This window comes from Gavia stellata, chromosome 5 (genome assembly GCF_030936135.1).
Source record: "Gavia stellata isolate bGavSte3 chromosome 5, bGavSte3.hap2, whole genome shotgun sequence".
Taxonomy (NCBI): domain Eukaryota; kingdom Metazoa; phylum Chordata; class Aves; order Gaviiformes; family Gaviidae; genus Gavia; species Gavia stellata.
In genome coordinates this window covers 62286260-62430438 of record NC_082598.1, presented here as the reverse complement: position 1 = coordinate 62430438, position 144179 = coordinate 62286260, and positions in this window count along the sequence as shown.

Here is a 144179-nt window from a genome sequence, read left to right as displayed (position 1 = left end):
GACAACGAAACCCCCCACCCCACGTGTCTTGTTAGAAGGGTAAACTCAAGTCACCTGCATCTAAAAGCTGACCTTGCTTACGGTCCCTGGGAGTAGGCTTTGTAGCCACAGACACTGGAGTCTCAGAGCCTCTGACCCTGATGTGATCCACCTAGAAACCTCTGGAAGTTCAATTAAACCGAAGCAGCCTACCTCAGCAAACCTTGTCTCACTGGACAAGGAAGCCAAAGTAGACAGCTCTGTATGTATTTTCCTGTGTGCCCCCATCGTCACTCAGCCTGCTTAAAACTTGCTTGGGCAACAAGTGACAAAGCTCCCCAACAGACCTATGAAAACTAAACTGGTTGTATATCGGGATGCTTATTTGTTGCTTCTCAGATACGTTCTAGCATTTTTCCTTTGCAAGAACCATTTCCCAGCTAGGAGCTGAATACTGTAATCACTGAAAATCACTTGCTTTGAAAATAACAAAAATGTTATCATAATTGTCAAAATGATGTTTCAGTAATTTAGGAATACTTGTTATCTTGTCAGCAGTCAGTTGTGGGCCTGATCCAAAGCCCAGGAAGCTCAATGAGAAGCTTTCCATTGGCCTCAGCAGGTCTTGGATCAGGCCCTTCATTAAGATACAGGAAGAAAACAGCCGTTGCTGTAGTGCTGAGATGGCGTGTATGAATAAAGTAGAAGTGCTAAGATTAGTGAAGTGATTCCTGGATGTAACATGTGAAGTATAATAGCATCCAAAATGGTGCATCAATGCAAGACAATATTATTATTCCAGCTATTAGCAATTGGGATTCACAGGCATTTCTATCATTCATTGGATGTCCATTCTGCTTTCTGGCAGCATTTAAAAACTCATTAAATAGAACATTAAACTAATCATGATAAATGATAAGCCAGATTTCATTACATTCTGGTTAATTACAAAATCATATCTACCTGGTCTTATAAAAAGCAAATTAGTTGAAATGCAAAGTGTCTTCACTGAATAGCCGTGTAAGGAAAAAGCTAAAGAGGGAAGGCAAGAGGTAAATCACCTAGTCAGTGCAAAAGGATTTAGGTTCACCCTTCTTGCTGCACCCCATAATAAAAATGCCTCCCCCTCAAATGTCAGGAGAATGTTATCATCTAAAAATCTGAAATGACCACTCATTTTTATACTGGGATTTGGTTTTATAACTGTATCTTAATCCAAGCAATTCCTGCACTGCTGTTCTACTGATTTATGACTGGACTGCTATTTATTTAGTGGAAAAGCATCCTATTAGGAATTGATTATGTTCCTACTTCTAAGGAAACAGCAGTCAAATCACACCAAAACCTTTTTTGTGATTACTCGGTAACAGTTATTAGTGAAATTAAAATTCAGGAGAAAAGATTTTGATAATTGCTGAAGCAGCGGCTCACATTTCCAGACGGTCTGCATGAAAGTGACATTCTACACCCCTTGCGATAATACGATGCGTTGGCAAGTGATTGTGGACAACGTTTGCTTATTTAATTAATAGAGGGTTACACATCATTCAGCAATAAAGCCTGTGCGCTCAGCTCCACTGAAAGTAATATGTGCCTCAGGTAAGGATTATGGGGGAGTTAGGCTCTTCTGTCAAAACCTACATTCTTCAAAACCCTCATCAGCTGCCATCTCCCACAGCAGAATCTGCAATTTTCAACAAAGGGTGCAAGGGGACTCTCCTGGCATTACCGGTGGAGAAGAAAAAGTAGTGGCAGACACTGCTACCTTTTACAGCACAGCAGAGAAGGTTGGACCCCATTTTTAAAAAAAATCGCAGCAGCTCAGATGTTGGAACATGCATACTGCTACGAAGGAACAGCAGCTAGACAAAGTCTGTGCTTTGCTAAAGTCCAGCCCCCCAGCCACTACCTTGCAGGACAGTGATGTTAAAGGCACTCCTGCTTGCTTCCTTAGCCTCTCACAAAAGCACCTTTATGTCTTCTATCTCCCCTAACAATCAGTGGAGTAGTTAGCAAGCTGCCCATAGGCACAAACTCCTAGTGACTGAAGTAGACTTACGGACAACTCAGAAGAAAGAAGAAAAGATGCTAAATTCCTTTGCAATGGGAGCAATACATATGTTAGGAGAGAGTGAAGAACAACCTGAATGCATGTGCACCTTCCATCATAGCTGTATCTACAGCATGTACTTCATACCTCCACACCTATTTCTGTCTAATATATCTCTTCTGTTCTTTGTTCTTTTCTTGGCTCCCCTACTTCCCTCGCATTTACTGCAGAGTTTGCTTTTAGTGAGTTTTATGTGCTGGGATTTTCAAAGTGGCTTAAGGCTATTGACTTTCAATAGGATTTGGGTAGCTAATTGCCTTTTCCTTTGTACTTTACAAATTCCAGACATAGCTCTTCTGTGAGTTCATTTTAGTCTTTTATGACTGAATTTCCTGAAATGTTATATCCCTCTTGAAAAGAAACCAAAAAAAGTGCCCCTGTTTCTTTTTAATGTAAACCAAAGGAAATAGTTGTCCTTCTTCCTTTAAATGTCCCAAACTCTTGGTCTCTTATCTATTTAAGTTAAACAATACAGATGTCAAATGCATTAATTCAAGTCTCCTTGAGATCTTGATTCCAGCCTGGCAGAGGATCTGGGTGCTCTAGTCTTTCTCTGGAGTCCATTCTCAGTGTGTGCCATGCAGTGGTGGTTTAGAGCCTGTTAAAGGGGCCAGAATGATGAAAACTTAGTAATTACAGTCTTTGGGCTGCCCATTCAGCCAATGCGCTTCTGACTAGAAACTTCTATTTAATTCTTTTGCAGCCAACCTACATAATCCATTGCTGTCTGTCAGATTTGACAAGCAGCTTTGACCTCTAGCTGTCCAGAGTATCTTGTCTTTTGTCTCACTACTGGTTAGCTATGAGTTAAACCCTGCTTATTGCCAATCTCAGAAAGGAAAAAGCAAGAGATGGTCAGTACAAAACAGAAGTATATCATTCACCTAACACGGTAGATAGCTCCACTAAAAAGAAACGAAAAAATAGGTATTTTGTAATGGCATCAGAAGTCTTCCAAAGGCATTCAGAAAGACAGAACAAGGGACAGAAAGAGTGCATGAAAGAAGCAAACTGCAGCGTAAGCCTTTGTGCACTGCTACCTCAGCAAGAGTGAATCAGTCAGATGCACAACTGAGACAATGGCATGTAGAAAACAGGAGAAACCAGAGGCTGTAGGTAATGGATAAAATGCAGGGGGAGGTGGAGAGAAGCATTAGTCGCTGGTTACGGTTTGTCCTTTTTCCTATTTATCTCTGTCTCTACTGACTGCGTGGACTGTGCTCTGGCTCCAGGCACCTCAGTGCCCTGCTCAGCAAGGGATGGGGTTAACTGTACAGACCAGGTGTGCTGTAAACATTGTTGAAAGTACTTTACACAGAAGGAGACTTCACTGAAAATGGAAAAGAAGTAGGAATAGAAAAGGAAATAGAATATTCTGTAGCAGCTTTTTTTGCTGTGTGACTGTCAGAGGAAACACTAGGACAAAGGCACCTCTATTAGAGTAAGAATTATTTAAACTCCTCCAGAAAGGTTCTAAATGGAGTTAGCAATTTTTTAAGGTCACATGAGCTTTTGGAGGATGACATTTACCTAATAAAAGAAGACTAGACTGCTATTCCATTAATTAAATCATATAGAGCCTCCAAGATGATTTTGTGTCAGCATAACTTGTGTCAGTTTTAAGTTTCCCATTGTTTTGCCTTCAAAACCATCTCCAGAAATGGGGATTTGCAGAAAAGCTAGTGCACCTGAACCTGTGCCTACTCAAGGGTATTACCTCTCCTATAACCCAGCTACAGTGACAATACCACTAAAGGATGGGTATGAGCTGTTTATAGAAAAGTAAATATTGATGCCAATACTGGCTCCATTTCCCTTCCAGGATTCCCTGAGTAATGTGTCTCAGCATTATCTGTCATAAAATTTGGAGTCATGGTTGCTGTTTCTCAGCTTCCCCAGGCACAAAATGTGACTCCTGCTGATGGAGCTATCAAAGAAACTTCTTCAGAGTCTTGTTTTCAAACCACTGTGGCACAGGTCCAGGAAATCATCCTTACTCAGCAAAGCCCTGTAGCCCTTTCTGACCATGTACTTCTTTCTTGCAAAGGTTTAAAGGTGTGCATCTCCAGCAGAACTCTGCAGTTTGAAATAAAGAGCCAGCCTTTTTAGGCTGGATTATCACAGGTTTGGAGCTCCTGTGAATTAAACCAAGAGAATAAGTTAAATACACACGGAACAGCATTTTACAGACTGAAATTAGAAACAGAAATTTTACAGACTGAAATTCCTCAGGGCATTAGAAACTCATCCAGAAAAACAAAAACCCCAACACCCCCCACCCCCCCCCCCCAAATACATACCAGTTAAAAGTCCACTTATATGGCATCTACCATTTGCATCCTAATTTAATATTGGCCATGGCACCTTCAGACCAGGCTGTATTAATTCCCAGAACTTAAGCTAAAGAGTCAGGCCGTCTACCTATCTTGGGAAAGACATAATGTGGAACATGGGTAACTGCTAAGCTAATCCCGTTCTTGAATTAAAGCCTGTTTAATACACAGGAAAGGACCTGTAGTTTCTGCTAAGTAAACTGCAGAGGAATTGATTGTAAAAAGATCAAAATCAGATACATGATGCCTGGCAGATTCCACCTTGATAACATCATTCGTGTTGGGAAGAAATAGCCTGAGACGAAAGAAACAACAGCAAAATAATTTTCTACAAGTGGCTATCCCCAGGCTATAAAGCTCACCTTGTTCAAAATGGCTCAGACAATTTAATTACATTAGTAAGGAATTTCTGATAAGTCATTGTATAATTAGACAAATTTGAGTAGATATGTCAGCAATTACCAGCACAACTGCATTCACAATTTGCCACTTAATTGTTTTATTGAGTGTCAGTGCTCTATATTTGGGAAACTATCTCATTTCAGGTAATCGTAATGTACCAGCATGACAGAAAGCTGGTACACACATGTAAGCACATTCCTTGTTTTTCTGCAGTATTAGAATTATAGAATCATAGAATCGTTTAGGTTGGAAAAGACCCTCAAGATCATCAAGTCCAACTGTAAACCTAACACTGCTAAGTCCACCACTAAACCATGTCCCGAAGCACCTCATCCACATATCTTTTAAATGCCTCCAGGGATGGTGACTCCACCACCTCCCTGGGCAGCCTGTTCCAATGTCTGACAACCCTTTCAGTGAAGTTTTTCCTAATATCCAGCCTAAACGTCCCCTGGCCCACCTTGCGGCCATTTCCTCTTGTCCCATCGCTTGTCACTTGGGAGAAGAGACCAACACCCACCTCTCTGCAACCTCCTTTCAGGGAGTTGTAGAGAGCAATAAAGTCTCCCCTCAACCTCCTCCAGACCAAACAACCCCAGCTCCCTTAGCCTTTCCTCACAAGACTTGTGCTCCAGACCCCTCACCAGCTTCGTCACCCTTCTCTGGACATGCTCCAGCACCTCAATGTCTTTCTTGTAGTGAGGGACCCAAAACTGAACACAGCATTTGAGGTGCGGCCTCACCAGCACCGAGTACAGGAGGACAATCAGTTCCCTACTCCCAGTGGCCACACTGTTTCTGATACAGGCCAGGACGCCATTGGCCTTCTTGGCCACCTGGGCACACTGCTGGCTCATATTCAGCTGGCTGTTGATCAACACCCCCAGGTCCTTTTCCACCGGGCAGCTTTCCAGCCACTCGTCCCCAAGCCTGTAGCGTTGTCTGGGGTTGTTGTGATCCAAGTGCAGGACCCGGCACTTGGCCTTGTTGAACCTCATACAATTGGCCTTGGCCCATCGATCCAGCCTGTCCAGATCCCTCTGCAGAGCCTTCCTGCCCTCGAGCACATCAACACACCCGCCCAACTTGTTGTCATCTGCAAACTTACTGAGGGTGCACTCGATCCCCACGTCCAGATCATTGACAAAGATATTAAACAGAACTGGCCCCAGTACCAAGCCCTGGGGAACACCACTTGTGACCGGCCACCAGCTGGATTTAACTCCATTCACCACAAGCCTTTGGGCTCGGCCATCCAGCCAGGTTTTTACCCAGTGAAGAGTGTGCCCGTCCAAGCCACGAGCAGTCACTTTCTCCAGGGCAATGCTGTGGGAAATGGTGTTAAAGGCTTTACTAAAGTCCAGGTAAACAACATCCTCAGCCTTTCCCTCACCCACTAAGCGGGTCACCTTGTCATAGAATAAGATCAGGTTAGTCAAGCAGTACCTGCCTTTCATAAACCCATGCCGACTGGGCCAGATGGCCTGATTGTTCCGTATGTGCCATGTGATGGCACTCAGGATGGTCTGCTCCATAATCTTTGCTGGCTCTAACGTCAGACTGACAGGCCTGTAGTTCCCCGGATCCTCTTTCCCACCATTCTTGTAGATGGGCGCCACATTTGCTAATCTACAGTCAGCTGGGACCTCCCTGGTCCTAGTTGAGCTATTGGGCTATTAGACTAGAAGTAGTTGACCAGCATTTCCTGAGTTGTGCTTTGCCAACACAACTGTTTGGATGTAAACCTACTGTGACCAAAAGTCAAACCACCTTAATAATGTGAATTGCTTTAGATCGCTCGTTTCTACCTTTCTCTCTGCTTTACCTCTTCACAACCCTCTTCCAAACTCTGATTTCAGATAGAAATTCTAGCAGTGCCCAAACAGGCCATTTTGATTTGGAGATTGCAGGAGGCAGAGAGGATAAAATTAATAAAATTGGCAGACTACAAATAGCCACTTGGTGCTATATCATGTTTCTTCTGTTCAAAAGGGTTGCAAGGATTGTCTTCCAGTTCCCAAGCAGGATCTGGAGCACAAGTCATTTCAAATACAGCAAATGCTTCTACCACAATTTAGTTCTCCCTCTGTGTGTGATCTCAACATCCCCCAGGTTCCTACAAATGCTGACAGACCTTGTGTCTGTCCTCTAAGTCCAATGGAAATTTTAAGATGTGGTGAGAGGAGATCAATTTTTATTAGCGGAAGTTAATATTTGTGAGAGATCATTAGTTTGTCATGCGGTTCAACCTAGACCACCTAGACCTTACAAAATCTGCCGTATCTTGCTAGTGCTTAGTCCAATCTGCAAAATCACTAATAAACTGATGTTCTCTTATGGAGAAAGTCATGCGTTAAGGGAAGGAGAACTTCTGCATTTGTGTCAAGTTCAGTCCACTGCTGAAGTACAGAACAAGTGCAGAAAATTCCTGCCACTGGCTAATAACCACATTTTACTTCGCTGAACCATGGCTAAAAATAAATAGATTAACAAATGCTCCTAATAGGAATTTAAACCTAAAGAAAGCTCTAACTCCTTTCCCCCCCAAAAAACCTCTCCTTTCCCCCCCAAAAAACCTAAGGAGTAAGAAGGTGTTGTCTGGCAACTAACCACCACACAGCTGCTTGTTCACTCCCCCCAACATGGGATGGGGGAGAGGATCAGAAGATCAGCAAAACTGAGAAAACTTGTGGGTTGAGATAAAGACAGTTTAATAGGTAAAGCAAAAGCTGCACATGCAAGCAAAGCAAAATAAGGAATTCCTTCACTACTTCCCACCGGCAGGCCGATGCTTAGCCATCCCTAGGAGAACACAGCTCCATCTAACAGATACTTGGGAAGACAAATGCTGAAAGTCCCCCCTTCCTCCTTCCCCCCAGCTTTTATTGCTGACCATGACATCATATGGTATGGGGTATCCCTTTGGTCAGTTGGGGTCAGCTGTCCCAGCTGTGTCCTCTCCCAACTTTTCAAGCACCCCCAGCCTACTCGATGGTGGGGCAGTGTGAGAAGCAGAAAAGGCCTTGACTCTGTGTAAGCCCTGCTCAGCGATAACTAAAACATCTCTGTGTTACCAACATTGTTTTCAACACAAATCCAAACATAGCCCCACACAAGCTACAATGAAGAAATTTAACTCTTTCATTTAAAAGCAGCATTTCTACTTACTAAAAATAAAAAGAAAGAAACTTCACTTCCATATCCACTTTTTTTGTTTTGGAGCTTCAGTTCTTTAAATTTCTTCCACCATACAATGAGTTTCTTCGTGGCAACAAATTGCAATTGCATCTTTCAACCCAAAGGCAAATCAAAGTCTAAAGCTGTTTCATTCTCAAGGGAGTTAGCACCTCAATAATCTGACTGAATTCTAAGTTAGGAAAAATAACAATAGACATATATGTCCTGTACGTTTCTGACCCTACCCAAACACTTCTGATCTTTATATGCCTGCTGCTTAGCCAAAATCACACATTGTCTTGATGTCAAAAAGCATTTTCATTAAAAATCTGGAACGTCTATTACACGCATGCCACCTTTGCATCTGCAGGCTAAAATTAAAGTTATTTAAAGTGGTTGAATAATATGACTGGAGATTTTACAAGCAATCGGGAGCTGGTAGGAGGTGTAAATTAGAATGATTATGACACAGATCAGTGTAAATTCTTGTACTAACCAATTACCAACAGACAAAGTACAATCTTTTTTCTGTCCTTCTGTCTGCAGAACAGTATCAATGACCTGGCAAGAATTTATGCTCTAGAGAAAGGCTGATTAAAAAGATAATTGCAGAGAGAGGAAAATATTAATAGGATACAAAACCCACTGCTGTTAGGATATTGGTACAAATTTGGTCCAGGGTCAGCTGCCACTGAAAGATATTGTCAGGCCAGTAATGTTCAAGGATGTTGCAGTCTCTGGTTTAGTTCTAGAGGTCATTAATTAACATCATCTTCTTTGGAAATCTGAAGAAAGAAGCTGAAAGATGGAACTGGAAATCAGCTAGGGACTGCCTGGCTACTCCAAACAGGTCCAAACCATATAGATATTAAAGAAATACTTTGAGATCAAGTTATATAGTGCTCTAAGTCTACCCACCAGACCCATTTGACGTCCATCATTGTCACTTTCAGGTGAGAGCTGGATATTTGTATTTGTCTAATGAAGAACCAGGCAACTTTGAGAGCCAAAAAGTCATCTTCACATAAAAACTGTGCTTTGCTATAAAGCAGCATCTAAAACACATTCTCCTGTCCTGGTGCATTTATAATCCCATTTTTCACTGCCGACAGTACAGATCTCTCAGACTTCTGAGGATGGAGCTTCAATTGTAACATCCATCTATCTGGGTAACAATAGACACAACACCAGACATCTGAAGTTATTTGCTTAGCAAATAGAAGTTTGTTTTGAAGTGAAAATTCTGCAAATTTTCAGAAATACTTAAATTATGAGAATCCTCTTGACAATCTAGTGTTTACCAAACCAAACTCCACCAAAAGATACTTTCGTTTCTTTTTTCAAATATGTCTTCTGCATATTTTTCCATAGGTTTTGACAATCCTTCTTGTCTTTTTTTTCTGCTAATGTCAGTCAGGAAGAGTATTTCCAAATATGAACTTTGTGCCCGTTCAGCAAATACTCTGAGGAGTTATCTATGGTAATTGCATTAAAATTATATTTTCCCCACTTCTGACATTCAGTTCCTCCCTCCATTTCTCAACTAAAATTTATTTCCCATTTGTGACTGAGCACTTTCATATACTTTTGAGTGTATGAGTCTGCACAGATGCATGCTTGGAAATTGGTGAAATAGAAAAGGAAAACACATTATTTATGCACGCAAACCCTATATCACGTCACTACTGACAGTATTTTAGAAGTGGCTATAAGAGAAACAAAATGCTAAACTATACAATATGTTCTGAATGTGCTTACAATTCATTGAACACATTTCTATTTGTAGCTGAACTAAAAATAAGTCCAAAAAACTTTGAGATCTATAACTGATTGGTAAGTTCTCTTTTAATTGTTATTCAATTTTAGTCTTATTACTCTAAAACTGACTCTTTCAAAACAGATAAAAAACCATGTGCAAATTCCATCTAAACGGGCTAGACCAGCCAGTCTACAGATCAGCTCAGTGAAATGAAAGGAATAGAATAGCAAATAAAATTTACTGTAGATAGATGTAAAGTGTAACAGTCTTAGCCTCACACAGAAAGTAATTGCTCTAGGCTGACACCAGCCAGAAACAACACTTTGGCCTTGTAGCAGGTAGATAATTCCATTAAAATATCACTCTGATATTTCATTCTTTCATGGAAATAGCAGACAAGCTCAGCAGCAGTCAAAAAAGCAAATCAGTTTTTAGGATTTTTTAGGAAAGCAGTAAAACAGGAAAGATAATTATGCCACCATATGTATCCATGGTTCTCCCACCCTTTTAATACTGCGTGCAACTTGGAAATGGAATGAAGTCTGAGAAAGGCAGCAGCGGATGTTGAAATTCTGGAGCAGCTCCCAAATAAGGAATCACTGACCGAGTAGACTTAATTTCTCCATCCTGGGCAAGACACAACTGTATGTAGAACCGTTAGTGGTTACAAAACCATGAATAACATGCAAAGCATAGAGAGGGATTGACTATTCACTCTCTTCCAGTACCAGCATCAAGAGTAATCAAATGAGGACAGCAAAAGCCACCTGCAGCACAAATTAAAGGAGGTGGTTCTTCAGGTAACAGGTAGTAGAACTACCTGTTCAACACCCTTCCAAAGGACCTTGTGGATGAAAGAGGTTTGCATGAGTTCAAGGGGAGACTGGATGAAAGACTTGGAAGAAAGAACCATGAAGGCATTTCTAAACAGACAAAGAAACTATGTCAGGAAATGCCCCGCTCTGCAAGTGGTCCAAGAGCAGGGAACTATCATATGTACTTTGCTGGAGACAGGAAACGGGACTAGATGGGACCTGTGAGCCGAACTAAGCTGTTCTTATCAATGCTTTCCATATTTTCATTTCTCTGTATATATTTCTCTTCATATAGTTACACTACATAATTTTGGAGAGTTCAAAGAGCACCTCCCTCAAAAGAGCTACAGGCAATAATCTTTCCCAGGTTTCAAATTAAGCTGTTTTGCCACAGTGTTCTCGCTTACTCCTCTTGGAAAGAATGCCACAGCAAGGAGATTCCTGTGTCCTGAGACCTCCTGAACACATGTCAATTCCCTAATTTCCTGTATAGAATAAATACATTATTTTTATTTATGATGTTGATCCTCTAAGCACTTTGTTCTTGGAGGACTGTTCCCTTCCCCTGGGGGAAAGAGGGGGAATGACCCCCTTTGAGGAGATACAAGGCAATCAAATATTTTTTTCTCACCAGAGGACAGGATACGGCTTTTTGCACAGATGAAGAAAAGTTATGTAACAATAACCGTATTGCCGTTATTATAGACAAATGAGCTCAGATTTTACCTCAAGCACTTTTCAGAGACTCACTTCTATCACATTTTGCAAGGATAACAAAACACGATTAGTAGAACTTTTCAATAGTATGGCTTTTCTAGATGTAGAAGTTTGACTTGGTGCAAGAATACCATGGGAGAATCTGTTGTTGGTGTAAAGTGAGGGAAAACAGAGTGGATGGATGTTGTTAGCTCCTAAATGTCAATGTTGTTTCAGAACATGACCACCTTCCTGTTCCTAATCAGATATGCAATACTTAATCTGGGGTCTAAATACAGCATCAAGAGGGCAACCGGTGTGTAAGATTAAATGTTGTCATGGAAGATTGTCCTGTCATTCATAAACTTCTTCACATGCCTTTTGGTCATGACCCTCTGCTAACATATCCAGGTTTGATCTGCCCCAAAGGCTAATTAAACTCTACACATTATGAAGGATAAAGGGAGTTTAAAACAGAACCTGTGCAAGTACTGTCAGACATGGGTCTCTTGCTCAAAATTGAGTGGGTAAGGTCAAAGCAGAAGACAACAGGAAAAAAAACACGGACAAAAAGAGCCTCTGGGCCACCACCACCAGGGGAAAAAAAAAAGCACACGAGAGAAGATCAGAAACTTTGCTGGGAGGATGTACACAAGCTAAAAAGGAAATTTCTACAGGAAATGCAGAACTCGCATCGACACAGCCCACATCTACAAAGACCTACTCTTAAAACAATCTGATGTCCATAAACCTTAGAAAGCCGTAGAGAGAGCTCTGCTAGTCCAAATAGTTAGAGTCAGGAAGACAGAGCAGTCCAGATAGCCTTGATTGCACCAGGATGGTTGTCCAGAGGCAGAATGAGCATGATGTTGTACAGAACTTGCCAAGATTTTTTTGCCCCTTGAAGCCTGCCCCAGCTTGTACTATAAAATACATCGCTAGCCTTGCCCTTGTTCACTTTGTTTCATGAACCCACGCCGTAATTAAAAATCACCATCATGTGAGATGTGTTGGATGGAGAGCCTGAGCTTCACAGGCAGCTCAGTTCTGACCCGCGTGTTGGACAGAAAATGCCCCCTTTCCCAAAGTGTAGTGGTTACCAGTTGTAAAGGGGCTGCAGAAGTTAATGGGAATGGGAACTAATAAATATGTGCTTTCTTGTTCATCATTTGATGGATTTCAGATGAAAGGAATAGCAGGATCTTGGCGTTTCTGAGAAGTTTGGGTGATCTGTGAAATCACTTGTGGAACACAGGAGAAGGATGAGGTTTTCATTGTGACAGAAGTGATTACACTGCTGTACGACACAGACCTCTGTTGACATAAAGGTCAATGCTGTTAAGCTTTACTGACAAATGTGTGGAATCTTTTAACATGCTGCTTTAGAGTTGTCGTTGTTATTTATTTACCTCGCATAGCTTCAGAACTGATTGTAGGGGAAAATTAACAGCCATGATAACTCCTCGTTTTAGCAAGATGTTCATCCTTGTCTTCTTACCCTGGCTCCTGGATTCTTGTGTTAGTTGAATATCTTTTGTTTTATCAGTAGAGTTTGTTTTATATTCTGGTGGCAGGATAAAAAAACAAACCACCTGACTGCCACCAAAAAACCCACCCCACTCTGAAAATCTGCATAGAGAGAAAATAGAGTCTCTGAGCATTACTATTCAAAAAGCTGGCAGGAAGCATGGCAGTCCTCTTTTGTAAAATGTCCCCAAAATTCACATATTCCTACAGTTTGAAGTACTTAATCTTTTGTTTTCTGAACATTTGATGTGGATAAAGTTGCTCTTAAGTTTTTTGCAAAAGCTATTACAGAGGATTTTTCTAATACCTACACACAGCATTTACAATGAAGATTACTTTCTTTGGACAGAAATTCTGAATAAGACCAATGTGCCACCAGTTGTCCAGTGCCAGGACCTGACAACTAAAGCTGATACAGCATAGTATCACTTTCAAGCCAAAGTTTTTGTAGAGATAGAAGAGTCTTCGATCAAGAAACCCGATGAATTGATTCCATTGTGATACATGGGCAGAAAGTGAAAGCAGCGTACTAGCCATTACTGAAATGAGATTGTGGAGTTAGAGGAGATGAGGTGGAAGGGAAAAGTAATGAAATCAGGGAAGTTAAAAAAAGGAGAGGGGTGGGTGGGAGAAGAGAAGGAAGGACAGACAGTTACTTACTCAAAAAGATATAAGAAAAGACCGAGGGGGGAAATGATGGAAGAAAAAAAAACACAAACCCAAGGGAATGAGGAGAAGGTAAACAGGAAAATAGAGGAAGAATGTACATGAGCCAAGTATTATTCTTTCATTTACAACCAATCAGAGCTGACTGAAATTATCAGTTATTTACAATGGGATATCAGGGTGTGGGGAAGATGTTTTCTATTACTTCATGTAAAAGCTAAATACACCTGCAAAAAGGAAGAAAAGGAAGTAGTATTGGAAAATACCTGGAAAAAATCATCATCCAATGCAAAAGCCTTTTATTTCTTGAGTTTGGGATTTTTCTGGATTTTTTGGGGGGAGGATGGGGGTCTTTTTTTTTCCTCTGGGGGAATAATAGGAGCCTGTGGAAGTATTTTCTAAAATAGAAGGATACAAGTTAGATCACCACAACTATTTCATAAGTAATCCTGGTCTTTCTCAGAGCAAAAAGGTAAAGATACATCAACTATCTTGAATTACAAACATACAAGTCAAATCCAAGACAAATTCACATGTGTGTGTTCAGTGGGGCTCTAAATTAGGGCTATATCCACTGAGGTGCTTCCATCTTTCAAACAACAACATAACACAGCTCTGGCATTTCAAGTGGTAATGTGCACAGTGAAATTAAATTACCCATTGATATATGTGGATTGAGTCACTCATTTGACAAAGCAACATCAGGATCGTCAACTGGGGAATAAAATATGTATTTCTTTGTGTCCTTTCTCTAGCAAGTTAGTATTGGCTCATGAAGTGCTACTGGCAAGTGTAGCTGGCAGTTCTCACCAGCTGTCTCAGGCCGGTGGCCACAGAAATGTACACAGAAATGTGCTCTGCAAGTGTGGGTACCCTTCCCCCGGGAAATGGCTAGACTCCGGGGAAATCAATGTGCATCCAGCCAAGATGGGATATACTGAGGGACAGTGATCACAACCATTCTCAGCAGAGAGTCAAACTGTGTGAATTTCAGTGAGGCATCTAGAGTGCAGAAAAGTGTGTGAAGCACATGGACTCAACTCCCAAAAGAGCATGAAAGGTAATAAAAAGAGTCATGAGGGGTTGAAAATTTTATTACAGTCTAAGCTGGGAGAATCTCCCTGCATAACTTAAAATAAAGGTCAGGCTTTCTTTACCAAACTCTTGAAACATGTACAAATCAACTAGACAGCATTTATCTCTGTTATCATTTCTATTCTGACAGTAAGTAAGAAGACAGAAAAAGGAAAAAAAAACAACATAAAAAAGAGCTTCCAAAAAGAAAAATTGAGAAAGGCCTATCCAGGAGATAGCTCACTATGGAAAACTGATTCAATAAATGAACTTAACACACAAGCTTGCATTAAAGCATATATTTATTCCGTATTCATCAGAGAAATTACATCTGTGCTACACACCGATTCAGTGGAACCAAGGTATACAGACAAGATTAAATATAGGTTCAAACACTTTGCTGAACCAGGGTGCAGTTTAGGTGTCAAGGAACTGTGATTCTGCTCTCCCTGTGCTTAGTAAATTTGATAGTGGTGTGCTGGTTACCTCCCTTCCATGCCTCTCAATTATCATCTGTGGGAGTACCATAGTGTAGCTCTGACATACAGAGAACTAATGAATACTTCATGAGACTCTCAGTTATTATTTAATCACAGTTCCTTTATGAGTTGATGGAATTTGTGTTGACTTGATACAAAGGGAAAATAGCACAGCACTTTCTGAAATGTAATAGTGAAAACAAAGCTAAAAATAAACTAAGTTAGTATTAAAAATATGAGAAATACAAAGAAGAAATATAAAGTGATGGTTGAAAACTAAACACAGACGTTTGAAAGACTTTATCGAAAAGATCAATGTAAAAGCGTAAGACAGAATTGCTCATTTCTATTGTATGACACTTCTATTCATATTCATGTAGAGGATCAACTCCTTCCATCAATATCCCATGAAACTCATGATTAATCTGAGATTCAGGGCTAAAATGAATTGCAAGTAGAACAAGCCTAGAGGGTTGCCGAGCCCAGAGGGTTGTGGTGAATGGGGTGAAATCCAGCTGGCGGCCGGTCACAAGCGGAGTCCCCCAGGGCTCGGTTTTGGGACCGGTCTTGTTTAATGTCTTCATTGATGATCTGGATGAGGGGATAGAGTGCTCCCTCAGCAAGTTTGCAGACGACACCAAGTTGGGAGGGAGTGTTGATCTGCTTGAGGGTAGGAAGGCTCTGCAGAGGGATCTGGACAGGCTGGATCGATGGGCTGAGGCCAACCGGATGAAGTTCAATAAGGCCAAGTGCCGGGTTCTACACTTCGGCCACAACAACCCCAGGCAATGCTACAGGCTTGGGGATGAGTGGCTGGAAAGTTCCCCTGCAGAAAAGGACCTGGGGGTGTTGATCGACAGCCGGCTGAATATGAGCCAGCAGTGTGCCCAGGTGGCCAAGAAGGCCAACGGCATCCTGGCTTGTATCAGAAATGGTGTGGCCAGCAGGAGCAGGGAGGTGATCGTGCCTCTGTACTCGGCTCTGGTGAGGCCGCACCTCGAATGCTGTGTTCAGTTTTGGGCCCCTCACTACAAGAAGGATATTGAGGTGCTGGAGCGTGTCCAGAGAAGGGCGACGAAGCTGGTGAGGGGTCTGGAACACAAGTCTTATGAGGAGCGGCTGAGGGAGCTGGGGTTGTTTAGCCTGGAGAAGAGGAGGCTGAGGGGAGACCTTATCGCTCTCTACAACTACCTGAAAGGGGGTTGCAGAGAGGTGGGTGTTGGTCTCTTCTCCCAAGTGACTAGTGACAGGACAAGAGGAAATGGCCTCAAGTTGCGACAGGGGAGGTTCAGGCTAGACATTAGGAAAAAGTTCTTCACTGAGAGAGTGGTGAAACACTGGAATAGGCTGCCCAGGGAGGTGGTAGAGTCACCCTCCCTGGAGGTATTCAAGGAGCGTGTGGATGTGGCATTGTGGGATGTAGCTTGATGGACATGGTGCTGTGTGGTGTTGGGTGGGTTGTGGCTTGTTATTGTTGTTGTGTGGCGTGGATTTTGTGTTTTTTTTTTTTTTTTTCTTTTTCTTTCTTTTCTTTTGTGGGTTTTTTGATGTTGTGTGTTTTTTTTCTTTTTTTTTTTTTTTTTTTTTTTTTCCCCCAGGTTGGACTCGATGATCTTACAGGTCTTTTCCAACCGTACTGATTCTGTGATTCTGTAATAAGAACAACATGTAAAAATCTGGCCTTAACTGCCCAATTTTTTTTCAAAACCTATTTTTTTCTCTAGAATATTGGCAGCAGTATGGAAAATATAGGTACTCAAAAATGAAATCTTTTCTTTGCCTACTAAACTCCTACCATCAAAGTTAACAGCCCAATCAAGATTATTAACTCTAAGGTTAACAACTTTAATAATTTAGTTATTTAAATTAATTGGATCCAAGGTTTGTTCTTCCAGACCATTGTTATTATGGCCAATCTTATGTAGAACCACTCAATACTTCAGATTTCATAACATCCATGTGTCAAGCCCCAATTCACTGTGCTCATACTGCATTATTTAAACTGTTGTAATAGGGCCTGATCTAAAGCCCTTTGAAGTCAATGAAAAGACTCCCACTGACTTCAAAGGACTTTGCATTAGGCTCAGAATATTTTCTTTGCAAGGCTTTTGTACTTGATAATATCTGATATGGTAGGGAAAGAAGGTGCAAGAGAAATTATTGGCAGTATTAGGAGGTCTTCTTCAGGGAACTTCTATGTGTACCTGAATACTTCAGGTCAGTCAGCGGTTAACCCCAAACGGCATTTAATTTAGTGTAGGTCCTTCTGAAACAAACAAAAATATACGGCATCTCTTGGCGAAACTGGAAAAAAAAAATCTTTTGGACAGCATGCTTAGTTTGCCACCCCTCCAGGTAATATTTTTTATACTTATGGGCTACTTAATTATCTGGATTTTTTTGTTTTATACAAAGGTAATTTTTAATGAAGAATAATGTTTTAAAAGTAAAAGTTTGAAAAATTTCATTTCAAGAGTGTCAAATTCAAATATTTTGGAAATAAAAAATTCATTTTTCAAAGACTGAAAAGTTTTAGATAGTCAATAAAATACTTCCCCAAGCTTTTTGCCTATTTCTTCCACAGGTTTTACTTGGATTTGTTAATAGGTTTGATCTCCCCCAAACTGTATTTCTATTAGTGAGTTTTTGCTGTGCACCAAATATGCTTAGCCATAAAAATCGAACCGCTGCTAATTTCAGTGGAATTTGTGCAATTCACAGGAATCCTTGCCCCTTTTAACCTTGCTGTCTGTGATAAAGATTTTGAAATTGGTTTCTTTAGACCTACCCAAGCTCCTGGGTATCACAACTGAATTTTATAGCTCTTACATTTCACAGTGAGTCCACCTTTGTTTGAGACCTTTGGGATGTAACCTTCCACCTTATCTCCCTTTTGCCTTACGTGTGGTAAGATGTGGGCCTTAGCAAGAGTTAAGAATATTTTATTTCCCCTTTTTATCCAGCCAGACCCTCCAAAATAATTTGGAGGTGGTTGTTTACCATGCAGTATACATGCAATCTTCATAACATTTTCAAGGACATCATCTTTTATTAGCAATTTTCAGGTCAGCAACTTCTTTCCACAGGCATGGGGATGTATTTTAATCCTTACACACAAAATCTTGAGCAAATGCAGATCAGCTCTTTCAAGATCAGTAACAAATAACTATCTTTATAGGTGTGATTTATAATAAAACTATATGGTTTGTTTTCTTTTACTTCCACTAGATAAATGTCTGAATGAGTCCCTGTTGTCTAGATTACTGTGCTACAGTTTAAAGGGTGTGATCCAAAGTGTACTGAAATCAATTGAAATCTTTCGATTGATCACAATGGGCTTTTGATCTGAATTTAACACAACCAACAAATTAATTTAGTTTACTGTCAATCTGATGTTATAGATTAAGTTCTCTAATGGGGAAACTGTGAGCTAACAATTTCAGCTTCCAGTTGTTAAAAGGCTTATGTATAATTTATAATGAAACCACGAATACAAGGCATTTCAAACGCGAAGACCCATAGGAATGCAAATCAAGAAAGAGACGTTAAATACTTCCTAGACCTAGAAAAATAATTTGGATGTGTGCCCCTGTTTCGAAGGCTGTGGAGTCTTCTGCAGTAGTTGGCACTGTCATGCAGATCAAACGGCTCAATGACCTCAGTTTACCACCCCTCCCACAGTGAAAGCAATGTCAGATAAAAGCCACCTTTCACAGCACTTGCAAAATAACACTGAGTCCAGTCAATTCCTTAAATAGAGCAAAGCAGAGGAGTGGAAAACGTGGTTATTCAAGGAGTCAACAACCCCATATGCTGCGGTTCCATCCTGGGATTAACTAGTGCCCCCCTTGCTCATGCGCTTAGCACCTTGCAAGTGTGCTGGCTTCCAGCCAACGTGGTGGCCCCTCAACTTGATCGCTGACAACAAGCAAACCCCATTTCCAAACTGTTCCTGTAGCACCAGCTGAAGCCGACAGCCTGCTGGAAACCAACTCTGATAAACAGACAGGCCATTCCGGTCACCTGGCTGGATTGACCGTAACTGATTCAACTACCTTGGATTTGAAGATGACAAAAGTTTCAGCTCTTTCATGTATTGATGTTATTCTCTACCCTAAAGGCTGTCAGCTGGAGGAAAATTATCACAAGCAGCCAACATGGAATTACATTTAAGACTGTGGAGGCTGGTATTCGTTCCTGCTGAGAACCAGGACAGTGCACACTGATTCATGGAAGAGGGAAAAGTCATTATTCACAAAGAGCTTCCTCCTTGTGCCCGGGGGTATATGCCATTCATCACTTTCAATCAGTATTACTGACAAAGAGAGAGAGAGCTCAGGGCATGGCCACCATGTACAGCCTTTTTACAATTTCTAATTTACCAAACACAAGATATTTGTTCCTGCTTATCAATGGCCTTGTGGTGAAACAGGCAACCAAAAGCACTCATTTCACCTCATATATTCCAGGGCCTCAAAATACTGTATCGTAATCACAGCAACAGACCATCAAAAGGAACTTGTGGGTACAAAGGGTTGGAAAATTCACTAGAATAAATAAAACCATCTACCATACCTGGATGACAACAAAAATCTAATAAATACAGAAATATACGTAGGAAAGGCAGAGAGAATTAAGATGCCCCTGACACCCGCATTTCCAAAAAACAGTGCCCAAAACACTTTGCAGAATCAAAGCACAGCTGAGGTGGGAAGGGACCTCTGGAGATCATGTAGTCAACCCCCCCTGCACAAAGCAGGGTCATCTAAAGCAGGTTGCACAGGACTGCATCCAATCAGGTTTTTGAGTATCTCCAAAGATGGGCACTCCACAATCTCTCCATGAAGACTGTTCCCGTGTTCCATCAACCTTAGGATAAAAAAGTTTTTTCTTATGTTTACACAGAATCTTCTATATTTCAATTTGTGCTCATTGCCTCCTGTCCTGTCACTGGATACCTCTGAGAAGAGTCTGGCTCCACCTTCTTTAGCTTCCCCTCCCCACCCATCAGGTATTTATACACATTGGTAAGATTTCCCCTGGGAATAGGTCTCGATAACTATCTACGTGGTCAGTTTGTCTTGCTCCCTCTTTTGTACTGCAGCCCTATCCTCAGACTACACTACCTGAAGGTCTAATGGGCAAGGCTACATCTTAGCAGACTAAAATCAGTTCCTGCTTCCATTTATAGCTTTGTAGATCATGCTGGGCAATTCACTCCACCTCCATGTTCTTTGCCTTCCCTTTCTACAATTTGAGGTTTAACTGCTTTAGGATCTTTGGATGAAAAGTGCTGAACAACAGTATAGTATTTGCCCCATGTCTGTCTTGTCTGAATAACATCTAGCATGTTTACAGAAGGCCAGCTGTCATGGAGGTTCTGGGAAACTAAAGAATGTCAAAACAGCAGGTCCTTGAGAGGAGTTCTCAGAGGTGAGCAGATTTACCATCTTCTTGACTGCATCAAAAATTGGACAAATGAGTCCACAAAAATAAAGCTGAACCATGAAGAACTCCCTGGTGTCTCTAGAACCACCCTTCCTGACAGATGTATGTGTATTATCAACTTAAAAACCATCCATGTCTCTCCCCTCCTACATTCTGTAGCTTATTGCTTGTGTCAATGTTCCTGGAACTAAAGTTTTTGTTAATATTCAAGTGAAATTTCTGTTACTGTAATTGCAGCCTGCAAATCCTTGTCCCATCCCTAATGAAGAAAGAACAGTCCATTCTCTTCCTCTGCTACATATTTTGAAGACAATTATCATAACTCTTTTTTCTACAGAATTTAGACGTTAGCACCTCAGTTCTTTCAGGCTCCTGCGATGTTTTTGAAGACCTCCTGTCATCCTCTGTCACATCCTGTGCCTTTTTTGAAGAGCAAAGTCCAAAACCAGAAGAGCATTTTAACCGGGACCTTGCTGCTACCAAGAAGAATGGAAGATTTACTGAGAATGTTTTCCATATGACAACCCTACCTGGAAATATCAGATGCCTCCTGCCAGGAGAAGAACAAAGATGGAGAGCCTTCAAACAGGATGAATAATGACCTGTTGCTCTGGCTCATGAAAGAGCTATGATATCAGCACGCATGCATACTTTCACACATCTACAATATGGGAAGGATTTCAGTTTTCTGCAGATGCACGGAAAGTTGAGTAGAAGTTGCTTCTAAAGCAGCATGAATCACTTCTTTTTAAGCTGAGTCATCCCTCAACCCTCAGAAGGTTATGAGACGCATCTCAGTCAGTGCACAAATACAGGTCACCCATCACAGACATCTTAGTCCTTCCTGAAGGAAGAAATCCGTTCATTATAAGGCAGGTTTGTCCCCCCCTAGGTAGGCCAGGCAGATCAGCAGAAGAGTGCCCAGCAACAAAAACTATGTCACACATTATTTCTATTGTCATAGAGACTACAAGGCTCCAAGTAAGTGCAAAAATCACTGTGGGTACAGAAAATAAAACCAGTGGTTAAAACAGATCAGAGCAGGAGTGGGCGATCACTTGTTGGGGTGTCTGTTTTCAAAGATTTTGATGCCAAATGGCAGTGAAGCCTCACACCCTTCTGCAATGACACAAGAAGACGAGACCCCATCCATACAAAACAAACTTGTCTGTGGGCAGGGACGTACATACATGGAGGACATAGGGAGTTTTGGTGCTGGTGAAGTTTTATATGGTAATGTTTTTACTTCATCATCCACCAGGCACTAGAATGTGAGCCAAGAGGTAAACAAGAACAGAGTTAAGGAAGCAGCAGTGGGCTGGGCCTGGCTCTGCCAACTTGTAACACACCAAAAAGTGGTATCTAGTCCAACTTGGTCACTTCCTTGAAAACAGAGAACTCTACAAACTTAATAGTCCACTGCATTTGAGTAGAAGAGGTATTAAGCAATGCCTCACAAGAGCTTCTGATATCCAGGGGTCCAAAAAGAGAGAAAAGCCTGTATTTTTTTTTTTTTAGTACAGGCTTTTTTAATACTTTTTTTTAATCTCAGAGCTGTGTAACTTGATGGTATTTTCTAGCCCAGTTTTGGACAGGTGGAGCAACAATAGCTTTAACAAAAGTGGTCCTCTCAGCAGGCTTGAAAGGGTCCTTGAATCAAACTGTAAACCACATCTGTATATCTCATTGGTTCTCCGCCTTCGAGGTGTGTCCAGAGGAGCAATTACTTGTCGTCTCCAGCACCCCCATAGCACCTTTAATGAGAAGTTAGCAGCTGCAAGAAACAGGTACAACATCATAGGGGGCAAATGGCTTTATCCAAAGCCCATTGCAAGCTATACGGCTTTTGTACCTCAAAGACCATGCAGGGACCCTTTGGTATTTTTCTCAAAACAGTGTCTGTTTTTTCCATCCTAGGCATCTATAAGTACCAGTCTCTGTAATAAAACTCTTTCAATACATTTAAATAAACAAATTCCCTCAGTGAGTCCTGAAATGCTATGCTTTGGCATTACCATTGCAAGGCATCCTCTTCTGTGATTCAAGCCTTTGGTGTGCAATTTGAAGAGTGCTATGACCAGTACTGTAAGTTTGATGCCCGATGTACCCTGAGACATAATACTTGTCTCACGCACACATAGTAAGCCTGGCTCATGGGATCCACCCTACACACGAACAATTGCACACAGAGCCTCTGGCTGCACAGGGCCCTTCATCCTCACAGCATCAGTGACAAAATGCAGTCACTCCCCCCCCTTATCCTACCTATAATAAATCCCTAACCCTGTCAAAAGTAATGTTCCCAACAAAAACTGAGGAAGATAGATGCAGTCACCCCCCCGCCCCCTTTATCCTACCTATAATAAATCCCAAACCCTGTCAAAAGTAATGTTCCCAACAAAAAATGAGGAAGATAGTAGATTTCTGCATAGAGTGACTATTATCACTTACCCAGTTAACTAACACCGTATCATAGAACAGCAGTGATGTATCATTGATTGTGTAATATTATAGACCATATCCCTCCTTCAAGCCCAAATATTAAACAAGCACTTCTTAGTTAGTGCTGTTCAGAGGAGCCTTCTGTGTCCCATCAAAAATAATTTCACCTTTCTCATCTCAACCCACAACCTTGCCTCTTCAGGTCCTTATCAATGCCATCATGATTGTGTCTTCATATCATCACACACTGCAGTTTTTACAATATAATTTTGTAAGCAGCACGGAAAATGTGGCTCTAAGGAATACAATATGGAAGGGATGTTCTGCATTTGCATCTTATGAGCAGAAAAGGACCTTGCAGTGAGTGGCAGAACGAAATATTGCTTGTCCAAGTAAGATAGTTTTTCCCTTTCACCCTGGCTGTGAGGATGGGAGGTTGATCTCATCCTCTTCCATTGTAGAAGATCAGGTTCGAGACCACCTGAGGAACCTTAACATACATAAGCCTATGGGATCCTGAGTGCCACGGTCCTGAGGGAATTCAGATATAGTTGCCAAACCACTCTCCCTTATATTTGAAAAGTCATGGCAGTCACGCAAAGTTCCCTGTGACTGGAGAAAAGGAAAAAATCACACCCATTTTTAAAAAGGGTAAAAAGGAAGACTCTGGCAACTACCGACCTGACAGCCTCTCCTCCGTGCCTAGTAAGATCATGGAACAGATCCTCCTGGAAGATGTGTTGAAACATATGGAAGACAGATTAGAAACAGCCAACAGGGCTCCACAGGGGGCAAATCATGCCTGACTAATCTGGTGGCCTTCTACTATGCAGTGACTGTATCAGTGGCAAGGGAAGAGCTACAGATGTCATCTACCTGGCCTTCTGTAAGGCCTTTGAAATGGTGCCCCACAACATTCTTGCCTCTAAATTGGAGACATATAGTTTGTTGGATGGACTGGTAGAGGGATAAGGACTTGGCTGAATGGCTGCATCCAAAGTGTTACAGTCAATGACTCAATGTACAAGTGGAAATCAGTAACGAGCAGTGTTCCTCAGGGGTCCGTACTGGGACGAGTACTATTTAATATCTTCAACAACAACATAGATAGTGAGATTGAGTGCACCTTCAGCAAGTTTTCAGACGACACCAAGCTGAGTGGTGCAGTTGATTCACTAGAGGGAAGGGCCATTCAGAGGGACCTTGACAGGCTTGAAGTGGGCCCATCTGAACCTCAAGAAGTTCAACAAGGCCAAGTGCAAGGCCCTGCACTTGAGTTGGGGCAACCCCCACTATCAGTACAGACTGGAGGATGAATGAATTGAGAGCAGCCCTGTGGAGAAGGACTTAGCAATACTGGTGGATGAAAAATTGGATACGAGCCGACAATGTGTGCTCGCAGCCTAGAAAGCAAATCGTAACCCAGACTGTGTCAAAATAAGTGCGGCCAGCAGGTCGAGGGAGGGGATTCCGCCCTTCTACTCTGCTCTGGTGAGACCCCACCCTGGAGTACTGCGTCCAGTTCTGGAGTCCTCAGTACAGGAAAGACATGGACCTCTTGGAGCACGTCCAGAGGAGGGCCACAAAAATGATCAGAGAGCAGGAAAACCTCTCCTATGAAGAAAGGCCGAGATAATTGGGGTTCAATTTGGAGGAGAGAAGGCTCTGACGAGACCTTATTGTGACCTTAATACTTAAAAGGGGCTTATAAGGAAGATGGAGACTTTTTACCAGGGCCTGTAGTGACAGGACAAGGGGCAAAAGTTTTAAACTGAAAGAGGGTAGATTTAGATTGGACTTAAGGAAGAAATTCTTTACAATAAGGGTGGTGAGACACTAGAACAGGTTGCCAAGGGAAGTTGTGGATGTCCCATCATTGGAAGTGTTCAAGATCAGGTTGTATGGGGCTTTGAGCAACCTGATCTATTGGAAGGTGTCCCTGCCCATGGCAGGGGGGTTGGAACTAGATAATCTTTGAAGGTCCATTACAATCCAAACCATTCTATGATTCTATGTGCACAAATTTGATCTAGCCCAAGTTTTGATTTATCACCTTGTGGAAAACTCCTACCTTCTGCTTCACCCAGATTTATTATAAAGAACAGGATTTTTAATGAGAAGAACAAAACTGACACTTTTGTGTTTGCACTAAACCACTCCTCCTCCACAATGGAGATGGGGACAGTATTTAAATTATTTTTCTGCACCAACAATTTGGATTCCTGTAGCAGAAAATTAATTTGTCTCTTCTCTGTTGAAAAGAACCTGATGTGTATTCCTAGATCCCAGCTGGACTAGCAACAGAGGAGAAAGAAGAAACAGCACACCAAGCTGAAGAAATAGAATACAGACCTCTTCCAAAAGACAATTATATTTTCATCAAATCCTGATGGCAAACATGTCCCTGTTGTGTTAAACACAATACAAGCAAAACTTGGAAAACAAAGAAATGACAAATAAGTAGTGAGTAGAAATAAGTTATAATAACCATATTCACGCAACACAGGACAGTGCCGTGCTATGCATGGAGAGTGAATTAAGCAGCAGAAGTAGTGTAGCTTTTCACTGGATCCTAGCAAGAATCTCTCCTTTCCTCTCCTTTTTTATATCACATAAATAGCTGCTGATGATCAGCAGCACCCAGGACAAAATCAAGGTTACTGGGCTAGATGGACCTTCTACTGTGAGCCATTCTCATGTGTTAGTAGGACCACATTTCTACTCAGGTGCCGAGCCATGGCTATACAAGTACTCTACTTTGAGAGCCAGGATGAGTACATTGAGCACAAGCTCAGTTGTCTTTGAATCATGGACTACTGTAGCAGACACGTTCACAATGATCTTCCTGCTCCCTTGCCCCAATATAAGTATCAGTCACACAGTCCAAATTCTGTTTAAAAAAAGAAAAAAATAAAAAAAATAATTCACACCTATACCGGCAAAATTTGCACTTGAATATTTTTACCTGAGTATTGAATCACAGGCTCAAAGCAGAACCTATACCTGCAAATGCCTATCTTGTGCTTACAGTCAGAAGACAAATGTAAAGGCACACTATTTGGCATTTCTTATTCAAAGCTTGGGTGCAAAGCTACAGGTGCTAATACCGGTGGCACATAATTCACTCCTGCAGTGATATCGCCTGATTAACCATCCGCTACTGCATCAAAAATTTGTTACCTTCAGTTTAACCATGTCCTGTTTCCAGTTGATCTGCATTTTGGTTTACAAAGGAACATTGTGGCAAAAGCCCTGGTGGTTTATAAAGCTGGTAAAACCAGCGATGATTGTAGCAGGAAAGGAAAAAGGCAAGTGAAAATATTTTCCTGTTGTCTGCTCTCTGAAAGTAACAATGATACTTTTAAAGGTGAACGCTTCCATAACCTCTACTTACATGTATCATTATTTGAAAAGGAGAATCGGAGCTTAAAGCAGAGTGATTGAGGTTTCTGTCAAAATGAAGCAAGTTCATGTACTGAGTAAGGAATTAATTTAGTTCTGATAATATTCAGAAAGAAGAGCAGAATCCAGACTAGCACACAAGTAGAGACCTTCTGGCAGGGGGATATAGCACAGCCACACGGCATCAAAAGAGGTCGAGAAAAACTGTCCAGTCCAAAGGAACAGAAATATTAATACCTACATCAGAGTGAAGTCAACTGTTCCCTTTGGCAGTTTCAGCCATTCCCACAGCCCTTGCTTGCCTGAAAATTTATATATGTTATTGAATAGATTTGTTTCAAACCATCTGCTTAAGAGCAGGGGCTAATGAAAAATAGAAATGGCCTTGGAACAATTAATGGAATGCATGTGCCATTGAACGAAAAAGGGCTGAGGAGCCAGATGGTTGGTGTCAACTCTGACTTACAGCTACAGAAATTTGACTGGCTTTCCCCACAGAGAGAAGCAATTAACTACAGTGAAACTAGATTGTCAAATGTCCTCTCATAGCCTGTGTGTGTCAGAAGGGAGGGAGAAGACTGGCGTAGTTCTCCTTAGATTTAGGGCCTGTTGTGTGCTTTCAGAGCTTAGCAGAGATTCATAGACTAATCTTCACAAAGTGGATGAGGTGCACCCTGAGAAGACCATACAGTTTCCAGGAGAAACCAAAGCATTATCATGACCTGGTTATATTTACTCTGTACTCTCCTTAAGATAAAGGGTATTGAAGAGTGATACAGAAGTTGTCTGCTCTTGCTCTGTACTAGCTGACAATTCAGCTTTTATATTGGGCCAAATCCTTATGTGGATGCCAACTGAAGCCTTTTTTGAGAATTTGGGTTGTGTTTGCCTGCAGGGGAAGATCCCTTGAAATTTCCAGTCCTTTTGGCAGAGCAATTCCAGAACTACAACAAAGACACCCATCAGACAGAATGCTATTTTTTCTTTGTTAGGTCTTCCTTTCACTTTTCCTTTATTTTTTTCAATTCCCAGGCTCCCTTCCTCAGCTCAAAATCAAGGAAAATAGCTCCATAACAGAGGTAGCCCAGACCACAAAATTTGGCTCCCAGCATGAGCACTGAAGTACTACAAATCCAAACTGTTGCTGCTACACATTCAAGAAGATCCTGTTCGCCCATATGTTTCAATACAAACATTTATTTCACCTGTAAGATTCTGCCTGAATCTTAAATACTATTTATTAATGTGCAGGGCTCATTCCTGAAATGCAGAATGCAGCCTACAGATCAAATAATTCTTTTGGAACAGAATTTTAACTACATATAAAACTTTATATAAATATATAAGAATATATAAATATATATCTATAATGGAATTAAGAATTCACTAAAAAAAAATTCCAGCAGTTACTTGGCAAGTACAATCTAAGCCATTAATGCATCACAGAATGTATTAAGATACAAGTCAGGATTCCTATGAAAGGAGCTTGAGTTTTACACCTTTGTGTTCATAGGTTTTAAAGTGATATCAGAATCAACTTGTTAGGCTATGACAGAGTTTCCAGTTGAATTTCAAACACATCCATTTCTAGAATGAAAAATATGGTATTGAATTATGCCATGGAAAGAGATATAAGTGACAAAAGAAAAAGAAATAAGATTTTTTATTTCCTACGCAGAAGAAAGACAAGGAAAACATGGACTTTTTTTTCAGTAATGCAAACATAAATATTACAAAAGTGACAAGAAAGTAGCCAGGACTACAGTGTACTTTTCCCAAGGGTAAGAAGGAAACAGGAACAGAGGAAGGAGCCCAGATGAAACAAATTAATAACCAGCTCTAGCACATGGAAAAGAAGCTAGTAGGATATTTAAAGAAGCATGTTTTCATGGGGAAGGGAATCAATTTTTCTCCAAAGCTTGGCCATGTCACTGAAATATTAGCAGATGACACAGCTAAAAAAATAGGTAAAATAGGAGTCTGCCAGAGGTTACTCTGAGTAGCTATTGGTCCTGTTAAAATTTGAGTAATTTTTCATGTATTCTTGTCATGACCATAGGGCCACAGCAACTAGCAGTGCGTGCCTTGGGTATCATTATTAACACTTTTCATTTGACATGTGATTATTAATCACATGCTTTTGCCCTCTGGCAGTGACTAGCAACTATCCTTGTGTGAAGCTGAGCTTATGCACTCAGAGTACTTGTATCTTTTGGCCTCTATAGCGGCACGCATGACCACGGTAGGGATCACGAGCAACAGCAGCTAAAGGGATTATACATAGCTTAGTTCTTTCCCAAATATAGGGGACACTCATCCTGCAAAAGCATGTCTTGCAACCTTAAGTTATGTGTAGTGTATGTGTTCAACAACAGCAGTATTATAAACCACCCACTGCAGTTCCTGGGGAAAAATGCCATGGAGCAGGAGGACCTGATGAAAGTATTCCACCAAAATGCCCTGTTTTTCCCATAAAAGTTGAACTGTCCCAGTCATGTTCCGTAATGGTTCCATCAACATGAGTCCAAAAAATCTCTGCTGCAAATTTGCCAGCTACTCAAGAGTCCCCTCAATTCAACTGGCCCAAGCCCAAGAGCCTAAGCAGAAGTAAAGGTGTATATTTACTGGTTGCTGCAGGAGGGAAATTAATGTTTCTTCTGTCCTGCCTGTAAGAGAAGGAACACAGGGATAGAGGGCAAAGGTAGCTTGATGTAACCTTTGCATTTTCCTATATGTTATAGTCTCTCAGGATTGGATAGCCTCTTCTCTTCCCGCTCCCCAAACAAATTTAGTGGCTTTGGAGACTCCCATATTAAGGCTTCACTCCAGAGGTGTCCCTCAACACCATTCATCAGGTCCTGGTTTGCAAAGGCTTCCTTGGGAAGTCCAAAAACTTTGATCTTTCTGTAATTTTCTGTCTCCATTGTCAAAGCACTAGGTTGCTTGCCTCCATTTTACCCAACAACACCACACACAGAGAGAAAGACACGGATAAAGACACGGACACAGACACACATACACACTTACCTTTCTTTGATGTTGGCCCTTTTAAGGGGCATTTGAATCTGAAATTAGCTGAGGAATTGAATCTGCTGTAGCTCAGATTTGTCTCTTAAGCAATACAGGAAATTGAAGTGACTGATTTGAAAAGAATCACAGAATCATAGAATCACAGAATTGTTTAGGTTAGAAAAAACTCCTAAGATCATCGAGTCCAATCTACCACTGCCAAGTCCACCACTAAACCATGTCCCAAAGCGCCTCATTGACACGTCTTTAAAATACCTACAGGGATGGTGACTCCTCCACCTCCCTGGGCAGCCTGTTCCAGTGTCTGACAACCCTTTCAGTGAAGAAGTTTTTCCTAATATCCAGCCTAAACCTCCCCTGGCACAACTTGAGGCCCTTTCCTCTCTTCCTAGCACTTGCCACTTGGGACAAGAGACCAGCACCCACCTCTCTACAACCTCCTTTCAGGTAGTCATAGAGAGTGGTCTCATAGAAGGTCTCCCCTCAGCCTCCTCTTCTCCAGACTGAACAACCCCAGTTCCCTCAGCCGCTCCTCATCAGACTTGTTCTCTAGATCCTTCACCAGCTGCATTGCTCTTCTTTGGATGCATTTTGATTTTTTTCTTGACACTGAGGTGCTGGAGCACATCCAAATAAGTTCATTACAAAGGTGGAAAGGGATGGAGGCTGCACAAGGGAAGGAACAAAGCTAACTTTGGTGGTAGATGTTAAAGATTTCAGAATGGACAGGATCAAACAACACTATTTGATAAGGTCAGTGTTATCTAAACCAGTAGTACTTGAAAATTCACTTTGACACAGGGAACTCAATGTGCTGAGAAAGCCTGGTTCCAGGAAAGAAAAGAAAACCCATTAACTGTGTGTGCACAGATTTGTGCATATGCACACACGTTTGAGGGATCTTTGTCCAACATACTACAAACACACAGATTGTCTGACCAGCTAGCGTTCACTGTGGATAATTAAATGCCTTTATTTGGATGCCAGATTTTCAGTTGTGGTTGTTATAGGAGCTATCAGCTGAAAGTATTACAAAAACATTTCTTGATTCTTATTCCTAGCATGCTGTCAAGCTTTGCTTTTTCAGCAGACTTGCTACACTGCATTTTTGAGCTCAGACAAAATTTTTAGAAGAGAGTGACAAAACTATCTGTGGATTTTTCCGAGCTCTGATGAGTTAATACTCAAGGTTGAGTTATTCTTGAGATGCTACTGTTAGCACAGAGCTAAAATTCCTGGAGGAAAAGATTACCCTGCATGTTATTGGACCCTTCTCCTTCCTGAATTAGTAGAATGGCTTTAAATGAAGCACATTAGAGCACAAATAGGAAAAGCAATGATTCTGTCTCCACTGGAAAGTCAACATGCAAGACCCTGGGCTCTCTGCTATCCTTCTAAACACATAACCTACCCCCTTCAGGTATTGAAAGTCTTACCAACTTTTAAAAATCACAGCAAGTATTTTACAAATCTCTTCAGGATTGCTGGATTCTGTACAATAGCATGGAAGAGGACTTTGCCATGGAGAGAGTAAACCTACAGTAAACAACAAAACTGGATTAATTACGTGATTCTTGTTTTAGGTTATCTTCAGCCCAGCTGTGTTTGGAACATGTAGCATTGGAAATGGAGAGAGGAGGAGTACAAAGGTGAACAGATACAAGTAATCATGATGAAATTCATGGATATAATTTCATACTCAGACAGACTTTTGCACCAGCCATAGATTTCTACCAGTGCTGCTAAGCTAAGTTTAGTAACATTGCAGGCATCAACTTTCTGGTGTGATCCTGTGTGTAAGTAATCATTACCAATTTTACGCAGTGATATTCAAATTCAATGTGAAGAGAAAAAGTATAGTTTGTCTGGCATGGACAAAATGTAGATTTTTCAAATGGTATTAAATATACAAGCAGCAATACATGAAAACAGAATTATTTTGAAACACACTTCACCAGGGAGGACGGTAGTGTCTTTTGGCAGTGTATTGGTCTTACAACTTTTTTCTAATGACTCACGGATTTTTTTCTAGGCTAGCTCAAGACACAAGAAAAACTAAAGCCATGTCTACAGTGAGCTCTACCCTCCTCATGTCTCAGTGCGATATCGTAACAAATTATTTGGATGAATTTGCAAACAATCCTCTATTCTTCCCTCTTTGTCAGCCCTTCACAGCACACTGCAGATATTTTCTCCTAGATTTGTTCTTGTGATGGAAGTAAAAGTTTCCGCTCCCAAAGTGAATTCTCTTAGATCAGCAGATTATTTATAATGTGTTTTAGACTACAAAGGCATCTATCATGGGCCACTTCCCACATCTGAATTTCCTGGTAGGTATTCCCTATGGTATTGGGAGGAGACTTCCAGAAAGCATTTCTAAGCTTTCTGAATTGGATGACTAAATTCACAGTGTGAGCCTTCCTTCTTTTCTTTTAACTTCTAGTGTTTACAATATAAATTCTGCAAATATATGGGGGTGTGCAGCCACCAGTGGAGCATCTGGTACAGCAGTGAGAAGCAGACCAGGAGAATACAAAGCAGCAAGTCTGAAAGCTGAAAAGTCTCCAGAAGTCAAAGGAAAAACTTGCCTGTGAGAGTGATCATGCTTGTGCACACACCAGTAGTAGCCAGGCTCAAGTGTCCACCTTAAATAACATCTCTGGTCTATGTGGACCATTGATCTAAGCCAGTGAAACAATTCGTGTAGGAATTCTATAGGCAAAAGGTAATACATCACCCCTAAAGGACAGCTATAAAAGATGAAGAATGACTTGAAAATGTTCTACTGGAAAAATCCAGGAATTTTGCAGAGTTCTTTTCCCTTAATGTGTGTAAAAATGTATTTGAAGCTTGTGAAAGATAAAAAAATATATTTTTGAAGGGCTTTATTAGAAACAATTTATCAGTTTGCAGCCACTGGAATTAAAAATTTAGCAAATGCTTATTAACATGTAAGGAAAATTTGGTGGAGCATTCATTAAACACAAATAAAATATTAATAAAATTTTCATAAACATCACAAAAGGGTAGTGCATTACCACTATCCTTTATGAGCCACACATAGAGTATAGATAAAGATGTCCTCCTTTGCTGCAGGATTTTGGGGAACTGCTCAGATTCCCACTCCATAGGCATTTTGCCTAACACCGTTGTACTATTCCAAGGAACAGATCACCTTTGAAAACACACAGATCCAGTCCCTTCCGTAAAACACTTACATATTTCTGTTTTCATTTTTGGTTTGGATGTTTTGGTTTACTGTTCTTTGTATTTATCTATTTTATGTACTACTTTCTACTAGACGAGAACTTATTTCTTGAGAAAGTATCCTTCTGTTCAGTTTGACCATCCAATTTAATTTGATACAACCACTTTTTATTTGTGATGTTTGTCTTTCAAGTTATGTGCAAACAGATAAAAACAAAGTTAAAAATCCTCTTTAAATCTGTAAGGTCAGACACTGTACAATAAAGTTTGTATTTTTATGTATATTATATACTGGATGTCCAGTAATGACACTTACCATCACATTCTCCAGATACTTCATGAACATGAATATTTGTTTGGCATGTGAGACTTCCAGATTGTATACGAAGGAATAAAACAGTTAAGTTTGCCCAAGGCTATCGAGCGAAAGGAGTAGAGAAACCAGTAAGCATCTAGGACTGTAGGAAACCCACATTTAGATCCCTGTATTGAATCAGGCAGAGGAAGCAGTTTACACTGTCCTTCACCCCAGATGAATACAGCAGGCACTAGAATCAGTGTGTCTCTTGCTGTCTAAATTATTATTAATTACTTATGAAATAGGGCACAGCTGTAACAGGGAAACAGGAAAAAAATCATCCCAAAGCAGTGAGCAGCCCAGCAGTTCAACACCCCCAGGGATGTTTGTGCCCTGGTAGTTTTCAGGTGGGTCTGCCATTCCCTCCCTCCCCTTACTCCACAGCCCGTCACATCCTCCTGAGGAACGTGGTGTGGAAATGAAGAACTTCCCTCTAGGAATTTTTTGGTTTGATGTCATCTAATGAGGTCTTTCAAGTGTCTCAGGTCTCTCTCTCCCATCATCCAAATACTCAGGAGAGACAAAAGTCCAAGCTACAGAAACATCCCAGTCCACCTGCCCAAACTGCTATCCACTTTTGCTTACAGGACATCATACATTTCCAGCCCCCGAGCCTTACCTCCACTAGTGTTTGTCTTCAACACAGTGGAGGATGGAGCTAGTCGCTCTGACATCCTCGCTGGCGTGACAAGGAGGAAGGTTGTACCTGCCAGCATGGTGAAGCAGAAAGCCCGATTCCTAAGCAATGCACAGAGGTTCTGGGGAGAGAAGGGGCAGGTCAGGTACCATTACTTGGTTCCTGGCATTTCTACCATGATATCCAACTGGCAACACCTTCTACAAATCATTTCCCGTGGTTCTATGACCACCAGTAGTTCAGGAACATTACTCAAAGGCCACATTTTCAAACTCCCCTCTCAGCCTTCCCCTGTGAAAGTAAGGAATCTGTAAAACAGGCCCAAGATAGAGTTTTCCTTAGTCTCACAACTTGTTTTTATGACATGTGCTCATGCAAAGCACTGATAGAGTACTACTAAGGAACAATGATGTGTATTTAAACATAAATGCCAGAGACAACACTGGGTGGCAGTCCTATGAAATAATCAGCCACAGACAACATGTCTTCTGTGCCATGGCATGAAATGCAAAGACAGACCAGTCACATCAGGCCTTAAAAAGATGGGCACATATCTGTTCTTGAAAAAATTGTCTCTACCTGGCCTAGTCACTGGACTCTAAAGCATACCAAGTCCTGGTGAAGAGAAAATGCAGGTGTAAACTGTGCGGAGGCAAAATCCCAAAAATCTGCTAAGCGGGTAAGTGGATCCTTCTGCTGCTGAGGTTTATTCCAGATTCATCTAAATTATGTTACCAGTTTCCAGGTTTAGTGAAAAATATTGACCATAAATTGGACATTTCCAGCCGGAGGAAATTTCAGATTATTATTGTAGGTGCTTTTCTATACTGAGAAGTAATTTAATGAATGCATCTGCTATTGCTGACTGGATTTGGGGAAGCAAATACTACAGTGAAGTGAAACTCCCATTTTACTTGCTGTCTTCCTTTTTTCTTTTTCCCCACAAAAAGTGAAGTTGTTGAACCCTTTGAAAGAGGCTGCTGCCCATCTGAGAATACAGCTGGAAGCATGTTTTCTCTTCTTGACAAAACTGTTGTGGGGATGTTTTTTTAAACTCTCTGAGTTTAGTGGAAAATGGTAAAAATAATGGGGCAGGGGAAATAGTTTGCTAAAAACGACTGTGTTCTGGTTTTATTTGGCCTTTTCCCCTTTAGCCAATAATTCTTGATGAATGTTGTGGGGGTTGAAAATTAGGGTTGTCTCATTGAATGGGGTTCGTAAAACAATGAAAGAGGAAGTGGTTTCAGTATTGAAAGATTACTTTTTTTTTGATCCACAAGCCAGACCATTGCTGGAAGCAATGTGTTTTTTTGTCCCTTTAAAATTTTCAGTGAAAAAAATTGTAATAATTCTGCCCAGTTCGACAATGTACCCGGTTACCGCTTCTGCACATGGAGTGCAGTAGAGGCACTCACTTGTTGCAGAAATAACTGTACCATCTGCTGCAGGACTCAAGATCTGCCAGGTAAGAGAGGGCATGAGGCTGGGAAAATTGCAAGTTTCCTATCCTAGAAAGACCAAAACTCTTAAGAAGGCATCTGTGCTATCTCAGAAGAACAGTGATTTTAACATAACTCTTCCCTTTGGGAGACATCCTTTCATTCTCTGAAGGATCTTCACACCCTCCTTATGCCCAACACACTACTCAAAATCATTTGTGCTTAACTGGAGTCATTAACACGAATGTCCTCTATGAACAATCCATCTTTTATCCTATCCACTATGTACATTTAATTATTAACTTTCAGTATTGTGCTCTGATCAATTCCCCCTCCCTTTTTGCTTTCATCCCTAACTGCCCCCCTCCAGTTATTAAATACGTTATTTTAAGACTATCACTGAGGTAGGCATTTACTGAGCAGAAACCTCCTGTTGCAGTGGAACAGAATCGTGAACCACCAAGAAGTTGGTTGGTTGAACATATAGAGAAGTCTCTCCATCTCTTGTGCATGTGGGTGATTCCCATTGGTATTAATGCGCATATTGTGAGAGCAATGAAGAGTGACAAGACCCCTATGGTCACTCAAATGCTAGGTCTCCCCTCCACAAAACAAGTAAATGCAAAAACCTCTTTAACCCTGTGTTCCGAGCAAATGGATTTCTAAAACGGAAAGTCAGCCCATAACAAGTGCTGCTTAACTGCATGTGGCAGGTTGTAAAGCACTGATCCCATCTTCTGGGCATTTTAGGATCTAGTCTCTGATATTCTTTAAAAACAGTAAAAGGAAAGAAAAAAATTAAAAAAATGAAGAAGACCCTCTACACATTGTGCTTCCCAGTAGACAAAATGGTCATGGGTTTTCTGAACTGTCTTTTCAGATGCCATTTCCTGAAAGGCATCTGTATCAAGGAATTCAAGGAATTATCAAGGAATGCTTTCTATTCACTCTGGAAACTGAGAGTTAAGGACTGCTTTATGCATGACTTCTAGTTACTACAGTTATCTAGGAAACTAGACAAACTGCTTTATATGTTCCTTAAATGGATTGCTTAGAAATACTGGTTTCTCAGGTATTTTTGACTTCTTTTTGCAACTCAGAGGTTTTTTCACTCTTGCTTTGCTAAAATCCTCAGAGTATCATTGGAAATGACCTGAACATTGAATCATTACCTCTTGAGAAACAGAAACTCTTGTGAAAATAACAGGATGGACAGTCTAAGATGCAAAATCCAGATCCATTAAAGGTGTGGTCCTCTACAGAGGATGCTGCCAACAAATTAGAGCAGTAAAGCATAGATAATGCTGTGGGATCCTGGGTCTTGAGGCACTTAGCTCACTAACATCCTACATACTGGGAACTTGCTTGGCTTAATCCTATCAACAGGAGAGCTGTTTTCTACATTTATCTTCGAGCCAGCCTGTGCTAAAGGTGGGAAAGCACATTTGCCTTGAAGAATGGACAGTTTGCTAATTACCTAGTCAAACAGAACAGAGGTGAACATCTGGACAGCGAAAAGGATATTAGCACTGCCAAAAAGGTAAGGACAGTAAATATTCCATGGAGAGGAGGTTGACTTTGTTATTTTGGAACACCCCAGTTAAAAATATTTAATCCAGAAGATTCTAACTGTGTTGTGGTACCACACTGTTAAAGATTACCACTCATAAACATGGGGGGCCTTAAGGATAAACAATCACCTTGACATAATGTTTACCTCAAGTCATATTAGCATAAAAGAAATAAAAATATTCCTTGACAAAATTCCAAATAGAAAATACAGTTACAAGAGTTTATAAAGTCACAGGAAAAGAAACCATAGAGATACTCATCAACTTAATAGATTTGTCCTAAGAGTCTCCCTTACAGTGCATGGGCCAGTTGATGAACTGTTAGATACTCACAGCTTTCTGATTGCCAGTCTAATTCTCAGCCAGTTCTGCTTCCTTTAGCTGTGCTTAGCAAATAAGACCATTAAGAGTAGACTAGCTCCTCTTATACTCCATTTAGATCCTCACTGAGGGGGAAGAGGCGTTAAATCAAATAAAAATGTCATCTTCTGCCCTCAGCTACCCACTGGGTTAACCAAGGTTAAATAAATTGAACTGACCCAGTAGGTAGCTTCAACATCTTAGTCCTGGGCTATTAACAGCTATCTTTTCTTTGGCAATGCTGAATTCCCTCCATCAGTTGCACTGTCAGCAAATTCTTACTTCACTGAAGGTAAGTGTTCACTCGCAATAGAGTGCACACATCCACTGTAAGGCCCTTCTGTATCCAAAACACTATGTTTCATCTAAAATTAGATTTTTTTTCTGTCTACAAGCATAAGGCAGTATGTGTGGCTCATTGCTGGATCTTGATAGAAACAAGGCAGGATCAATTAAAACACATGGGACTGTAAAATGCTTGGGGTGATTGATCCCAACCATGCTTCTGAAGGATTCCCTTGCAGCATGCAATTGCAAATCCAGTAATCCAAAAAGTCCAAAAATCGGAAGTCCTAGATGATTTCAATCCTTTAACATTTGCAATTGCTATACCTCCATTCAACTCAATGAACACTCACTTGTCTGTGAGAAAAGGCAGTAAACTGTCATCTGAGTCAAAATTTGAATCAGATAGGCTTATTCTATAGGTTATTGGTCTTCTTTTCTAGGCAACAACCTTTCCACTGCAGGAGTTTCTCCAAGAGACTTACCAAAGTAAAATCTCAGTAATAGAGTATCAGGGGGATTTCTGCTCCTATAAGCACGATGCTGGCAAAGTTCTGTGATGTTCACAATACCTGCAATTCTGTTGAGAGTTTGAAGCATAGGCATGCCATCCCTGGCATTAACCAGCAGAAGAAAAGCCAATAAGTAAACCTGAAAAAAAAAAATACATGCAACTTCAAAATAACCTAAGGCCAATCTACTGTCAGTTTGGGACATTAAAGCATAGAATATGCCTCGCAGTGCATCCCAGATCTGCAATCAAATTGCAATTCTGAAGGACACTGTCATTATAACCTGTTCACAATGTCATATATGAAGAATTTTCTTAGAGCAGTTGGAAATAATTTCTACCTTGATTCTTCAAACTCCTTTGGAAGCATCTCAAAGAAGGAACTGTCAGTAGCTATCTAACTTGAGCACTGAAGCACTTGTCTGAGACAAGAGAGATACAATTCAGCCATACAACTTGAAGTCATGCAGATACCTAATGTTTGCAAGGACCAAGGAGCTGCTACAGCTTTATTGAAAATGCTGTAGAATAGGTGGACAGCTGGATCTACTAATTATTACTAGTTATACTTCAGAGCATAGAGAATAGGGGAGCAAATATACAATGTTTGCACATATGGTTCGGGTGGTTAGACTCTTTATCAGAAATTTCATGTCCAGATGACTAAATAGAATTACCTTCTTTTTTTTTTTTCTTTTCTCCAGATAACTACAGAAAGAAAGAGGTTGTAAATACATCAGAAAAGAAGTAATTTTCATAGTAGATGAGAAGTTATTTGGAAACATATTAACTATTGCTTGAAGCAGAAAGTTGGAGACCAGAAAAGAACAGACAAATCTCACAGCCACATTCATAGTGCATGGCAACATCAGATGGATTGTTATTAAAAAAACCCAAAAAAGGCAACTTTAGATAAAGAGTGAGATAGAATCTGATTCCTGCTGAAACCATACCAAACCATCTGTCTGCATTGTTGATGAGATTAGTCTAGTCCAAGGAATAAATGGTGTTAACAAGACATTTGCAGAACATGAGGAGTGTGCCTGGTCATTGGCAACACATGAAGATGTAGAAAGTCATACAGCTGATGAGTGATTCAATGTTTGGAGGGAGACGTCAGTACAGTTGCCTGGAGATACACCTGAGGACCTAACAAAAGCATTCATTCCAAGAACATAATGACCAGTCACAAGAGCCAGTTTTCAACTAGGTCCAACAATACACCAATCTCCACAAATTCACATTTGAACAATAGAAAAATAAATGAGAGAGGCTACATGACAAATGTCTAGATGCCACATGCAAGTTCCTTTATTAATGTTTAATGAAGATCACTGTGAGGAAAGTGACCTTCCTAAATGATCTGATAAAAAGGACTTGTTACTGGGTTTGCATCCCATGCCTCTGTAATGGCCACAGAAAACTAAGTCATAATCACTGCAGAAGGTACAGCTAGCCTTGCCTCTGTTATGGCTTTAGCTAGAGTGTATTTGCCTAACACAATCATGGCACCTGGATAAGATTCACTAAAATTCATGAATAGCACCTTTCTTTGGGACAAATGTACAGAACATACATGCTGTATGACTGCAATACCTTTTTGGGGTACAAAATGCCAGCTATGAAGACAAGAGAAAGGTGGCACCCTTAGAACTCATGGAAAGAAATCCCACTTACCAGATCGTGTCCAAACTGGGAAAAGAATGGGAGCTTTTACAGGAACTCTTTCACACATTGCAGGAATTCACTTGCAATCTGTAATCCTATACAAGAACACCAACTGGTGTGGCTGAATGACATTCTCAATTCTGCAGCAGGGACGAGGAATTTGGCTCTGAACAGCTTCCGCCTTGCAAAGGCTGCATATTCTAGCACATACCGCACATGCTGCATGCAAGTCATTCAGCAAGGACGCTCTGCCGTGCTCTAACAAGCTGTGACTGGGTGATTGTTGCCAAAAAGGGTAATCAGCAGACAGGGACCATCAGCACCTACAGCCATCTCAAAGCTTAACAGATGCAAGTCCTGTTGAAGCAATGGATATACATGCTTTGGGAAAGGGCTTGTGCACGGACTGTGAAAGTTACAAAACAGTGCTCACCAACAAGTTGAGGTTAATTTTTTGCCATAGTGTCTAAGGTCATTTCAATGAATGTTTTGAGGGAGAAATAAAAGAGAATTATTATGTAATTTAAAATAATCCAGATAGGCTGGGATTTACCTCCCTGAACTTTAATTTTAGACTTCCTTTACAGACTGAATGAGACATTAACCTTCCAGATGGTGATTCATCCCATCTCTGTTGGGAGGGAATGAATCAACCTCTGGTTTTAGTGCTCTCTCCACTGATTACAAAGAGGACCTAGATTATTAGTTTATACTTACCACTCTTTTAATCACAGGTAAAATAAGATGAGGTGAATCCTACACATTCTGTGTTCCAGATGCCATACGGTTCATCCAACATATTTTCATAATGGAAAAATACACTTAATCCGTATAAATGTTATCTGCTTACTGCTATATAGAACCTCCTCAGGACAATAAATGTACACCTTTAGCAGTAAATAAATAATTAAATACATTTATTACCAGAGGAGACTGTAAAAATAGGTAACTAAAGATTGTCTCTGCTAATCCATTATTCTATAACCTTTACTCTAATAGAAGTTAAGGTATACAAAGCCTTCAAAGGCATCATGTTGACTTCATCTCAGGTGGTACAAAAGTTAAAACTTCTGGCCTGGAATCACTGGCTGCTGAAGTCCACCAATTCAGTAGTGTTTCCTCTCCACAGTGAATATAGGAGTCATGAAAGGTGCTTCATTAGTAGCCATGGTTGTTGTCTTTCTGGAGTCCATCCCCCTTTTCTGCCCCTTTCAAATCAAGAGTTCAAGTAGGAGTTCAGTAGAAACATTTCCTGTGGGAAGCTGTCTGGCACAACCCCAGCAAGTCACCTGTACTGCTTACTGCAATTAGAAGGAAAAGCGTAACTTTGAGAAAAGCAAACTTACCTTTTTTACCTAGGCAGCAACCACTGGAAAATGCTTTTCCAATTTTTGTCAAGTTTCTTCTTTCCTGAGAGAATTGTTCCTATCTCAATATTTTCCATATTTATTCAATCAAGTATTATTTTATCTGGATTTATGGTAGGTAAACTAGTTATGCTGAGCAGACCATGATTCTTTTCTCATGGTTTAAAGCGTTGCTGATTTTTATCATATCCCCCACATAAAAGAATCATCTTTCTATTGTGAACATACTGAAGTACTAGCTTCTAGTTATTTCCATTTTTCTCCTGTAGTTTAGGATGCAGCTCCTCAAAATGGATGACATTTATTGTCTCTTCTTCTCTTCCAACTTATTTTTCCACTTCAGTTGCACCTACTGCAATGGAAATTTGAAACAGCACAGAGAGAAAATGAAGCACAATATCTTAAGTTTCCCTGCTACCTCACCTTTTGGGTCCCTCTCTAATTTTTTTACAAAAGGCAGGTCTTCTGGTCCATTACTATTATTTAGTTGTTTGTACACAATAGATTCATCATCTCTGAAACTTTTTCCCAAACATTTCCCATTCCTTTTTTAAAAAAGTCCTCTGTTAAAAGCTTTTATGTATTTGTCACCCTGTGAGACATCCTGACATGTAACTATTAGGGAAAAACCTTGTCACCTCTTTCAAAGGTAAAGTAACACACTGCAAAAGCTGCGTCCTCCTAAATTCACATGGCCTGAAAGAGGGTGGAATTAGGTGGTCATGTATATAGCCAGCTGTTGTTGTTAAGCAATAGTGTAAGAGTCTGTATATTTACAAGTCAACTAGAAAACAGGCAGTTTCCTCTTTCCTGCTGCCCTTACCTCCACTTGGATTCCTCTGCTTGGACAATCTGAACTCGCAATAAGATATGGTGCCCTCCATAAGCAGAGTGTGGCTACAAGAATGTGGGAAGAACACTTACAAAAGCAAATTTCTCTTTAGTCCTTGGGGTTTTTCTTTGTTTGTTTGGGTGATTTTTGGTGTGAGTTCTTCTGTCTTGTTTTGTTTTTTTAAATGTCCCTGGTTATTGAGGATGGGGATTATATTTCCTCTGATGTTTCTGTGAATGTGCAGTTCAAAATGAAAAGTTCCCTTCTAACAAACCTAAGTGTTTTCACTGGAAAAGTGTAGTTGTGCTGGACAAAGTTGTCTTTCAGAGGAAAAATGAAAACTGACAGGTTGCTACCTGCAAGCTTGATTGTTTCTATTTTCTTGTCTGTAGACAGACTCCTGGAAAGTCCGTGCATGTATTCTCTATCTTCCTCGCTTGTAGCTTCCAGGAGAAGATGGAAAAGGGCACATGAAGGAGCACGAAAGTCAGGATTCGGTCTCCTGGAATTTGCCCATGGATTTTTATTGCTTGTTGAAGTGTGAAAAGGCAGTAAATTGAAAACTGAAATCTTGATTCTTTCAAAAACTTTCTCCAGTTAAAATGTGTGTGTGTGTGTGTGTTTCTCGTGTGAATTTGGGATGCAGTCTGTGATGCAATTTTCCCCTGGAAGCAATTTTCACTTTCTGGACACCTCAGATATTCAAAGAGGAAAGCAAATCTAACGCCCTTCTCCCTGTTAGTCAGCAAAAGTTCTACCTGCCTTCATACATAACTTTTTCAATCATCAGATGCATTTAGTTGAATGGGGAGAAATTCACCCTGGTATAATGCCATTACCTCCCTGGAGTTTCTGCAGTATTGAATTTGGCCCCTAGGAATTCATTATGCAGGCTGACTAAGCAATGCCATTATGCTGTTCTTCAATGCGCATAGTTTAGCCGGTAATATCTTGGGGATAAGCAGAAGCTGTGGAATATCGTTTGGATAGATTGCTGCAATTTATGAATTACACCACTAATGTGGTCTAGTGAGTATGATCTATATAGTTTGCTAAGCTATCTCCCATTAAGCCCAAAAGAATCAAAAACTAGATAAGTTCCTACAAGCAGTGAGTATTTACAGTATCAGAAATTGCATAAGGTACTATTCTTCACTATATTCAACCTAAACCGTGTGTATGTACTTGAGGATAAACTCTGTTGTTACTTCACAGGCAAAGCAATGCTAATGAGGTTGCCTGATAAATTCAGAATAGTTGCTCAAAACTGTACTAACCCATGAGGACGTAAAATGGAAAAGCATTCCCTTTTCCTTACTGTCTCTGACTTCACCCCAACTTCCCCACCTTTAGAAGTTCTTGAAAGCTTTTTCCATTTGCTTCTTCACTCTGGACTGTTTTTTTGCAAAACTTGAAGCTGTGGCAAGCTGACCTTACAGTTGATTCAGATGTGCTGCTGGCATTGCTAGCTCAAATGGATAGGAAACTATCTAGAGTCATCCAGGTCACTTGAGGTAAAGTAAATGAATTTTTGATTGGATGGTTTCCTGTGAATCAGAAACTGTGCTAATTTTCTGTTTTGAAGTATCTCTATTTTTTTTTTCACTTGAATGAGGGGTGGAGGAGTTTCTCCTTCAATTATAAACCGCTTTTAAAATTTTTAATTTAGTTGTGGGGAGAAATATTTTGGTGGCATTTTTCTAGTCCGGATATTCATGCATACTCTGAGCATTTTTTTTTATACAGCTGCTACACAAAAAGGCCTGAGATAAATTTCATACAAGTTCTGCCCCCCAACCCAATCCCCCCCCTCTTCTGAAAACAATTCCTATAAGTTGGATGTCTTCTGCAACAGAATGTATGTATCTCAAAGAAAGAAAACTGAAAGCAGTATCTATATACTGTAGTCTATTATTATTTTCTGGGGAAGTAATTATGCTGAGACAGCTAGGTGCTTTCACCTTTCTCTCTTAATACTTCCTGCCAAGAACAGCTTCTCTCTGTTATGCTACATATCTAGTGGATAGAGCTAGAACAAGATGTTTAATAAAAATGTCTTTCCAGAGGAAAATGATTTCTTAAAAATCTTCCTTTCATTAACTCCCCTACTTACCATCCAAAAATGCTATACATATCAAAAATAGAGCTTTTGTTGACCAAATCTTGAAAAACATCAAAGAAAATGGAAACAGAGAACACAGCTGGTCTAGTAATTGCCAGGTTCTCATGAGTACAACCTGCACCTCCAATAACTCCCATCCTAGTGCTTCTGAAACGCCTTCGGTTCTGTCTCTGCTTCCCTTTTGGCCCTGCTCTCTCAGAGCCGTAAAGATTTTGTGTGATTGCATTGTCTTATGCTTCAGCAGGTGACCTTCAGATCCCTCACTCTCTGGCCCGTGGGTATAGGAAGGGATTGAAGGCTTTTCTGAGTGTGAGCCTTGGCAGCCAAGACAATTATGGAGGACAGAGATCCACAACTGGCCACATGAAAGAGTCGTGCCCACTTTGTGGGGGAGGCAATGACCCAATCAAGCCCTGTCAGTGAGACTCATAGATGTGATCCATGAGGAGCCTCGACAGGCATGGACACAGCTGGTGACTGCAGTAGGATTCCGATCACCATCTAATGTCCACCATGTTGGCACAGCTGTACCTGATGTTGACACAGAGCCAACAGGCATGAGAAAGAGCTACAAAAAGAAAGGAACACCTGACCAGTGTGGGAGACAGGCAGCCCATACCACAGGCTGTTGACCATTGCCTTTGGAAGGGTCCCATTCACCAGGACTACTGTTCCTAAATGTTTCTAACTAGTTAAAATCATAGGGCTACCTAAACAGGATGAAGAGGTAGAATTAATGTTCTTTATTACTAGGATCAAAGACCTACTTTCACAAAGCTAGTCTAACAGCATGTTATCCCTTCTTTAGTCACAACACCCTGTCTTTGGCAGAAGAGTGTGCAGATTTTAAAGGTATCACTTTTGGAAATACTTATATCCCCTCAGACAGAGTCTCTGGTGCCTTTTCAGCTTCATACTAATTTAAAGCATTAAGCTGTCATATGTATACCATCATACATTAGGAGTATTTATTGCACTGGTGAAATATTAGTTCATATTTGTTTACCTTGCTTCCACACCAATACTACTAGCAACCTCACAAAGACCTTATAAAAATCTCAAAGATCTTCAGCGTCAGAATTCATCAAATTCATAAGTGTTTCAAGAAAATGTTTTCATCATGCAGCTTTAAGCCACTTCTAATCCAATAAATCTACACACCCCGAAGTGGTCTTGCCCTATCATTCATTAACCAAAAGGAAGTGTTGCCTTCCAAATCAATGACAAAGCATTACATGTCAACCTACCCAACTTCCTTCATGCAGTCTAGGAAATCTAACAAACAGCTAGGCCTCCTGAGGGTCCAGTTCTCTTTACATGCACAGTTGCGGGTGCCAAATTCGGTAATCATAGAATGGTTTGGGATGGAAGGGACCAGACAGTTTAGTTGGCAGGTGCAATGCTATCAGTGCTAAAATAAGGGTTTGTCTGTATTCCCACACTGTCCTTACAATTCAGTGCTAGATTTAAAGAAAACCCAAAACCCCAACAAAAACAACAAAACCCAACCTCATGGGGAATTGATTGTGTCTGGTATTTCGCTTTTTGCTGGAAGAGGCATAATTCTCGGAATTTTGATTCATTGTGGCGAATAAAGCAGTGCTATAGAAGCTCTGTACCGGTATCAGCTTCCTGCCATTATCTAAGAAAGATAAGCCCTGCAAGACATTTTCCATGACTTTTATGTATGTCTTCATTTAAGCCTGGGATTCAATATACATTATCCAAGAAGGCTAGTCATCATGGTGCTTGCAAGAGAAGGCCAATTAGTGCTAAATTTGGGCAAGGAAACAACACTTACACAGGAACAGTTGCTTTTTGAAAAAATTTCCTGCCATGAAATCTTAGCACCTCTGGAGAAGGGGAAGGCATGGAAAGGGAGAGAGTTTAAGGAAAGCTGTATGGTGTAATAATTTTAGATATTATATATATAAATATATGTATTTATCATTCTGAGCTTCAATAGGGTGCAACAGTGGAGGACCATATGTTTCCCTCATAATCATCATTCACTCACAGCTAGCCTGTGCATTTCCTATAGAGAATCAGTTGTCAAAAAAAAAAAAGAGAAATCTAATTTTTCAAGCAAATTGTGCCGTGAAGGTGTTGAGGGAAGGTAATCCCCAGAGATGCTGAGCAATGGAATTGGAGTTAATGGAGAGGGATCAGCAAAATCACGTAAGTTGTAATAATTTGAATGAAATGAGAAAAGCAGCAAAGACATGTCTGTTGCCCAGCACAACACAGTCCAGTGTGCTAGGAGCCGGATATCCACCCAGTTGCACTTTGCAGCCAAGAATGAAGGCCCCAGGGCCTTATTTCCTATAATGTGGTCCTTCCTGTAGTTGTAACCCTGCATCTTCTTTCCTAGACGTACCCTGGAAATCTCCCAACAGCAGAGTGCAGAGTTAACCTTGTTTAAAGACACATAGAGTCGTGTTCCCCTTCAGATCTACTGTTCCCATTGGCCTGCCAACTTCAGCGACCTCTTATAATCGTTTGCACCTAGGTGAGGACAGAAACATACATTACTGAGCAGAAAAGGAATGTTAAGCCTCTGTTGTAACCATACCTATAGCGGTGGCAAACACTTACATGCTATGCCTATGCTTTCATCTGGCCCTACTTCAGCATCACGTTGAGGCTGTAGTTCCTTCTCAAGAAGGAAGCTAAAGAGATGACCAGCATGGGCCAAAACGTTGGCCTTGCTATATAGGAATGATCATGGACAATTCACACATAGCAAGCCATAGCCAGATGGGCTTCAACCGCTTCTGGTGAAAACTTGAACTTATTTTCCTAGAATAATTCAAGAGCTGAGGGATTGTTACGCATTTTCTTCTTGTAGTGGCAAAGCTACGCAGGAGGCAACACATTTCAACAAAAGAAGGAAGTCTAATTTTAGTTGCTTGCTGTACTGTGGATAAATCTGACGCTATGGGACAATAAAGGTGCGAGGCTTGTTCAATATGCTATGCAAGAAAGACTTTTTAGATACAGAATAACAGTTTAAGTATTCTTTGAGAAATCTGTAGAACTGTTCAATAATGAAATTACAGTGATAAACAATGAATAAATAGCCAGCAGGAAAGACAATTAGAAATATGTGAAAAAGAGCAAAAAATGTATTTTCAGATTAGATTTAATGGAGACAGATAGGCAGCAAGATACAGACAAGATGACTGTTAGAGGTGGCCAATGACACAAAGGAGAATTCTCCAGCCATAAGCCTCCATACTTTTTTTCTTTTACTGCAGACCCCAGAATGTTTTTTTTCAAAGGCAAAAGCATCATCACTGCCATTTTGCAGGTGGGCAAACTAAGGCAGAGTAATGTGAGGTGACTTGCCAAGAACTGATAAGCAGCTGAGTCAGACGTGAGATACAGGTTTCTCTGCCTGATCCTTCTACTACCACGAAGGAAGTGTATAGGGAGAGCTACAAGTCCTCCTAGGGACTAGCAGTGGGAGGAATATGTGTGACATACAACTTCACACTATCATCTAATCCTGTATCTCAATGCTCTTTCCCTGAACATTTCTCACTGCTCTCAGAAAATATAAGATACAGGGCTGAACGGATACTTGATCTGATACAGCTTCTATTGGGCTGTACTAAGGTAAAGGGGAATTTGTCTGATGCTATGAGAAATAGGAAGGATTCCTCGTAGACATACCTTCTTTAAAGTTTTGAGAAGACAATGTTTGATTACTTCATATTTTATCGACTGCAAATCTCAGAATCTTGAGACCCATCTATACTGATTTCTGGGAAAATGCTGGTAATCAGCCTGAGGGAAAAAAACCAAAACAAACTCCTCACTGCAATGAAAACAAATATAACACAAATTTACAAAAATAAATTCCAATAATGTGACATTTCTACCTGTGGCTGTTTATATCCTGTATAAAAGAAAAGGCAATAACTTTTTTTTAATCACCCCAAAATAATAATAAAAAGGCTGATTGTGAAAACAAAAGCACTCAAGGGAGCAAAGTGTCAAAGCACAATATTCTCATACCAGCACTGCCAGCCTGCACTCCCACTTTCTGGAGCAGTGGATGTTGCTTGTTTTCAGGATCTCAAACAACTGGGTAATCTCTCTGGCCTTATCCAAAGCTCACCAAAGGCTATGAAACACCCTCCTTAGTGCCAGTGCTACTTCCGACCATCTTTTTCAAAGCTAGTTTGACAGAGGTAGGACACTGGGAAGGAGGGAAGGGGGCATGGAAGTGTTCATGGTGCTGTACTTATCTGAGAATCTGACTTCTCCATGCAAACCATGCGCTACTGAATACCACAGAGTTCTTCTGAAGGGATCACATTTTCCTGAAGTCTTGAAATAGTTTGAAGAGCTAGTTCAAGTCTTTAATTGTTGTGGGCAGGTGCACAGCAGTGTCTTCTTTCAAAGCAATGCATTGAAGTCCTATAGGTAATATAGTAGGTTTTATATAAGTCATGCAACATATAGGTTCAAAAAAGAACAGCCCCTTCCCAGAAAATATGTTTCTATATACCCATTTTCTATACCATAATATACATAATATAACAGAAATCTTTTCTCAGGTTGGCCGTTTCTTATACCCTTCCTGAAGGGTACATTTACTGAAGGTACTCCACCAAGAGCATTTTATTTCCTTTCATGTCTCCATTTTATGTTACGAACTTGAGTAAGCGTGTCACCCCTTCCTGTGGGATGAGTGAAACCATAACATTGGTTGATTCTGAAGAGTAAGTTACAAGCTGATCAGTTTGGTCTTAGGTGAAGACAAGACCCTAGAAATATATCTCATGATTTTATGAGCTGACAAGTTTTTGGTTGACAAGCCAAGGAGCCACTGATGGACTCGAACTCCATTCAGACAGTGGCTGGATTTGCGGCAACCTTTACTGACATGTTAGGACAGTGAACTCGGAGGACCGAGAGTGACGCAGGCCATTCCTGGCAGATAATTTACAAAGATGGGGCACTCAACTTCTGTTCAGTGATTGGATCTGATAGTACATCTAACTTAGCTATACAATGATTGCTAGCTAGTCACAGCAAAGTGCTTTATTTATCAGGAATCTCAGCTGATAATCTGCTCTCATGCCACGTGCTGGTTCCAGATAGGAGCAAATGCAGTGTTCTTACTAAATGTTTCACCTATAGTAGGTGCGTATCTAAGTTTTCACTTACCATACCCATTGCTATTTTACCTGCAATTATGCCCTTTTTCCCTGATTCTGGACTGCAGGACAAGAACAAGGGGCTCTAGCCTCCTTTGTTTTGGCTACATAAATTTGAAAGCTCTTCAGGTATAAGAAAGTGCTTCTTCACTCCTTATTCTTCTGCCGTTTTAAGGGCCCCTCCAGCATTGCTTCCCAGCTGCTGCAGTACACCTCCCACCCTAATGGTGGCAGGAAAACCCTACACTTCACTCCATTGACTGCGACTGAAGCAGCCTACATCAGGGGAAAAGTAACAGGGCACATCCTGCCCTAGGGTTTCCAAAAACCAACCAGAAAACCATCGACAAAGTGAGAGATGTTCAATATGAGGGAAAAGACTGCAGCTGTTTAATTTAGAGATGAACTCAGAAGTTACATAAAAGACTAAGCTGAATCTCTAAATGATAAAATCAAGAGGCCTTATTGCTCATGTCCCCCAAACTAGAAGAAATGCCATAAAATTGTCAGGCAGTACGTTTTACGCAGATACGGGGAGGGAGGTGGAGTTGCTTGTTTTTGTTTATTTTAACCACCATTTGTTCCTAACCTTTGGAATTCATTGTCAGAAGACTTGGTATTTTTAGCAAGATCTAACAACAAAACAGAGTCGGTATCTTTGTGGATGCCTCCTGAACAAGTGTAGTAGGTGGGGAATGAAATGAATGTGTTCACGTATCTCACTTACTGACTATGTAAATACAGGTGTTTGCTTAAGACCTGAGTAAAAATTTGGGCAATATTTTTAAAAATTCACTTTCTTCTAGTAGCAAGTTATAAAATTCCCTTGGCACTGTCAGCTTCTGAGTCAGCCAAAGTTAGTCATGCATCTCCTACACTCATCCTATGGTTACATTATACAATCTGACAAGTAAAACTAAACTGGAACCAAATCAATCACCTGATCCTAACACAGAACATTGTTAAAAAAAGAAAACCAAAACAAAACACTGTTTTTGATTACAAGCAGCAGTCACAAACTTAAGGCCTTGCTACAGTAAATCAAATGCCTCATCCTGCATTTCATGGGGCCAGAAAAGAGTATTTTCTTTTTTTTAAGGGGGAAAAAAGAGAGTTCAGCATAAGCAACTCAGGAAATCTGGGTTTTTTTAGATCCACCTATGGTGAAATACAGTCATCACTAGCTAATGTTAGTAACATTTTCATTCCTCCTAGTTTATAAGTTTATACATCTGTCAGATCAATTGATCTATTGCAGCAGTGACAGGAGCAGCACTGAATTTTCTCATTATGATCAAAATATGCCGAGTGCTTATAACTTACCAAATTTGATACTAAGCCTGAGCTCTTTAAAATGTATTGATATAATTTATTCTTCATAAATGCTGAAAATAGGGTAAGGAAGAATCTATGCTGAGCTGGAGCTCATCCACATCAGTTAGCGCAGTATGATACTGCTGCTGTAATCCGTGAGAAGACACAGAGACTTCACGAGTAAGGTTAAGTTGAAGAGAAATTTGAAATGTGTTAAATTGGGTGAAATGCAAAGACAGTGTGCAAAAGAAATTCTTGTCCTCTTGGCCGGGTAGTAACCATACTGCCCTAATGCCCATGCAATAGCTACATGACATGATGAAACACAGACTCATCTAAAAAGTTAGTTTGGAGGGGACTTCTGCAGGTTGCCTAACCTGACATGCTAGAAATCCTGGGTCAGAATGTTATACAGATTAAGAGTCATATTTTTTATTCCTTATTTCCTTATTCTGTTATTCCTCAGTAAAGCTTTTAAAAACATAATCTTCTCTCCTATTTTTTCCTCCATTATAGTTTTGACTGAGTTTCTATCTCCTTTTCCATATCCCACTCTTTAAAGGCAAAAAAAAAAAGCAAACAACCCCTTGAAAATGATTAAAAAGCACATTTGTGAAGTTAGTGGCAAGCAGAAGACAAAATGCTTGCCACGAACAGGAACAGTGGCAAGAGAAGAGTCAAAAAGGAACAAAACCCCTGGAAAATAAGCTAACTAAAACATACCTGCCACTATACATTGCCTTAGGCTCACTGAATAGGAAATAGACATTTGTCTCCAATCAGGGCCATAGGCAGTAAGAGCCCCCGTGTGATGCCAAGGGCAGGAGCCTGTAAAGCTGACATCAAAGAATGCCTCACCCATGTCTGAAAGGTGCAGACAGGGGTCACTTCTGCTACTGCCGGTGGTGATTTAATACACATGTGTAACTGAAAACACAAACGGGAGCTTGTGTTGTTTGGCTTTAACAGAGCCCCTTTTGAGAATGGTACCATGTGACTGGACAAAAAGGACTGACACCGATCAACCCTGTGAAGAATAGAGTTACAGAATGGAACAGGGGAGCAAATGCAATTTAAAAGTAAGATCAGGGTGTTGCTGTGGGGAGGGGCTAAGGGACGAGGAGGAGAAGCAGACCATCAGAATAAGGAGCGTCATGAGAACAAACACTGCTTCATTTCCCTGACCAAACAACAGCCCAGGCGGCCAGGACCTCCTTTCCATCCTTACTGAATAGACGAAGCCTCTTGAGGAATTTCTTAAACTATATTAGAAATCAATAAATGCACAAGCGCAGTGTCCTCAGCTGAATGGCAATGGTTTCAAGAGAAACAGACTCCAGGAGAGTTTTCTTCGGGCAGGCTGTAGAAACTCAAGAGCTGCCTGGCAGATCCAGAACACCCAGCACAAACTCCAGTTCCTGGGAGAGGGGCTGCCATCTTACATATAAGAATTCATAAAGCAGCAGATACAATTTGAACTTTAATAATGTTTATCCTCATCTGTCAGGTAGAAGATGCTAAATGCCTCAAGGTCTGAGTGTTTGGAAGAGTCCCAAAGCCTTTACAATTTGATGCTCCTTTAGAAATGCCACTGTAACTCGGGATCTTTGCCTTCTTAATGATGTGGCCATTCTTCTTCTAGCCCCTGCTAAGGCTGCTGGCCTTCAAGCTTCTGATGGTCATGAGAAGCATAATCTGATTGTGCCTGTTGTACAGAAATGTTCATTTCATCAGAGAGTTTAAGCTTACTTGCTACTGTCTAGAGTTCCTAGTTCCTCCTCTGCGGAGCAGTTGCAGGTTCCCCTTCATAATATTCTTTTTTACATTTTCTGTGTTTTTATTGTGTTACCTTTAATTGGTTTGGTCGTTGATGTTGTTCAATTAAGATTGATGGCAGTTTCAGCATTACTTTGAACTGCAGCAGTCACACATTTAATCTGTAAGCCTCAATTAATTCAACCTCCCTTTTTACAAACATTTTTCCATACCCCTATTCATTCTTGTTGAACCTCTATTAATTCTGCATTATCCTTTTTGAGATCAAGTACCCAGAACTGAACGTAGCTTTTGAAGTGAGGTTGAGCTACTAATATAAAGAATGGCATTTATAATTGTTTCTGTATTATTCTTTATCCTCCGGCATCCTCCTATTTTGTTGCCTTCTCTTACCAGAGCTGCAGATCAAGCAGAAGACTGCATTGACCTGCCAAAAAATCTTTTGTTAAATTGTTTTAAGATATCATTCTTGTAACTTTACCTCATAGCCTAAGGCAAAATTTTTATGATTCTAACTTCTTAAAAGCCCCCTAGACAACAGCCATATGTAATATTGCTGCAACATTCATTCAGAAGATGGTCAATAGGGTTGTACAAGCTAACCACAACATTTTGAAATACCATCCCTTGTTCCATATGCCTAGCGTAGAGGCTGCCAAAGGAGAACAGAGTGTAGGAGGAGGATCTTCAAAAGCTGTTAGCTTTGGACTGAAATCCATAAAATCTGGTGGGAAGCTTTTACAACTAGAAGGTTCTCCATGTCTAATGCAGGCTTCCAAAAGACTTGCCGAAATAACACGCTGCTGGAAAGGGAGTATTTCGCTCCCTGGATTCCTTCCTCTTTCAGGGAGAGGGCTGTGTTAAGGTCAGGTAATTGTCAAAATTTAAGCCTAACATGTGTCTTCTCAAGGTACCACACATAAAAATGCTGCTTTCTGAAAAGATAAAGTCGTCTTTGCTAAGAACTTGAAAGTTATTACTGTGCTGTGGCTGCATTTCAACATCAAGGGCCTTCTCCCACCTCCCAGTTTTCCATGAGTATGAATGCTTGTTGCATGTCACTAGAGTACTTTGGAGAGGGAAAAGGGACAGGCTGAGTATTCAATTTATTAGCTTTCTCCAGGGAAGGGGATTCTTCAAGTATAACTTCCAATGTGTTTCACTTTCTGTTGGTTCGTGTTTGAGCTGAATCAATCAAACTGATATACACTTTTCTGTACCTGTGGCTAGCCCAGTCCTTTGCCCAGCCATGCTGGGGTTTAGTTTTGTATGCACACTTGATTTTCCTGGAAGTTTGGATTTCCTTTTGTCTGATATGAACTGCATGGTTGTGGCAAACCCACCCAGTCCAGCACGAGGTTGGAAACTGTTGCTATCATAGTGCCAAGAGATAATTAACTCAGTAATGTTAACACACACGCTTGGCATTCAGTTATCAGACAGGGTGGGAACAGAATGCGACAAGATTTCCACCACAGCCCTCTACTGACCCCGCCGTCTGCTCTGTCCCAGCTAGCCATGCATCCGCTCTTCCTCTGCAGCCATGGCACCAGTTTGTTCAGATATCAGTGAGCAAATATGGAAAACTTAGGTGCCAGGAAGCACTATGAGAAACCCATGCAACTGTGCTTCTTCCTCTTTCAGGGGCCCTTTCCTTCCCCTGGCTCCCCAACAGCTATCTGCTGTCCAACTCCCCTCTTCTTTCTGTGTTGACCAACAGAACCCTGCAGGTTGGTTTCTCGTTTCCTAGGATGAACAAACGAATCTCAGAAAGATGCACATGCTGTGAAAATCTCTATCCTTAAGATGAAACCTCGCTGAAAAGTCCAGCAGAAGTGATATTTAAATGCCCGTGGCTCAAAAACTCTATGTTGGAAAGCCACTGTTTCCCATGTTTGGTGCATTTGGCCTTGGAAGACTGAAGTGAGTTGTCTAAATCAGAAGACGGCTTTGCACACAGGGGATCTAAATGGCTTGCAAATATTTCATAATTGACAATGTAAAATGCTGTGTGCCTCAGAAGTGGCTGAAATCTACCTGCTTGGAAGCAATGCCTGTGGGGTTTAGGGATTCTGGCCGCAAGTCTTTCCTTCAGAGCAGCTGCTTTTAGCCCTCAATCATGATGTTAAAAATCCCAAGAGAGGCCTGCCACTGTAATTGTTATTAATTATTATTCATTCATCTCTTTACCATCTCTCGCCTTCAGAAAATAGTTGCCCATTACTTGGCGAAAAGTTCAGATGATAGTGTGATTTCCTAGACAGCCTCGATGATATAAAAGTTACCTAAATGAATAATTTATGTACAGTTCTGCCTGTCTGGAGGATGTTTTATAAAGCAGAAAGGAAAAAGATAATTCCTCAAAAAAACCACAACCCCATAATCAAACAAAAATATCCCCACCATTAAAAAAAATTAAGAGTAGCCCAACATATGTCCTCAAGTTCAAGATATTTTGTATTATTACTATTGAAACAGCAGTAGGTTTGGTTAATTCTTGTGAGTACTTTATATTCCGTAAACAGCCATTATTGTTACAAGCTAAATTTTCTAATACATCCCAATTAAACAGTCTCCCAAGGGAATAAAGTGGACTCTCCCTTGGAGGAAAATAGAACCAGTAAACCAGACTGGAAGCCGTATTATGAATCTGAAAGCAACAATATTGTTTAAAAACAGCCCACAGCATACTTTCCCTGGCTTGGGAGCAACAGCAAATCAAGTATGCTACTCTCTATGGAAGAAAAAAATTGACGTAATGCTTCTGAAAAAGCTATGTGAAAAGTAGATACTTCGCAGTCCCAGCAATTCCAATGGTAGCTTATTGTGTGAATCTGAAATGGCACTGAAACCCTTTGAAAATCCACTTCCAAATGCTGTGTCAGAGATGTTGAGCTGTGAGTCCATTTGGAAAGCCAGTGGCAAGTCCTAATTTTTGGAGTTGGTGTGCACCTACAGTTCTTACCCCCTTTAACTTAGCTAAAGAAATGATGCTTGCAATTTAACTCTTCCACATCTGAAGTCCAACACCGCAAACTTAATCACCTAAACCAGGGCTTCTTTATTTTTAAAAATGATACTATAGAGGGGTACCTAGAATGGCTGAGCTATGGGCAGGCAGTCTAGACTCAGAAGGGGAGAAAGACAGCTGCATTTCAGGATTCAAGTGGTGATGATGTCATTGGGCAAATGTGTGATATTGCGTGAGCCAAAGCCAACAGCAGTTTCATAGGAGAAGGGTTAGAATTGGGACAAAGTCAAGAGACACAGCTGGAGAGCTGATGATACTGTGGGCTGGGATCTGAGCTTATTACACAACAAATATGGAAATGGGTTCTAATACCTAATTGTTTGCTAGAATTAAATTACACATCTAAGGCTAATATTTAATCTCGGAAGGCTAATATTTAACCTTGGAATACATCCCTGGCTACAGAAGCAATGATTGCTAGTAAATTCTATGCCTAATTTTGATCAATATTTTTTGAACAAAATGTACAGATCTGTAAGAAATTAATAATATCTCAAAGAAACTGACCCATTCCTATGCATGTGTCTGACTATTTTAACCCTATAGGACTAGTATTTGGTTCTGATAGAAGGAAGAGAGGGAATTTCAAAGTGAAAAGGGAAGAATTAAAATGCAGAAATGGAAATCACTCTGATTTGCATGATGACAAACATGTTCATGGCATGTTAGGGAGGTCAGTCTAGTTAGCAGCGTCAGTGTGTGCAAGGTTTGGAACAACTGCAGATCTAGTACAGTGCCACTACCTGGAGGGCTAAGGCAAAACAGAAGTGAAAAAAAGACTTTAACAGTAAATCCACCACCACCTTCTTTGCAGTGCTTCTTCTTTATATTCCAAGCAGATACAAACAAACCTCATATTAGTTCTCTCTGTAGTAATATTTGTTTTGGAGTGGGATCAGCAGTATTCCCTAATCCCCGTTTTTATTAGTAGTCCACAGAAAAATATCAAATTGACAAATTATAAAGTTCTGAACCCCACTACATCAGCAGAAAGCACATCAACATGCCAAGCATCAATTCTTCCCCTAAGGCAACACTGCTTTGTGTAGGAGACATTTCCTATTCAGGCAGCCCCTTAGAGAAGTGGACAGTATTTGGGATAATTCCCAAATATCAAAGACTGCAAAGTAGGCAGAAGTTAAAGAAGACAGTCAGCCAAAATATTTCTCTCTCTTTACCCCTGAGAAAGAGTCCTTTGAAAAGTGCCAGAGCAGATTCTGTCCATCCTGATTATTTTGAATAATACTTTGTTCCACCAATTCTACCCATTGAAATGAAACTGGAAATACTAAGAATCTCCATCAGCGGTGTTGGGCTGAGAGGAATAAATATGAGAAGAAAGAATGAAAATCATGTTATAAACTTTGAAAAAACCAAACACAAACAAACAAGAAATGAATGGACCCAAGATAAATATAGTACAGGGTAAAATAAAATGAAAATCTTCTTTCTTCTCATTTTTCTTTTCTCCACTTCCTGTATTAACAGCAGAGGGCTGTTTTCCACTCAGAAATGCCTCTTTACAATAAGGGATGTATTAATGTCTGGACCCAATTAGACAAGTGTTTTTCCCAACATCATCTGGCTTTAGCTGGATTGCTATGGTTTGCTGCCCTTCCTATGAATCAGCACTCCTTTTCCATCGTCCATCACCTTCCACACAGTCTGCCCTGTTGTGCCTACCCTGGGCCTAAAAGCAATAATGTGAGCAGCACTGGCCATACATCTGCCTTCACTGAGGACCTCCCCACCCACTAATATGTGTACATCTGACAAAACGACAAGACGTATTTTTCTCAATTTGGAGAAATTAGGACATGTTGAGTATTAAAATATTTGCTCAGAGCTATGCAAAATATTTTAATATTTAAGTATTTCTATATAATAACAGGTTCCAAACAAGTATTAGAGAGCCTCAGCCTCAGGCCCTATACAATGCAACTGAAATACAAACCGAAACACCCTAGGATCATAACAAGCGACAGATGGATGGAATAGGAAAAGTAGAAAAAGAAAGAAAAAGAAAACAGAAATATATGGAAGAATAATTAGATGGCTAGTACGCCATGGACCTCGTTCTTATCATTTTGTAGGACTCTGTCCCTACGGAAGTGGCACAGAGATAGAAAGGAAGTTATGGAGTGGATTTGTGGCATTTCTGAGTCTGACCCACAAATTATAGTTCAATGAGAGAAACAATTCAGAGGTCAGGACAAGCAGAAGCCAAGGCTTCCGACACAATGACAGAAGAGATTAAACCTTTTAATGGAAAGGAGAGGAAGCAGAAATAGCAGAACAGGTGATTGTTCCTTGTAGAATTCATCTCTAGTACTTCCAGGGTGAAACTGTTTCACCCTGCACAAGCTCAGCCAGCCTTTGGAGAACGTGGGTTCATTCTGTCAAGAGACTAGTGGCAGAAATGTATAGCATGGCCTGATTCTCTAAAAGGATGAAAGACAATCTAGAGGAAGCTCGCATCTTGTTTTAGCTGAGTGCTGCTCTCTGAGAAGCTCAGACAGGAGCCCCAGGTTACATCCTACAAACTCCATGGGCAAGAAAATCAGGACTGTAGCAAGAAGCACAGCCAAGCATGGGACAGGTTAGAACAAAATGAGAATAATAGGGGAGCAATACTAAAGGGGAAGGTTTTGAAAGAAAACAGCAACCAATATGCCACCAGGCATCTGTAATGCTGAGGGCAGAAAGAGAGAAAAAAGCTGTGGGAGATCGGCTTCTACAGAAGTAACAAAAGGCAATAGCTAGAATGAAAGAAAAGAGGAGGCATAAAGAGAGAAAGAAACTCTTTAAAATAATGAATTAAGGCTTGGCACATAGAAGTCATTACTGATGGCCATGTTACCGACAAAGGCCACAGATAGGCATCTTTTTAAATTTATTTAGTTTTATCAGATTGAAATTGGCATTAAAAAGCCAAAACACTGTATTTTCCTTCCTCTGTACTATATGATCCTTACCCTCTACTCAGCACTGGCAAGGCCACACCTGGAGTATTGCATCCAGTCCTGGGCTCCCCGGCACAAAGAGACATGGAGCTACTGGAGACCTTCCAGCAAAGGGCCACATAGATAATTAAAAGACTGGAGCATCTGTCATGAGGAAAGCCTGAGAGAGCTGGGACTGTTCAGTCTGGAGAAGGGAATGTTCCGGGGGACCTCATCAATATGTACAAATATCTGATGGGAGGGTGCAAAGAAGCTGGAGCCAGGCTCTTTTCAGTGGTGTCCAGTGACAGGACAAGAGGCAATGGGCACAAACTGAAGCATAGGGTTTTTTTTCACCCTCTGAACATAAGAAAACACTTTTTCACTGCGGGGGTGACAGCACTGGCACAGGTAGCCCAGAGAGGTTGTATAGTCTCCCTCTTTGGAGATATTCATGTCTGGTCATGGTCCTGGGAAGCCTGCTCCAGGTGGCCCTGCTTGAGCAGGGGGGGTAGACCAGATGACCTCCAAATGTCCCTTCCAACCTCAACCATTCTGTGATTCTGTTTTACTGTAATGAATAAACCAATGGATCAGTTAATACATTTTCATTTTAAAGAAAAAACAGTAATGTTCTTAGAAACTGTCCTCCTTTATCTCTTTAAGCATGATGTTACTTGACACAGGTTGCCTTTAAACTCATTAGCACTGAAAAAAGAGACAAAAGAACACGTTCAAAACCGATGAAAGAGCTTACACCAATGCCTATCCACATGGCTCACTGCAATTTTTAGTTCATATACGTTTCAACATGACAACTATGCTCTCTTTGGTTTCACTCTGTGTTGCAAAGAAAGTCATAAAAGCTTTTGAAGGGTTAATAGTTGATTAGTAGATATTTTAGGGTATGTTACCAACATGAGCAGCATGAGTAATAGATGTTTATGCAAATGTCAGCGGGAAATGTTATACACAATTATAAGCAACCTATCGACTTCTTAGAACTTAAACCGATGTATTAAAGGTCTATGAGTAATTATTAATTTTAAGCAAAGTATTTCTATACACATCCTTAACACTGTGAACGACTACCTTCTCATACGAATAACTGAAAGGATAACAATATATTCAGTAGAGGAGGAAAGCTTTGGCAGTTTTGAGAATGTCATGCTAGATCTGTTATAGTGTGACTCAGAAACCCAAAGGTGTTACGGCATCAAAAGGTACAGATGCTGACCAGGATTTCCAGAACAGCCTAGAGGCCACAGTCATTCCATTACAGCCCTTAGAAGCTTTAACTACATCTCCGTTGTCAACTGCACAGGGAGCCAGGGCTTGAATACCCATGGACAGTAAATGCTTGAATCAATCGTCACATTGGAGTAGAGTCCTGGGTACCCAACTCCCTTAACTTCCCTTAGGCTCCTGCATGCAGTCTCTTCTGAAAATGTAGGTAAATTTTTCAAATGTGTGCATAAACTACGTTGTTCCCAAGTTGGGAGTGAATGCAGCTTTCCCACGTGTTGTCAGCAGAGGCACGTCACAGTTGGCTTCCTGTACTTTTTGCAACTCCTGCAACAGCAATAAGATTACCTCCTAATGTTGTCTTTTTAAATTATACTAGAATTAAAATTTTATCAAACATCATCAATAATAGCATTCATCTCAGGAGTTATCTACTCTAGGGATTTTCATAATTTACCAGTAGGTTGGGCATAGCAATAATTCAAACTTTGCTTTATTTTGATATAATCTTCTTATTTCACGCAAGAGATTTAAAAGAAGTGTTTCTAACTGGAAAGGTGAATGCCTAAACTGAAACTCTTTTCACTTATTTTCTTTTCCAGACCTGGTAACATCACACTTCCAGTGCATCCCCAAACCAAACACAACATCCCTGAAAAGTGAAACATGGTCAGGAAGGAGCAACTGTCTGTTACGCTTAAGGACAAAAGGAAAACATCATGGTAGGTCTTACTCAAATGTCTTCTGCTTGGTCTTAAAAAGACGTGTTAATTTAGCATGACAGCATTGAGGACTACTAGGATTTTAATGATGCTTCATTGTATTTGAAAATATTAGCAAAATGGAAAAGCGTTTAACCTTTCTCTTTGGTGAACATGTATCTTACTATCAGCTTTGGAAGCAATACCTCTATGATTTATTCAGTGAACATGACTGGTAGTGACAGAATACAGGAATCCTTGGGGTTGGTCTCATTGATACAGTGTGAGATTTAAGAGGGAATGACTTCGAATGTATGCAGTTAAAACCTACAATAGCTCTTTTTCTGTTCTCTCAAATCTTGATAAGGAGAATGTAATAGTGCTGTTGTCTGACTTGTGGCTTGGGTATGGGGAAAGGGTACAGCCCACGCTGAGCTAAACACTTGAGCTTGATGTTAGGGTATCCTTGCATTTCCATACTCCTGTTTCAAGTCCCCAAAAGACAGTGCAAGAGTAACTAACCAGAAGTTGCTGGTAAAACAGAACAGAATAGTTTGCACTGAAGAGGTGAAAAAGAAGGCATGTGAAAGAGGGCAAGGTGAAAGACTGAGTGAATGATAAAACAGAAGGGTGGAAAAGTGAATGCAAAGTGTCTGCAGCACATCCTCATGGTCAGACTGCGCTCAGAGCACAGGCTTTTACATTAAGTAAAATGCTAATCGCACAGCTATTATTATCAAAGTTACTGCCCTTCTTGACCAAGTATTTCCAGCAACAGTTGTTCTAGTCTGGAGCACAGGAAAGGAGAACAATAGTGACCCTGTCATTGCATATTTATTAGGGTAGCTCTGTTAAGTGCGTATAGCTAGAAGGCATCGCCCAGGCTAGGCATTCACCACGGTGGTTACTTCCCAGAAAATGTTTTTAAAAAAAAAAAAAAATAAAAATCAAAGCACTGTTTCAACAACTGATTTCTCTCCAGCAGCAATCAAAACCCTGCAACAAGTCCCAGGACTGCAGGACTTCTCTCTGGTTTTCTACCATGCAGCAGCCTGTCCTATACTAACTAGACCTCTCAAAACTCTCATGAAGAGCAGATGACACCTCCACCCCTTGCTCCATAACCACTGAAAGAAAATAAGGCAGAAATCTTGTAAAGCAAATGAAAAAGCTTTTTATTGCTTCACATTCTCTTAATTTTGTTTAAATAGCTATGGTTTTACCCCTATGCTAATGAATGCTAATAGAGTCATTTGAACATTTTTGTAGTTATTTATTAAGTTACCTAACAAAGAGATGAAACTGGCCGAGGTGCCAAATGGTTAGCTAGTCATCCGTTAACTGATATCCAGGTAGCTAGGGGAAAGGGGTGATGTGGGCAGATTTTATGCACAGAATCTAAACAGAATAAAACTGATCTAGGCATCATTTTGTGTATTACCATTTTATTCTTTCCTGATGAGCAGGATAGCTAGGAGAACTCCCTCAAAACTTTGCAAAATAGGAATACTTCTTTTCTTCAGATGTTCAGTGCAGATGGAGGTACCTGGGGAGAGATACAGATGCATAAATACATACATATAAGCTCACAGAGAAAATATGCGATGAAGTGGTATGATAGTCTCCTTCTCTGGAGATATTCAAAACTCGCCTGGACACGTTCCCGTGCAATCTGCTCTAGGTGAACCTGCTCTGGTGGGGGGGTTGGACTAGATGATCTCCAGAGGTTCCTTCCAACCCCCGTCATTCTGTCATTCTGTGATAGAAAGACTTGAATTCATATGCTTCTCCCAAGAGGCAGACACCAGCAAAGTGGCCATAACATTCCAAACCCACGTGCACAAATTCCTTATTCCACACAAGCCTCATTATGAATTCTGTATATACCATCTATTTACACTTCATCTATTTTAAAGAATTGCAAGAAGTTATAGTTATTATGTGTCCCTCTACCTAATCAGCAAGTGCCTCCAATACTATCAGCTCGGATACATTCACTGCAGCCACAGAAAAATATGTATCAAATATGTTTTAGACATCTCCAACTTTTTGACATCTTGCTAATAGGTAATGGTGTGAGCATACCAAAAGTGACACCTTTGATGCTGACCGGACCAAAATCATCTGCAGTGTACCGGTGTAGGGTATATCCTTCCACCACCAATCAGAATCTCCTGCATTTAGGATTTTGGACTTTTGCTCTGTTATGAGGCAAGGAGTGGATTTTGCCTATCCTTGGCCTCAGTGAGCTTTGGTGGGGAAAAAGGGAGAGAAAATGTGTCAGTTAGAAAGAAACTGCAGTTAAAGTTGCTGGGAGGGAAATAGTCTGGGCAGAGTTTAACGGGGTATGTTAAATGTAATGTTTAGTCTGGCCTTGCAGCTCATCACAGCACCACATTCTCAGAGACACACACACACACATGCTCTAAACCAGAAATGTAAAAATGTGTCACATGTGGCTTTTAAAATTCAGAATAATTAGCATTATTCTTACTTTCAAAATTGTGGTAGGAATATTAATGTAGTACAGATTGCAAAGCAGAGCATTAGGCAGTTCAGAAATGTCAGAACTCATTGGGATTCATTTGACGCATGAGCAGGACAGTCCAGTGCTGAGTGCAGGGAAACAACCTCTTTGCTAAACCAGCTTGCTGGCTCCTAAACTTAGTCTAGCAATCTGATGCTCTGAAGTTTTTTAGACAACTTGGGGAAAAATCACCACCTTTTGGAAATGTCTTGCCTTGCAAGGGGTTAGTAGATGTTTCCACCACCCTCTTTGTGCCCAGCCATTGAAAGAGGGGGATACAACTTACTTCTTTATTTCTGTATCTCCCGGTTGTCCCTCCGCACAATCAAATCAGGAAAATGGGGATGAAAGTTTTTCTGGTTTCCACGTCCATTACCACAGCATCCCCTGGCAGCTCTGCGAAGGAGTAGCCCTGAAAGCCGTGTTCAACCCTGCAACGTCAAGGTACCTGTCTGGAGGCACTTGGAGGGGTCTCTCCCACCCTCTTTACCTGGAGCTCTGCCCCTGTGAGTGCCCAGCACGTGCGCGGAGCAGTGAGACTCCTCAGGGGATTCCAGTGCGGCACACGAGCAAACCTCTATGAAGTTCACACAAAGGGTGATTTGTCAGAGACTTTAAACTTGGACACGACTTAAAATGTGCATAGGGATGCCAGAACGCATCTCTCTGAGACCAGACAACCATGCTGCAAGTTCCCATTGGAGCCAAAAAAGCAGTTTTTCCAGAAACAACTATAAGTTCCCAGCAAAAAAACCAAGGAATGAATGCTCCCTAATTTAATGAATCATTTTAGCTGAGGCTTTAAAATAAGGAAAATGTAATAAAAACATCAGGCTGAGACAAACTGCTGTAGGAAGTGTTGGCTGGAAGTATTAAAATATGGCAAAGTTGGATGTAGCTGAATATAGATGCTATAGGGGAAACTGTATGGTAAACGGAAGGACTGCTCTACTGCTGTGTCTCTTTACGGCACCGCTCTCACACAATGTGCTGTGCATTCCGGGTGTTTTAAATAACTGTTTAGCCGGCGCTGTCACCCACAGCAGTCTTGGTTTCTGGAGGCTCGCAGGGAGGATCTGGTTTTGTAAGAGCTGTGCGATGACCATGTGGGCACCTGCAGCCTTTCTGGTCCTGAAATCTCTTAACAACAATTCCCACGGAGAAAAGATATTATTAAAACTGAAAAGCTGGTTAAAAATACCCAGAAAGTGACAATCCAGCTTATACCAGCAGTGTAGTACTCTGAAAACATGGGAATTCCCACTGAAGTAGAGATCTGACGCCTCAATATGCATTTTTAACAGCTAAAAATGCTAAATATCCGCAACTAAACACCTAAAAATCCTGAACTACTGCCCCTGCCCAAAAGCTGCCTCTGCCCCAATTGCTGCCCCTGTCCCGAATGCCACCCCTGCCCAAAATGCTGCTCGTGTCCCAAATGCCACCTCTGCCCCTACTACTGCCCCTGCCCCAAATGCCACCCATGCCCAAACTGCCACACGTGCCTCAAATGCCAACCCTGCCCCAAATGCCACCTCTGCCCCAATTGCTGCCCCTCCCCCGAATGCCACCGCTGCCAAAAATGCTGCTTGTATTCCAAATGCCACCTCTGCCCCTACTGCTGCCCCTGCCCCAAATGCCGCCCCTGTCCCAAATGTCTCCCTTACCCAAACTGCTGCCCCTGCCGCAACTGCTGCCCCTGCCACACACAAATCCTGCCCCTGCCCCGAATGTCGCCCCTGCCCCAACTGCTGCCCCTGCCCCAACTGCTGGCCCTGCCCCAAATGCCACCCCTGCCCCAACAGCCGTCCCTGCCCCAAATGTCTTCCCCTGCCCAAACTGCTGCTCTGCCTCAAATGCCGCCCCTGCCCCAGACGCTGTCTTTGTCAAAACTGCCGCCTCTGCCCCAGCTGCTGCCCCCGGCCACTCCAGCTGCGCCAGCCCTGCCAGCAGCCATCCCCAGTGCGACCACGGTGCCCGGTCCCGCAGCCCAGCCCAGGCAGGCGGCCAGCCGCAGCTGAATACCAACCGTGCCGACCGACGTCAGCAGGAGAGGGCTTTGCAGCGAAGCAGGACTCTGGGGTTTTTTTTCCCCATCATGCAGAGTTGCACGTTAGCGCAGTCGTGCCAGGTTCCTGCTATGCTCACTGTCATCTCGTCATGGCGTTCCTGGGCTGGACAGCACAGGCGCAGGGAGCTGGCTGCGAGATACGAAGCAAAGGGCAGGAATAAATGGTTTCCTTGGGGCAGAGAGCTAAGGGAGGGGAATGCTGAGGTGCTGTGCCAGGGTCAGCCCAACTTTGCGCATTTGTTAATTTTCTAATAGAAACTGTGCTGAAGTGACAGGAAGGTTAAAAGCAGGCTGAATCAATTCAAGGAAGAGAGCAAACAAACATCAGAGAGCCATTGTGATTATCTCCAACTTAGACATTATAAATCCAGGAAATTCAGGAATAAGGTTTAATTTAAAATAAGTAAGCTGAGGTGTGGAAATGCTCTACACCAACAACACAGAAACTGACTGCTTTTACTGAAGCTATGCAATAATAATAATGCGGTGATGATGATGCATAATAGATACTGTGACTTGAGATCAGAATACAATTACTTTAAATGATACATTAGATAAAAAAAAAATTATCGTTTTGCCCCATTTTTACCCTAGAGCTTTCAGTGGCGTTGAATACATAGAACATTTGAAGAAGCTGCATAATGATATTTTTTCCTGGGTAAAAAAGTACTGATGCTTAATACTATAGTTATAGGAGAATCCAATTTTAAATTAGTTTCATCTCATAAATATGTTAATGTATTTACTTAGAATTTCACGTAAAATTCATTCTTTGCCCAGTCAGTGCTATAATTCCAAAGCAGCAAGATATAGTCTTCCTCTGTAGTGAAGGGACCAAATCACTGCTTAACATGCAAGCTTATCTCACCTTAATGAAGAACCAGGACTTTCATAAAATTTGAAAAAGGGAATGAACAGTCACATGAAAGAAAAAGAGTTCCCCTTCCCCTGTCTAACCCAGACCTTATCAGCAGTTTCAAAGAGACTTCAGCAAACTAGGAGAACGGGAAATGCAATGGCAAGTGAAATTTAATGTTGACAAAGTAATGTATGCAGTAGAAATAATTTTTATTCCTACTAAATTTTAAATTTTCTATTTAAACCTAAAAAAAAAGCTAGACTATTCCTCCTACCCAAGAGAAGCACAGCTACAAAAATTTTAAGATACTAGGGAAACCTATTTCAAAAACGCCACACCAGTGGTGGTTCTTCATCAAAGGGGTCACAAAGCACTATATGCTGAAGATATAAACTGACCCTGGGAATTAACTAAGTATAAAGAAATGTCTCTGTAAGGAGAGCCAAACATTCAAGTTGTTAATTTTAGAAAACAAAAATGTAAGACCTGCCATAATAAAGGTACCCACAGTATCCAAATGCACTGTAAAGGGAAGCATCTCTTCTTCACAAGCAGGAATTGAAATCTAAAGTGGAAAATTGAAAGCCAATTGTGAGAAAAAATTTCTCACCCTGCCCATTCCCTTGTGAAACTCATTGCTACAAAGTGTTGTTAGAATCAAGAACTCAGAAGCATTCAGGGCAAGATGTGGATACGGAAACTGCTCAGAGTTTTATACCATATCAACAGCAAAAAGTTTTAGAAGGGATACAGGTCATTAGCTTTATCTCCCTCTGAAATGTCAAATAAAAGCTGCTGTTGAGGGCAAATATGGGCCTGGATGGACCAGTCATCAGATTCAGCAGCACAAGGTAGTGCTCACCCTGCCACGGCTTCTCTGCTGTGCTTCTGTGGCATAGCCACCAGCGGCCTTTTTTAAAAAACCTTTTCTTTGAAGCATAGTAACCTTTTCACCATCCACATATCCAAATATACCTTACATACGAGACTTATTTCTTATATTGATTTCTTGGATTTTGGACATTGTCCTGGCTTCAGCTGGGATAGAGTTAATTTTCTTTCTCGTAGCTGGTAGAGCACTGTGTTTCAGATTTAGGATGAGAACGATGTTGATGACACACTGATGTTTCAGTTGCTGCTGAGCAGTGCTCACACTAAGTCAAGGATTTTTCAGCTTCTCGCTCTGCCCTGCCAGGTGCACAAGAGTCTGGGAGGACACAGAGTCAAGATAGCTGACCCAAACTGGCCAACGGCATATTCCATACCATATGACGTCATGCTGAACAAAAATGGGGGGCACAGTCGCTGCTCGGGAACTGGCTGGGCATCAGTCAGCGGGTGGTGAGCCATTGCATTATGCTTGTTCTGTATATTCTATTATTATTATTGTTGTTGTTGTTGTTGTTGTTGTTATTGTTATAATTGTTATAATTGTTATAATTGTTATTGTTATTGTTATTGTTATTATTATCTTCCTTTTCTGTCCTATTGAATTGTTTTAATCTCAACCCACGAGTTTTACCTTTTCACTGATTCTCTCCCCCATCCCACTGCGGTGGAGCAAGCGAGCGGCTGTGTGGTGTTTAGTTGCTGGCTGGGGTTAAACCACAAGAGCCATGAAGGCAACAAATCTTCTGTAATCATCTTCCATCTAAAGCACGGCTGTAATGGGATAATGCTATATTTTTCTTAAAGTGCGTCCTAATCACCGATCCGTTTATTAAAGCAAGGGGAGACCATTATATGATGTAGTGTTACTTAACATATTACACAGGTATATAGCATCGAAAGGATCCTGTTTTGCATTTCAATTGTCTTTTTACTTTTCACTGATTCAGTCAACTGTTTCACATGTTCAGAGAAAAAATTAACATCTTTGGATGTTGGCTTGTATTAGTAACAAGGACGTTTGCACAGTTCCTTTTTCTTTGATATCTGTTGACCAAAGCTATTCTGAAAGCAGTAACTTTGCTAAACAAAATATGTCCACATTTGGAGATTGCTTGTGATGAGGAATTTAATAGAGCTTTCAATGCTATGTGTGAAAAGAACTTAAATGACCATGAGACTTGTCTGTAAAATGGGAAACTTGCGTTCAGTTCCCTGATTTAAATGAAGTAAGATTTCTCAGCTTGAGCTCAGAGTTACACTAAGATGTTCATCTAATCCACAAGAAATCTGCCTCCAAGCATGGATCCTCTGAAATTTTTAGACTAACTGCAAGGCAAATACCCAGCCTCTCAGTGATGGCTTTCTACCAGTCTCTTAGCTGGATTCCAATACCTGCCCCAAACTGCTAAGCTGCCATTGAAGTGGGACTCCTGGGAGAAGGTAAGACCAGGAGCACAACACTGCGGCGTCTGGAAGGGCAAGAGACGTTGCCGGATGCTTCCCACGGCCTTGTTGACACTGTACCTCCCTCTGACCGTGTGTTGGTGCACCCAGGGTTAGAATGAATCAGCACCTCAGCATCAGCACCATATGACTCTCCCCACTAGTGAACACTGGTTGCTAATTTAATAGCCAGAAGAACAGCTGAAAAATGAGACTGGGTGCTGGCAGCCAGCACATCTATTCAGCAGTAAATCTTTCCTCTTCAGTGGTTATTCAAGGCACCTGCTACTACACTCCTGTTTACAACGGTTTAGCTCTGTTGGTAGTTGTGCATGAAAAGAACTCAAGAAAAGTGTGTGTGTTATCATCCTAGGTAAGAGAAGGCTGCCTACCTCCACGGCATGTCAAAACTAGGATTAATCAAATATATGAAAAAAAAAAGTGACAACAAAAACACTTAGCAAAAATTGTTTCCACTAAAAAAAAAAATCCCCCAAAGATATTTTACAGGGAGGACAGAACTGAGAGGCAAACCCAGCTACTTGCCACCAGAAGAAACAAGAGGGCTGATCTAATCCCCTTCTAGTCCCTGAGGAAAGAGAAGTGGACATGTCTTTCTTACTGGGGCCTTTGATGAAAAGTTTGAAAGGTCTCACTTCAATTCTAATGTGGAATGAGAACATACATGAAATAATCTTCAGTTCCTTAGCAATATGGACATCCTGTTTACCGGTTTTTTAACCCTCCACCGACGGGTGAGCAGGGGGCTGAAAGGCACCTGCACAACTCAACCTAGCTGCAAAACTTCACCAAGATGCCTGCAGCCATGTCCAAGAGTAATAAAAGTGCAGTGCAGATATGTTGCCTAGCTTGAGGTTGCTGTTGCGGCTCTAACCAGATTGAGTTAAATCTAATCAGATTTAATCTCTGAAAATTCTGGACAAATGTCCAATTGTGAAATTTCACCAGAGCGTATTTTGGAGATTTAAAGGAGGGAAATTTGTTATAAAGATAGCACTGGCATGGAGCGAGAGGACGCTGATGCAGACAGTCAGCAATAATGGCTGTACATCGCAATAGTATCTCCTTGTGGTTTCGTAAGTCAGTAAGGAATCATTGCTCCTCTTTTGGAAGCCATCCTACAAAGGACATAGCCGCAAACTTCATCATAGCAATTGCAGTCGTCATTAACAAGGTCTGAACAGGCTCTGACATGCAGCTCAGTTTAGAAACACAGCACTGAAATAATATCTTGCCCATATGATTTTTTGACAATGCTAGACAATGTTGTCTATTCTATTTATGCAGTAAAATTAAAAATAAACAAAAATGTTCATAAAAGAATATTTGAACCATTTTTCAAAGCTTTACAAAAGTCACAGTTCCAGCTCCCACACAAAAATCTCAATGTTTTGGGGAAAAATACTAAAAATGCTGAGAACATAATACTTCATGGAAAGCTTTGCACAAACTATTGTGACACCTTCAGATATATCCCTCTTCATTAATTTATCTTCTTGAGAGGTTTCATCCTATATTCAGAGTACGGGCATTTACTTACGCTTTGAGTGTAGACAGAAGTTTTCCTGAAGTTCCTCATCCCCAAACACCTTTGGACTCTCTCTTTGCCTGTTTGTTCTAATGAAGAACGAGGACAAATTTGGAAGCTTTGCAAACTGCCACAAAAAGTAGTTCTCATTCTCTGGCCAGCTCTAATTGCAAAATAAATTCAGCTTAAATTCAGGTCCAAGAAAGAAAAGAATTTGTCTCAAAGGTACCGACAGCACATTTGCATTTAAATACGTCTGGCTAAAGACAGTTAAAATGCACTTACAAGGCCGTGGTTTTCAAACATGGTTTCCAAAGTTTTGGATTAGACCTCTAAACATTTATTTTGTCTATGGAAGAAATAGACCTACAGCTCTCCTGTAATGGGGAAATGGAGAGTTTAGGGAAAGCATAAAGTTAGGCAAGAGATTCAGCTATACAAGATCTATAGGAAGATCTAAGGAAGCAGCAGTTTCTTCTTCAGCATACAGCTGTTAGTAGTCGCAAGGGGTCTGCTTGGACGAGAAGCAGAGGTCGTTAGGATTTCAACATCATCATCAGAGTGATGGGTTGAAAAACTCAAACCCCTTACTTAATAAGATCTTTGGAGGTAAAAAAAAGAAAATAAAATAAGGAGAGAGACAGGGAGGGAGAGAGAGTGAAAAGTTTATGTATTCAAACTTGCAGACTCCCTGGTTGACTTTTGTAACCACATTTTGAAACCCATCCCGGAGCAGTACCTCTACTCATCTGTAGCAAGATCTGAACATTCTGCTTGGATATGTTTAGGGGTTGTATTTTGAATGTTTTACTGGGTTTTATTTATTAATCCATTTCTCATATGGTTAATCTTAGAGAAGGAAGTGTGATTTTTTGCCTTTTAACTTACTTTATCTTGTGTCACTGAATGTTCTAATTGGATGTGTTTCACTGAGTAATACAGAACTGAGTTAGGAATGGATTAGTCATGTTGAATATGCTGTTGTAGTCCAGGAAGAGGATAAAACAGTAAGAGTTCAATTTTAACATATTTATGGATATTTTAAAAGAAAAATATTCTAAAAGTACATTATAAACTGGTGTCCATCCACAAGTTAGTCACTGCGGATAAGGATAAATCTTTTCCCTGCTCATTTAAATAGGTCCTGGAATCATTGCTAGCAGAAGTATATCTTTTTAAGAATGTATGAAATGAACTGTGACCCATTTGAATTAAATGGAGATGGGCCAATCTTAATAAGTGGATTTTGTTCCCTCCTTTCATTTCCATGAAGACCATGAAAAATTGGACCAAAATACTTGGCCACCTCTTTTAACTGGATTTCTACCCATGGAGTGGGTAAATAACACTTGTGCCTGGTACCAGCACATGACCTGAAGCTACAAAATGAGCTGCTGCATGTTTTCATTGGAGGCCAAAAAAAATTTAAAAATCAGTGACCTCAATGGATTTTTGGATCAGACTACTTGGAAAGAAAACATAGAATTAGGTTGGACTATTTTTCTCCAAGTTAGAGTGAGCGCATTTTTCACCACTATTTTAAAGAGCAGCAAAGAGGAGAATTAGGAAGGCAACCAAGACCTTTTTCAAAGATCTCACCAGCTTTAGAATAATACATAATACAACTGAAGGCTCTCCTCATATAAATCCAGATTTTTATAAAACGCTGTCAAGTAGTTGCTCTGATTACTTCACAAAAGTAAATAAAACCATTTAAAAATAACAGTTTAAAAAATGCTTTGGAAGATTCTTAATGCAATTTTTCTTCCTTTAGGGTAGGATTCATCTCAGCTAAGTTTCATCGTCTGAAAACTGGTGGTTTGTCTCAGCTAGACACTCTGGACACTTGTTGAAGGAATTTTGAAAATCGTAGAGGCAGTTCAGCCTACTGAGGTATCACAGATTATTTTGTCCACATGGTGTAAAGGGAACAAGAGAGGGGAATAGTTTGGATAAGATGCCTAACATTTTAGACTAATCATGTTAAGCAAAAAGACCCCAGTTCTCCATACAGATGAGAAAAGCCTGCCTAAAGGTGCCAAACAGTTACAATTGCAGTGCTGTCTTATAGTTGTGCAGTTACAGAGGAAATGGAATAATCAAATAATAATACAGGAACTTATAAAAGTTCTTGGAAATAATTTTTCAGTCTGTTCTTGTTACAGGAAAGTCTGTTATCTCTAGCCATTTCAAGGCTTTTAGTAATGTACAATTTACGGATTGCCTTGGGTCATGAGGATACACACCTTCAAAATAACTAGTGGGAGACTGAATTGAAGGTTACAAGCATAGGTGAAAGTGTTTTCTTCTGATCTTATTCGATAATGGCCTTCCTCAATTTTGAGGCTGCTCTCATTTGTGGACACAAAGGCAAAAGCTTTTCTTAGGAACCGAGATGGATTTGAACACTGGGAGAGTCCTGCTGGGAATAAACTTCTCTCTCCATCCGTACCAGAGGAAAGATTTAAATCCCCCAGTTGTTTAGGTCTGCTCTTCCCTTTGGAAACCGGGAAGGACGGTAACCTCCAGCAATAGAATGGGTGGCTGCGAGCGAGAAATGTGAACCTCTTCAACCCTCACATTCTGCTCTAGAAGAGAACAAGTGCTCACAGCCCTAGACTAAATGCAGGGTGAAGGAATCCATGGGGAGCATACAGCAGAAAGTCAAAGATTTGTGTTCAGTGGAACAGATCACATGATCGTGACCTTCCTAAATGTGACTTGTGTGAGCAGTTGTTGATGGGAGAGAGAAATTATATCACAACACTTGGCAGAGTTGATATTACTCACCCACACTTAATTTCTTATTATTTCTTCATAATATTTTGTTGTGTTTCTGAGAGAAGATTCTCAGGCAAGACGAGAGAGTATCAGTCATTGTGTCAAAGGAGAAAAAATGCTAATTACTCTCTTTAAAGTCCCAATGAATAACATCAAAGTTAACGGTTTTTAGAATGTTTCTGTAGTTTTGTGGATGATTTAATGATGATTCTATTCCAGTGAACTTTACCACGCACGACACTTCTACTTAAGTTTTGATTTAGTTTATAACATATCCCCTGCTAACTTCCGTCCGGGAAATTCTGATTGGTAGGGTGAATTCTGAAGTGAAATATAAACAATTTTTTTTGAAAAAAGAGCAAATGAGCTTTAGACAAAAAAAAGAGACAAAAAGTACATTGAAACTAGATGGTTCATAATGAACCCCAGTCCCTGGGAAAAGCAGAGTGAGGATGTATATACTACCTTCCTTCACATTTGGTCATCAGACCTAGAAAAGATATTAAAGAAATTTCTGAAAAAGGAAGAGCAGATAAAACTGGGAACATCTGGGCAATCCTACCTCCATCCCAGGCAGGCAACAGCTTTCCTGACATTATAAACAGAGTTTTCACTAAAACACTGAAACTAACCACACGAGTTCACATTCAGGAGGGGCTCCGGTTCAGTATTTACAAGGCAGAGGTCTTTCAGACTGCACAACTTCCAGTCTTTAGTGGCGATGGGGCACCGCAGCCAGATTAGACGACGTTAATCACCCCACTGTGTGCTCAGCTAGGCAACCACAGAAATGCTTTGAAACTAATGGGCAAGGACAGCTGTCTCAAAGGTTTCTGCAAAACCACGATCCAGGTATGACATTAGGATGGCTTGTTTGCATAGAAAAGTTGGCAGCTATAGCTGCTGCAAGTAAGGAAAAAACAAAAGTGATTCTATTTTAGTTACGCTGGTATAATGTCTGCATCTGAGAGTACTATTCTAGAGAAAAAGTCACTCTGTTTGGCAGTAACAACACTTTACCTCATTAGAGTTAAAACAGGCCGACACCTGATTTTCTCAAACTAGAGAGTGAAGGGATTTTCTTGCCTTTTTTTTTTTTTGAAAAAAGAAACAAAACAAAAACTGTTCTGCAAGTTTCACCAGGGGGAATAAAAGAAGAAAGATTGGGAAAAATCAATTTTCTCTGTGTTCTTGCCCTCGCACCCACACACTAAATAAAGGAGTACTGAGGGAAGACAAGTCTAAATCACAGGGGAAAACATCAAAGCCAAAATAAAATCTTCTGATTGAATTGTAATGTTGCCATTTCCCATGCCCTTTCTGGAACATTTTGGAATGAAAATGTTTCATTCACTTGTTCCGTTTGCTTTTTTTTTGGTAGGGAACAAAAAGGACAGGAATCTGGGGGGAACATTCTTCCCTTGGTGGCCCCAGGCCAGTGGGAGCCATGGGGAAACCACAGGTAGAGAGGAGAGAGGAAGTTGTGTCCCGAGTTTAGCATGTCCCACCACACATGTTAATAGCATCCCCGGGTATACGCAGGCAGCGCCTTGTGGATGTGCAGTGGGTGAGGAGGGAGAAGAGGGGGAAAAGCATGGAAGCCCATCTAATGGCTGTTGACTAGCCCATGCTGGTTAATTAACTGACAGAACAGAACTTCTGAAGAAGCTGTGTGATGTGAACGCATTTGTTGTGGTGATGAAGTTAGGGGCATTCATTTGATAAGAGGGCCTGTTTAGGACTGTACGTTTCCCCGATGGCAGCACAGTTTGGTGGGAGGCTAGAAAAGCACCAAGCTGCTGCTAAGAGGAGGTGCTGCTAAGAGGAGCTCTGCCAGGAATAGTTAAGTGTGGGCTGAAGCAATCGTGATTCATGATTAACTTATGAAAGCTAATCAAAAGTCCTGTGGGCTACCTAGGACCCCTAGGTCCTACCTGGACCCCTAGTGTATTCAAAGCCTCTCGCAGAAGGTATCGCAGAGAAGTCTCTCAGTATGAAGAAGGGTGTTACATAAAGATGGAGAATGCTTTCTAAGGGACCTGAATCGGAATTTGATGGAAAGGGCTCCTGCGCAATTCTGTGGTCAGTAACATCACCGCCTTTCCCATGACTTATGCCTGTGAGAGTGGCTTGTTTGCTAAGTCTGCTCCAGCGGGTCAGGATACGGTATGCTTTCAGATGCAAAACCGGATTGGAATAACAAATCAGAGTGATTAGGACTCATCAAAAATATCTTCCCTTGACATGCGTGTCCCTCCCAAGAGCAGAGATGCTGGGTGTCCTGCCCTTCTCCTCCCATTTCCCTCCTCCCCTGCTGCAGTCAGATGCATGTGAAGAGTAGACATGGTCGGACAGAGAGGCTCCATGTGGGTCACAGCGGGAGATGCTCTCGGACTGGGCAATATTAAGGTGGTACAGCAGGAAACAGGAGCGGTAGCTTTAACGTAATCATAATCCGTACATTTTCCCTTGAAGCACGAGAATCTGATAATACTCAGTGCTTGCTGAGCTCTCCAGTTTGGCCACAGAGCATGCAAGGTTTATGTGAATCACTGTCAGAGGGCAAGTTTAAATTGTGATAAGTAGCCTATATGTAAAAGCAGTATTTCTGCATCAAGTAATAATGCTGTGTTTCCTGGGAAATGAGTGGTTGAAATCCATCCCTTGTCACACACTAACACGCACAATAAATGTAATTTTAAATCCATTATAATGCTGCCAAATACATTAAACAAAAATATACGGAGGATTTATCCACCAGAAGATTTACAGATTTCCTGAGTAGTACATCATTATCGGAACTGTCAATTTGAAAATAAAAATTGTCAAACCATCACTGGAACATAATAAAAGCTGTGACAGAAATACACAATAGCTACTAAGTTTCTGAAAAATAAAACCCTCAGCAAACCCACTCTACACACAATTATCACCTCTGTAGACTGCCAAGGAAGCAGTAAAGTACTGAAGGATACCAAAAAGAGAAGTGCGGTATCCAACATCGTTAATATCAGCACCACACCAATTACTACGTGTAAGCGCCATTGAAAAGCAGACTGTTGTGCCTTTAATGATGGAATCCAGAGGGGCTAGCATCCAAAAGAGATAAAACCCCAGCTAAAAGATGATGGTTTGTTCTCACATTTTTTCAGCTTGGATTTGGATCCCTCACCGGGCTCCTGACTGGTCAGCCTCACACTTGTTAGCATCCTTGGTTAAGCTGAGAGAAAGGCAAGATGTAGTTTTGTCACAGTCTGCAAGTGATTTCTGTCACATAGCTTTGGGTGAGCCTTTCCTACCTAAAAGCTTACCAGGCTGATGTGTCAGACATCACACTGATGTTACCAGTCCCATGCCTTCCTTTGATCTGAGAACGCCACAATGCCATCTTTCCTTTCCACATCCTTTACGATCCCTCCACCTCATTATTTCCTGGTAGACACAAGATTATATTGCAATGCTGTCCCACAAGCCTAGGGCTATTGCTCCCTGATTGCCTAGTAACTTAAGCACACCTTTCTCAGCTCCCAAATCTTGCAGGTTCTCCAGATTTATAAACTGACCCTCCAAGGACATCTGGTAGTTAAAAACAAACAGGCACAAAGCCCACATCAGTGGTTCTATACATGGTTGATCTGAAATCTAATAGCATAAGATACATACAGTGCTGTTTGATTTCCTTAACTCAGTTTCTTCATCGTGCCGTGCCCTGGTGGGGTTGGGTTAATGGTTGGACTTGTTGATCTTACAGGTCTCTTCCAACCTTAATGATTCTGTGATTCTGTGATAATTCACTTTGACATAGCTTCTTTTTTGCACCATGTGAGCTCTCTTTCCCAAGAAGCCTGCTTCCTATCTTATTCACTAGATGAGTCAGATCCACTTCCAACAAAAGCATTCCCTCACTCTCCTTCCCAGAAGACTGATGCCCCTTATCTCTTCTCTGCCATCACATTTTTAAGATGCTACACCAACAGCTGTTTACAAGGAAATTCTTGTGCTGTAGACCTGGTCCCTTGCAGGGAAGGGCTTACCCTGTGCTGTTACCATCTTGCTGCTTCACTGGGCTTGTGCTCGAATGAGAGTCATTTACTCCATTGTTCTTCATGTTAATTACATGTCAATTCTTGGTAAAATTTCGTTGGCCACAGAAGTAAGAGATAACAGAGAAAGCAGCCAGTGTTCCAAATGAGCTGTTCAAAATGAGAGTTTACAGATTCACACCTAGAAGCATAAAGAGATCTGAATAGGTGGTTTATTAACAGATCAGGAGGAGTCATAATGAACTCCTATGGCTGAGAGCTGAAGCAAGGCTATCCCAGATTAAGCGGAGCCCTTTATACAGGCAGGAAAGTTAACTGTTTAAATGACTTATGGAAGAAGGAAAGTTAACCATTTAAATGACTTGGCAGGGGCTATGATTTGTGCCATTTGAAATCTTCATGATAAACTTGCAAGTCCTAAAAGGTCTGTGTTGGGTCCTCTTCTCGGGCTTGTACTCAGAAGCAGGCTGGACAATTCTCAGAATGCTTAAAAACCAGTAGCTTTACTTTATGAGGGGTATGGTGGCAGTTTTACGGCGAAACAATTTCAGAGGAATTTGGGACCTAGCACATCATGTTATAACCTTGAAGAAAATCAACAGTGAAATATAGAGAACCATAGAGAGCTTTTCTATTAAATAACTGACCAGATTAAAAGAAAATAAAGGGACTTGTGTTGTGTCAGTATCTCTTCAAGAGTTTGGAGACCTGGATGTGAGGGTCTCCACTCTGGAATTTAACGAAGGCATCGTTAAATTGAGTGTCTCCCCTGTGTTGGGGGTCCAGAGTTTTGAAGTCAGTGACTAAATCCGTTCTGGCTTAAATGAAACCTAGTGAAAAATTTTGAGAGTTTTGACACAAAATTGAGTGGCATTATTGCAGCGTAGCATGTTCACTGTGGTTCAGAGTAACGCATTTTAGATAGCATTCGCTGGTGGCAAAAGATGCTGCTATAGTCGGTTCCTGTATCTCTGCTGATGCACAATATGTCATTAAGCAGCGGTAATTCATTTTTGCGTCTTCATGCTAAGCTTTTCCCGGCTGTTGGTGTGTCCTGGATTATGATCAACTTCGTATTATTAGACTGCACCAACTGACCTTCTGTTTGGTTGCACTTCATTCAGCTTTGTAAAACACTATTTGGTCTCTTCATACCATGTCTTGTTAATACCGTCCTTAAACTGTGGTACTCTATAGACTGATTTCAGCTGCTGCCCAGAATGTCCTTAGCTGGCCTGATTATTGCTGGACCTTGCTGGACCTGCATCCCAGACATACATTCCTGTGTATTTCACACTGTTACCTTTACAATATTGTTCTTTATTAACCCCACTTTACAGATGGTGAATTGAAGTGATGAAGTGACAGTGAGTGGAACTTTGAAGAACTCAGCATACTTAACTCCTGCTTCAAAAAGAAAACTGCGGTGGGTCTGGTAACGGAATCAAACTCTCTCAAGCACAAACACCAAAGAAGCCATGCAAGCACCCTCACTTATGTTACTACTCCATTTTGCACAGGAAAATCCCAAAAGCTGAAGCATTTTTTGCAGTACCAACATAATTTGGCTTTATTTGCACATTGTTGTCCTATCACTTTTGAAATCCTGGCAGCCAGAGATAGGCATCCTGCTTTGGCTGTGGACATCTGGTCACCCCCGAATGGAGCCAGCAATGCTAATTAATTCTAGCAGTACACAATGCCTTGTTCTGTACTGTCATAATTCACTGAAAGCAGTGAAAGCTATACCCCTCTCTGTGAGGTTTCAAGCAAGCACGTGACTGGAATATTACTCCATATGTATTTTGCGTTCTTCTTTAGCCCTGATTTACCTCAAAAGAAAGTTCAATTGCTCATAATTGGGATAAACAGCAGGTTAATTTAGCTTGCCGAGTAGACCTTTAACCACAAGGAAAGCGTAATATTTACTGAAAACACCACCAATTTTGTTCATTGCATTTTAACTGCAAAATAGTTTAAATAAACAACTACTTTATCTCCACTTTCCTGACACCCACTCCTGCTCCAAAACCCCACAGACAAACAAAAATCAAAGCCAATACCTTTCAGTTCCAGAAAGGTTTAACTGCCTAATACCCTCAAGTGCCTTTGAAAATACCTGGGTTAATGGAAGCCGTGTTTTAATAAGAGTGGTAGTAAATACTTCACATCAGCAGAAAAAGATAGTAATTTAAGAATTCAAATTGCTCAATTTTAACACTCTGGAGGTAAAGTGACATTTTCAGTACAGGTGCCAATTATTTATGTATTCAGCTTCTTCCATCACTGGATTCATCTCCCTTCCAGATTGTTGCATAACATGCTTTTAAAAGAAAAGTGCAGCGAGTGGAACCCAAAGCTGGTTGGCAAGACATGGCTAAGTGAAAATACTATTTCAGTGCCAAGAGTGATATACCACAATATTGGTGACGAGGAGGGGAGGGATGACAACAGGGGGAACTCAGTGAAGACACACATAGACTTAATTCATATGCACAACAGATCATATCATTAAAGCCAATTTACTGGCTTTCTAAATTTTCCTGTTGGATATTACCAAGTATTGTGATGGCAGCAGCAAGAGAAAGGTGAGTAATAACACAACAGTAATTTCCCTAGTGCCTGTAAATAACAAACATTGTTAGCAAATGAGTGATGGAGGTCAATGGGCCATACAGTCATTAGATGGTTTAATGATATGCTGCAGGTTATCTCAGGGCACAGTGCACTAATGACATTCTCAGCCTTCCCTGCAGCAAATAACCTTTGCAACCCAAGATAAGCAGTCACATTGCACAATACAATACAATAGCAAATGACCCCAACAAGAAAATTTCTCTTCTGTTTGACATTTCATGTGCTAGTATCCATCAAAATCTGTCCTGAGAAGAGCGCTGTCCTTCTTAAATCTGTTTTTGCTAACTGTGAAGCTATTAAAGGGCAGAAACCAAATGTCCTCAGACTTGTGGCTTATGGTTAGAGAGGTAACTGAGTCAGTTGGGGAATACCTAGCATGTAGCATCTTGTTTTGTTTTCCTGGCTGTTGCTTGGTCCTTGCAAAGCATAGTCCAAGGAGAAAAAGTATGAACAGTATGGTCTGTTTTGTGCTGGAGGTCATATTAAAAGGTAGTAGCAGACCCAATAAACTAAAAGCCTTTGAATTTATGAAAACTGCTAGGTCACCTGTCAATGGCAGATTTTAGAGTAAGATGGTAACACAAGTTATCATAGCAGATTTGGCATCAGCTCGTTAGGTAGCTATAAAAAGGTAAAGTAACTTCAGTGTTACCCCAGAGCTGAAGGAAACTCAACACCAGGGGCTAGGTAGTCAGCCAGGGTAGGGAAACATTGATTTTTTTTTCAGCCTGACCATAGCATCAGTAACGCCACACTGTGTACGTTGACCCCACTTTGCTTAAACCAGCAGAACACATACAGCATTTTCCCTTTGTTACCTCTTCTGTGTCAGTACAGAGAGGTGACAGTTCAGACCCTCAATTACTGTGGATGGGCTACAGTAAAACTAGAGATATAAGACCATGTAAAACAAAGGCATGAATGACACTGTGGCAAAGAAGGGACAGGGCATCCGAGACTTGGAATTTCTCAGGAGAGACTCTAAAAATGAAACAGAAAAGACTCACTTGAATTCTTCTATGAAAACGACATTTAAGTATAGGCAGAATATCTACTATTTAACGGATTTGAAGTAAGTTCAATATTTAATTATCTTGTAAACCAGCGTTTATTCAGTATTAACAGTATTGTAATTTAAAAGCAAAGCATGCAGTAGAAAAAGGGTCTGAGAGCACAAAGGAGATGGGGAGTAGAGAATGGAAAACCACTGCATAAGTTATGGGAATCCCCTTTCTCTTGCAATGGGAAGGTTAGCCAGCAAGGTCATGAGCTGAAAGCCATTTACTTCATCTGACTTGTATTATCTGTTACTCTGTCGGTTTTTAATCTGGTGATCAGTTAATGTATGACTGTAGTAGTATGGGTTCCTACCTATTACAGCTGCCTCACCACCCAAAAGTAGTAGATATATATAGCAAGGACACTTAATAAGATGAAGTCAGTGTAACCACACTAAATTTCCAAGGTCTTAATGTGAGACTAGAATTGTGACTCTGTAATACAATTGTATCAAAGTCTTAAAATGAAGAAGCGATGCCTTGATGATGAAATACAGTCTTTGTTCCCCGTTCAGAGCACGTAAGTACTATGAAATTTCCTTAGTTCAGATTACTTCAAAAGCCAAACAGTGGGTGTTTTCCACAGTAGAACCCTCTGTTACCATCATCCTGATGAACTCTGTAACACAGATCATCTATTTTTGATAAATGTTATGCTAGAACATTGCTGGGAACACCCATGTGCAATTTGCTTGACATTCTGGGAGGAGGAATGGAGAAAGGAATGTGCACACCGAACACTTTGTACTCACAGAGTTGGTGAGACAAATATAAAGAGGACAAAAACTGAAGTGAAATTTAACATATGCTGTGGAACAGACTTGTCCATTTACCAGGCTTCTTGATGGGAAAGATTTCCAAAGGACTCAGCACTCAATAGCTCCCATTAGAATAATTGGACCACTTCACTGTGGTGCCAGTTAACTTGATTAAGTTCTTGAATTCACTTAATTCATTTGATCTTAACTCTTCAAAAATTTCCTGAAGACCACAAGTAACACTTGGCATGCTCTTTTAATGGTACCACAGATCGACAGACCAGCCCATCCTGGCAGCCACTGCATTGCATATGTGTTCCTATAGCCTTCAAGGCCTTCCTAGACCCTTACGTTAGCAAAAGTAGTGGCCATCTCAGCAACAAGATGATATATCCTCTTGTTGATAACTAAGTTCAGTTTTGTTGTCTTTATTAAAAAAAAAAAAAGAAAAAAAAAGCAGACCAAAGATGCAGAGAAATGAAACAAAAAATAAACACTTCAGGTGAAATATGGTTTTCTGTATGTCTGTGTGTCACAACTGATTTACTTGGGTGAAATAGGCACAACCTCTTACTGAGGCCTTTCTCACACCTGTAGTACCTCTCTCTTCTGCTTATGTTCTTGAGGGATTCAGCTAACATTGCAGTCATATAGGGTGTGTCTCCTTCAATGAGCACCTGCTTCCAGAGAAGTCATAGGAACACTACTCTACTGGAGACTTTGGCTTCCTCAGTCACATTTCATTGACACCAGCTGAAGTGTACAAAAGTTATCAGAAGACAATAGACAAATAGACATGGGCTGACAACGTGATCATCCAAGTCTTGTTTCTGTAGGCTGACAGGCTACAGAGCTGAAGTCAGGCATCTGAAAACTAGAAAATTATATATCCTGCTAACTGGGCAAAAGCACGTGTTGAGAACTGTAGATGGAAAATACAATCAGCTTTTTCTACTCTTTTTCTTAGCTATTCTGAAATTTTACAATGCAGCACACAGGGGCACTCAATTCACCATTGAAAATCAGAGGCCTCCAAATGACAAAACACCTCTCCAAGGTTCATTTGTTAAGCACGCAGCTGGTCACAGCCATCATGAAATTCCCAGGTTCTTGGGTCTTGCGGGATTAATCCAATTACTTGAAAAACACCTTGGAGCAGAGGAGAATGTGACTTCCAAAATAAAACATGCATCATGTTTGTGGGTATGCACTGTCTATCTCTTGCAAGTGAAATTTCTTTCCTTCATAGTGCTAATTCCTACTAAAAATAATGACAGCCAGCAAAGTCTTGGTGTCAACAAAACATTAACATACTGCAAGTGGGTTGCCAACAAATAAAAAAAAGGGCTTAAGGCCAGATAGTCTGCAAGGATTAGGCTGCCTGGCATGGTAAGGGTAGCTTCCATCTCAGAGGATGAGCAGGGAAGACACCTAGAGACACCAGTCGAAACACCTAGATCTCAGCCCCAGGAGCAGCCTGTTGCAGCAGGGTTTTTTTCCAGTGTGGTACACACGGATGCCACCAAGCTCCCCCTCACCTCTCCCCTCGCACACCTTTGCCCTGAGTTGTTTTTCTGTGTAGCTAACAAATCTTTCAGAGGCTTCCAGAGCCATGCTAGAGCTCTGCAGAGAGGGACTCTGCCCCTGACGGTGCTGCTCATTTAACAACCCTGGGGAGTCAGGGGGGCTAAGCTACAGCTGGTGTACACCACAGCAAAACGGAGCAAGCCCTTGGAGTGCAAGTGGATGTTTCTTATTTTAAAACTCTGCCCACGGCCCTAATTGTGTGGAGCAGCCTTAGTTTTTATGAAGTCCAAATCCTGGACTTCACCCAACTATCCAGCTCCTACAGCTGAAAGGAAAAGAAAAACCTTAGGTAGAGGCTTGACAAACCCCGACAAGCTTCTCCTTATTATGTTCCCTCCCTACAAATCTGAGATCTGTCATATCGACAGACCTTCAGGTTATTCCATTTACTTACCTCTAAGTACCTGTTCTTAAGTGCTGGAAGTTCCCTCTTCTCTCCCTCCCCTGTTTCTCATTAGCTAGATGAGGCACCAAGCACAAGGCTTGTTTCAGAAAGGCAGATTCACATGGTGTACCCTGGTTTTTCACACTTTGCAGGACACAAAATGAAACCTATTGAAACAGCCGTAGCTTAGTAAGAACAGACACAAGAGTTTTTTGTTTCCCAAGTACGATGACAAACATGAATGGAGAGGACAACCTGATATGGATGACACATGTATGAGACAGTAAACAGGGTAGTGCCAACCCTAGATGTTCCTTCTAATTTGGATGGGATTTGCTATAATAATTTAATGTCCTGCTCTGAAACTTATTGCATTTTTTTATCAAAGCTTTCTTAGCTGCAGGGCTTAATTAACTGGGATTTTATTTTGGGGGGGGGAGGAGGAGTATGAGGAATTGTCTTAAATGGGAATCATTCCCTTTTAAAAACCTTCTTACTCTACAGCAATCAATCACATAATTATGTATAATACGTTCTGGTGTAACTCAACCTTTGGCCTGCACTACACGGGGGAAATTAACTAGCAGAGCTATTCCGTAATAACTTCCGTTATTGCTATTTTGGTATAATTTAACTATTCTGGAATAATTCCCCAGTGCAGACATTCAGTTCCAGAATAAAAGTGATTTTATTCCAGAATAATTACTCTGCTTCCAAGGGGGAATAATCATTCCAGAATAAAGTCACTTTTATTTCAGAATCATATATGTAGGGAGTTACTTGGGCACAGCTCCCCAACAAAGTTACTGTAGTGCCAGTTGATTTTCTCATGTACGCATAAATGTTAGTAGCCTTCAGCAATACTGTGTCTTATTATACTTATCTGTGTTTACATGCTAATCTGCATAAAATTAAGCACTAAGATTTAAAAGGAATGTGTTAAGCTGTGTAAATTTTCTTTTTTACCTTGTCTCACACATAGACAGTTCAAGATTTTGTAATAAACAAACATCTAATCTGAAGAAAAAAAATCTGTTTGAATACTTTCTTCTGCGTAAATTGTATGATATAATCTGTCAGTTCAATCTGAAGTTAATTTTCTACAGTTTACAAAAATATTCAAACAAATAAACAAGCATACATGCACACACAAAACTATTTTGGATTTGGGAACTGACTTGGTAAACATGTAAAATGACTGCAAAGGCAACTTCAAAGCAATTATATGGAACAGATCCTCCTAGAATCTATTCTAAGGCACATGGAGGACAGGGAGGTGATTTGAGATTGCCAGCATGGCTTAACCAAGGGGAAATCTTGTCTGACCAGTCTAGTGGCCTTCTATGGTGGAATGACTACATCAGTTGACAAGGGAAGAGCTACAGATGTCGTCTCTCTGGACTTCTTTAAGGCCTTTGACATGGTCCCACACAACAACCTTCTCTCTAAATTGGACAGATATGGATTTGATGGGTGGACTGTTCGGTGGATAAGGAATTGTTTGGATAGTCGCATCCAGAGAGTACTGGCCAAGCTCTCAACATCTGGATGGAGATCAGTGATGAGTCGTGTCCCTCAGGGGTCCGCATTGGGACCAGTACTTTTTATCTTCATCAGTGACATAGACAGTGGGATCAAGTGTTCCCTCAGCCAGTCTGCAGATGACACCAAGCTGAGTGGTGCGGTTAACGCCCCTGAGGGATGGGATGCCATCCAGAGGGACCTGGACAAGCTTGAGAAGTGGGCCCATGTGAACCTCATAAGGTTCAACAAGGCCAAGTGTAAGGTCCTGCACCTGGGTTGGGGCAACCCCCGGTATCAATACAAGCTGGGGATAAAGGAATTGAGAGCAGCCCTGTGGAGAAGGACTTGGGGATACTGGTGGATGCAAAGCCAGACATGAGACGGCAATGTTCGCTCGCAGCCCAGAAAGCCAGCCGTATCCTGGGCTGCATCAAAAGCAGCTTGGCCAGCAGGTCGAGGGAGGGGATTCTGCCACTCTGTTCCACTCTGGTGAGACCCCACCTCCACTACTGCATCCAGCTCTGGAGTCCTCAGCACAGGAAAGACATGGACCTGTTGGAGCGGGTCCAGAGGAGGGCCACGAAAATGATCAGAAGGGTGGAACACCTCTCCTATGAGGACAGGCTGAGAGAGTTGGTGTTGTTCAGCCTGGAGAAGAGAAGGCTCTGGGGACACCTTGTTGTGGCATTTCAATACTTAAAGGGGGCTTATAAGAAAGATGGGGAAAGACTTATTGGTAGGGCCTGTAGTGATAGGACAAGGGGTAATGGTTTTAAACTAAAAGAGGGTAGATTCAGACTAGATACAAGGAAGAATTTTTTTACGCTGAGGGTGGTGAAACACTGGCACAGGTTGCCCAGAGAGGTGGTAGATGCCCCATCCCTGGAAACATTCAAGGTCAGGTTGGACGGGGCTCTGAGCAACCTGATCTGGTTGAATATGTCCCTGCTCATTGCGGGAGGATTGGACTACATAACCCTTAAAGGTCCCTTCCAACCTAAACTATTCTATGATTGTGTATTTCAGTCAAAGTAAGGTTGCAGTCCGAATGAGCCAAAAGTACAAAAGCTGAACCTTGGAGACAACATTAATTCATTGATTTTCACAAGTGTAAAGACTAATAATTTAGTTTTCATATCTGAAGAAGTTTTTCAGCAGTATTCACTAAGATTTTGGTAGTGCTTTAACCAATGCTATGGCAAAAGTTGAAGTTCCCAGGTTTAGCATTTGATTATAGTTCAGACTACAAAGGGCCAGCAGATGTTTGGAGACACATCCCTACCTGGTTAGCCAGAGACTTCCTCTGAACCAGTTTGATGTCAAAAGAAACATTCCCATTGCATCCCAGTCAAATCCTGAATCTGGGCCAAGATGCAAATTAATAAGCATTTCATGAGAATTTTTCCATTCCCCTAGTTTCAGTGATGGGAAACTGGATGTAAAAGCAAATAAACAAACAAAAATGTTACTTAACGTAAACGGATTTCTGTCTACAAATTAAAAGTTTAAATTAAAAAAAAAAAAACAAAACAAAAAAGAAAAGAAATCTCTTACATAGAAACAATGTTGTTGTTTTGTTTCAATTCAGATCAGAAAGTGAAGTTGGTAAACTAGTATTTATTTGAGGTTAGAAATGTTCTCTCACAGTTATGATGCTGTCTGTGAAAATCATGTATTTTGAGTAGGATCCTGACAGCTTTTGAGCTGCTTCCATCAGGCACTCAGCACCTGTCAGAAGCAAACCCTTAGGTACTTCTTTTTAATACACAAATTTTTATATACTCTATGTTAAGGGAGTTGGCAGATAGACAGATTGGTGTGTATTTTGAAGAAATAGTAAATTGTTCTTCCACAGTGTAGTTATAGACTGCTTTCATGGTCATTAAATCCTATTTTAACTTTATCCAATCATTTTGTTTCATTTCTGCTGGAAAGGTAGTTTTAGACTGCAAACTGCCCCAGTCATGCTGAAAATGAATGAGGACATTCCTGCAAAGTTTGAGGAAAGTTATTTAAGATTATTCTGGAATTATTATAATAAATTTTGCCTGGATTTTAATCATTTGTTCTTCAGTTCCTTCAAATTTTCAATACTATCACCTTGGGATGAGGTGGCTGTATTTGGAATGCAGAGCTTATATTTAAATTAATTAAGGATTTGAATTGGATTAGTTGGGGATCTTTTGGGGGAGTGGGCCAATGATTTCAGGGGCAAAATCTCAAGCCGTATGTATGATGCCTACCTTGTTTTTAAGTTTGTCAAGACACAGAGTACACTATTGTCATGTGAAAATCTAAGCTGATTTAAAGCACATCCTAGTCTTGGTCTGCAGATGTAATCTAGAGTATGTCTTCTGCACATCTCTCCATTCTATAATTAAATGTATTAATTCAAAATCCATCTCAAAACGTTCCCACCTGGGAACTGTGAGATATTAAGCTGTTAAAAAAACCACTTTACAAGACAGGGAGGTTTCCTCTGGATAATCAGCGTAGTTACAAGAGTATGGAAGAATTTATTTATATAGGTACTTAAAACAATTTACATTTTAATCCATTTCATTCAGAGTTGTTTTCATTTAACAGATGGAGACAGTTTTGCAAACAGCGTTTGCACCTGCAGTGTGAAGTAGCTCTTTTTGGCTATACATTTTGGTGACAGTAGACCCACAAAATGATCTGTATGACATTAGTGTGCTCTCTCAGCAGTAACTTTCTGAATGTTAGAAGTGGAAAGCTGACTGAAAAGCCTAATGAAATGATATGATGAGCCACTCCCTTGCCAAATTATATTTTCTGTTTCTCACAATTATGCTTGAAACTGGCACATTTGTTCTGACTTTAGCTGTATCATTGAAAAATAACCCTTTTCTTTTGCCTTTTAATTGTTTGTATTTTGCCTGAGAATTTCGCATGTTTAATTTCAATGAGTTTTTCTATCCCAGATTTAAGATTCAACTTGATAGTGTATCATTATTATTGTAAGAGTTTTACTTTAAAGCTGAATTAGCATTCGTTAAATTTCATAAATCTTTATTTTTACAAAGCTTGATACTTGTTTGCTATACCAGTGAGAAAAGGTAACAAAATTGCATGTATGAAGTATGTGCTATTCACACAGAGAAAATAATACAAACTTTTATGGCAAAATGAGTGAAAAATCTAAGGCCCGTTAAGGGACTTAGGGCTCTTTTTAGACATATCGTTGGCGAGAGGCCACTCTGATCAGTGCTCCTGCCATCTGCAAACACGTTCCTGCACTCATGCCTGATAAAAGGCACAACCAATTCACAACCCTGTCTCTCAGTAACTTGACCAGTGTGTTCCTGTGCATTGCCAAAGATGACTGAATTGCTGTCTTTACACTGCAGACTGATGGTGGGCCCAGCATGTGGTGCAGCAGTAGAGCAGCCGCACATTTTCTTCCAGTGTTTCCCAGCTAGAAATGCGTGTTTGTGCTTTATACTTCCGAGGCCAATGCTTTGTGAAGTGTCTGATTTGCTGTGTGCAAGCACTACCTTCGCAGGAAATCCTGAGAGGTCAGATTTATTGAGTATACTGCAGTTAACATTTGACTGGCACTTCTGCATGTCCAGAGTCAAGTCAATGCTCTGCTGATCTGACATGTTGATGGGATGCCAGCAATCCCAGACATGTGCCTACATTCCTTCTTCCAGCTGGACAAAAATTTCAGCTGGAAAAAAAAGGATGTCGTTTAGAGAAATCTAAATGTTCCATAACCAAAATTGATGGGTTTGTACTATTCAGCAACTCTTTTTCTAGGTCACCATCATTCTTGAAGGCTTTGAGTCAAGTCATGAAAAGTACTATATGTGGGAAACAAAGGGATTTAGTTATACACAGTAACATGAGGAAACAACAAACAGATATAATTGGGTGAAGAAAGGGAGAAAAAATTTACAAGCTTACCCAGAGACCAGAAAGATAAACCAAACTCCATTCAGACTCTTGTAAGAGTGCTTCCTTTCATTTCAATCACATACAAATCTCAAGCTTAACCCACCCAGTTGTAGTGCATAGTCGTATGCTTAAAGTGTGGGGCTAGAAGCACCTAGGCAGTAAATACCTGGCTGATTTCTTCATAAGTTTCCCTAAAAACCCTGGCAATGGATATGGGGCATAGTGCTGGCTGATATGGCAGAGCTTCTCCAAATGCTGTCTCTGATAGGGGTAGCACCGCCCTTGCTCCAGTGGCTGCTTGGACCCATACCTGCCTCTGGGAGCTCTTGGAAGCATAAAAGCACTATAGGTCTCTATGAGTGGTTGGCAAGGGAATACTAAAGGTTGGACAAGCCATAGCTTCTTCAGTCTCACCTCGAAAGCCCAGCTGGATACACTACAGGATGAAAGATGGAAGAGACTGGTCAGGTTTGGACACTGCCCACTGAGGATTTTTTCTCCTTTATACTTTGAAAGGGATTTACAAGAAGTAAATTGAGCAGCCGGTTGGAGCTACATTATCACAGCACTGGGAAATTCGGTGGGTATCATCAGATTTTTGTGGACTAATGTCAGGCTTCCTGAACTGCTGCATTATTCGTGCCCTGTGGGAATGCAGCCAGTATCGTCTCGGTATCACTGGAGCAAATCACAGAACAAAACCTGCTGATGATTTCCTCTTTCATACTCCTTATCTGCCACCCTGTTGCCAGTGATTTCATGAAAGAGCTATCACAGCCCATCCAGATGCACTGGACACCTGATTTATACTTCATCACAAGGCACCCCCATTGTCTGGTCTACTTGCCTTGCCCTTGTATGCATGCATGTTTTTGATTAAAAAAGGAAAAAGAAAGAAAAGAAAAAAAGAGGCTAAATTTTCAAAGAATGATCATTTTAGCCATTCTGGTCCTGTGTTTAACTAAACCAGATGTCAGAGTATGGAACAACCACCCCTAAATTGTCCCTTCTCCTGTCTAGTGCAAGGACCTTACTTTGCAGACTACACCCATACAATGCACCTGTCCTTGCTTCACATCCTGGCTACCCTGGTGAAATTCAAATGCATATTTCCCTTCCCATATTTCCTCTTGATGTCTCTCCCGCTGTGACACTGTGTCATACAAGTTGAAGAAGCAGCCTGTGTAACGGAGTGACACAGAATAATGCGTCATGTCAAATATATTAAGCATTTTAAGGCATCACAGACCTGGAGGATTTCAGATAAAAGGAAACAATTGTTTGAATCCTAAAAAAAAAGTTATAAAAATCCACAGGGAATTTGATATTTATACCTGAGCTTTAGTGATGCCTCTGATTTCTATTTAATGTGGAGGCATGTGCACAGTTATGGCTGTAATGTTAAGGCTGTAATTGCCATCAGCTTTTTAAGAGTGTTGTTTTGAAAGGTCAGACTTAACATTGTGTGCTTTGGGGATTTTTCACTCTTTTTTTTCCTATGGACATTGACGATGGCAGCAGGGGTGAGCCAAAAGATATCAGTATCTTCTGGTAATTGACTCTCTGCCAAGTGGCAGCCAAGTAGGATTTTCTTCCATTTTCATGCTGCTTTAGCTTCACGGTTTCCCTGATTTTGTTGTTTGTGATGCTGTGTGGCAGCTGGACAGACTCAGTGCTGAGGGCTGCTCTACAGAGGGGCTCTGGAAAGCTACAGTGAAGCACCTAGAGGTTTTAACCCAAATTCATGCAGAGGGATGAAGGTCAAAGCCCATGTGATGTGCTCCCACGTTACAAGGGTAGGTCAGGAACCTCCCACAATATCTTCCTCTTTCTTTTTTGCCAGGAAATTTATTCCCAGAATGCACTAACAACAGTACTGGCGTTAATTAGACTAACTAGGAGACAGAGCCACATTCTTACCCTTTACAATTTTTTTTTCTGATTTTTGTATTATTTAATCTGTTACTCTGATGAAGGCTCATTTCTACTGTGTGCTGAAACGTCAAGTTCACCACAAAAGACCACTACCTAATTGTAAGAAAGAAAACCACAGGGGAGAAGGTAGCGAGGAGACGCTCCAGCACAGCCACAGTAATCCCATGGCTCTTTAAGTATGAAAATTGATTGACACCTGAGAGAAAATGATAAACAAAGAGGACTCGTTAAATTTACCGTCATCAAGGCAGTGCAGCTAGATTTGTTTAACGGCCTAGCTTAGGTAAGAAAGAGCAATTCTTTTTATCAGATGTGGGTCCCAAGACTTCCTGCATGACCAGAAAGAACACCGGCTTTGAGAAATAAGTTCTGTACATGAGACCAAAAGGAAGCAATACTTCAGGCCTTTATAAAAGTTCTGGGAATTTTGAGTCACACAAGCAATGTTTTTATAGGGAGGGAGAGTTTGCAGCACTCAGAATTTAACGTTAGTTTCTGGAAGATTTCTGAGGAGTCATATAGAAAAGACTATTAGAAGTTTCTGACTGAAACTTAGAAAAACAACCAATAAAATGGTGCCAGTCTGCAGAATAGAGACAGATCAGTCTCAACATGTTGGAGAGGAAGCTCAGTGCTCAGTGGACTAGATTACCAAATCACAAATCACACAGAGCCAAAGCAAAAATAAGAGAGCATAAGGGGCCTTAAAAATTCAGCCAAGGCTGGACTAGAATGAGGAGCTTGAGAGGCTGCTTGCTTCCCATTTCGAGCACAAATATAAGTAGCATCCAATCTTGAGACACAGCTAAAAAATCTTGAAAAAAGCAAAGGTTATTGTTTTTGTAGAAAAAGGATGGAGGCTGAAAATATGCCTGAAGCCAGGTTTCACAGAGATAAAATGTACCATAGAGGGACAGGAGTCCACATTAAAAAATTTAGATAGAGGAAAGCTGAACTAAATGTAAATCTAGAAATAATAAAGAAAAGACAATTTTCCAGTATATATGCAAATTCCAAAGGGAAAAGTCCTACAATAACTATTTTCAGTATAATTGAAAGTTTGATAACAAAAGAAAAGGTAGAATAAAGAACACAACATGATTTTGTACATATAACTCTCCTCAAGAGAACATACGATCCATGACCCAACATCGTCAGAGATTTGTATATGTTGCATAAGGATCCTGCAATGTTATCCCAGCTATCTGGAAACATTGGTGTCAGGGTTCTGATGCATGAAATGGATATTTTCTAGATAATACATACCAATTATGATAATGTCAGCTAAAGGGTTACCATCTGACAGTTCTGAATCTAAGCATTTTGCAAGGATTATTATTTTAAATACACTATGTCAAGTGCAAGATAGCTACAATCTAATAATCTGTTAGGAAAATGATGTTTGAATTGTTAAAGGATGCTTTTCCTAAAAGGCTGGAAAACAAAGTTCCAGTCTAGTCAGTACTCTAGTTAGTCCCACCAGATCACTGGGCAGCACCTTTGAAATGCACCCTGTCCCTTCCTGAATTGTTGATAGACACTTGAGAACTCAGCTACCGAGTAATACAATCACTTGTGTGACCATAAAGACTATTGTAGACTTCTATAAACACAAAGAAGAAAAAACAAGTTAAAAATGCGTTTTGATGAAATGAACATACGAGTCTGCCATTGTACCAGCAGCTGGAGTGAAACGTGAGTGTAAACACAGGCACTTCTCCCGGAGATTTGCCTTCTTTGTAGGAGCTGCATTCTGGAGAAGCTTGAAAAACTTCAGGAAGAATGAGAAACACCTTCAGCTTCTTCCACCGCAGTACACAAAGGGAGATGGACAGCAAGGGTGTGCTTCCTCTGGCCCAGCCTTTGCCAGCTCAAATATAGGTTGTCTAGCCTGAAACAGAAAGGATTCATCTACAGTCAGTCCTAGGGAAATCTGTAAATTAATCTCTGAAGAGAGGCCTAGAGGACAGACATATCATGTCTGATATGAAGATGGGTAACATTAGCTAGGATGAATACCATTAAGAGTTTTGAAGATTGAAATCTCATGAAGGGAGCCAAAGTACCAAACAGCATTGACAGATGTTGCTGACCAGAGTAGTACGGGACTAAACCCCACAGGGTGCCTCAGGTATCTACATGATGAAAGAGACCTAGAGAGATGTATAGAAGAGTGAACTATATTGCCTGTACTAGCTTTCACTGCAAGGGGTAAGTGTAAAATAATTGCCCCATTAAGGGCATGAAAGATTTTGATCTTGTAGCTGTTAGAGCTCCAACTCATTTTATAGACTCTAGAATAAGTGAAGCACTTCATAATCCTGCTTAGTTGTCACGAACAATGAACAAACATCTTCCAACCCAGCAAATTCAGTGTTAAACATGAGAAAGCTCAAACACATTAAGACTTGAAAGTGCATGCTTTTGGCACTAATGAAATTTTAACTTGTTCCTTTGCAATATCGTGCAATCCCAATGCGATTTCAACAAAAGCACTTGAATACCTTTGACCCAGATGAAATGAAACTGTTTTGTTAAAGAAACCATGATTTATTTCCCTGCCTTCCACTGGCACCAGAAAAGAGAAATTATCTTGCATGGCTGCTCTAATCATGCATGCCCACACCATGAAACTTCACCTGTATTTAAAGGAGTTCAGTTTAATTCATTGGAACACGTAAACTAATGGTTTACTTGTAACACCTTGAAAAATTCATCTTGTGCTCAGAGAATAAGTGCTGTCAGCTTGCAGAGGATACACTGTGGTTTTATAACCCCAGCCCTTTGTTAAGAACAAAGCTCAACTTTATGATGCCATGAGCAAGTGCCTCCAAAGTCCAGAGCAAGGTTTCTGCAGTCAGAGTCCACTGCTGTGCCCCCTCCCCAAGCCCAATCTGAAAGAGTTTCTTTTCTAGAAGTCTTTTACTGCTGTTGACTGCCGGTGTCATATGTCTTCATTTAATAGCTGTGGCTTCTGTTAAGTTTATTTACTTGCCCCTGCAGCTTTGAATGAAGGACCGCTTAAATTTAATTACTTTCTAATGCAGCTTGAATAGTAAATGTGCGGCTGCTAATTAATAGCTCCTTCTCAATGAGGCTTTGTATCTCACCCTGGCCTGTCCCCTCAGGTGCTCTGGGTAACCTCACTGTTAGGATTGCTGATTCAAATGGAAATGGACACAGGAAATCCAGATTCGGCACTGTACAGTGTAGCCTAGCAAATGCGATCCACTTCTAACTTCCAGGGAGGTGTGTTCAGAGGGGAACAAATGACTGTGCTGAGAACTTGAGCACGTGGATTACATGTCTGAGAGGCGAGGTTGTCACTGCCTACCCATCCTTTACAACCTAATCCTGGCTTAAAATAGGTATGGGTGAATTAACCAGAAGTTCAGCTGAAGGCTGAAGCAGATACGGTCACAAGGTCAGCACTTCAGAAGCATTGTCAAGGGACAACTGGCCAGCGTGAAATACATCAGCATAAACTCTGACACTAAGTTAAGCAGCAATGAGCCCAGATACTGTAAAAAGAACTGTGAAAAGATTTTTCCTTCTTTTGAAAAATTCTCAAGCACAGATTGCTTTGTTCAATATTAGGATAAACCCAAGCAGCACTTCACTAACCGGGAAGCCAACGACTGGTGTTTTCTACTCTTGCCTGCTATGGGGGAAAGTGAAGTCTAAGGCTCTGGCCTGAATCAGGCCCTCTCAGACATGTGTTCCACTTCCTAGAGGAGTGCCCTGACTACACTGGACCTTAGACTGTTCAGGAGCCGACAGCCATCTCACCAATAGCTCTGGAGGAGGGAAGAACAGCACTGCTCAAACAGAAGGTAAATAATAAATTAGGGCCCATGCCGGTTTTAGTCCAAAGCGAAATGATCTCGCCAAAACAGAAGTAACCATTACGCATTGTTTGAATGGGAACTCAATATCTGAAGATAAAGTCTTTGCTGCAATAAGCCTGGGGAACTGTTCAGGTAGAAGCAGTGGCTACTGAGTGATGCTGCAGCATATGAGTCAGCACCCAGAGATTTGGATGAGACTTTTCATATTAAGTGCTGAAGAGATGCGCTGCACAGCAGCACAGACAGACTACTTAGGATGCCATTGGCTGCTAAGGCACTCAACAGTTTTTCCCTTTGAAAAAAAAAAAAAAGAGGCTTGTAGAAGTTCCTGTACATGTCACACTTACAGCATACACAGATTATTCTTGTACTCTCAAGTTTTGCACTGAACGCTTGATAGGAATACTCTAGGAAAATCAGAAGTGCATGTATAAACCTTATAACTATTTCCAGATGGCTGAAGCTATCATTTCACTTAGAAAGCCTATTATGAGTTCTTTGGGTTATTATTCCAGCAGATGTAAAATCAACATCATGCTAGTCACTACACTAGAGAGTATTCAAAGGCAATTGTCCAAAGTTACTTGGGGGTTTGGCATAAATCGTACTCTCAAAGAAAAGGGAAAAGCTTGTTCTTTGTGTGATAATACAAGGAGTAGTCTGGAAATGACGTCCATATACTGTTATCATAAGATCCACATCTATGGCAGTGTATCCATGAAGTTTTGGAATTTGCTTCCTGTACTCTGGAAGTACAAAGAGATTTACGTAGCAACCTTGTTTGTACTGAGTGTAACGTACAGGGCTATGTGAAATATTTGCTTATTCTGGTTTGCTGGAGCAACTGATAGAACAACAGAAAGCTTTCATTGGTATGGCAGGATTTTCAGTCTTCTATGGTCATGTACAGAATATTATTACTGTATAAGGATTTAACCAGACAAGATTTTCAAACAAGAGCAGTAGCCATACATTCTTGCCAGAGATTGAGATTGTTCAGAAACACATTCGCAGTTTATTACCATCCTTTCTAAACTTTCTGCAAGTCAGATAAATTGCTAGGCGGGTGTTTTTTTTAAAAAAAAGCTGTTCTTCAAAAATTCTCTCTTTGCTTTTTGGTTTCAGGGGAGATAAACCAACTGTGCACATGTATGCTTCTGAATGTGTATCTGTGCTTTTCTAGTTACTGTATTTATTTGTTTTGTTCTTTCATTTCTTCTTCTTTCTTTGCATATCTGCCCCCAACGTGATAGAAATTGCTGCGCTCAAACAAGCTCTTCCTGTCTCCTTGTCTTTCTCGGTTCATCCTTTTCATATGACCTTGGCATATTTTCTTCTCTGTTGCCATTCCTAAATATTGTTTTCTCTTTCAGGTTCAACTTTTTTGACTTCTTTGCTCCCACCATCACTTTTATGATTCTTCTTTTAAAACCCATCATAAAAATCTTTCCTTTGTTTTCTGTTTTATGTCTTTGTCTCCCCTTTCCTTCTTGTAAAAACACTGCCTGTTTTCTCTGGGAGCTATTAAGTGTCATTTATTGTTTTAATGCTCTCTCACTTTGTTTCCTTTACACTATAACTTTAGATAACAGAGGATATGTAAAAATATATATATTTTTGAAACAATTAAATACAACACAAGAAAAAATACAACACAGAAATGAGGAAAAATAGACTACAGTGAACTATATGGCAAAGGGCAATATTTTTGAAACAATTAAATACAACACAAGAAAAAATACAACACAGAAATGAGGAAAAATAGACTACAGTGAACTATATGGCAAAGGGCAAAAGCTTATTTTGGTACTGGACCCTACTGAGATCCTACTTTGCTCCACATGACAGCCCTGATAATGTAATGAACACCCGTGGCTGTGTTCTTGTAGCTGTGTGCACGCTGCGTATGCACTGTCTATACACCTTTTCCTGAGCGTAGTAGGAAGGCAGAATGAGAAACTACGAGCAACTGTTTAGATCAACTTTTTCCTCTTACTACAATACTTTTCTTAAAAATATATAGTGAATGCAGGTCTGACCATACAGACAGGCGTCTTTGCAGCATTCAGCCCTTTAAGCTTAGGATTTTAAAGGTCCTGCTGACAGCTTTTCCTCCAGTGCCTCTGATTTTCAGCCTCTGGTTTTTGGGCTGTTCTTATCACTCAGCCTTTCATTTTACATTGAATATGCTAATAAGGGATTTCTGACATCAATAAATCACAATCACAATAAATCACAGGCATAATCCAGTTGGCCAGAAAACACCTGCAGTATTTGAATTCGTTCCTACTGGTGGCAAATACCTTATTGTAATGCATCATCAGCCCCAGAATGTAATATCTTTATCAGAAACTTAAGTTCTAAGATGACACCATTTTTCTTCTCATTAATGATCAAGTCTGGGTAAATGTGACAGAACATTTCAGGTGAATATTCAGCATTTGCAAGGATGTCTTCTAATTGTTTTCCACCATGAATTTATTGGAGACTGATCATCAGAAACGGTGAAAAATGGATAGTCAGATTGGAGGGAAAAGTAAGATTAAATTCATGTTACATGAAATGGTTGTTTTTTTAAAAAAAAGTTTCTTTTCAGCCACCAGGTGAATGTAAATAGGGTCTGTAGCTCAAATTGTCGCTTGCCCTCCAGTAAGACCTTATTGTCTAAGTGGGCCCACTGGAGTGAATGAGTAGATGCAATTAATTGAACAACACAATCCAAAGTAAGTCTGGAGTTCAGCCCCACGTAAAACATCCACCCAGAGCAAAGCGCGACTGCCGGAAGAGTAAATATTAAATAAGATTTTAAAAGAGCATTAATTCATTAATATTTTCTGGAATCTAGACGAATAATTTCTAGGAACCAACACATTAAACATTACATTTTACAAACTGCTCCACTGCCTGAATGAGTCATTAGATGAAATCATGCATGGTAGTGTACTTCATAAGCTCTTAAACTTTAACTTTCACAGTTTTATCCAGTGATTGTTTAATGTGTAAAAGAGAACATCCATACCCAGAAAGCCTGTGCCCATTCCCCAGCTGCTGTACATCACTTAGCATTAACTATCCAGGGTGACTGCCCAAACCATTAGGACAGAAGGTCACATCTGTTTTTACTCTCTTTTTCTGGTCAAAGGAATCGTATAGGCTCTGCTGCATAAAGCCAAAAAAAAGGAGTGGAAAACGCCCGTTCACACAGACCTCCCCCTTTCTGAAAAGCAGACAGCCTGATGGCTGTGCATCTCTGTTGGGCAATAAAAGACATGGCGCTGAACCCCCAGAGGCAGAAAATTAGTTTAATATTCATGTGCATCTTCTGCACTTTGTGGGAATGTACACACTTCACAGGCATCTGATCCTCTCGTGTGGTAGGGGGTTTCCTGGTAGACCTCCCCATATGAATCCTTGTGGAACATACACAGAGGATTACCTGATTTCTGGATCAGGTTTAGTTATGAGAAGATAGGTGCCCTATTTGAACAAATCCATCTTCACTTTCCATGTACTATCATCCTCTTTTGATTTAGTCCTAAATCAGCTCTCCAGAGTCCTGGGTTTCTTCCTTTCTTTCCATGATGGTTGGTATTTTCTGGCACGGGAGTTTCAATTGCTGTGTTTTCCACTGTCCTGAATCTGCCTTGAGGGCTAAAGGTTCACCCTGTATACATTGGAAGATTCATTTTACTCAGTAGAGCTGTACTGCTTTATGCCAGCTGAGGACTTTGACCTACCTTTAAGAAGTATAAGTTGACGGCAGGCACTCTTCAGAAAAAAATAATAAGATTGTTTGTAACCTCGCTGTACACTGATATGTTCTTTCATTTCTGCAACTGACACCTAAACATTTAAATTGAACACCCAGCGATAACATAGGCGGTGATACTAAAAGACTTTATGTACTCCAAGTACTCCCTTGGCATAAATCCTCGAAGGCTTGGAGCCTTAACAAATACAACTGATGTACATGTATTGGTTTATAAATTCTGTTTATTACATCTTTGACTGCTCTCGGTTTGTTTTCCATACTGTCCTCTGCATGCAGAAAAAGATGTTCCCCTACAGCTTGTGCATACTTTGGTCCATGTTTGCTAGAGCAAACTGAAATACTGGAATATGTTTGGTAGCAGTAAATATTTGAGTTTTGTCTTTACAGTGGCAACAAACACATTCTAATGAATAATCAAGTAAGCAGATATAAATAATTAAGAGATTTTCTTATTATTTTTAGAACATGCTAATTCTGGCTGGATCCTGGCGTACAGAACAAGAGAATGCTTTGTAAAATCCCCTGTTGTATTCTAGAAATGTTACCTTTTTTTTTCTTCTCACTTGCCTTTCAGATTCTTATTCCCTCTTGAAGTGCAACACAACAAAGTCAACCTACCACAGTAGGTTTTTAATCAATGACTAATTAACCATTCAGCTTCGATTTAAAATTAAATTGCTTCCCAAAATATTTTTGAAAATTTCCTGGATGAATTTTTCCTTTAAAAAAGGGAGGGTTATTTAATTAAACACCACAGGTTTTGCTTTCCAGGTTCTTGTCATTTTTTTGGATGTGGTTTTACTTACTGTGGTAACTGGCAAGCAATCCTGCTAGAATAAATCAAAAAGTACAGCTGAGTGCCAAAAGTAAACACTTCCAATGCAGCTCTCCCGTGTAGCCACATGATTTTAACTGATATTGACAAGCAGTACATTATATCTTGGGTAAGAAAATTTAGTTGATATTGAATCACACAAAAATTAAAAATAAATGAGACTATTTTTTAAAAATAAAAAGAAAAAAAGCATTTTTTTTAGAGCTTCCAAGGCTTTGGGGGTGACCATTTTTCTACCTTCACATAGCCTAACAATAACCCAAAGATGCATTCGCCATTTCTGCCAAGAGGGTCCTGGGTGAGCAAGGCACATGATATTTAATAATGCTTGACTCTAATTCTGACCGACTGTTGTGACTTTCTTTTCAAACCACTGCAGGTCCTTCATTCATGAGTGCTTTACACACTTTGGCAAAGATGAGATGGCTGAATATATGACATCATTGCTGCTAACACCAGGAAACAAAAGAGGCACATTTGCATGAGAAAGGTGGCTTTTCTGTAGCAATGAAGAGAAGGAGGGTCATAGGTTCATTCCTCTGTTTGCAGGCTGTGGAGAGTGCTATGAGCTTACCATGCCTTATTCTGTGGGGCTCACAGTCAGCAAATACAGCACTGGGCCTACTGCTGACTACAAAAAGACCATTATCCCCTGATAACAGTTGTGCTGGCTATGACTTTTGTATGGCACTAGGAGTTCATGTCGAACGACTCTCTGAAAGAGGCATAAACCATTCTGCCTCTTCTTTGTATGGGTTCGTTCTGTGAGGGGAAGGGACCAAGAACAGGGGGAGTTGAGTTGGCAACTGCTGCTGTCAGCTAGTCTCCCCCACACAGCTACTGACTTTATTTGACCTCTTTATAGCAGCAAATGCCATGCACGTGCTGTGCAGGAATGAATAAATGAGGCTTTGGATCGCAGGAGCTCCTCAAAATGCCACAGGGATCCCAAATCCAATCCACTATATTGCTTCCTGCAGCTCAAGACATCCATAGTATACATGACCTTACATCAACAGGGGACGTTTTGGCAATTAAAACATTTCAGAAATCTTGAGTTGCTTTTAGGTATATTTCTTCTAATACAGATGTCTTGGCCCATAGAATAGCCTTGAAAAAAACCTAGGAATTTGCTTTAGGTTTGAGAAAAGAAGTCATGATCTGAGATGACAACGTTATGGATGTCTGGAAATATTTTTGAGTGGTTGCACGACAAGATATTCTTCTTAGTTTCAGGGAGAAAATGGGAAGCATGCTGTTCCTTGTCATGGCTTCTGTGTGACTAGGAGGGAGCGGAGCGCTTTTAGAGATGCTCTGCAGGCTCAGGAAGCACGTTCCCCAGTTGTGGAAATAGGCAGAATTTGTGCCACCCCGCTCCCTTTCAGCAACATCAGTGTGATTCAGTGTTGTACAAGGTGTATCAAAAGGACTTGGTGAAATTGCAGAGGGACATCTAGGCTCTTTCCATAAAGTGACTTAGTTAATAGAAAGGACTATGAGATTCTAGGTAACTCCACTGCTATTTCATTAAACAGATGGTGAATGGACAGGACTCTTTAAAGTTCAAATCAGACAGCCTTAGACCTTCAGAAGAGTTAGACTAGTCTCTTCTTCCTGCTTGCTCTTACAAGCTGGAAATGTCTGTCTCTTCTTTACCAAAAAAATGTCCAAGGCTTTCCCTAGTGTTTTTACTAGCTAGCTGACCAGAGAGCAGCCCAGATATCGCTGCATCAGTAAAAAGGGACTCTGAAAGGGACGCTGTGATCTTAAAACAACAAAGACTCTATGTAAATGAAGAGGCTTGGTAATATTCTACTCTAGTGTCTCAGTGAAATAAGATCAGCGATTCCTCCCTATGCACAAAAATCCCAAGTGGGCCACAAAATCCACTTGATTTACCACTGCACCCGAGGTGACCCTACCACAGCAAACCAGCACATGTTGTTGTTGCTGAAATCATAAGCACAAGACACAGAATGCTTCACAGAGCAGGATATTTATATATCCAATGTGTTCGACCGGCTGCTCAAAAGAGCAGATGAGCACAGCATTAGAAAAACGCTGGGTGTGTTTGCATGATATGCCTGTGTATGGAGCCAACTCAAAACACTCTTCCTCCCTTGAACTCAGGCAGTTTCCATTATTTATTTATCTTCTTACTTATTTATTTTAGTGGCTATTTGACATCCCTTCTTAAGCTTAGAAAATTAAGCCTCCTGCTTCATCATTCAGCTCTCTCCCTGCCATATGGTTGCTCTGATTCATCCCAGCCATCAGCTGGTGCAGTGCACAGTTCAGGGATGTTTTAAGTTTTACCATATTTGAGGGCAGGAGGATTTATATGTTGCTCATCTTTTTGATGTTCTGGACTTGGATGCGCCAACTAACAACACTCATTACTGTCTGAATTAATGCTATTTTTTTTCTCTCAGGAGAGCAGTCGATGCAGGAGATGGGAAGGAGAAAATGGGCAAACACTTATCTTTAGGTTGCTTTTACAAAAGTATTTCAATTCCAATTCTCCTATGCCCAAGGCTGTGAAACCTGTAAATGTAATGCAGCACAATCTCTCTGTTGCAAATTTAACCTAATTCCCCCACAGCAAGTGCAGCTACATTAAGAAAGAATAGACTGTGTTGTGTACAAGTGATTTAAGCTGCAACTGCTGGGGTTTGGTGTTATATTTACTCCCCGAAAAGTTTATCCAAATGTGTTTTGAAATGTAGAACAGAGATGACATTAGACAGCATTATACACTGGCTGTTCTGTAAGTACCAACAAATCATTCAAACAAATAGCTCTACAAAAGGAAATGCAGGCAGGAAAAGCATTTTTATAAAGGCACAAGATAGGATGCTCCCACTACAGAGCCTCGATATTCACACTTTCCATATTCCCCAGAGGCAAGATAACACTTCTCTGCCAAGCCTCAAATCTTGAAGCCCAGGACTAACGCTACCACCAAGGTCAACACCAATATCCCCCATGTAAACAGTAATGAGCAGACAGACCTACCTTTGTATCCACAGCTGCTTCAGACAAATGTTGCGCACACATCTGTCAGCCACCAAGTTCACTGAGAATCAAAACCTAGTTTACCCAACCCGTTACAAGAGCATCAAGTCGACCATATTGGAGTTTTGACCAATCACTAAGCAAACCACAGAGAAGAAAGAGGAAGTTGGGTCAGAACCAAACAAATAAGCGCAATCACTGGAAGAACAATGTCTATTTTCGCTCTGTTTAAAAGCATAGGCCAGAGAGTGCTTTATCTAATTCAACAAATTGTTTTCATGTTCCGAAGTATTTGCAAAGGGAAGAAATTTATTTTCTGATGAATAAAAACTCTTTCAATGGTCTGACTGATTAACACTGTGTAATGCTTACACAATACTTTTTGCATACGTTCGAGCATTTAAAAGATTTGCCTATGTTAAATCGCATCATTCAAATATGACCCTGCATGGTTTCTAAAATCCGTGTAAGACAACACAGGCAATTTTGAGAGAATTTTATCTCTAGCATTTTGGAGAACAGTATAAACACCATCTTTGCACCCTGTTTCAACTAGTGAGGTAAGATATGATTTTGGATGTCCCTACTTCAAAGGGTAGAATGAGTTTTTTTCTTTTTCATTGTGCATACAAGCAGAATAAAAATCTCCGGTATTTTGCCATATAGGATTTACCTTATATAATTGACTCTGTCTGAAAAAGTAGGTATGTTTCCTAAGCTAGGCAAGATTTGAAGGAGAGGGAGGTTGGGTTTGTTAGTGTTTTTTTTTAATTACTGATATAGGCAAAACAGACAAGCTTTCAAGCGTACAATCTCTTCTTCAGGCTTGAAAGACAAGCAGAGATCTTTGGAGTTAAATGCAAGCTGAGAACAATCACTTTGAATTTGTTAATCGGTTAGATCATTTGAGAGAAAAGGCAGCTGGTACCTCAGGAACAGAGGAATAACACCTGCAACAGAAGAGATGATAAGATATCTATCTCCTGTGGGAAAAAGAGATGGGCAATGCATCACCAATTGAACCTGCAGGAGTTAATGGGCGTGGGTAAAAGAAGGCATAATGTGCTATAAAGCTGGTATCCCTACTCAATTCATGATTTCTGCTGTCCAATAGTGTTATGAATATTACTTCCCAGATACTTATTTTGAAAGTATTTCACAGGTTTCCCTTGAGGATAAGAACTGAAAAGGCAAAAATGAAATTAGTGTTTTGTGAGAAACATTCTTTCTCAGGTCTTTGAGTGTGTCTGGTTTTCACCAATTATTCACTCATTCTGGTGTTTAGTGGTTGTTTGGTTTCACACATGTAATTTCCTTGTGGACATTTGGTGTGCTTGCTAAAGCATATTATATATAGGATGTGTAAGCTCCAGGTCTTGTAATGGTCCAGTGGAGGACAAGGTATTGTAACAACTGAGAAGCTGTGTTGGCAGTTCCTACATTTGACATTCAGCTGCTATTATGGGTCTGTTTAGTATGTGTTGGTCCATAAGAGTGCTGCTATAGGTAGAAGTTTAGAGGGTTGAGGGCTGTTGAAGGAGATGCCTCTAGGCAGGGGGACACATACTGCATTTATAGTGGATTTCAGTGAAAGACTCTAGATGATAAAGGTATCATTTATATAGTCTTAGGTACAGCATAAGTATAAGCAAAAGCGTGGTGGAATAGACATTTAAAGTACCTTCTTCAGGGTGGCTCATTAAAAGTCTGCCATATTGCCCTCTGTGTGATGCAGCTGTGCCCTCACTGTCAGATGCGAAAGGTGAAGTTACGTGTGAGAATGAAAAGAAGTTGGCTGATTGGAATTTCTGAGGGTTAGTCTCCACATTGTACATACTCAGGGTAGTCTTAGAGGCTTCCATGATGTGGAACATTGGTAGGTGAACAGGTAACATTTGTCACAACTGGGATGATCCTGGTGAAGTTGGAATTGTGCATAGGCTGGAGGAGGGCAGTAGGAGCGCAATGAGTGGGAATGCAAGGTTTCCCTTGATGGAGTACTGGGGACAGTATAGGAAGTCTTACGTGCAGGAGGAGATGCTACATAAGATGACAGGAGATGTAGCATCCTCTTCAAGTTCTATTAGCCTGATTAATGTAGTCCTTGTGCATCAGGATGTTATAGATCTTTGTTCGTCTGTTGGCTTAATCGCTGTGTAAGGATGGTGTTTTAAGCGCTGCTCAGGATTCTTTTTCCGAAAGAGGCTGTGATACTACTTCTTTATGTTGGATATTTCAATGCTCATTCTTATCCTAAAGCGGTTACAACAGCAGCCCAAGGTGGCATTTCAGCTAGGTTTGACAACCAGGCTCCTTCTATAGACTACGGAGAGAGGCATTTACCTGCAGAGGCAGAACCATGCCATTCTGTCTAAAGCAGATGGGAAGTACCTTTTGGGGATATCCATGGTACTTCCTTACGTGCCTATAGTTAATTGAAAAGACTCAGTTTTCTTATCACACATTCTCTTTCCAGCGAGCTGCTTCATGAAAAACTGAACTGTTGCTCCTTCACAAATTGAGATTTACAGGTTTCCTTTTCCAACCCATTGGCATGAAAATGTTTAATGGTGGTATTCCTCCAAGCTCAAAGTGTATGGTATTTCACAAAGAAAGGCAACTCCTCCATAATTTCTGACGAAAAAGCTCCTAACAGTCTTCCACCAGAAAGAGGACTGAAGAAAAAACCACTCACAAAATCCAGGAGCAAATTCCTTAGGCTCAGCAGTTTCTATGGCTCCAGGAGAGTGAATGTTTCCAGTAGAACTCTTTGATGAGTTGGGCAATTCATCCACAAATATTTACTAAAGAGGTGTGAGCTGGCACTGGTGTTTGGTAGTCAGTCTCTATCCAGATGGTCTTGCTTCAGTCACTGGAGCATGACTGTTGAATTTCTCTTAATTAGCAGCAGCTAGTGTTGAGCTACGGCAACATAAGCTTCCTGCTCATTCTTACATCCAGGCTATCAATCCCTGGTCTTGCAGCCTTGGCTCAACTATTCCTTTTTCAGCATCTTCCCAGCCAAGAGCTTCCTCTTCTGATGGTCTCTTGGGGCTGAGTGAAATTCATCTGGAGTGAGGGAGAAAAGGAATGGGCATCTGAGCACAAGGAGTTCAATCACCATGCTGTTATCCATGACAGGTTCCGGCAGTCTGATTCCTACGAAATACTGCAGCATACGCTGTCTAGTTCTGCCCTGTCTGTACAGTTTGTCTGAAGCATTGTCCAGCAGCCCTTTTTGGCCATCATTTCAGGCCCTCTGCAGATTCAGACAGTAGCTGATATAGCTAAACTACATTTTTTAGACTTTCCTTCCAAAAATGGCAAAAAAACTGACTGTTTCCTTTCAGCGGAAGTTAAGATGAAGAGAGCCATGTAACCTTAGGAACTGGAAGGCTTGTGAAGGGCCTATAGTCTATCTTACTCCATCTCTGCAGATCGCTATCTCTTTTCATGAGTTTATAAACAACAATCACTATTCCTTTAAAATCTGAGATGCTCTGAAGGTAAGAACGCCAAAGTAACCTCAATCAACCTAACCTGCGTCAAGTGCTTACTGAATACCAATAATTTCCAAAGCAGAAAAAATATAGTGTACTGTTCCACACCTAATGTTTTATAGAAAAACAATGCATTATTTACATACATCAGCAGTTAGTAGAAAAGAAAACATGGAAGTAGCTGATGAGCTGTTGACTATCCTGGTATTCTTGACAATTGGACAGAGATCTGCATGGTGGTGAAAAATAAAAGGTAATCAAACTGCCAACCACAAACAAATTTTGCCAGTTTAGCTCAATATCAGTGATCAAGCTGCTAATATAACATGGCACTTTAGTTCATTAGCAGTGAATATGATACTAATATGTACCTCAGGCAATTAAAATAAGTGATATATTGTATTAGGTTACTTGCAATCAGCATTTTGAACAATCAGGTGAACAAGTATTTCATGCAGTCCATGCAGTAGTGGCAATGACCCTGGAATGAAAACTGGCTACATTTTTGGTGCTTCTCATTTTGTTTGCTACAAAATCCTGTCAGGTCTGTGTAAAAATCTGCTAAACACAAGGAAAAAAGGTAGGTGGGTGTTAATAAGAATGGCTTGAAAGCCTGTTAATCTAAAATCCAGATGTTCTTTATTAAAGAATCTAGAAGTATTCTCAAAGCCAGCACCAGCTGCAGGTGTTGCTATGCCATAATTGTTTAGATGCTATGGTAACAGACACTATGAAAAATGCCGAGACAGATAGTTTTACATCACTTTTCTTTATTTGACCATTACATTTGCTTTTGATTCACACGCACCTACCAGCTGATGTTTTAGATTTAAGCTTCAAAGAATTCAAAATCTGAAAACAAGCTTAGTTAAAGCATCCATGCTTCACTCAGTTAATACACAAACGCAGAATACATTGCCAGTCCGTGCATTAGATCTCACTAGCTATCATTCCCTTGTCCTCTACCCCAAACACAACTTTTTTACAGCTTCAAAGAATCCTCATGAAAAGTTTTGATAACCAAGTGTGAAAGAAGACATGATTCCAAGATTAAGCCAAGTGGGTTTTGGAGACCTAAGAACTGTCCTGTTACTGGTCTACTAGCAAAAATTAATTAATTAATTAATTAAAATTAAAAAGTAAAAAAACCCAACAAAACTTCACACATGTTCTTCCCCAGGTACTCTGATAGTAACAAAAATCTTGTGTGGCAAGGTAAGGGTTACACACACCTTAGATGTTTTGTATGAGGCAAATTACAGGTCGAATAATCCTCTAGCCCTCTACCTTCTAGGCTCTGAAACTAACCACATTATCCCTTTAGCCTCACTCTACCTCTAGGGAGTAAAGAGAGGCACTGTTAACTCGGTGATAACAAAACGAGAGCAACTAGGCTAGCTGGTATCTGAGCTCAAACAGGACTGAAGAAACCTATCAGCAATGCAGTTAGGTGACAGCTACAATTTAAATAGATAAATGTGAAGTGATACGGAGTGGGAAAAAGAGCCTAAGTATTTTTCACACGCTGCTGGGATCTAAATTACCTAGAGAACTAAATTACCTAGAGTATTTCAGGAATAGGATCCTGCATTCATCGTTAACAAGCTGACGTGTTGCTGAGAGTTTAGAACAAGGAAATGATTGGGCAAAATAATAAAACTGGCATGGATTGCTAAAGAAAATATTGTAACAGGACTAGGATTTTATAATTCGGTGATATATTTTTTTCCCCTTGATACTGCGCACAGGGTAGTCTGTCTCAGCTCCAAACTCCAGTGTGCCACAGACTGTAAAGCTTTACATGGATAGGGGATAAGATAGTGGAAGAGAGAATAAATATTGAGAATGATTAAAATGACCAAGGCTATCCAGTTTAGAAAGCAGGATTATAAGAAGGACCACCTAAAATAATGAATGGTTTAGTGGAAAGAGATCTGGTACTCCTCCACAGCCAGTCCCAGCCCCATAACACAATTACAAGAGAAAAGTTGATGAAATTGGCAAGCAGAAAATGTGAAATGAACAGAAGGGAAAGTGTCTTAAAGTAACACATTATCAGCCCATGGAATTCAATGCCACAGGAAATCATTGAGGAAAAGAGTTTAACAGGATTTTAAGAGGGTTGAATTATTTATACTGACAAGTAAAACTTCTGTGCCTACATAAAGTTAGGTAAAAAGCATAAGGGACTTTAACCCTTCATGGGGAAGGAAGCTGTGGGTAGGGGCTTGCAGAGAGGCACTTGGATACATGAAGCCAAGGGGCATTCTGCCTTCCTTTGAACTTCAGGGACAGCAGATACGAGACTGCCCGTTAGGGCAACCTTCACATTTATAGCTCTCAGGAGCTGCTGAAGAAGGAAGCAGGAGAGAAGAGGACACTCTGGCACTTTGCTCAGATTTTGATTGTAATCAGGATAACGTGTAAGATCAATGCGAGTTCTTCCTAAAGACACCAAAACTCCGGAGAATCAATACACATGCACCAAAACTCACCGGATACCGGGTGCTTGCCTGTAAAAGCTAGACACCTGCTAAGTGGCAATGCTGTCCCTCCCTGCCGTTTCCTCATGGAATAATCATGGATGCTCAGCTATAACACTGCTACACAGAAGAGACTCTGAAGAATAGGCACCTGGATTTTATTTTTTCAAATGATCTGCAAGAGTGGGGTAGACACTTGCACACAAAAAATAATTTTGCCAGGTCACGCAACAACGCTGAGCGATTCAGGAAAACTGTGAACTTGCCTAAACTTCAAAATTAAAACAAAATGTTTTCTGTATTACAGGACTTTGTCCTGAACAACAAAAGCAGCATGATGTTGACTGTCTTAGTAAACCACCCTTTTTCAGCACATTTCAGCTGGGCCCTCAGAAGGAGCCCTCAGATATCCTTTAAAATAGGTAGGTAACTCTGCTAGCACATTGGTTTTGATGCCCAGATCTTGCTATGTTCAAACAGGCTCTCACATTGTCCATCTGGTTTAATGTTTCATCGGGCCACAATGTGTGGCTCTGGACTAGAAACAGCCCAGCCCACTCACACCAGCATTCGGAGACATGATGAAGAAACTGGTACAGCACAAATGCCTGAGAAAGTCTAGTTTGGGATTTTAGTCCATCGTGGCCTCACTACTGCTAACTGTTCTGCTGTCATGGTTTATCCATAAATTTATATTATAAATTGGTAAAAAAAAGGAGAAGCTATAAATGCTGGTATAAATTAAACAAACATCATTCTGTTGCCTGATACAAAAACATAAAGTGGAAGAGAAATAGCAAACCAGAGCTAGAGTTTAAGAAGAGAAAAACAAAACAAACACGAAGTGTAGGTCACTAAACAAAAATTTAAAAATGTAACTAAACTTATTTTGAGTAGAAGAGATACTCATCCCTGCTCCAGTCCTTTTAGTTCAGCTAAAAGAACAAGCCAGTTCTAAAAGACCCTAACAATTACCAAAACTATACATGGTAAAAAGGAGAGCTGTAGCGCCACCTTCTCCTTTGCAGCAGCTGGAAGGAGGATATCATAGGGCAAAGGATTTCCTAAGCATTTCATTAAAATTTTAAACTTTCTATAGAAAATTAGTGGCTTTGAGAAAAATGACAAGAAAAAGCAACTCACTCTCCATACACCCCCCTGTCAGTGAAAAGAGCTGGCCTATATCCTGTTGGTTAGTTTATTTGAGTGGGCTGTAGGCAGTTCAAACCGCTGCTCTTCTGAGGTGTCTTCCTTATCTCAGGGAGGTGCCCTTATCAGAGCCCGCAGAGATATGTTTACTTCCCTGGTTGATCAATCTCAAGCAGAAAAGGACCAATTGGCAAGACTGCTTATGTAGCTTGGTGGCTAGGCTGCATTCTTCATAGGACTCTCATTAAATGATGGATCTGTCCCATATGACCACATGGCTGCTGGGTATTTTGAATGGTACTTCCGAAATTTTGTGAAAAGCATGGGAGAGCCTAGATTTTGTTTTGTCAAAATGTCGACTGTTGTTTTGTCCGCTTTTAAAATGGAGGCAATGATACTGTGACAGCTGCAATGTTTTAAAATATGAGATGACACTTTTCCTATGTCCTTCTGTGGTGAGACGCTCCTGACATCAGGTATGGCATGGGACAATGGAAAGTGCTTAAATAATGTACGAGCACTGTTTGCATAGCTGCACGGGCCAACTCACACAAAGAAACCTGTGATCCACCGCATGTAACTATTTGCGGATCAGCAATATTTTTGAGACAAGTCCAGCTTTGTATGTAAAGGGCGTGTCTATGTCAACCTGTCAGTCATACAATTGAACAGAGAAGGGAGAAGGTGCTATCCCATAAATAAGGCACCCCAACACTAACTTGGGGTAGCTCTCATTGGCTGGTCCAGGGGTGCTGCCTAGCAAGGGACGTGTCCTTATGTCATGATGGAGAATATGGGAGGTCAGCAATTTCCCTGACTGTTGCTCATCAGTGGGTAAGATTAATCATTAACAGCGTTGTACCTTACATGACCAGCCTGCTTTCCCCTTTTCCCTTTCGCTCATGCTTAGATTGCTTGCATTCCGTTCAGGCTTAATTATACTGACTGATTGTCAACTTATATTATTATAATAAAGTTGGTCAGGCTTTGTCCTTGGTCTGTTGCCATTTTATTGTCCGATATCCAAAGAACCCTTTGTGGTGTGACACCTCCTCAGTCTTCACAGGGTATCTTCACTTCAGGGAAAGTCAGTTGCAGTCCCACTTCCAGAGCATTGTCTTGGCAAGACCTAACTGCCCACGTGACCGGCAGGCTAAAGGAAAGAGACCCAGCAGAAAGCAGTCCTCTGTCCTTCCAGGTTGAAACTTGAGCCTTATGTCAACTACCTGCAATGCCGACAAAGACCGTGACAGGGCATGTGTGTTAAGTTCCCTCTCACAGCAGGGAAGGGGACCCATTGTCCACTGGGATGGAAAACATCTGTGGGGCATTCCAAGGCGGATAGTGCTGTAAGAGGAAAATTAACTCAGCAGGCAAGAAACATCTGGATGTGGATCTTTCCTATGCCACTCCATGTCACTTAGGATGTATATGAGACACTGTCATAGTAAATCACCCCGTTTCAGCATCCTTCAGCTGGGACCGCAAGACTTTAACTGCAAGTTAGAAGGCCTGCATAGATGACTTGCCAAGCAAGCTGCTTCTTGCCTTTTGTTACTGGGTTTATTTTTATAAGATCTGTTTCATTTGATATGCCTCCTGGTCTATCAAGTTTCCAAAAGTTAAATGAAACATGTTCGCACAGATTTTAAAACACATTTGCAAGGTGAATGCTAACCAGTGTCAGATTCCTGAGGTGATAAAATCTGTGAATCAATACAAGCTCAGTTGCCTGTGTGGCTTTGCTTTATGGAAACACAACAGTGCCTCCATAATCATAAGCCTGTATCTGATTTAAAAAAATAAAATAAAAGAAGGGAAAATAGATGGTGTAGGTGGCAACATGCTACTCTTCTATTGAAATTATTTCCAAATTGTTGAAATGGCAAAGTATTGTCTCATCTTGTCACATTATTTATATCATACCTGATACATAGCCTACTTTAATGTGATTTTATTCAGGGTTATATTGTTTAGCTTTTGCAAATCAACAGTTATGAGAAAAGGAAAATCAAAGTATTGCACGCTGTCTCACATTCCATTAATCTAACTGAAGCTACAGTGAACAGATGCGCAGGATGTTATCATACAAGTCGTATGATACTTATTTGAATGGGACACTTTCAACAAGAAAGCATTCATAATGCAACAACATTATCGCTGCTATAAGGAATGTGACTTATTGAAATGCAATGTATTTTTTTTTAAAACCAGCTGAAACTAGGTACATTACCAAGTTTAGAAATCCCACTAGGCAAAGTGGCATACACCATTAGCTGCCTAAATACCTTCACACTGTGTTATTCTGGTTCTCGAGAGGTATTTAAATGTCTAATTCCTAGTGCCATCGCTAGGACCAAGGTGCCTACGTACCTGTGAAGGTTCAGGTTTCCTATAGTGTAAGGATAATATTTTCAAGCCCAAAAGGCATACATACTGCATACACCTTTGTAAAAAACCTTTGCTTTTCCATATCTGCTGCATCTCACAATTGCTTTTGCGTTTCTTATATTTTCTCTTAACTTAGGTGTGGATTTAACTCCCAGTGAAATCAGCAAGACCTAAACTCAGATCTAAGGTTAAACACATGCTAATCTATTCTGAATGAGAAGAGGCTACCGAGTTATGGCATTACGGAGGGATAACTACCTGGTACGGACTTTGTGGGTTTTCATTTGGGTTTCTAAATTGCTTGGTGCGTTGTCAAAGTGCCTCTTTTAAGAGCTCTGGAAAAGCATATTTCCCTCTTTTTCAAGAGATTGCTTTCATCAGTTCCTGCAGAGTCTCTCTAACTAAATCAGTGCCTCATTTTAATACATTTGACACAATGATGCTCTGCAGCTGCACGCCGAAGCCACGGATAAACAGAGCACTGAATTAACAGGCCTCTGAAACCCCCCCAACCAAAATGCTTGACAGATTTTCTCAGTTGCAAAAAAAGGGTAAAAAACCCACAAAACCCTAATAAAATGTCCGTCAGTGCTTTATCATGCATTTACAATACAGATCCAAACAAGTTTTGTTTTTTCAATTGTTCTGACTTTCTCAAAGGCATTTCATTGATATTTGACCCTTCTGATACACGTGTAAAGGCACAAATTACCAAGACTTGGGACATTTCTAAATGACAGGGAACAGCCCTATTAATGCTCATCTTCACACCTACTTGCCGACTACTCAGACACAGAAAAAGGATTTTGGCATGTTAAACAACTAGAATTCACCTTCAGTCAAGAGACGAGCTTGTGCTAAGGTTGAGGTTCCAACTTAAGTAATATACCTATATTTAAATATCCTCTTTTATATCACTTGAAAGATTATATTTCCAACCTGAACCCATCCACTGCCTTTTGCATGCTGCTAAAGATTTCCCAAGCTACTTCCCAGTAATGCCTGATTTCTACATCTCATGTCCTTCAAGGTGACAAGTGCTGTGGTAGATCTGTATTATAGTAAGAAACTAATTTTTATTCAATTTGATTAAGGAATTGTGTGAGGAATTTTTTTTTCCTATGAAAAAATAGCTTTTCAGTTAAATGGAAACTTGCACTGATTATATTTTTAATCATAACACATCAGGTTTATGGTAAAAGCCTCACATGTTTCAATTGTAATTGGCTATGAAACCAAAATAAATTGCTTTTGGTTAAGACTTTTGTAGAGGAAAAACATTACTTCCTAGCTATTTCTAAATTAGCTCCTGATCTAATAAGGGAAATACAAAAGAAATAAAAGCCAAAAGAATATAAAATTTAGCCATTAATAATGCACACCCACTTGCTCCACTGGAAGGAGGAATAACCAGAGAGATGCACCAACTTGCCAGATCCCACAACGATGGGTGTAACAGACAGGCCTGTGGAAGACACTTTGCCACCCTTGCAGACAGCTGCAGCACTTTAATGCAATGTGCTAAATGAAATTTTATGCCCAGAAGATTCAGTTAACTTCTGAGCAATGTAGTCTCAGCAATATTTAAAACTCACTCTGAAAAGTCTCCAGCTGGCAGCTATTTTCCCCTCACCAAATGTATTTATCTTTTCGACATTTTAGGTCAATTTTCGCTTGCCCCTCTACTGTGGTAGAGTCGTAGCATGTGAATCTCTCTCCTTTCCCGGTCTTTGCCTCCTGCACCTCCTCCAGTTTTAGACAAACACCTGCAGCTATCCACCGACAACCTTCTCTCCCTTTCCTCTGGCAGATAACTCTTGCTTTGGCAGCTTTTTCTCCCAAGTATTCCTTGAGTTCAGGAGCCTCTGCGCTGCACTGCAAGAGGGATGCAGGGCAATGCCTGTGGTATATAATATGGAATATCACAGGTTTTTACGCAGCCAGTACTACTGTTGTTGTTACTCCCCTAATGTGTAGTTTCGTTCATACCTACTTTTTTCATCTGTATCATACTTGTGGCTGCACTCTTCTGCTACTGAATAAAAGGTTATGAGGGCACAATGATAACAATTCTCTATACTTCCATGCATATATAAATCTCAATTTTCTTCCACTGTTCAGAGAGGAAAATTTATGCCCTACTAGGTCTGGGGACGGATGATTACCAGCCCCTAAAATCCATGGCTACCTATCCTGGCAGGGTCAATTTATGCCTTTATTCTGCAAAAGTAGGTAAACAGTGATTGGGGATCTGGCAGATAAGAGTTCAAAAAATGACATCCTAGCCTCTTTGCAAGGATATTAAACTTCTTATGAGATAATAGCTAAGGAAGGGGATTTGTCTTGATGTTCTTGCTCAAAGGCTCAATTGCAGCAACTGTTCAGCAACTCAGCAACTGACGTGTGCCAGAGTTGCCTACCCATTTTCTGCCAAGCAGAACTCACTGATACATTCACCTGTTCATCAGGATATCCAGGCGCTCCACGTATAGCCTGAGCATATTTATACTCTTTGGGCTGGAAGATGTTAAGCAAGTGTGAAACATTTGTAATGACAGTGGCATTACGCCTTTAAAATTCCTGTTTAGTTTTCCATTTGTGAAGGAAATGGATTCATTCAAACAAACGGATTATAAGGCTGGGATTTTCAGAAGCGCTTAGCCCTGTATCGGCTATCTGAACTCCAGAGGGAGCAGAGACAGGACGATGAGGAGTGTTTTGAAAGACCCCACATACACACACATTTATTCAAATTCATTGTGTAAGGTTAAATTGAAGGTGTGCATATCGGAAGTACTCAGCACCCACAACTGGGAGAAGCTTCATTACAGAATACAGTCCTTGTCTACAGAAATCAATTATCATTAATAATTGTTAGTACTACTGGAGTACCTAGATGTTCTTTCCAACACCAGTACGACACAATAGGCTCTGCTCGAGCCGCTGTTAAAGAGAAGATAAATATCCTAGCTTTGGTGGCTCAGAATTAGACCCAGAGAAAGAGACAGTCTGTGACTCAAAAAGCTTATCTTCTAAATAAACAAGACAGACAAATCCTGGCTGAAAACAAATCTGTCAAACTTGCGGAGACACTCAACACCTGCTGGCTTCTGTTCACTGAGCCAAGCTAAAACAGGGCTCTGATGCGACTACCTGAGTAACTGAATAAAGATGTAAGCACATGGCGGTGTATTTATATGAATCCTTGGTCACTGTTTTTGTGTGCGGAGGTCCAGAAATATTGCATGCCTTTGTCGAGGGGATATGAGGATAGGACTCCGCACCCATCACAAGCCATTAAAAATAACGTGCTGGAATTTCCCAAGATATTGTTGATCACTTGTATTAGAATGCTTTTATATCTTAATTAATATTTTTTATGTCAATCTTAGCCAAGCAAATTTTCTTCATCAGAGCCTACATACGTAACATGTCACATTTGAACTTCTAAATGAAACTAGTCTGGCTGATGAAAGCCCATCTAAACAACAGTCTCAGAGCAAGAAAACAACTGCAGATTCGCCCCTATACACAGAGATGTTCAGCCTTTTCAAACCTTGATAAGAAAACTCTCTCTAATCTTTCTCCTCTTTCCCTCTCCTCCTTCAATTTTAAAAAAATTTCTGAGTAAAGAAAGATACTAAAATAAAAGTCTGAGTGTGCAGTAAAAGAGAAAAAAAAACCCACCACAAAATCTGGCACTGGGGAATTTCTCAGCAGAGAGGTTTGCTATGAAAATCTAAACACAGAGAAACCAGTTCCTGGCTATTTTCCCCATCTGAAGGATAACACACTTGCACTTTCATGTTCCTCATTGGGGTCAGGTGCCTCTGGTCCAACTCCAGAAATGTGCTTGAGCTCTCCTTTTGTCAAAGGAAATATAGAAGTGTCTCCGCTTTCACTTTCGTTCAGTAGCAGGATGCGTGGTGGTGGCAGGGGAAGAGAGCATTGGCAAGAAGTGCTGGGTTGGTACGGGTCTCTGTGAGGATCTCTTGGTACATCTAGTGAGCCTGCCTTTCCTCTCCCCCTTCTGCTGGCAATGGAGTGAAAGCAGGTCCCCTGAAGGACAGTTCAGGGCTGCTGAGGTGCAAACGTGGTCTGAACTGCCCTTGCCAGGAGTCTCCATCTCTCTCTGCCGACCACAGAAGGAGCTGACAGACACTGTCTACTCGTAGCCACTGTGAATATATTGCTCTGCCCACAGAATTCCCCCATCAAGACCCTCAGGGGCTCCTGGGCTAGCTGGATCACTGCTGTGACCCCTCAGTGCAGTTTTTATGTCCTACATCCTCACCTCTTCCAGGTGCCTCTGTGGCACATCCCCTGTTGCTGATGGAATACAGCCAATGCAAGGTAACTACAGCAAGAGGAAAGCAGCAGACGCTGGCATCGCACCTCTATTTCCAGCCCTGTCTCGAGGCCCCTGTGTTGTACCAGATTAAATCAAGCTCTCCTTTGAGAGAAACAGTCCTTATTAATTTGATGACATGTGCACTCAAAAGTTCTGGATTCCTAAACAACTCCCCCAGTGCCTCCCCCATAAGCTGAATAATAACCATCTGGTGGAGCAATTTTTAAAAAGTACAGATATGCCAGAATTTGCTTGGCAAGGTTTTAATCAAATTGAAGGAGGCAAACCCGCCAACAACAGTCTCTTTCACTCCGCAAGCCTGATTCATCCACAGACACCATCCCTCCTGTCTTCTGGAGGAGGCAGGTGTCCTGTGGGGAAAAAAACCACCACAGTGTGTAATTGTTTTGTTAAAAGTCATACTTACTGGGGAGCAGCATAAATTCTTGTGTTTCTAGCATTTCGCAGCTCCCAGTTCTTGATTCGGAAAACTTGTCAAGCTTCTACGTGTTTTGGGGTTTTTTTTGTGCGTAACCATAATTGCCAAAGGCTCCCCCAGTTTTATTTCAGTTTTGATTTTCTGTAGTGTACTTGCATTTCAAATTTATATCCAGTGAGTTTCTAGGTGAGTATCAACTATTCAGATTTGGAATAGGGATGTTTACATATAAAGCCTTTCTTTGCTAGAGTTTGTTTCACAGTCCCAGGAGAAAAAGGATCATTTTGATGCAGTTTGGATCAGGCTCTAGCAGCTGGAAAAGATGCAGTGGCTCTACAAAATGTACACTGACATCAAGGCCTTATGCTTTAAAAATTACCTTTGAACAGCTCACATGTAGACTATTCTGACTGCTTTTCCAGGTCTAAGTCCTTTATAGGGAATATTATAAAGTCACAGTTGCAAAGATACTCATATGCTCCCAGACCAACTTTGAGAGAGAGAATTACAGCATACTCTGGAGTTACTAAGCCCTCCAGAGATGCTCCTACGCTCACGCAGGCAAGTGTCCAGACTCTTTCTCTTCTCTTGCTTGCTGTTGAGCTGGAATGGGAATGCCGTGTTCCTTTCTCTGAATGGGCATGGTCTGTTTTCATATTGTAACTTCAGTGCCGCTAGACTCCTGCCTGACAACTGGATCCACCCGAGAACCGGAGCTGTCCTGCAAAGGCATAAGGGTTCCTCCACACCGCGAACAAGGGTCCTCTAGCACGGGCTGGGGCTTATAGCAATCATCCATCTTCAGTTCAGCTCCTCCCTTTCCAGCCAGTATTTACACTACTGCTGCTGAATGATCGGAAGGCAGCTAGATGAAAGCGATGGCTAGCCTTCAGCAACTAGCAGCATTCAACAAATACAAGTGTTAGAAAAGATGTTGTGCTTGGCTGAAAGGTCAAGCCCCTGCTATCTCTTTATCTTGATGATCAATTTGCCAGAGTTTGCATTTCAAGGATTTTAATCTCTTCCCTACACAAGGGAAACAATATTTCATTTAAGATAGAGGCCTTTCTCCAACACCCCTCCCACAGCAAGGTGTTGATTTCAATACGGCATGTCAGAATTAATCAATCTGGTTTTATTTCAAGGCTAGCTAAAGGAATTTTATTGCATTTGAGTAGAGAATTAATGGTACAGAGCAGAAATAGCATATCCACTCAAAGCAAAAATGCTTTGGCCTCTGGAGTTAATGCAGAGCCCTCAGCAACCTGTGACACGTTTTGCTAATCTTTTGCCTAAATTTAAAAGAATGTAGAAATAATTTGACACCCGAATCAGGAAATGGGGTTGCCGCCTTTCCCCTTTTTTGCTCAATTTTGGGAGATATCTGCTCTGAGCAGCTGGATTCAAAGTCTCTCTTAATATTTATGTTACAAAATCTACAAGTAATTGATGAAATGTTTTCAGTAAGTCCAATGAGTTGGCTGCTCACCTTCTTTCCCCCATACAGTAACTTAAGAAAACTCTATTTGTACAGTCAGGAACACAACCCATCGAATCTGTACTCCTGCAAATCAGGCTCAACTGCTGCACAAGCCCCATCCACCTTGATCGCGCTTAGGTACAGTGACCGTATTTCTGACAGTCAAAGCAGAGGAACTTTTGTTTCAATGCTTTATCTGGACCCCAGAGAACAAAACTACCCTCGCTTTGTATTTTCTAAGTGCCACTACTTCCAGATTCTGACTCCACAACCACATCGGCACGGTGTAGGATGGGAAGATTTTTCCCAATAATGGGCCATCTGACAGAGTTATCAGGAAACTCCAAGCACATCGTTAACATTTTCGACCAGAAAAGCCTTGACAGTGTCTGTGCTCATTCATCTTTTTCCTTCACCCCACACCCAATTCATCACACTGAATACTCATTCTACTGGGCTGCTAGTTCCTGATAAAAAACAGGGACAGCCCAGGTTGCTTCAGGAATATGTCTTAAATCCATTTCTTACTTGAATGAAGAAAAGGATGTTTTGTTTGAGGAGCTAAAAAGTGAGGAAACATTCCAGGCATCCTAAAAGAAGTTACCAGGCTTTGGTTATGGGAGCTGGGAACATCACAGTGAAATCAAGAGAGATCACCCTTGCCATTTATCATTGACATCCCTGATAGAGTGTTACCCATATTTTTGCAAAAGTCTGATGTGACAGATTTTCAGGAAGAGATTTATTGGGACTGATCGCAGAATAGGGTAGGAACCTTGCAGTATTACAATTTTTCCTACTCCTCCCCCATAATACAGCTGTATTCTCAACGTTAAGTGGAGCCAGGTGCTACTAACAGAGCATCTGCCTTGCTAAATATAAAAGCCTCAAGTGGTTGACGGCCTTTTGTATTGTGTTCTTCACGTCTGTGTTTGCCTGCTGTGGGTAAGTGATAAGGGTAAAAACCTAGTAAATATTAAGCAATTAAAGTGACATTAGAGTAAAAAAAAAAAAAAGGCGTTTCATTGAAAGAGTTGGGTTTGTTTTTTTCTTTAAATATGCTTGGGGGAAGTGCTGAAGAACCAGATCCTCCATGTGACTAGGTGGTTTGAGACTTGGTTCAGGTAAAGTCTCAAATTTAGCTGAAAAGATTTAGTCAAGTAGTAGTAGCATTTTACTGTTTCGGGTTGTTCTTGTTCTGCTTTAGTTTGAAGTCAGTTGCATTCCATTCTTAGTCTAATACCAAATCAGATATCCTCCATGTAAGTAGTGCAGTAAAATGCTTGGGGGAAAGTAGCTAAAAACCACTTTCCTTCTTGCATTCATATCTTTCTCCTCCTCACATGCGTATCAGTTATTCTATACTGAATACAGAACTGAAAAGAACTTGTGTCCCGGAAAAGATAAAATAACTGTACATGTGCCATAATTTTAATCATCCTTCTAATATTATAATAACATTTGGAGAAACTCCCATAACACTGGATCACTTCTAAATGACTATGTTATTTTTCTTAATAAGAGCTTTCATAAGCCATTGTTCAGCCATTAACAAAAACTGAGTACTTGTGCATGCATGAACTTGGTCTGCTACAAAAATGTTAGTTTTCATTGACTGATCAGATACGTGATTGAAAAATGTACTTCTTTGCCATAAGAAAACTGTGAACTGAAGCAATAAGTTTTACAGTGCTTCTCCGTAGCTTTGATTTTGGCAATACACTCAGCAGAACAAGCTCCGAGGCGGATGCTTGAAAACTGTTGTGCAATTTGGTATACTATTTCTATAGAACTTGTTTAGCATAACTTGCTTAGCGTTAGTAGCTAAATTCGCTGAAGCCTTAGGCTACAAGCTGCGAACTTTCACCTAGATATGTTGAACTTTTAGCTAGTTAAGTAAAAGAAGGCCCCAGAGCTGGTTCAAGCTGGAAGATGGGGAAGCTACAATCATCAGCAGAAGCTGCAGCCTTAGAGATAAGAAAAGAAATGGCCCGCCTAGGGACAGTAAAAGGACCCAATGAAGCATGGGAAGACCCCAGACCCTAATATTACTATTGGTCCAAACTGTTGTGTGAGGAGTGGGTATAATTGCCAGGGATTTCTTTGTTCAGGGTCCCTCTTTGGAGGCACCCAGCTTGAGCTGTAGTGCTAATAAAAGAGAACTTTATGGAAGAATTTCCTTTTTGGCTTACAGAATCAGTGGAAACCTGAGTCGAACCCTGTTATGGTGGTTGGCATGCATAATTTTCCATGACGAAACAAAGTTTCAAGCACTACTTCAGGACTTGGTTGAACCACTGAGCTTCATTAGCGATGTAATTGGTCTCTGGTTCAGATGGAAGAATTGCAGTATTCTATGCAGCATGGTAGAGATGACGTTTAAATCAGGTTTCTTAAATATGCACATTTAGTGTACTTAATTGACTGTAAAATAATTATTCTGTGCTGTATAATTATGTTGTGGCAGGGAGCAAGGCTTCTAAACATCTCAAAGGCAATGATTACAGACCAGAATTAAGACATTATTCTCTCCTAAAATATACAGTAAAACAACAGAAGTGTTTTATCTCAGCAGTGAGGTTTTTGCATCAGACTTGAGGCTATACTTAAGAAGATCCTCTTTACATTTTCTTCCTCCCATTTTCCACCCTTTTTCATGATATTTTAATTTAGCAATACAGATGGAAATACACTTCAAACCATGGACAGGAATGAGGATTAAAATCCCCGTATGGCATCAGTGGCTTCAGCTAGATCAGAATATCTAAAGCTACTCATGTGAGAATTTCAGTTGGTCAAAGAAGTAGGCATCTCCTGAGTGTAATTTGGGACACTTGAGTTGGATGGTGAAGGCGGATGATGTGTCAATATTCCTTTGAACACTGATCTGTGGGCTGACCAAAGTTAAAGATTCCTTCCAGGGAAGATAGGAGAGAAATCTGTTTTCTTCTTCTTTGAGAATTTTAGCCTAATCCTGGGGCGGGGTGGGGTGTAGTGTGAAGGTATGTGAGAGGGAGGAAAGATGGGATGGAGAAAGTCCTCTTTTCCCTACAGAGCTCTCACTGATGTGGCTTGCCCATGTCCCATGGGGAGGGTGGAGGTTGGTGGCTTGCAGGGAAGTGACTTCTCCTTGCACTTGGACAGAAGTACTGTTAGCCCTTTTGGCACGGTAGTTCTGCTGCAGACTGAGATGGGATGTTCAGCAGCACTTTATGCTTCTTCTCCTGTCTACTTTTTGCTGGCTTAGAGAAGTCATGGTGTCATTCATCACATTGCGGTTCCTAGTGAGGAGTTGGACACTAGGGATCAGAGGAAACACACTGAGAATCAGAAAATAAGTTTGTCAAAAGCCATTTTTTTCCCTTGCCTTATTCTCTACTCCCAACCCCGCCCCCCCCCCCCCCCCCCCCCAACTAGCAGAAATTGCATTTTTCTTTGAAATAGGATCCCTCCCTTGAGGGAGAAAAGCCAACTGGGAGCACCAAGTGCAGTTATATTTCACAAAAGAAATGTAACAGACTAGGAGCCTGATTTCCACAGCCCTCCTCCCCATCTGACACTTTTGGCTTATTTGCGAAAGAATCATGAAGCCAAAGCAGTGTTTCTTCACATGAGTGTTGCCATATTGACATCTGTAAAAGGTTCATCGGGTCTTGTATCCTCTAACTGGATGCTTAGGGAGGAGCACAGGGTGTTGAACAACAGTCATATTTTCAGCTTGCTTTCCAGCAACAAGAGGCACTAGGTTTTTCCAGCTGGAAATCTTTTGTTGCCTCCAATCATGTTTCCCAGCAGTCACATTCTACGGACCACATCATTCTTATTGCTGAAAGTTTTTTTGGTGTGATTTGACCTTCTTCCACCACACTGCAAGAAAGACCCACCTTGTAACTAACTAGCCTCATGTTCTGTCCATCAGGAGAATGTGAATTCATGGAATTAGGGCTGCCTCTGCTTATGATGGGTACATGGGGATCTGCATGCTATCATCATGTTAAGAAAATTATTAGATGGGGTAGTGGGAGCAGCTGTATTCTAGGTTAGTCTTATAATGAAGATCGAGTACCTCTTTCTTTCCACTCCTGAAAGGCTTGTGAGACTTCAGTTTATTAAATGCAGTGTTTCTCTTGGATACTCTGTGAAACAGTGTGCTCACCATGAACTGGACATGATGGGAACAACTGTCTTCTTTTCCATCACAGACCACAGCTGGAGAGAGATCTTTAGCATTGGAACTAGTGTATTTGTGAAGTCCCATGTCTGACCTGCGCTCAGCTACCTTGTTGCACTTCTAGATGGCTCCTTGCTGCGCAAAAGACTATGGCTTGCCTGGCCAAAAGGCTTTTTTTGGAACAGGAATATGCTCTCAAAAAATGCAACATTGACATTGAAGCCTAGTATTATGTTATTATCATGCAGCTTTCAGCCCTGAACCAGAGAAAGCGTCTGTCCCTTTTCTAGGGAGCTAGATGTGGGATTGGTGAAAACTCTCTAAAACCCCTCAGGAGCAGAAACATCTGGAGCTCCACTAACAATGAGATGTGAGAACTGGAATATTAGCAATACTTTTAGACAAGGATTGCCATAGGAGAGGAAAACCTGATTTATTCTTTTGATTAATAATAAATCATGTTGCCCTTTCAGTAGACATCTTTAATACTTAATATTTGTCACATATCTTAGATAATAGAATACCCCAAATATAGCCCATTAGCTTTAAGTACTGGAGGACATTAGCAGAACAGTCTTTTGTGTGTGAAGGAAAAACGTGAGACAGATTTGATAAATTATTGGTCATGGAGAATTTGAACAGCCCATCTTCTCCATTCTCCAAATGCAATAAATTTTTTAAGATCAGAGTGTATGTCAAATGGAGTTCATAAAGTGGAAAATGACACTATTTACTTTCATCAAATAAAATGCTGTCAAAATTTATGGCTCTGCACCTCAGAAATCTGTCTGAATGCTACTGCTATTTTGTGTAACACTTTAGCAACCCAAACTAATAGGGCTATAAACCAAGTTATGACAGCAGAAGTTCTTAAAAATAAAAATTTAAAAATCCTAAATTCATAACTTGAAGCAATACTCCAAGTTTTTGACTGCTGCATAAGGGAAAATGCTGTAACTTCTCATAATTAGCAGAGATGGGAATTTCTTGTAAAGTCAGCTGAGAAACCTGACCTGTATCCGGACCATCATAGACCTTGGAATGAGATGTGGTGACTTTAATCATCTTAACATTCAGACACCCACATGTAATGGTAATAAAATGGTTCTGTTTCAGTTTTTGCCAACATTGCACTCTACCAGCTGGATTTCTTTAGTGTTCATACAGAAATCACCAGAAAAGTAACATGTACTGTATCCCTGTTCCAACTACACTGAGGAAAATTGGGCCTATTGAGTCCTCAGTCTCATCTTTCCAACTAAAATTACCTTTTACAGAGGTCAATATGGAACCACTTACGTGAAGAAATTTCATATTGTGATAATACAGTCATCTTATTCCACCACAAAACTTTTTTTTTCAGTGCTTTTTTCCCCTCTGGCTGTCAATGACCAAGACTGTTTGGCATTTACCATGATTTTCCCTTAGTCCTTTAACTTCTGTTCTACTTGTCCATGACCATACCATTTATTAAAAAAGATGGGTTTTAACAGGGGGAACATCCAAAAATCCCCCTGCCTACTCGAGAAACCATCCAAGTTCACCAGATGCAGTCTCTAATGTCGTCATCGGTCCTGAAAATAGACTTTAGAGACTACTGTTGTGCAGTATTTATAGGTAGGGATTACTGTTCTCTAACTGCTACTTTTAAGGATGCCACAAACTTTTATTCTCTTCTCTCTGAAGTCTGGAAATGTGTCTACTGCAGGTGCGTTTTGGAGTGAAGCTGGTTTGCCTCTCAGAAAAGCTTGGATGCTCTCAGTAATAGCAAAAGCTGTGAAACAATCCCCTTGCGAATGGACTGATGCACAGTGGTGGCTCTACCTTCTGCATCTGTCCGCAGATCCCCTTATTGCAAATGCCTTGATTGGAAGAATGCGGCTTGAATACAGGTTCATCTAGTGATTAAGGATAACTTTTAAATATATAGTCATCCATACTTACGAGGAGTTCAGCTACAAAGATAGTCATGGCTCTTTTATGTTTCCTTCTATAACGTAATGCACTGAGCAGCTGGAGGTCCTTAAAGGACTAAATGGTGAGTCGGCTGTTGTTTTTACTACTGGACTCTCTGACTGTAGCTCCCGTTTCTCTCCTCCAGTCTGTAGTCAGAGCATCTACCCACTGTGCGAGCAAAAAGCACCAGGCTGGGTTCTGTGACCTGACTTTCTCTCCAGTGATGTATATCGGTCTGCTACAAGCCCAGAAATGAAGCATCACTTGGCCAAGAGGCAACAAAAGGGAGACAGAGCAACTTGCATTAATGCAATAACTTTCAGTACAGAGCCTCTAGCAGCAATAGCTCCCCTTGATGTTAACCAAGAACACAAGCCAAGTTAGGAAAAACATATTTTTTTTTCCCTTCCTCTCAAAACAGTTTGGACTGAGGCCCATTTTCTTTTTCTGTGCTCTAGCTAGGAATTCTCAGTTAGAATTCTTGCTAGAGGAAATATAGTACCTGTGCTTCCTACTGCTGAGGAGTCTGGGCAGAGATGAGCCACCAGCTCCACCCACACATACATACACAAATCCATCTTTAAACTCGCTGTTTAATTTGACTGGTAATCAGCGTGGGTAGTTATCGTCTGATAATTATATGGCATTGAGATGTTGTTAACCAGATTTCTCCCATTTCAAGACACTTTGTAGAGTTGCGTGATGACAGGCGAGGGATTACAGCCAATCGTGAGCCAGAGAGTGCATAACATACTCTCTAAAATGAGTCTGACGCTTATAGGCAAGGCAACAGGGCGCAGAATTTCAAGTGTGAGCAAATAAGATTGGGTCCAGAAAATATGGGTCTGTGTGATCGAACAGCTTACACATTTCACCAAACAGAATGCTGCCATTAATATTTATACACTGAAACTAGAGATCTGTGACTCAAGGAAGGACAGCAAGTTTGTTATTAATCAGTGAGAACTCCTGTTTATAGTTCTGCAAAAGAGAAGTAAATGAAATGTCTTCTTTCCACACATGATCTTTGACAATACATAATTACACTTAAGAATGCATATCCTACAGGCCTTCGTAAACTAATGTTACACGCAATAAGGACTTTTCTTTTTTACCCTGGGATTAAAATTCAGCTTTTTGTGGTGAACTTTCTCAGCAGCACTAGAGACCGAGAGAGGGAAAGGCTCAAAGCTTAGCTTATCAGATTGTAACTATGCGGAGAAATTCAAGAGGCAGGGAGCTACTAGCTTGACCTGTCCATACTCTGTCACAATGTGCTTCGTGTCCTTGCTTCGGAAAATGTCAGGAGTGTTTAACACACACTCTCGTTTCTCAAAACCAAAGGCATCCATGCTGAAATCAGCGTGGCTCTTGCCATGTGAAAGTACTTACACAGTGCAGGTACAGAAGAATGCCATCACGGTGTGCACAACGCGGCTTGCTCGACTGATGCTTGTCCTGACCCACACAGCTCACCGACAGACTACTGGCGATGGATCAAACCTTTCCTTCTCCTTGTAAGTCCAGGGTGTTTCCATCTGTACAGCACACACTGGGAAGCTCCACCTTTTCATATTATTAGTATACCTGCAGGAAATTATTTTTGCAATTATCTGATGCTTCAAATTGACTCTGACATTTAATCAACTACAAACACAGCTTATTGCTTGATGTGTTCAAGTGCCATGAACATTATCCCTTAAATAGCACATGTCTTGTTTTATGGTTTAATTAGTTACTGTTAAAAGACATTATCTTATTGTATTCATGCTTGTCTAGATTTTCTATTTGCTCTAATTAGCAGATAAAGTACAGGTATAGAGAATTAGCAGAAATCAAGTGTATATAATTTCATCCATTCCAACAACTTAGAAATAAAGACATTTTTCTAGGGTAATGAAAGAGTAAGAACAGGTTCTGAAACAATTAGCAGGTTCTGATGTTATCTTAGAGCGCACAGGTGGAGCCAAAGCAAAAAGCATTTTGTTTTTAATAAAAAAGCACAGCACAACCACTGTTCAGAAGTACAATGTGTCAGCATGCACTACATTTTTCAAATTCCTAGGACTCAAGTTGTGCAAAAGGGAGATATGCTGCTCTTTTTTCAACGATGGAACACAAGAGGTGGGATTCTCTGTAGTGCTTTGTCTTGATCTACCTAAATCTACTCCAGCCAATTTCAGAGGAGAGGGGTCAGGCTTCAACAGTCTTGTCCATCAAAGTTTGTTGGCTGTGTGTTTGCTGCTACCTCAATGGTCTGCATATCTTGCAATAACATGATCACACTCACCGTGCATAGCAAAGCTGAGAAAGCAAATATTGATCTTCTCTCTTTATGCTACAGGCAGTATACTATACTTTGGAAGAGACAGATTAGGTCTCCATTCCAATAGTTCCTACATGATGTGCTTAAATCTAATTGCGACTTAGCCCAGCTGTTCAAAGTGGAGCACAGACTTCTTGTTCTGCCTAGCTCAGTGGTCCTCTGTAGTGCAGCCATCGGGGAATCCATGGACTATTTGTAAGCCCTGAAAAAGGCAATTAGAAATAAGCTGGTTTTCAGTAAACTAAACTCATTTAACAGTGACCCACATCTCCATTGGAAAATCTAGAGATATTGCAACTCAGAGATGGATGAAAACTACATGCCTAATTCAGTATGGTCCTCTTCCAGAATTGCTATCCCTAGAAACTGTTATAACCAAAAGTGCTTTCTGGATTACAACACAGTGTGGAGGATGCCTGAAACTTGCTGCCAGTGCAATGCTGTAATAATGTTTAAGACACCAATTCAGCAAGCATGAATTGAGACTTGAAGGATGTATTCTTTATCACTGAAGACTGAAAATACAGCTGGGCAAATTCTTTTTGGAAGATAGTAAGCTCAAAAATGTGGTTTCATGAATTTTTGGGCTGAAGTTGACAAATTGTTTTGAGGAAAAAATTGTAGGCTGTAACATCAAAGCATTTCAATGTTTTCTAAAGTAGAGTTTCCCACTTTTTATTTAGGAGTGCTGTTCATAATTCAAAATGGAAAAAAAAAAATCAACAATCTGGAGCCCTAGGAGAACTTATCTACTTTGAGGCTTGCCAACAAGTTGCAAATATACTCCACTGTTTCCTGCTGGATTTTTGGTTTAATAAAAGTTTGTTTTCTATCTGCCCAAACCAACACTTTCTTTTTTATTTCACCACCACCACCTTTTTCACACTCTGTTCTTTTCCTTTAATTCATTTCCACTGTCTTCATGTTGCAACCAGGTTATAATAGAGTTTCAAAACCTATCAAGTCACAAATGAAAGTCAAATATGCTAATGCTAACATTAATCATTTTAAGATGTTTGCAGGCAGGATTAAAATGCAGCAATTCCTTTGACAAAGGAAAAAAGGCTGATCAATCCCTGCAGCCAAGCGTATTCACCACCAGCTTTTTTGTAGGGGAAGTGGTTTTTACTCAGCAGTATTCTCTCGCACACGCAGGCTGGAGACATTCATCGCACTGATTTCCTCTCTGTCCCTTTCCTCCCCCCGGCTTCCTCCCAGCTCGTATCACAGTTCACGTCTGGCTGCTGTGGCTGCATTCTCATAAGTCCACACTTATCACTCCCTGCCCACCTATGGGACTGTAGTCGCAATTCAGTTATTAATTAGAATCGTTTGGGGAGGAACAACTCACCACTGTTCCCTGTTCTGGGAATTTACTTGGGAATAACATCCGTAACCAGATCTTCCATAACATAGGTACATGGAAATGCCTTGAACAGTACTTCTCGCATACATTTTTCTCTCCTATGGGCATGCCCTTGACCTTCAAGCTCTAGATTATTTATCTTGTTTCAGACTAGTTCTGCATGCTATTTATTTTGCTATGTAGGAGAATGCAGTCTGACCCATCATTGTAGCTCCGATGCAGAAAATACCCTTTCTTCTTCCTTCCAAAAAGGAAAAAGTCAGATGGGTTTTATTTTGAGAGCTTAATGAAATACTTTAAATTATCTTTAAATAAATACATTTTAATACTCTGTAAAAAAAGAATAAATAGCAATGGAGAATACATTAAGTGGAATATTCTAATTTCAAGCTGATTTGTTTTGCAGATGTTGACAATCCATATTGTAACATAATCAGTTAATTTATTATCTACATTATAAATATCAAGAATCACATGGATAAAAGCATGGAATCCCTTACAGTCTCTGTTGCATTCTAGGTTATAGTTATTTCTTTTGTTTTAATTTGAGAACTTCAATATACTGAGCTTATTAAATCTTACTAAATAAACTGCATATGGATAAAGGGGAGATATGCTAGACGATACAAAGATCTTGTGCTCAGTCCTTCTGAAAATATTAGTAACTCTTCCCTGGTCTTTCACCTGACTGTCCTAATTTGTGGTTTAAAGAGATGAGTTGAGCATCATCAAGATCCTGTATAGGAAGCAATGCCATGGAAAGTGCTTATGTGGTGGATGCAAATGCACCTCTTTCTCAGATTTTATTTCTGTAATGAATTGATGTCTATGTTGTGCTACTTACCTACTGGCATATGGTGGTATATTCTACTCTTTCATTGCCAGTCATGATTCAGATTTCCAGGAGTATCTGTTGGAGCTGGACACCCAGATCACAGAAAGGGGTTTCAGCAAGGCACTCTGCAGAAGATCCTCAGAGATCCTACCACAATCGTAAGTGATTCTGAAAACTGCTAACCCCCAAATCGGCTACAGCTTCTCCACTTGACCACAGAAGTCTCTTGAGTCTCAACAGCTGCATGGTCATGGCAGGTTTATTCTTTCATGTATTTTGTTTTGGAAAATGGCTTTATAAGCAAAAAGTTGCTTGTGCAGATGCTCAGAGAAATCAGGTATCAGAAACTAGGGATATCACTGCAGCCCATGCGAATTTGGGCACATGAATGCATAGGGAACACCTTTTCTGCCTTCATGCTTGAAATGTCCTTTGACACTATATAGAGTAAATCTCATCAATACCCTCAGAAAGCCCCAATGCCAAAGCCCCAGGTTTGAAACCATCAAACCCTTCCATTCTAGTGTCATTTACACAACTTCGCCAAAGCCGCCTTCTGCTGATTAACTAGTTTCTCACTTAAACCAGTCATTTAATAGTCCACAAAAGTCTGTGATAAAATGCTCTGCTTGCAATTATTGTAATTAGGCATATCTGTCATTTTAAATCTGATTCCACATGCATCTCCAGAGATTTAATCATTCAAGGTAGATCACCAAGTAGCTGGTTGAGTTAATTATTTGAATAATCTACAGTTCAGACACTTAATATTATAACTACGTATTCCCATGTGTGCCTGCATTTTCTGCTCGGGTCTACAGAAGTTTGGCAAAGCTACAGGGAGGCTTTGCTGTCGGTTGTAACAGTATGAGATAAGGGCACAGTTAATCTGTTGCTGCTGTGGCTTCTTCTGTCCCCAGGTAAAACGGCATGAGGACTGTAGGTCTGGGCAGTCAGATCAAGGCACGCAATCAAGAGTTGAGAAGCTGAGGCCACATGAATTTGAACAACTACGTTAAATCTCGACTTGTCACTTTTAGCATTGAAAATAAAAGGACACTGTATCTTAGTACGGGTTGATGATTTGACTTGATGATCTTACAGGTCTTTTCCAACCTTAATGATTCTGTGATACTGTGATACTTGTGGCTCCTACCAACAAATCCAAGATTCCTGCAGGTTTCAAGGGGGAATATTTCAGTCTAGGGGTAGAATCTGGAATTAAAATTCACTCAGATGCCTATGAAAGCAGCCACCTAAAGGATTTAAAGGACCTCAGGGAGACCATCACTGTAACTCTCTTGTCTAATGGTCTTGTCTCTAATACCTCCTTTTAGGGAGGAGAACTGATCACCTAAACCACTTAACCTAATAAACATATGAAACCCTCGCACTTAGTCTGCTGAAGGAAGAAACAACCCAAATGCCCACAAAATATCTTTTGTTGGTGAGAAAACATGGATGGGAGAACAGCACTCAAGGCTGAAGGACACAGATTTTTGGAGATGACAAATGAGCAATATGCTGTACAGTAGCTGGAAGCATGTAAAACTTGTGGATGGCAGACCAAAAATGAAAGAGAATACTACTTTGAATTTGGTGTCAGTGTACAGATAGATCTGCAAAATTGAGCCTGCCACCTATTAGTGCAATGTGACTTCAAAATGCCCTTTTCTTCCTACATCCCATGCTGCGGAAAAGACTGGCAACACTGCATTACAGCTTGCTTGGTGTAGCATTGGGAGCTTTCTACGTTCTACTGTTTATCAATATGGTCTCATCAGTGCATTCCTTTCCAAGCTCCCATATTATAGGTAATTGGTTTTCCCCAGTCATTCCAGGTCCTGCCATTGCTTCGGTGGCTGGTAGCGCTCTGTCTCCTCACTAATACTCATTGCTACGAGTACGGTGTAAAAAGGTTACTTTAGTTTTGGCACCAGGCAACAAGCAGCAAACTTGATGCCTTCTGACCTGCAAGTGCCTCTGCTGATGGGCTTCGGAGTCACGTACCTGGCTGTGATTGCTGTGCCCTGGCACAGGCTCTGCTGAGACCCAACAGCTGCTAGAGGTGGGCAATGCCAAAACACACTGAAAGAGCTGTTGGCACTGTCACTTGGAAAATATCACTGTCCTTCCTTTTCCTCACTCTTCTTCCTCTTCTTGCTTGTGGGAGATACAGCCCTTCCCTTCCGTCTGGATACAGATCATTGAGATCAGAAACAGGCAAGGCAGCTCCTGAACTGTACTGGGAAGCTTTGAGTAAATGGTTCCAGATAGCACTGGAAGAATGAATCCCTTGAAATGGAGGGGGCAAATAAGAATGCAGCATCTAGTCAAGAAAAGAAAACAACAATCCTCATGATCTTTAAGTCAGTCTTGTGATTTGGGGAGGGAGAAGAGAGCTGACCTGTGATCTGTAATGTCTGGGGGTTGCTGCTTATACTTAATCTTCACTTGCATTAAGAAGAATTTTGTCTTTCAAAATTAGATATGAAAGGAGATTCCAGTGACTGCTTTCTCCCACGTAATAGAGGTAGTAAAACATGAGGTTCATAAAGGTCACTACGCCTTAGCAGAGGAGGAGGGCTGGATTTCTATTACTGGCTTTCCCTTCCCTCTCCGCTTTTGAATGAATCACATACTGATGTAATTTGAACTCAGAAGACACTTCATGCAAGGGTAAAGCATTTGCTTACCCCACTCTACTTGCAGACTGCGCTGGACTGACAGAGGCATTGCTGTTTACAGAGAGGTAGGTGATGCAATCCACCCCTGCAGATTTTAGCAGTGGCTCAGGAATGTTGAAGGGGTTGGGAGCAACACGACACTTTCCCCCTCATCTGTGCATCTTGGGGTTGGGGGCAAAGAATATGCCCGCCACAGCCTTGTGTGCCCTTTTCCTGATCTGTAGCAGTAGACAGGGCAAGGGCTAATCTGGGAAACTACAGAGGGGTCATCCCACCCTCAGCTTGTTTACGTGTGTCCTTCGCAGTTGTAGCTAATCCTCAAGCAAGCAAGTGCCTGTAATAACCCAGCCCTTCCTCACTGCAAAGCAAATAGACCATCTTTTAAGTTCCCATGTGTGAAACTGTGTTTTTTAACAAGTATTTAGCAAACGATTTTTTCAAGTGGTGATGTGCAGCAGACAGTTCATTAAGACGTATATACATCTAATAATTGAGAGTTTTCCACTTAGAGTTGAACTAAGGTATCCTTTAGCCAAAAGCCAGACGTGGACTTACAAAGTAAGGTACGTGTCCTGTTCAGCACATCCCAAGTCTTGCAATACACCCACAGAACTGTGTATCGCAAGGCTGACGTGAGTCTGGGAGAAGGGCTCAAATTGAACAGTTATGATCTGCCGTTTCACTGCTGCCTTATGCACTCCTGCGGTTGTAGGCACACAACTCTAGTGAAAGACAATCTTTGCTATGGTCCTTTTTTTGACAATAGAGGTAGATTAGAATAATATATTTATCACCTTCTATTGAAGCCAGATGTTAAACCAGTTGCATACAAGTATAAATATGTACATCTCTAAATAGAAATATGAATAGTAAACATATTGTTTAGTACTAAAAAAGGTAGGAAAAAGCAATCTTAAAAATTATGGATGCCACCTGGTAAATGGTAGTTCGGGCAAGTTCACCAAGCCTGAAATTTTGACAGCACTCTAAGTTTATAACCGGACCCTTGGAAGGTGCATTCTTTACAGCTACTATATATATCTATGGAAAACTTGTGTTTTCTGTGGTAAGTGTGACTGGCTTCTTGTTGCATCTTTATGTTTTCTTTCCTGTAGAGAAAAGGAAATAGAGACGCCCAGGCTGAGATTTTGAAAACAGCCAGCATGGGTCTATGTCTGATCCTGCCGAGGCAAATAGAAGCCTTACCTCTGAATTTTGGAAAGGAACAGAGTTGCATTTGCATTGGAGGGTTACAAAACACTGCCCTGCTGTTTTCAATCGGCTGTTTACAAAATAATTACTTGTATTTTATGTTCTACATGTTGTTTCACAGCCTTTGTAAAATGATATGGAATTTACCATCGGAAAAGGCTGACTTGTGTTTTCCAACCCGGGGAAGAAACCTACCAAAATATAGTATTTTTAAACTTAATAATATTTCCAATTTCTATTTGCCTGGGCATACAACTGATAGCTGGTCAGGCTCACAAAGTCAAACAGTCGTTTACATGTGTGTCTCCGCAGCTAAATGCCGTCAAGCCAGCTTTTCAGGGTCCTTGCCCAAGGAGCTTGAGTCTTTTTCCTGCTTCCAGCAAAGGTGACTATCAGATGGAGCCTAATGCACTTTTATTTTCCATAAGTAATGTTTTCAAATTGCCAGCCTAATGTCTTGGGGAAAAATAGATTCTACTATTTTTTTCACGGCACTTGCTCAGGTAGCTCTAGTCTCCCTGTAAAGTATATAACACGCAATAACATTTATTTCAGTATAAATTTTGAGATGCAGAAAAACTCCTAAGGAATAAAAGCTGTTCTTTTGCTTCTGGTCAAGCACAAAATACCTATTATGAATTTCCACTTTCTGTATGTGCCAGGCTATTCTTTGGTTCCAGCTTTGCCGTCAAAATTATGCATGCAATTCCCAAGCAATGCGAGAGAAAACTGTTGGCTCAATGAGAATCAATGGGCAAGGAAAAAACATCAGCCTCAGTAGCAGCAAATGATGGGAAGAAACTCTGGCTTTGTTTCTCAAAAAGGCCAAAAGGGAAACCAATGGCACAGTGAAGAGAACACTGCACAGAAGAACTAGCCCAGTCTTTGACACATTTTTTTGCCATCTCCCACAAGAAAAAAAAGAAAAAGTAAAAAATTGTAGTCTATTTTAAGTGTCCTTTGGACAGCTAAATGCTTCAGCCTTCCCAAATGAGGGATGTGAGCATCTGAAGCATTTCTGTTGCTAAGAAACTTGCTAACACTAAAGCCAGGACAATGCATTCATCGGGCTCCTGCATTCGTTAAGGCATCCTCCCAGTGTCCTGCGCCTTCTGTGCTCTTGTGAATTGGCTGGAGGTTGAAGCTAATAAGCTGGTTCCATGCTCTGAAGTGCCTGCAAACAGCAAACTAACCATTTCACCTCTTTGCAAGCTCCCAAGAACAGGGCTGGCTGGGTCAGTGAAGTAAAGCTTTGGCTTTTCATAATAGGGAGTTTCACCCAAAGTGAACAGAATTTAAAAATCCTAAGTAGTTGTTTCAGCGCTCTTACACAAAACAGTCCTGCAGAACTCAAGTGTTCACTACTTGTCTGTAGCTGGACAGAGCTCCATACAGTTCATTCAATCAGCTGATTTGATAGAGAATGAAACTTTTTAAACCACAGTATCAAATGCCAAAAATGTTGAAAAGCAAATGCACAGCCTGGGCTGTATAAAGGGGTTACTTAAAGGGAATATGATTTCCCCATATAGTACTGATTACTGTGGCACAGGTTCAAGAAGTTAAATGATGCATGCTTGAAGAAGTGGCAGCTGATTTTTCCAGAGAATAAGTAAGATACTAGGCTTTTAAGACTGGAGAATTCACTTGGGTAAGTCTATAATTGGAGAAAAGCACCAGGGGTTAGTAACCTGAGCACAGGACTGGTCACCAGGAGCACTTGATAAATGTATATTCCCTGCACAGCTTTGCACAAATTTTACATTTCTTCCCTTAATTGGGGGTGGGGGATAATCAAGGCATTGTGAACAAAAATGTGTTGAGAATAATGCGTTTCAGTCCACACAGAGTCTTCCAAGATATCAGTGATGTTCTTGTAATGGCTGAAATTTGGACTCATTTCCAATTATTCCCTGCTAGTAAAGATATTGTATTTCTGTCAGGCTAGTACACACTGACCTGTACTCCTGTCTCCACATATGGTGTCCTTTTTCCAGAGAAACTCAATAGCAGCAGAACACCTTGTGATTGATCTCCTTTGAATGTTAACAAGCAAAGAACATGCCATTAATAAAATCCAAAGTATGAAAATCTATCTGTCATCAGTATGATGAATCTAGCCCATAATTCCTCAAATCAAATCCCTCTGTGAAAGCAATGGCTGTTCACAGATCAATTTGTCTGTGGATTCAGAGTAAATCAAAAATGAACTGCCCAGAAGCTAAACTCTTGAGTCCATCTAATTGAAAAAACATTCTAGTTGCTAGGCCGGATTATTCAGAAAGAGTAAGCGTATGGCTTTCTTGTGCCTACAGATACAGATTGGAGTCACCATTTTTAAACACTTCCCAGCGAAAGTGGGTTCTTGGCACGGCTGCAGAAATGAGCCATCACACAAGGGGTGACTTTGATGCGGACATTTACTGCGTGCCCAACCATGGTCTCTGCGGGCCTGCTATGGCTTGCTCCTCCAGAGATTTTTTGTAATGGGGTGTTTTGCTCCCGAGCTGGGAAGAGAACAAGATCTCTGCCTTGCAGTGATTGAGACAAGCAAGAGATTGGTGGGCTTGAGTGAGATCATGTCCAAAGGTTGAAACAAAACAGCCTTCTGAAGCTTATTCTGACCCACACAGCAGAAGTTCCCCTATTGCTCCAGGGGCAAGGGGCTTAGACTCAGCAGTGAGCCACTAATGGTATGCAGCTTACAATTAACAAACCACTAATGAGAGGATTTAAGATCAGAGAGTCTCTTGGGTTACAATTTATTATGGCTGATTCTTTCTTTGGTTGTTTTTCCAGCCAAAAAGAAGACATTAGGAATATTGCCTTACTCTAATGGCAAAAAAGAAAAGAAAAAGGGCAATCCTTAATAAAGAGTTCTTTAACCTCTAAACCGATCATGAGTATTCAATCATCTTTCACCATTCTTGTGCAATGACTTTCTTTAAGTGTGGACATGAAACGTGAAATCCAGTAGATGCACAAGTGGTGATCTTGTTTTCCCACGGCTTTCCCCCTCCACCCCAGGAAGAATTTGGGATCCCAGGCAGCTGTACCTATGCTGCCTAATCAGTGCAGGAAGAAAGGCATAAAATTGGAAGCAGAAAAAAAACCCTTTACAGCTTTGCTGTTAAGAATTAGATATTGGGAAACAGTGCCCTGGGTTTGTTCCAGTAACTCTTTCATACAAAACTTAGAAATAACTGCATGAGGACAGACAGGACTTGCACCTTTGCCACCTGAGCGCTCTGCCTGCTATGCCATCCTGTCTGCTCCCTGATGGCTATTGCCAGTCCCCGAGACTTGAATTCCCTTCTGCTAGATGGAAATTTTCAGCAGCTCAGCTACTCCAGCTCAGATAGCCTTTTGTCAAGTGAATAGGGAATTTACCACAGGGCCATCCCTCCTCCTCCACCCTCTGCTGCATACTCTTATCGACAGCTCTAACCTCTACACTATTACAGAAATTATGAACTACATCCAACTGCTGAAGGAAAAGGCTGAGCCCAGCATCTTATCCTAAGCACAGGATAGCTTTCCAGTCCTTCTTTCTACCTTTTCAGATGCACCTGATTAAAAAAGTGTTTTTCTGTCAGTCCCCTCTCTCCAATATTTGGTATGAGATGGTATAAGCATTCCTCATCTATGTTTTCTGTTGAAAATCCTGTACTGAGACATGCAGAGGCTTCATCTCTGGTTCCCATCTCAACATTGTGGGTGTCTGCTCCTGGGGCCTGGCTATTAAACTCTAAGGTGTTGTACAAATGAGCAACACAGAATTGAAACTACTTTTTTTTTTGTTCTGTCTTTCTCCAGGGTCATCCCTCTTTAAACTCTCAGAGGGGATTTACTGTGTCTTCACGCTACACTAGCCTGTGCAAAGACTTTCTGTTGTCCTTGCTACAGCGGTGAGTGAGTATGAACAAATACCTTCCAGGAACGTGAAGACACCAGATGATACCTGCCTGCACCACCTGAGGATCCAGCCCATGACCCCCAACCACCCATCACCAAGTCCTGGTGCCTGCGTAGTCCCAGCCAAGCCATGGATCTTCCTCGCAACAGCCAGCGTACCCCATAGATCATCTCCTCTGGTTCAAGCTGAACTCTATCAACCCACGCGGGGGGAGTCCTCTCCACCCATGGTGGTGATTAGCCCCAGAACGATCTCTGGCACTTTTGAGCGTGAAGCGCTGTTGGCTGGGAGGGAAGACCTGGCAGGAGGACAGGAAACAGCACTCCGCTGTCTCTGTTTAATCATGACCATATTTTGTTCATTCTAGTCTGCAGAAACCGCTTAAATCAATATGGATACACAGCTACAAGCAAGAGGGAATCAGGCTCATATTTTACAGATCAGGCACCAGTGGAACCGAACACTTACTTAACTTCATGAGGATTTCACGTGTTAGCCTGTGCTTGCCAGAAACAAAGAGCGGGAGAATCCCCAAAATGAAAAGCCAGAGTCCAATTCGGCCATTAAAATCTGGCAGAAAAGCAGAAAAGTTTGTGCTGCTAAAAATCAGCTTCTAGAGAAAAGAGGAGTAAGGCAGAGGAAAGGGGAGCTGAGCCCTGAGAAGCAGCTTTCCAAGAGCCCAGTGCAACAAAAACACATTAAGGAATAAACTTTTACTAGGAGTAGTAAACAACAAACGTGGGTGATCAGGGAAATGCAGGGATTTATAAAGAAAAGAAAAGAAAAAGTGTGTATGAAGACACTAACCTTGTAGATGAAACATTAACCTTGTGTTGATCAGGGAACACAAGGTACAGCCTTAGAAAACCACTGGTGAAAATGAAACCAGGACTGCACAAGCTGTGAAGCCAAATAAAAGCTTTTGCAGTCATATAAAGTAGTAATCTTGCTGAGGGAACACTGTAGGCTTTGAAAGACAGGGCAAGCATACAGAACCAGGAATCTCAATGACTTCCTTGCGTCTGCACTCACCAGGGAGACTGGAGGAAGCAGGAATAATTTTGCTGCACGCAGACAGGGAAGGAGAAAAATAGCTAACAAGTGAGGAAGGTACCGGAATAATCAGAAAGCAATTAGATCAGTCAAAAAAACTTCAGATAGCTCCAGGACTTGACAGAAAAGGATCTCAGAAAAGTTCAGAAACAAACCATTTGCAGACATTTGCAGTACTTTCATTGATGCTAGCTGGGGATTAGAGAGAAACCAATCCGACACCCCTAATTTAAGATGGTAATGAGGGAGGAACCATGAAAACACAGCCCTTTGCTAAAAGGTTAACAGATGTTTTCCAGTGAAATAATTAGCTGATTTTGCTATCTGCTGGGTGGGAAACCAGCAGAGAACGTTTGATTAACGACATGCAGATTTACCTCTTTATTTTTGTTCTTTAAAAAAAAAAAAAAAATCCCACTACAACAAACCTCGAAAGAATAGAAGTTTTAGGTCCAAATGAAGTTCAGGGTTTTTTTCCTCAACTGCCTGTCTGCTGTTATTTCAGAAACCTGGCCTTTAACAAATGTCCTTATGGCCCAACCCTGCTTTCAGCTGGAGACTGCAGTGAAGTCACAAATCCATGATGATGACATCAAATTGTTGCTATGGGAACAACAGCCGTGTCACAGATTCAATGTCAGCATTTCGCCAAGACTCAGAAGAGGGGAAGAAAGGCTGTGGAAGTGCCAAATCTTATTTGAAAGCATGCCCTATGTAAACAAGTATTTGAAACAATAGTTTGAAAGATAACACTCACTGTTAATTGAAGACACTTAGATACTTTTAGTCTTGATGCCTCACTAAAATGTGTTAACTGCCTATGAAACGTGACAGAGCCCTGGTTTGTCTTTTGTCTAGGGAACATGAATACCATGGAACTTGCGCTTGAGTGCTACAAGGAGAATGTGTTTTGCACATCGGATCTAAGATCAGATATTGCCTCTGACACATCGATGCCAGTTTCTTGCACTTACGTTACAATATGTGAGATTTTACTTTAAAATTCAGTTCCTGGCAACACACGGTTTTATATTAAGATCATAGTTTTTGCTTAAAATACATCTATGAGGACAGATTTGAAAATAGGAACCAAGCATGTCCTGAAGGAAAAGAAGAAGAGACCCAAACTCTAAATTTTTTTCAAGAGAACTCTTTTGTCTTTTAATTCAATCTCATTTTTTCTAGGCCTGGCTTCTGACCTTTTTTTTGTTTGCAGTTAGCAAAACTGCCTGTATGAATTCATGCGAAACAGAACTTGAACATTACAAATAACATATCTGCTCTGCTTACTTTCACTCACCAAGGATAGAAGCTGACACTTGCTAATATAGTTGCTCTAATTGCTGCACGCAACTTTGTCACTTGGTTCTGTCCTGCTGTGTTACTGCTCTAACCTTGGTGGGTTTAAGTGATAGGTGAAAATGGATATATAAACCAAAAGACGAAGAAGAGCAACCCGGCAGACCGGTAAGCAATAAACAATGCTTTACCTGGGACCTTAATATGTTAAAAAGCATCTACATGAGCTTTTCTGCCTGCTGCAGAACAACTTGAAAAAATACAGTGCAGCGCTCACCTGTGGATGGAAGTGATGCCATTTTTAAGCTATGTTTGCACCTTGCAACTTTTGGGGACTGGCAGAGAAGCAGAGACAAGCCAGCGCAATTTGTATAGCCCTAGGGCCCCTTCGGAATTATAGTGGCTTCTTCTGGTTGCTCTGTAAGAATTAGCACCATCCAAAATCTCTACAGCACTGCAAGGAGGTATCAACTGTCTTCCGCAATGCCTGTTCTGATGGACCCCACAGTGGTCAGAAACAGGGTGGCATGGAGCTACATCCCGACACGTCAACATTGCTACCCCGGACTTAGGGCAGGTTGAGGAGCTCTCCCTGCAAAACCTCGAGTGTTGAAGTGGGAGGAGTCATTATTTCATAACAGATTTGTTGTGGAGCTAGAAAGACCCTGTGAATGTTCACCTTTTCAAGACTAATATTCCTACCACTCCCAACAAATCCTTCACCCGCTTCATAATGATGGAAGAGACTCTATAGGTTTACTTTCAGAAACACCATGTTGCCATAAGTAGCCCCATGAGAAAAACAGCTTCTGGGTTCTAAATACTGCTGCTCCTATTTAAATATTTAAAGCCTTTTAGGAGCTTCAGTAAGAATTTGGTGAGCAAGACAAAAGCTATCTATTGTAACTACATCACACACAGAGCCTCATCCTTGGAGGATGCCTTACATTTCCAGCCAGGGTCACAAGGACGTCAGCAGTGAAGCCCACTGGGTTTCAACAGGCGGGACAAAGCACCCAACGCCAGGCTTTGATTGTTTTCATTTATATGCTAGCTGTTCTCCACTTCCACGCCAGCAGCACTGATACTGCTGCGCTGCCAGATACTATTGGCCAGTTAGGTTTGAACCTCTCCGTACCAGTGGATGGTCTAATCAGGATGGCAGGTGGCCACATGGTCTCCAAGCACACCCCAGTGTGTTCATAACAATACAGTTTTTGAACGGACTCCACCTTGTTCCATATATATGGATTCTAATCAAAGCAACGGATGATTTACTCTAACAAGCTGTTATAAAATGCCAGTCTAATTAAGCTGAAGCAGAAAGATATTTTCTAAACTTATTAGACTTGTTTATCAGTTTAAGTATGGGGAAAAAAACAAACTCAATCTGAAGGCATCTTCCGCAGTTGCCAGTTCTGCCAACCATGCCATCGGTAATATGCCAGGAACATATTCCAGCTGTCTATCATTTTAACAAAAAAAACTGCCCAGAATGAAAATGGACTGGAAAACTTTATTCCATGTGCTATGAACACGACTGAGCTGAGGTTGGTATCTGGCTTTCCTCAGAGTTTATTTAAAAAATAATTATTTTTTTTCTTTTCAGAAAATTTACTATTAGCCCTCAATCTATTGGCTCAGCTAGTAGCTGAGATTTGCTGAAGTCGAATCTTTATTCACTAAACCAAAAGGATACTAGTTTTGCAACATCTCTGGCTATATGCAAAAAGAACAGTAACAGAAAACCCTTGTTTTCCTTTCCCCCAGACTACTTGAAGAGTAAGCATCCCAACAAGCTTTGGAAGAGATGCAAAAACGATCATGCACATCTATCGGAAACTCCAGTCTGCCCGTCCAGCAGTGACAGAAGAGCCAGGCTCTGAATCCTGGAGAGTACTGCTCTGTTACGGCTGTGCTGAAAGGATCACACAAGAGCAAACGTCAGATCTGCGGGCAAAGCAAAATCAGCCAGCAGATATATGGAGAGAACACAGCACACTGAAATGTGGTGAAATGTTGTAACTATTAAATAAAAGGCATGTGCAATTTATTTTAAAATTTAATCTGTAGAAGGAGTGTTCAGCTGTACTAATTTCTCTCACAGCTTTGCATTTAAGAGTATGTGTTTAACATTAAGTCAGATTTTCCAATGCCAAAAGCGTAGAAGTGACATCGTTTCCAGATGTAGATTTTAGTAGATCATGTCTTGAATAATTAAGGGCTGTCAGATCTGAGTGGGCTAGTAATTGAAGCTGTATAGAATACAATTTATTGCCAAATAATACCAGACCTTCAGTGAAAAGCAGGAATCACATCTCTCTAACACAGGCTTTTTATTCTGGGAATAAGCTTGGAGGTATGGATCGAAAATACCAGATTTTCCTTCCAAATGGAAAAGTTAAAAGAAACAAAAAGCACTTCCCGGGGACAATCTTTATATGTATTATTTGTCTCCCCACATTCCTGTGTTTGCTTGTTATTTTCTGTTGGAAAATGTATACAAATTATGCACTTTCCCTAACCTACTCTACGTAGTCAGAGGAGGCAGACCTGAACATCAGCTGTTTGTATTCAGCTCAGTGCTGTTCAAAATGGTTTATAGTTGAGTATAAAGTGAACCATCAGAAATAGGATCTCAATCCTTTGAAATGTCAGCAGATCAAGTTCACTGCACAAGCAGGAGCTGAATTTTCAATCCAGAAGGCAGCATCATTGTCAAGAGCTCAAGATTATTTAGGTGAGCTGATTTACTAACATGGCAACTAACAAGATTTGTGCTCCAAAGTTTGATTTATACTTCGGATTCATCTTGTCAGACCGACTGTAAATAATGTCTGCTAAGAGCAACATTTTAAATGGTCCATTCTCAGTTTGCTCGGATGGCTCATAAGCCTGGGGTAAGGCTACAAGGCATCTCAAGCATCAGACCTAAATTCTGCTTTGTCCTGGGCTACCGTGTAGGAAAGCAAAGAAGGATACTGGCAAATGGGACGTGGGTGGCTGCAAGAACCTGACCCAGCATCTGCAAAGGCTAAGCAGGTATCCCAGCTCACCTGCTCCACGAGTTGGACAGGCCCATGATGGAGGGGAAGGACCAGACCAGTGGCTGGTCTCCCCCTCTTCCCTTTACTGACATCTAGGAGCAGGAGTATCTAACGCTGATATGGGGACTTCACTGAAGCCAATGGCAAAATTGTCTTTAACTGCAGCAGGTCTTTGGTTTTACCCCAGAGGAGAAGAAAATGCAGGCGCCAAGAAAATACAGGCGCCCTTCTCTCGGTCTGCCCTACAAAACATGAGGCTACTTCGGCAACTTTGTCACATCAGTGCTGAGGCTAAATCAGAGAGCAGACAAAGGCAAAAATGGGCTCTTTCTTTCCATATCCTGTCAGGCAGCTTCACAAAGTTGTTCTTTCACACGTTCACGCCTTTACTCTTTTATTGTTGACTAAATCTGAATATCAGAATGAAAAAAACTAAGAAGTGTTGAGATGAAGAATCTTTTGTTTTTTCCTTTCGTGTTCTAACTTTAAGACTTATTGTGAGTGTTAATGAATGAATAAAATAGAAGCACATTTTAGAGAGAAGGCAGTGCATTTTCAGTAAGGTTTGGAAGTACGAGTTACAGTTCAGATACATAACATGAACTTAAAGTAATGATCTGCAGACAGCTTCCCACAGGGAAATCAGTGCTATATATAACAAAGCTGGTTCGCTACGTATTTTTCTGTCTTCAGCATGCTTGAATAGGTAGAAGTTCATCAGGGCACGAACAGAAAATGAAGCAAGGGCAGAGAAAGCTCTGCAAATGGCTGCATTAAAAGGCTGCATGTCGCAGGACCGTGTGTCCCATTTCCTTTTGGATCCAGTGGCTGACTGGGCTAAGCACAGGGTGTGTCTATGCTGCATTTTCATACCTGCGCTGGACACGAGCTCCCATTAAGAGATGCCGTGTTGCTTCAGATGGGTGGCTTCATTTCAGCAGCAGGCAAAGACAGGTCCTGTTCGCAGCTGCCGGATGCCGCCGAGTCGCAGCAAACCAAGACAGGAGGAGCTGTGTTGCCTCTGAAGTCCGTTCCTGTGCAATCAAAAGCAGAGCTGGGGCTCATCATCCCGACATCCGCTCTGCAGAATCCCCACACCCCAAAACAGCTTCCCCAGCAAACCTCGAATCCTTAGTACAAAGGAGCCATTGAAAAGCAAACCATTTTAATCTGTGGGATAGAAAGAGGTTCTGCAGCTGAGCTGACAATTCTTGCTCTTAAGTATTGATTGGACGGTCATTTGTTATAGTGATGGCTAAAAGAGTCCAGCAGATGCTACAAATACTGCTGTTTTGATTTATGAATGTGGAAATGTCTTTGTCTGCATGCTACAGAAGAACGTAAAGCTTCACAGCCTTTGTTCCCCAAACAGAGAGGTGTCCAGGTAGATTTTTTGGGGGGTATTTTTCCATTTGCTTTTTGTGTTGTGGAAACGGAATATTTCACAGACCGACGACGACTTTGTAAAGGCTAATGATACGGTGCCAAACGTCTACCCCACATCTCCACCTCCAGTGTGAGGGAAGATAATGACTATATAGTCTGTAACCCAGGATAACTGAGCAGGCTTGCTCACTTACCATGTCAACGGGGAATGTTTATCCTGCACATGCGGGATCAGTTTTACCTCAAGCAGTTTGGCACAGAAGAGTTGATAAATTCACAGCATGTATTCAAACACTGCTTTCAGCAAAACATTTCCACTTCTATTCTGGGGATGCTCAGATGTGGCTGGAGAAATCTCCACAAAGCGGAAGAGGAGTTGGGGCTGTGAAGTACACATTAAAGAGAAACCATAGCTGAGTCATGCATGATCTTTCAGCTGCATCAAATATCAAGGGCTTGCTCATTGCGCAGTGGAAGGGATGTCCAGTACACAGGCAAAATGAACGTGGCTGTAGCATGGACAAAGTCTGGACAATAGTAATGATGATGACTATAACTAATAAAAGGAGGCAGTGCAAACACAAGTAAGCAAATTAGCATGATGTTGCTCAGAGCAGCTTCAAAATAGTCCAAGAAAGATGCAAAGACCTGTGTAGCGTAAGGAAGGTAAAAGCACCATTTCACCATGCCAAACTGAGAAAATTACCCCCAAAAATTGAATGTACAGCTCTAATTGACGCAATTGAGAGAGACAGTGAAGATAATCCAAGTACATAATGACTGTGGTGGGAGCATCACAGCATAATTGCAATGTACTTTTTTTGCCACAATGTATCATTACACCACCTCTGTTCCTCTGGAACAAATATATTTATTTGAATTGAAGCACATAGATTCCCAAGTCCCTTTGTTTCATGCCAAAACTTGAATGCCATCTCTTGTGTCAAGGAGCTGCAGTTGTGGATAGCTGTGGCTGTAGCACAGTGTTTGTTTTCGGCTCCGTTTCTTATCTGCGCCCCCAAAATCAGGAATGTGTTCAGTTTGCTGACTTCTCTTAACTGGTCCAGGGAGACCTATGGGGGATGTCCTACAAGAAGGCATAATATTTCTTCCCCAAATGCAGGTCCCTCATGTATAACAAAACTGCCTTAGCTGAGATGCCTGATGCCAAACCTCCTCAGTGGTGGGGGAAGCTGATTTTTCTCTTTCATCATTTAAACGCTTCATCTATCATTTTCATCATGTGTAAAATGAAGACAATACCTGTCTTCTTTCCCAAAGGCATCGTTAGACCCAGCTCACCAGTTTCCTTTAAGAGATTCCCCAGATTAATGTAGAAATGTAGAAATGTATTATTATTATTATTTCACCACTATTAAGAAATTACATGCAGTCATAAGACAGATACTGAAGGAGTAAGGGAGGCACAATATACTTTTCTCTGGCATCTTGTTTTTTCTGTCATATATGTTCTATAACTAGTCCTGTCTCTGCTAGACACTAGCAGTATGCTTGCCACTACTGTCCTGTGACATGTTACATCACTAGTGAGGAGACGTGGTTGAAAATACCTTGTTTCTCACCATATTTTCCAATGGAATTTTTTTCCCCTCTCTTATAGCAACTCTCCAAAGATTGCTTTTGTTCCTGATGGGGGATATAAGAAAGCAAAAGGAAAAGGGGAAAGCTGACATCCCTCCATTTTATTTTTTTTAAAAGAGGAATAGTTAGCTTTTGGATAAACATGTTAAAACACTCTTGAAATATTTCTGCCAAAGAGTTTTTTCCATATGAACTTGCTAATTTTTTCTTAAAAAAGA